Below are 144,179 nucleotides of genomic sequence, written 5' to 3'. Positions count from 1 at the left end.
ATTTGTGTAGTTTGAGTGTAACAAGCTTTACATGTTAACATGTACCTGTTTTCATTTGACAAGTTAACGAAAGTCTTTGCGCGTACAACTGGCATAAAGTTACTGCAGAAAGTATGCTGGTTTATACAAACGGCATTAATTCATAAGAATTTTTTTTTTTAGAATACGTGCTTTTTTTTAGGAGTTTAAGTCATTGTTGTTAAGTTTTTATAATGCACAATCCTTAAAAACGGGATTTGGAAAACTAATCATTGTTAACTTTTTCTTTTCTAGTAAACCACAAAATATGGAATTAAAAACATCTATATATGCATTACATTTTAGTTATAAACTCCATGCATTTAAAATCTACCTTGAATCAGAGCTGTGTGTGTGTACCATTACGTAAGCTCTCCCTCGCCAGCGGCCGAGAAAATCGGTCACCATGGTCGCGGCTGGACTACCTAGCGGTCAGCGGTTATCTAATACACGAGAGTTGCGTCTCTCATATATGTGTTTATTTATCCGCAAACTCAAGAATTGTTTTCGTTTTGATTACACATATTTATGGATTAAACGATTGGGTGTCAATTAAGAAATCGTTCAGTTTTAATAATATTTAATAAAAGCAATGGCATTCTCAATCTAAAGCAATAATAGACATAGATCAATTGTGGGTTTTAAGTTTAAAATAAATAACTGCTATTTGATAGAGTAAGGTCATTATACTGCAATCTTTTCAAAGCTTCCTGGGTTATGAGCTGTGCGGGTCTGTGCGTTGTACCTTTACGTAATCTATCGTTCGCCCACGGCCGAGGATCTCAGCCACGGCTGCACTACATAGCGGTTATTTAATACACAAGATTCGCACACCGAGACGCACACTTCCATGCATATGAACGTGTTTGAGTAAATATAGCCGTAAATACAAGAACTGTTTTAATTTTATTTTATAAAAGTTTGTCCATTTTGTATTTAATTAAATTTGAGTGTAAATGAATATTAATGAACGATATTACTCCAAATCGGAAACATCGTCAGACATAAATTAATGGTTGGTTTGTTTATGTAAAATATTTTATAAACTGTTCAAATAATGTTTTAAATCAACAACAACAACAACCCCCCCCCCCCCCCCCAAATATTAAACATTTAAATGAATGATCATCCATCGCACATGGCTGAGGAGATCCGGCGCGAGTGGACAAGTGATCCACGGTCGGTTCGTGATCTTCTACATGTACCTTATCACGCGTTCATGTTTCATATTTTGCACGGATTATTATGTTTTCAACTATTATATTGGTTTAAGATGGAAAGATAAATTTATTTTACTTGTACAGTTGATTAAGCATTGATGTATACGAGAGCGTAAAAGGTGGTTTAAAAATCAAATCAAATGATGTTTGCGGTATGTGCTAGCACGATAAAAGAATGTCCAGAGTTGAGGCATTCGATGAATATTTAAAAGAATATTCACATGAGGTTTAAACAACTTTGGATTAGATTCTATCGGTCACATATTAATCACTTCTGTAGTTTTTCTACATGTATACGTTTCATTGTGGAAGCGAACTCATTGCTGCCCCCCCCCCCCCTCCTCCCGGCCCGCTGACAGGAGCTCGCGCTGGTATATTTTTTTTTTTTTTTGATTGGCGAAACGATATCAAGATCTGTCGAAAATCATTTTTAGTGGCTTCTTCTTATGTGTAACATTTTGTTTCACTTTCCCACCCATTTGTTCATTCGGTCAGTCTGTGTTTAAAATTGAATCGCCACGTCCGACCGAGAATCTTGTGTCGCTACAGCTCAGAACATATATAGCCCCGGGTCATCAATTCTTATGTAATTGAGTAACAGTTGGAATGGTGCTTTTACTACATAAAATAATAAATAAAAAAAATCATCCACAAAAAAATGTTACCGTAACTCAATAGTCAATACCAAAAATAAAATCCGTATGATTACAAACTGAAATCGGTTTTCAGTATTCGGCGGGATTTGATTTTTCTTCTAACATTAGTATTTTTATTGGTTTTAGAGGTAACGATGTAAAAATACAAACAGTAAAAAAATCTGATATTATTAACATTCATAATGTTGAAAAATATTTAAAATTAAATTAGTCACATTCGTTAGGAAACAATGTTATACAAACATCCGATAATTTTTTTTCTATGTCGTATCATTCGCGTAAATAAATATGTCCTTTACATACTCATGTACCTCAGAAAAAATTCAAATGATTAAACAAAAAAGAAAGTTGTAGTTACTATTTCGGATTTTTTTTCAAAGTAATTTAACATTGTATTAAAAAGAACAAGAAATAAAAATGTATTGATTTAAATTTTTGACTCAATCTTCGTATATATTACCGGCGCTCCTTACATGTATAACGGCGTACAGTGTATAGATTATCATGATCTATTTGAATTAAGTACCATACGTAAAGATTCCCATAATAATTAATTGCATGACTGTGTACATTGTAGGCAAATCCCTGTGCGTTAATTACTTTTAAGACCTCTTGTTTTCCGTCAACAGTGGTTTAAATAATTAAAATGATTACTTGTAAAAATATCTATAATCGGGATTCCAAAGAACTTACTTCCCGCAATTCATAGAAATGATCAGTATGTTAATTCTATGTTTACATTTAATTTTGTTCAAATAATTAATAAATTTACTATCATTTAAATTGTGTGCTTCATCAAATGCTGATTCCGAATACCTTGAAGTCATAAATTTTCCATTGGCTATTGACAAAAAAAGAGACGCTTGACCATCCAATGAAAACAAATACACAGAGTTTGATTGACAAGTTCAGCCAGGTGCAGGTCTCACCCGATGTCCGAGGTTATGTGTGCCGCTTGCGCAAAGCCGAATGGTCTCAGTAAGAGTTATCGATGTCAATAAATAAAAAAAAAATACATGCTTATCAAACCATGCTCGTGTAAGTTAAAGTTGATTACGGCCTGTTCCAACAGAAATCATGTTTTGCTTACCGTATTTAATATTTTTTAATATAGCGAATTTTAATATTGTACAGTCATTTTACCGGTAACGAATCAGCATGCGGTTTCGTGGTGCATGCAACTATTATTATCGGAATTACAAATGTTTTTATTTTTTGTTTAAATCGCGTTTCTTTGTCCTTCTAAATTGTAGTATAAAACTTCCGAAAGTATAAAGGATGAATTACGGAGACAGTAATTTCAACACCCCCTCCATTTTCCTAGTTTCGAATTCGTTTCCCAGTATCGAATTAAGCGCCCTTTATCACTTCTGGCCGAATATTTTGAGGCGAATTAATTTCCAAAATATACTAGAGGTACATGTTAATGGACTTATAAATGAAGAAGGAAAACAATTGTGGGAATATGTCATTTAAACAAATGAAATGATCGTTATTTTCATCATACCGTTTTCCCGTCAAATTGAAACCGGACTTGAACAGTTTTCATTTGCGTTACTTTATAATATTGAATTTTCATAAAAACACTTTATAATAGTAATTGATGATAAGTAGTTGCCATTTTCCTTTGTTTTTCCCGTATATCTATCAATATATGCAGCCAAATAATACTTCTGTCGCAAAGAACCGAAACTATATAGGAAAACTACACGTGGTTCTATTTGAAGTCGTAATTTCATTCAAAGCTCCATTATAATTTGATATGATGCATTATCTTTTTAAATGAATTATATTTACTAATTATGTACTAAATAGGGATCAATAACAAACTTATTTTCATAGTAAGGCTTAATTGTTTTCACACTTTCGTTTTTTCTGCTTTGAACTTCCGGCAGCTCATATGTGGGTCACATTTTTAATTTGTAAACAATTCGGTAAATAATCGTACAAATGGCAAACAACTTCACGCACTGATAGAATATTTATTTCTGTTTTATAATTACCTAGCTAGGATTTTTTAAAACCTCAACTTCGTCTTCAACCAATAATTTTTCTAAAAATTATTCGATATTGGCAAATATTCGTTACCGGTAAAACGACTGTACATGTACCAGTACTGAAACATCGTATAAAAACGTTATATATACATGTACTCTGTAACTAGTCGTCTTTTAATACATATACCTTTCTTTTGTTTGTTAAAAATAAATTAAATTTTGTAAAATGATAAGTATATCATTTCTTCTAGATTTTTTTTCATGAAAATACCTACAAAAGAGTCTTGCCAATCACAAACAGTTTAAAGTACATGTAATGTAAAACACGGGCGCCATTTTGAAACAAATTGTCAGAGAGTTCCGAATAAAATCTGATGAACGTTTCACATGGTTCTCGCACGCTTTGCTCGAAACGATTTACACGCTTTGACCGAAACTCTGCACGCTTTGTCCGAAAAGCTAAACGGTTTACACGAAACGCTTCACGATTCACACGAAACGCTAAACGGTTAACACGAAACGTTTCTCGCACGTAAGTCGCACGCTTTTTTGGTGTAGTAGTACGTTTCAGGGTCTGTAAATTTTGTCAGCACGCAACAATTCTAAATTGCACATTGTCTTCATAAATTTAGAAATATTTAAATAAAGAAGTTATCTTAGGGTAAAGGTTACGTGTTTTGTAAACGGGCTCGGTTTAAAAAAAACCACAATTCCTGACATGACACATGAGTACATACTGTTTATAACAATGCTTGCTATTCTCTGAAAATGTAACTCGCCATTAAATATCTCATTTTTTAAATAATGTTTGTTACGATTACTTAAACTGTGTGCGACAAATGGTTTTCCTAAAACATTTTCTTTTTCAAAACACGTTTTATATGCAGGCTTTCAATCACAACACGTTTTTATAACAAAAGCAGAACTGAAAGTTAAGTAATTATAATCGTTTGACACCATATCACATATATTTTCAACTCACAGCAACAACGGAAGACCTACTCGTGGGTTTGCCACGAGCTCTGCTCTAGTTATGTGTATAAGCGCGCTTGTAAGAAAAATTTCCGTAACATATCAAGGAACTAATAGGTATATAATAGCGCGCCTTTTCCCATTATTTCTCCTACACCAGTAGTCGAACGTAAAGCACATTTTACTCAAATAGATACTGGTAACTGTCGCAGTAAATATGATTTTCGAAACCTAGGCACTGATTTCATTTGTCATAAATTCATAAAACTTGCAGCAATTGCAACAAATGTAAATGTAAATAGAGTAACATGTTATTGAAGAGATCTTTTTATATTGGATGTGTTCATGCTCAGAAAAAAAAATTAACAGATTAAACTGATGTAATTTAAACAATCTATTCTTTTCATGGTGTAGGTGTAAAAAATATTTACTAATTAATGGAATCGATTCAGCGACCGCAAAATCAAAAACACATATGGGTTACCACTCGGTTATGCATACAACACGTTAATAGAGTGTCTTTTCAATACACGTGGCTATATTAATACATGAATTTATTAGAAAAGTCACTAATTGAAATATTTTCTTTTTATCAGTCCGAAGACCACATTAAACTAGAATTTATTTAATTCAATGTAAACGTATACTACAATACGTGAACATCATGGTTTTAATCGGATTTCTTAGGTTTAAACTCAATATCCAACTTACTATTGCATACTATCTAATTTCCAATAAATCCATAACAAAGTACAAACATTTTAATAATGTCATGTAAGATGATAAGGACCCTTTTAACCTGGCTATTGTGTAATTTGCGTTTCTTTGATTATATTTTAACTTATTATTGTGTAATATTAAAATGTCTGATATTTGCAAAAACGCTATTAATATATTATTGGCGAAATCGTATATTATGGCGCTATACCTCTTAAATGATTCCCCTCTTATACTTATGAAAGGTTTCCCTAGAAAAGAAATACATCTATGCCAATTATTGCTGAAATTAATTACCTTTTATAATTTCTCAGTATCTATACAAAATTATGCATTAATTAATTAATTAATAGAAACCATTTGATTAACAGCTAATGATCCTCACTGCGCATTAAATCGTCCGAATCGGATCAGAGAAACTAAAACCACTAATAACAAGCGTAACGATTGGATACTTTGATTTTCTTCCTGCCATGTCCCGAAATAAAAGTAGACGCCTCTCCTTTAACTTTTTAGATGAATACATCACAATGGACTTGAGCACGGTTTGCTCTCTTTTTTGTCTCTTCTTTTTTAGTACTCTCTCTATCGTGAGGTAAGTACAGTGTGTTTATTTATAAATTGCACAGAACATCAAATATCTAAATTGTATAGTATTTTATACTTTTTGAATTTATTATTATAATCATTTTATTGTTCTTCCTTTTACTGTATTATGATGTTAATTTCAGGTTGTTGTTAATTTGAGCTTAAGCGTTATTATCAATTTAGTAAGGGTTTTTTTTTGGAGGGGGGGGGGCTATTAAATATAACTGAGGTTATATATTAGGCAACCGACAATAAATGATTTTGGAACACCCGCAGAGGGATAAAATGAGTTCAAACCATAAATGGACCAAATTGAATAGATATATTTGATTTGGTCAAACTCACAAATTACTTAAGAAGTTGACATGTATATGTAAAAAAAACCTAGATAAGTCAACATGAGAGTATATGGATGTTCCGATTGATTTTAAATTTATCGTCTGCTCATACAGAAGATTCTCAAAAAGTCAAACTAAAATATTTAAGAAGATGCCCATGGGCCACATCGCTCACTTAAGCAACCGCTTCTTGTATCCTTCTATCTCGATCTTTTAAAAATATGAAAAACTTTATGAATATTTCAATATTATATTCTAAGATTTGGCAGTACATTAAAGGGACATGGTAGCAGTTTTGGTCAATTGTTTATCATTTTAATGTTTACAATGCTACAATTCGTAGGATTACATTGACGGCATCCTATGAAGACGTAGATTATAAATTGTTAAAACCGTGCCCTTAGACCAATACTAAGGCCTTAAGAGAGGTTTAAAGTCCGACATAGAAACATGCCTCTTTTTTGGATTTCATATTCTAAGATCTAAGATGCATCAACTGATCAATCTTATTATCCAAGGCTTCAATGATTAAAGAAAAATTAACAAAATTGTACCAAACTTTATGAGTTAAAAGGTCACTGTGACCTTGATATAAGGATATAAAGATCCTTACATATTTGCATAAATAACTAAACGTTGCATTGTAGTCATGAGAAGATTAAGACCCCAGTATTTGTTCAGGGGTCACAGTTTAACAATTTAAAGTCTACAATATCTTATGCTGCTTGCATAGTAATAACATACATTATAGCATTGTAGTTTTACGTAGAAGATTTCTAAATAGTTTCCCTATGTACACTGTATTTAAATTTTTGATCTTTAAACCCCTCCAAAGGCACCATATTCGTCTTTGGGTCATGGTTTTAACAATTTAAAATCTACAATATTTGAGAATGCTTACAAAGTAATTTCACAAATTATAATATTGAATTGTGGGCTTCCAAAGGTATCTCACAAATTATAGCGTTGTAGTTCTTGAGAAGATTATTATTTGAATATTTTTCATATATATTTCTATGTTTAACTTTGAACCCCTTTTGGGGCCCGTGTATTAGTCAGGCGGTCATACATTTAATAATTTAGAATCTTCACTATATATAGAAGCTTTGGTATAAATATTAGCTTTTCTAGTGAAGTGGTTCTTGAGAAGAAGATTTTTAACAAACACACCCTATTTTTTCTGTTTTCCAATAATCTCACTTTCAAAAAGGGTTCTGCCTTTTATTTTAACAATTTAGAATATCCTTCCCATGAAGATGATCTGTACCAAGTTTCAACGGGTTAAAATCAGTGGTTTTCGAGAAGAAGTAAAAAATGTAAAAAAAAAAAAATAACAAAAAAAAAAACAACAGACGGACGATGGACAACGGGTAATCAAAAATGCTCACTTGAACTTTCGGTTCAGGTGAGCTAAAAATCAAAGTTCATATATAAATTATTGTTTGTTTTTTTTTTACCATTAAAAATCGAGTTATGATGTATGTTACGCTATGGTATGCTATAACCATTGACAATCTTATTATATGCTATCATATTGTATGCTATGTTACGAGATTTAAATGCTTTGCTATGCTATTGTGTATGTTGTAAAATGTATACTATTATGCTTGAACTGACTGTATCTGTAAAAATTTTAGAACAGCTCCCTGTTATACAACTCAACCCGGAGCAGCTTACCGAATTTACCCAGTTTGTTCATGTTGGAGAAGGTGGAGATATAGATATTACTGGTAATTGAATTTCTTGCCACATTAAAGCTCAGATTTTCAATAATTTATGCTTAATTTATAAGTTTAATATGAGCATTATATGAAAGAGTTAGTCTCATATCTGGACTTGATTAAAAAGGTCTTCACCACATACATGTACGTGACCTTTTGAAATAACATGTGCATTTAAATATGTTCATGGTGTGACCGTTGGGGCTAGCGCAGCATGAACTATACATATCTAGCACTACTATCAACTTCATATACTTCCTTTGACCTAAAATATTATCGCTTCATCCGCTGAAATACTTTTACCTGCGCCACGAACCCGAAGTTCTTAATTGTCCGACCTACGAATAAATTGATCAATAAAATCAATAAAAATATAAATTGCTTGTCAGAGTTAAGGATCCTCGACACCCCGTGACTTCTTTTTTTTTTTTATAATAGTACGTCCCAACATGGTGATTTAAACGCATTATGCAACAGCTAAAATCGCCAAGTTTTGATGTTTTTCTCTATGGTGCAATGGGTGTAGCTTCGACCTACCGACTCGCAGGTCTTGAGTTCGAACACCACAGGGATTTTTATTTATTATTATTATAAGTTCTTCCCAAAATTGAATTTTTTCCTGTCATTTTAAATTTGAACCCATGCTAGAAATCCATTTCTTTGAGTAAATTAGAATAATGGGCTTGTATGCAGAACTTTTCCCAGTAGTGTGGAGGATCCTTGATTTTCTTTTATTCCGTTTATGTTGATATCTGAATTTTTTCCATCCATCTGGAACTTAATTTTAAAAAGTTGTTTATTTCTTCGATTGCTTAATATATACGTTATAGGCATGTGCCCCCTCCTCAATTTTAAAGTGTGTAATACTAAAAACGAGTCTACAAACCTCACGAAACCGTTAATTTTGATTGAATGGTCAACCATTTTTTGGGATAACACTACGGAAGCTCGAATGCTAGGATGCTGCCAAAAGATTTCTTGACGAATTTGTAGGTTTAGCTCGTTTTTTTTCCTGAGCACTGGTTCTTAAAGCTCGATTTGCTATCATTAGATATTCATTATACAACAGCTTTACGAATCGATGAACATTTCCAACCTGCCCAAGATTTCTTCAAATGCAACGCTAATCACAATAGATGTTTCGATTATACCAGTAACATTTTGATAATTCACTGCTTTGCATGAAAGCAATTATGATTTTAAAGGAATTGAACAAGCGCGTTGTATTTTTTAACTATGATCTGTAAATAACAACTCTAAGTAAAAAATTCCCGCCACAAAATTAAGTTGATATATAAAGGTTTGTTTATTCGAGTTAAAGATACTAGTAGGACGGAGTGAATCGGACACTGTTCAAAAGAAAACTACCTCATTGATACTTTACAATTTTAGCTGTTTTTATGTCACTACCATGATTTAGTTACTCGGGAAGTTAAATATTTACGCCTTAATCAAAGATCATACTGATCTACAGAAAAACCAAAACAAAACCAACAATGATTGTTTTACCATATGATAAATAACAAATTGAAACAAAGATCAAATTGAGTGTTATCAAGCAAGTGAAACCTCATAACCTTTATCAAAGGGACTTGGACACGATTTGACTTAAAATTTTCAAATTTTATTTCTCCATTTACAATTTTTATAATGATAAATATAGATGTTTATAATGCTATGTCAAACTTATAAAGTCAAATATCATGTTATAAGCAAGATACAGAGTTCCTAATTCTTTGTTTTGTGAACAAAGCTCAAATATTGTCATTTTTTACAAATGTGTTGTATTGGTGTAAATTTCAATTAATTGTATCTTTCTTATCTTTCTTTTGTTGACAAAAGTATTTAAGAAGATATTGAATTAGTTTAAATTGTTTTTGCATGCCTACGAAATGGTAATTCTCAACATTACATTCTTCGTAAACAACTATAAGACTCGAGCTTTGTTTACATAACAATCGATTCTTAAATATGTATCTCGCTTGTAACTTGACTTTAACATTCAATATTTAGGTCAATCATTTAAAATGCACAAGTAAACCATTTTCTACATAAAAATATAAATAAAATTTTGATCTCAAATCGTGTCCAAGTCCCTTTAAGTTTCATGTTTTAGTCATAACCAAAACACAATGAGAAATGCAAGATATTACTGGACGACAGGAATGATGATAACCAATTGTACCATGGTAGAAAAAGTCTAATGTTTTATTATATGATTGACTAATTCCTATCTCTCAGATGGGATGAAATTCAACATTCTTTTAAAATTTAAAAAGGGATATTTACCTGCCCCTGACATTTGATATTTTTAACATTATCATGATCATTGAAGTCCAATTAAATTTTCTCCTTTCTCACTGCGATAACTTTATAGTGTGCCGTGTGCAAACTAAGTAGAGGTGACGTCAATTTGTATTGAGTAAAATATTAAAAAACAATTATTACTGTTGTTTTTTATTTAACTACCCTCGAAGTTCAATATTTATATTACCCTGGGCTCGGTAAATATTGTACTTTTCGTAGCTAGATTATCGTACATGTATTGCTTTCAAAAACAGTAATAATTGTATAATATTCTCCTCTATGGTCATTTGCAGGTGCAAATAACATACCGGTAATTTTTGTAGAATGCTGGATAACAACCAATCAGAGAGCTAGCTAGATTTATTCAAGTCATATTATAAAACATATCATTACATGACATTGCGCCACGATTAGGACCTTTCATGTTTACAGTCGTGTGGAAACAAGAGAAATGTTTTCTTTGTGTTATTTGACCCTAAAGGTCTATTTACAACACCCCATATTCTTCCTAAAGAAACGTCAAAATTTAAATTATGCGTAATATGCAAATTTGTGTTCTTTCTTGTAATAGTAAAGACAGCAGCTCTGATTTGCTGAATACCGGTATGTCTTAATGTTCTTTACCCTTATACAAAGGTGCACGCTGCTACATTTAATTTATTGGATCAACCCCCCCCCCCACCTAATTTTTATTTTCTAAAACTGATTTTGAACAGTTTTGAAATGATTACCCTATGTTAACTTTTACAGCATTTTATGCTCTCTTTACATATTTTGTATATTTTTTGATATATTATTTAACCTGTATATATTTTTATGTAATTCTTTTATAACAAACATTTTTTTAAAATATTCTAATGTTTTATTCATTCAAACTTATCATTCTGGTACATAAAATACTTTGTATATATGTTTTAGAAAAAAGAAAAAAAAAGAAAAAGACTAAAACAAATGTTGAAATAAGATTTCAAAAAATTAATTCATGATTATATTTTCAAATCTTTAGATAGTTATTTTTTTAATTCATAGAGGTTTCAAATTAATGTCAATTGTTACATAAGCCTCAAAGGACAGCTAAGTATTTTATTTACATAATTCAAAGTTTTTTGACGTCTATACCTGGGACCTGTATTTAATAACTTCATTTGAACAATGGTTAATAAGGCTAATTATGCTAACTATTGTTTGTTCATTTTATTTTATCCACCCCTTAAGTAATTAAATAACCAATTTTTTTCATTTCGAGACGTTCTTCATGGGCATGACTATGTAATGATCGGCGATAGACCAAACACAAAATCTCACCTTTGATATTTGCGAATTTGATTAATTAATTTTATTTGATGGCTTATTTTCACATTTGGTTTTATTTCTAAGTTCATAAAAAATCATTATTTACCTGGTACCACTGCAAAGTGAACGGAATGCAAAAAATTGCTATTTTATAATAATCTAAACAGAATTAAAAAATATGAAAATACAAATAACAGTATCTTGAAGGAGGCATACGAAAGCATGCTTGTCAGTAACGATAACTGGGTTGTTTACATACAAAACGAGCATGGGTGTAAATCATTAGTGTGACAAAACGTGTTCAAATACATGTAAAACCTACAAGAATATAAGATATATAAGATAAAAGAAACAAAGTTTTATATCATTTTTACAAACTCAGCGAAGAGTGTTTAATATCAACACCTTGTAGATAATTTTTGTCTGAAATCTTATCTCAGAAAACCAATTAATTGTAATTAAAAAAAACATTACAACTATTTTTCGAACTTCATCACACTCTTTAAATATTGAAAAAGGGCAAGAAACCAGAGATTTTGCAATCTTTGTAATACGAAAGATTAAAAAGATTGGTTCCACTTTATATACATGTGGCCTTTTACGCTGAATTACGAAAGAGATATATACAGAGTTTTAAATATAAAAAAAACAACCAAGCGTTTATAGTTTATAGCTTAACTTTTAGTTGTTAACAATACAAAGGAACTCAATTAACAATTAACCCAAGGAGCTAATTAAGGTATTAAATATTTGTCTGGCGCTCTAAAAATAAGAGCCCAACAATGTAATGACACTTCAGTGTAAGATACAAAGCATACATTTATGTCAATTGATTTTTTTATGTCGTGTGCATCATTTTTTCTCATGTCCACTTACCTACTGTATATTGCTTTATATATATATGTACTATACTTTGCATTCTTGTGAGTTGTACAGCTCTAGGACAATAAATTGAATTGAACCAATCAAAGTAGAAAAAAATCAAAATCCGTTTAGCATAACTTTCATGCATGAACTATGTATGAAGATTGGTTACTGATGTACTTGCATTGTACAAAGATATTTTGACTAAAATTAGCTTAATATCTAAATAAAAAAACGACAATGAGAGAAGAGATGAACAATTCGTAGGAATGGTGGGTAATGATATTTGCAAACATTTTATTAGCCATTAAGTTTTGGATTTTTTATGTATTTGCCCAATTCACATGCCTACAATTTTTGAAAACGTATTGCTGACAGTTTTGTAACATAAATAATTGACATTAATAATAATTATGTATTTCAGCACCCACTACCGCACTGTTTTCCATGTGTACTTTACGTACATTAGGAGATGTTGCCCTGGATACACTGGAAGTTATTGTTCAATACGTATGTTCATTTGCAATCTTATTCGTTTTTTAAGTTTGTATTAAATTGAATATTGATTTAAATGCAATTTTTATAAGAACTGTTCGAGTGAAAAGCAAGATATTCCTTTAATGGTACACTATTTAAGTTTTCGTGTAATAAAACGTAGGGTTTTTTTGTTGTTGAAAAAATAAGGTCATGGTTGTAGACTTTCAGATTTATGCAAAGGCAAATAGGAAGAGTTTTCTTGCAGGTTCATCTTTTTACTAAGTAATAAAGAATAAATATTGCTTTGCATGTACATGTGCCACTAAAATAGATTTGATCGAAAAAGCATGCATAAAATATACGATGTGATTGTCTACCATTCGAATTAATTAAAATGACACCATAAACTGTAAAGGACTATGTGCGGTATTATGCATTTTCTCAATTTTTCTGCCCCAAAAATTCAAGTTTCAAAAAGAGATTTAAAAATATGGTGGAGTATTGTTGAAATCAAATGGAAAATAAGTGTGTAAAAGATAATCATCACAGTGACGTCATAATGTAGAAATGACGTCATAAAGATTGTCTTATTTTGATAAATTGATGGTTTGTCGCAAAATAAGGATGTCTTCCGGTGGTTTCTCGACTGGGAAACATCGAGCGCAGGCTTGCTCAAGTATTATTTTCTGGTATGATGTGTATACTAATGTGAACAAAAACATATGTTAAAATCACACTTAAGCAGACCTGCGCTCTATTCGTCCGAATGCAAAATATAAAGACAAATGACAATATTTTCATTTGTTTGCAGGAATTGTGTCATTTAGGTGACGTCATAGATAAACAGTGAATGAACTATGATGGCTAAAATCAAGATTAATGATAGGCATCCTTTTGTGCAATTAACCCCTTCACGATAACTGCGGTACTGATCTTTTGCAGGGGAAAATGACATGGTATGATAAAATATTTCCTTTACGTCATTTAATTATCTACCAACTGAAATGTTGGCAAAGTATATCATTTGCCCTGCAAGAGAGCAGTACCGCAGTTATCGTAAAGAAGTCTATAATTAATGAAGATTAAATTTGTAATTTGTTTGGGGGGAAATACTTGACCATACCAAAATAAAGTCCTATACTTTAAAATTTGGGGTACCTTAAAATGCGAAACGAAATCTAAACGAAACCAAATGCAAACGAATCAAAAATCGAAACGAACCGAAATCGAGCCTGACAAATTCAAAGGTGTTACATTTTCATTCCATCATTAAAATGAATAAAAAAAGAAACGAAACCAAATGTATATCTAAATAAAATAAATTAAAATTCGAGCAATGAACGACTTGCATTAGTCTGATTACCACTGACGTTCAGCACTGTGCGTGTAGCCCTATTGTTGCTGTTTGGGGTTTTTAACATTCGACAGACAGAAAAAGTAAAACTTTCTTACAGACTCTCACATACAGCAAGTGATAAGTGAATTCATTAAAGCATGTTGCATGTAATAGGGAAAAAGGATCTTGCTTTAAAAAATGCACAAAATTCAACATAAAAAAGAGGTGCAAAATTCTCTTTTTCTTTTACAAAGGCCAAATTGTGTTAATGTATTAAATACAGTTTGCTGAGCAAAAAGGTGGTTGTTGTTTATCAGATCGTCCTGCTGCCGCCAGAACACAAACAATATGACTTTTGTAGAGAGAAACATTCCTTGCAAGTTTTACTACATTTTTACGAAAATTTAAGAATTAGTCGAAATGCCAATTTCTCCCCTGGTATAACGTCAACAAACAAAACTGCACAATTCAAGTCGAATTAGTAGAATTCACATATAAATTCTCAAAACGCATACAGTTTAAGTTTAATAGATCTATGGTGCAGTTTAATTACTGCCAAGAAAGTATTTTAACCAAGTTTTAGACAACACACCAGGTCATGAATGTTAGTTCGTGATATGTCTGAAAGTGCTTTTTGACATAATGTTTGGGTAAATAATGTGCCTTTCCTTTTGTTTGAAGCAATTTGCAGTTGTCAAAACGGTGGAACTTGTGTAGCTCCAAATTTGTGTAGATGTCAATCTGGATATGCAGGCAATTCCTGCCAAACACGTAAGATTATCTTTTCAAATACAATGCATATTACAGGTTCAATTGGAAACTAAAGGATTCATACATTGAGTAATTACATGCATATATGTAAAAAGGACGAGTAGAGATTTTCAGTCAATGAAATACATCAGATATGTTCAGATTCAATTATTTTTTATTTTTTTATTGTCGACTTGGCATATTTCAAAAATAATATAATGTTAAGCTGTATTTGAATATTATGTATTCATTAAAATGGATAATCCTAGGTATAATATATTGTATAATTTTACTACGCTTATGATTACAGCACTGTGCAATCCTCAATGTCGCCATGGGTATTGTGTAAGTCCCAATCGATGTACCTGCTATAGTGGATACACCGGCAATGATTGTTCTACACGTACGTGATCTACAGTTTGGATTCAGTGTGAATGTATCGAAAATATGATTGCTCGTCAGAAAATTCGAAACCTATTAATCTTAATTCCGGTTAAAATATTTTTTACACAGAAGCATAGCCACGACATGAGCTAAGTTTATTTTTAAGCCCTTGGTTTTTGTTTTTGTTTTGGTTATTATTCAAAATTATGCTTTTAAATGTTTATATTATGTGTCGATATATTACTTGTATATATATAGTATATTTGTAAGAAAGAATCTTGTAGTTATTGCAAATTACTCATCATCACCTGATTATTTTTAAACAGTTTTTGTTATTGCATCTTATTTTGTTGAAGATTGTATATTCTACCCAGCGTATTGTATGTAAACATAAACAAGACACGAGCTCTGTTTACATAACAAAGAGTTGAGAACCCTGTATATTGTTTAACTTAACTATTGACATTCAAAATTTGGTAGACCAGAATAAAATTTGAATAGTTTACCTGAGCATTTTTTAAAACAACTATTGAAAGGGGAAATGCTAAGATTTGAAAAAATAAGGCTTAAATTGTAATTATAGTCAACCAAAATTTGAGTGTCAGTCGTCGAGTTATAAGCGAGATACAGAGCTCACAATTCTTTGTTAAGTGAAAAAACCTCCGGTCATATATATTTTTTGTTTACATTTTAAATGTTGAAAGAAAATTTAAGGTTTATACGTAATATGAAAATGACAAACCCTAAAAACTATCTATATATCTTTATAACGAATTAGTTAGATAAAGCAGCCTGAAAAATAACTTTTACGAGTATTGAACCAATATAAACAAAAACATAATACGAGCTTTGTTTACAAAAAAAAAAGAATTTTGAGCTCCGTATCTTGCTAATAACTCTACGATTGACGCTCAAATTTTGATGGAACATTATATATGCGTTGCTTAATCATTCTAAACAATAAAAATAGAAAAATAAAAGTAAAAAAAACATTAGAAATATGTTAAAATCCAAAGAAGAAAATGATACTTATCTCACAATGAACTGTTATTTTACAGCTGTCTGCGACCCCCCTTGTCTAAATGGAGGATCCTGCAAGAGTCCGAATTATTGCCAGTGTTCAAATGATTACTCTGGTCTACGCTGCAATAAACGTAGGAAGACTTTTCAATTTCTTTGCACAAAGATTAACAAAGCTGCGTGATCTCATTTAATATCAATTTTTTGGACGCTTTGAAGGGATGGATTTGCTTTGTATGGGTAAAATGATGGTATTGCAGTGGTTTCCCGGTCACTTAAGTCATATTTCAATTTAAGAAAATGATGTACATGAACCGCCGATGCGGGTGAGATTTTATTAAGAAATTGACATTTACTATCAATCAAGAAATCAAAATTTCAAAATATTTTGGCAAATAAATAATAATTCTGTGTACATTTTTTCCACAAATATTTCTGAAGTTTGTTTTGTTTACTATCGATGAATGATATGCGGATTGAATAAATTAAGCAACTCGGGGACGAAACCAAACGGTTCCATTTTAAAAAGATGCCCATGATGCATTTGCTTTGTTTAGTGTTTGTGTTCCCAAACAGAAATTATATTTTTGTTTACTTATAATATTCCTTCAAAGACCAATTCTTATGGTGTAAATAGGTGAAAGTCTAAAAGTTTCTAAGATAATTTGGTTTGTATGAAAAAATATTTGACATTGTTATGCCAAACAAAATAATCGGACCAAGCAGCATTAATTGAATTACACCTTCATAAGACACTAAGTGTAATCTCACACTAAAGATATGATTTATACACAGCTCTCTGTAGTCCTCCTTGCTTGAATGGTGGAGCATGTGAATCAGCACCAAGTAACTGCTCATGTATAGAGAATCAATACAAAGGTTCCCAGTGCCAAACACGTAAGATGTTACTTGTTACGACAATTAGGTACATTTGTTATATTCAGTAGTATATTCTCACTATATAACTCTATAAAGACAAATAGTCAATAATTATAATATTAGCTCGTCCGAAAAATATTGACCGGTCAATATTTTTTTTGAAATTGACCGGCTAGGAATAATATCTAGAGGACATTCCCTCTATTTTAAATAATCGCCTCTGATTTGTTGATTCGTAAACGATGACGTAAATAACTCTTCGCGACTCCAAAACAAGGTGACGTCATAATAGACAGTCAGTCAAGGCAAGTAAACAACGGACGCACAATGCGACGGTTTGCTATCATTTGCTATCATCGTGATTTGTGAATTACTGTGAAGTAAAATCAGGTAGAACATCTGTATTTTAATTCTTACGGTCGGCGGAATATCACCAGTGACCGTTTGATGCTGATGATATTTTGGAAATGAACTTTGCACAAAATTGAATTCGTGAATTCTTTGTTCAGCTGAGAAAATTACGGCGAGCTGTTTTCAATAACTTTCTTAAATTTTAGTTTGTTTCTTCATATAACAAAACAAATGTTGACTGTGTTTTCGGGCAACATTGATTATATTAGCCCCCTTGTGACGAAAATGTTGCCCTCCGCTTCGCGTCGGGCAATATTTCGTCCCTCGGGGGCTAATATAATCAATGTTGCCCTCAACCCCAGTCAATATTTGTATGATATAAATAAATATTTACAAATATGTTTCTTAACATGAACCTACAGAAAAACGAAAATTATAATAACTTTTAACGGATCAAGAGGTCATATTTTTACGTAACAATTATCAGTGCAAATGCTTATAGTGTAAGATGTGCATCATTTAAGAACATTATTTAGACACACGATTATACATATACATGTAATTCTGATTTGCCTTTCTCAAAGTTTACCAAATATAAACTGTTCATTCGTTGAATTCACAAAAAATAACAACACGTTATGAAATAATGAGTGTTCAGGGCTGCCGTGCACAGAGAAAAAGACAGTTATTGTCAATGCTTTTTATGCTCCCTCCTTCAGGCATAACACTAGAGTAAATAATTCAAAGAAACGACAGGCATATGTTTTAAACAATTTTTATAACAGCTAAATAAGTTTCAAACTAGAAAAGTATACAATCAATACATGTAAAACATTGGTTGACACCAAACAAAATATTGGCACAATTTCCTATTGTAATTTTTAGCTCACCTGAGCTAAAAGCTCACGTGAGCTATTCTGATCACATTTTGTCCGTCGTCCGTCTGTCCGTCTGTAAACTATTTACATTTTGAACTTCTGTAAAACCGCTTGCCCAATTTCAACCAAATTTGGCACAAAGCATTCTTATAGGAAGGCAAATATAAATTGCAAAAAAAATGAAAGACCGATCTTTATTCAAAGCGGAGAAAACCTCGAAACTGTAGAAAAAGGGGGGTACGTGCATTTTTAAAAATCTTCTTCTCAAGAACTACTGAGACAAATTCAATGTAATTTAGCAAAAATAATCCTTATGGAAAGGAAAATATAAATTGCAAAAAGTATGTGCTAATTCTGTTTCAAATCTGAGTGATTACTAAAAAATTTCAAATCTGAGTGATTACTAAAAAAATTATAAAGGAAATGGGTGTTTGATCAGTTTATTGCTTCGGGTTCGGTATTCTATGAGTCTTGGAAAAATTGGTAGGCAAACCCGGGCCGGGGCAAAATAAAAGCCGGGGCAGATCGAGATTTTTAATTTTCTTCGTTATTAATCTGCCAATCTCATTACAATTTTCAGAATATGTATATTTGTATTCGCTGTAAATTTTGTGTATTTTGAATTTATAGACGATTGCCTACCTATTTTACCAAGACTCGTATTCCATACTTCTAAAACGAGGTTCTTTGTTTAAAGCAGCCTTGACGTATGATAAACGGGTCGATCCGACAAAGATGAATTTTTTTTGTTGTGCAAAAGTTCGAGGCGAAGGGACTCTTTGAAACATGCAAAATACATCGGTGCCGATTTTGTGAAGTAAAATGAGGTTAGATATTTCAATGGGTTGACAGTTTTCACATATGACGGTGGTGTTAGGTTGTTTTGATTTTTGTTTCGTTTTCATTATTTATGCTTTGTAACCTGGGAACTATCGCCTGTATTTTATAATTGTTGCGTATCAAATCAAACAGAGACTTCGGTAAATCAGACAGTTGACCGTTTACCTGCGCAAATTAAGCAAAATGTTATGTATTACAATGTACTACAATACAATTCATTCTATCGGTAATTTGGTATGATCTTTTGCGTAATGATAGATTAATGCAATGTGTTTTGTTGAGATGTTCTGCATTTTCTCGAGTTTATTCAGTTTAAATAGAGTTTAATATCGCTAACGGAAATATATATGTATATGATTCATTTCGATGTTTCTTATGTTTAATTGTTTACAATTTCTATTTACGAACCACATTTGAGTATAAAGCTTCGAATAATAAGCAAGATGCAGAGCTTTGCTCACAATTCTATGTTTGTTCACAGATCTGAAGCCATTCTTTTTTCCATTTTCCCCTCTTTATACGATAAGTTATATGAACTCTACATCAATTTTGATAGTTTTTCAGACACGAGTAAATAAAAACGACACCGTTAAAACAGTTTCTATAGTTCTGGCACGTTTCTGTTATTGGGTTAAAGACTTTATCGCTATTCCTTAGAAAATATTACAACGGAAAATTATCCTGGTTTGTAGCCATTTGTTATTTTTGAATAACGATGAAAATTATGGCGGGCCTCAGTAAAATAGAGTGATGTGCCTGTCAATACATTGATTTTAAAAGGTCTTTTAATGTCATAAGAAATTCCAGTGCATTTATAAATCAAGTGTGAGTAAAGTTAAAAAAGTCACACGCATTTAAGCCAGGTAAACAACGTTCATTTAATTTTAATGGGGAAGGCAAATTAAATTTTTGAATGTTTTTAATTTGAGGAATTAAGTGCATTGAGGTACAATTTTCTTCTTCACATCTATAGGATTTTAAAAAAAATAAAATAAAATACATGACCATTATAAAATATATATATTTTTTAAAATACAATAACTAGTAAGTAGTTGAGGAAGAAAATGTACCTATATGCTCTCATATATTTTGATCGCTTTATTAAGTGGGGGGGGGGGGGGGGGCAGAACGAAAATATTGGGAATTGGAAGTTAACAGTGTACCCCTACCAAATGTTTACTTCTATATTTTACGTAGGATTTTCTTATTCTCGGTAAAAATAGTATTCCATAAAGGTACAATGTCAAAGATTACGTGTATTCAGAAATAAGTGTAAAATTCGAATACCTTACAATATTTATTTTTTGTTTTTCTACCGGGGGGCCATATGGCACAATATCTTTTGAACGCCCATTGTTGCTCAGGTGAGCGATGTGGCCCCATGGGCCTGGCCTCTTGTTCAATTACATGGCCTCTAGTTCAATTACATGTATTCACAATACATGTAACTAGGAAATATATTGTTCACAAAAAATACATGATAACAAGGAAAACTTTTCAAGAGAAAACATGATTAGGAAAAAAATTGTGAGTGGCGAAAGGTGGGGTTCAAACTCCCCAGCTTAAAACAAAATAAGAGAAGGTATTTTTCTATCACTTTTAAATATAAATTTTGATGCAGTTTGATATTTCTTTTTACTCTTAAATTCTATTTCTCTTTATAAGATCATACTTTTCGAAATCATACGAAAATGTATTACAAAATAGATTAGAACTGAATGGGTTTTTTTCTGTTTCAGCAATATGTGACCCCGAATGCGAGAACGGCGGAACGTGTGTATCACCCGGAAAGTGTGCTTGTAAGCAGACCTACACGGGCGAATCTTGTCAAATTCGTGAGTATTTGAGTATGTGAAAAAAGGCGATAACAAACCGTCAACCATCTCAAAAATCCATAAAACGAAAATGCAAATTCAAAGCAGAGCAACACGGACCTCCAAAAAGATAGAGGTAGGATTAGGTGCCTAGGAGGAGTGGGTATCCTCTGCTGACCGGTCACACCCGCCGTGTGCTCTTTGCCGTAATCGTTAAATTGTTGTATCGTTATATGTCCTTTTTGTGGCGATATTTACGATTGACACGCTTTCATTCATTCTCATTTTTAAAAATTTCCAACCTCTTATATAAATACCGCCGGACGCTTTTTAAAAATTCGGTTCTTAAAATGGTGAAAATTGCAGGCGGGTGGGCGGCGGCTGCCAAAATGGTACCCTTATTGCAAGTTTTCAAGATAGGAAGTTGTTCTTTTGCAGATCAATTGTACATATACCAGAGGTGTGCATATTGCAAGGATTTTGATTTCTGATCATTAATTTTAAAAATACTAGCTGTTGATCTTAGTCACCTCTTGCCTAGGAGGAGTGGGTATCCTCTGCTGACCGGTCACACCCGCCGTGTGCTCTTTGCCGTAATCGTTAAATTGTTGTATCGTTATATGTCCTTTTTGTGGCGATATTTACGATTGACACGCTTTCATTCATTCTCATTTTTAAAAATTTCCAACCTCTTATATAAATACCGCCGGACGCTTTTTAAAAATTCGGTTCTTAAAATGGTGAAAATTGCAGGCGGGTGGGCGGCGGCTGCCAAAATGGTACCCTTATTGCAAGTTTTCAAGATAGGAAGTTGTTCTTTTGCAGATCAATTGTACATATACCAGAGGTGTGCATATTGCAAGGATTTTGATTTCTGATCATTAATTTTAAAAATACTAGCTGTTGATCTTAGTCACCTCTTGGCAAAATATTGCATATAGGGTACCCCTATTGTACGGATAACTCCTCCTACAGTTTTTAAAATACAAAGTTGTTGTTTTCCACCTCAATTGTACATATATCATGAATATGCATATTTTGAATTCTGATAATCAATGAAAAAATACCAGCTGTTAAACGTAGTCAATTTTTTGCAATATAATGCATATTGGGTACCCCTATTGTAGCTATAACTCCTCCTAGAGTTTTCAAGATAGGAAGTTGTTCGTTTTAGATTAATTGTTCATATATCAGAGGTGTGCATATTGCTAGGATTTTGATTTCTGATAATTTATGAAAAAATACCAGTTGTTAACGTCAGTCATTTTCTTACAGAATATTGCATATGGGTACTCCATTTCTCTGGATATGATAGGTCGTGATTATCAATTCAGCGTTGACATGGATTATGGATATAGTTCACATAAAAGAAAACCCGGTTTGCTGTCATATTGACAGCTTTTCACTTGTTTTTAATTTCAAATCTTTTCACCTGACTGTATAATAGTAGATACTGATATTAGAAAATTACCTTGCTTCTTTAGGTGATGCCAGTGGCGGTGGATTTGTCAATCTTCTTGATTCATTATGCTTTTCTTCTTTTCTTTTTATAAAGATGCGTTAAAATAAAACATTTATAGAAGTAATATCCTCTGATGAATTTCTCATTATACAATCTAAAAGTGCAGATTCATGTACTTATGTTTTTTTTTCAACGAAAAGTAGCATGTTTTCCAATGTTTATAAATTTACAGCGCTGTGCTCCCACCATTCTCCATGCTTTCCTGGGAATTGCTCTGACAAAATCAACTGTCAGTGTAGTGATGGATTTAAAGATAATACAAGAATTAATCGATGTAAAAGACGTACGTAAATGTTATTTGTATTTTATTTTATCTAGATATCGATGTAACTTTGATGTGAAAAAAATGGAAAGAAATTTTGCTAACAGTTTGCAATAATCAGAAGGGAATCTGTAAATGATACATTTAAAAAAAAAAACAGAAGTCACACTAATTGAGTTCAACTGCTGCAAATGCCAATATAAAGTAGAAAAGCAAAATATATTCAATGTAATATTTTCGTATGTATACAAAGCCTAGAAAAAAACCGCATTCTTAATAACAAAAGATTCTGCATTCAAGTATACATGTTAATATAAACGAAAGAACATTTCCTTTGTAAAATTATTAAATTATATAGAAAAATGTAATTTCTTTAACATATTTATGCTACAATTTACTATTCCTTATTATGGATGTTTCAGTGGATATCAATAACATCCCCATTATCACAAAAGCTACTGCATTTCTGGCTAATATAGAGAGAACTGGAGAAAAAAGGGAGCTGTATCGTTTCATGACGGACTCTTCAGAACCAAACTCAACAAAAGTTGACGTATTGTGGCTGAGCGACAAAGACTACAACTACATTAATGCAGATTTTACTGCAATATATGTTCCTGAAATAGAATATGAACTACCAGACTATGTTGAAAACTATACACTTGGGATAGTTGAAGGGAGAATGCAGTTAGACCTGCATAAGGCCGATAGAAGAGGTTCAAGTATTTTTTTCTGTTAGATTAAAAACTTTTATTAAATGAACACAAAGCAATAATAGAAACGACTTGTATTTGGACTTCAGATATTGTTAATAATCTACTTCATGCAAGTGTTTGTCTATGCTATTAGGATATTGTTTTTAACAATTAATTTTAAATTTAATTTACAGATCCAAACAGGCCATTTATAAGCTTGAATAGTTCATATTATGATTGCTCTAATCAACCCGGATCTTTAGCTCCAAACACGAGTGTTTACGCTTGTAATATAAGCAACGAAAACTTTGACAAACTGCTGGAGGACGGAGATAAGTAAATATATAGATACTGTTCAATTTAGAATCAATTATATGTAAGAATTAATATTTGAGACCACGCATAGTCACCGATTTTTCTCCATACTTTTAAGTTTGATAGACCTTGATAAGTATAAAATCGTAACACCATTATTACTATGTGGTCCCGTGGTCATAATACCCGAGAATAAAGATAGCAAAATTACATTTAAAGCTAATTAAGCCACCATCATGAGGAGTGGAAAAATTTTAGGTTTCCAGAGTAGAGTATTTCATGAATGAAAAGTCATTTTTCAAATTTAAGGAAATAGTGTTGAGAAATGCATATTTTCAAACTATTTTCATAATAACTAAAACAAAATTAATTTCAACAATTGGTCTGTTATTAAGTTAAAATTCAAATGCTATCCCTGGAAATCTATTCACCTACAATTATGACTGTGCGATATAGAATTAAAAAAAATGAAAAGGATTGCTATTGTGACAAGCTAAATAAGTTAAATGCTAATGTTGTGAGGGATTTTTAAATAGGTCGTCATATATATATATATATATATATATATATATATATATATATATATATATATATATATATAGCAAGTACTATTCCCTCTATTTCTTACGGAAACTTAAAGTTCATTCATAGCTCTATAAAAACAGCCAGATTGAAATCTACACGCCCCGTTTATTGATTGGTCGAAATCTACAGCAGCTGAAACTGACAAGAAAGTGACAGGACCAAACTTGACACGCCCAGTTTATCGATTGGTCGAGACCTACAACTACCTAGGAAAAATCACGGACTGCACAAAATAATCACGACGACGTCAGACTCAAAGTCTCACAGGAGACGATTTGGCTGATTCTTTTAGTTAAAGTACTTAAGAACATTTCCAGTAATTTAGTGAATTTTACTTTTCATAATCAATTTATCAATTGGCTAAAAGAAAAATGTTTATATAAACAATAAAATGCTTTCTTTGATGATTCATTCGGGTAATGAAAAAGCGATCATTGCAGTTAAAAATTCACATAACCTGCGTTAGCGGGTTACGTATTTTTCTGCAAATTCGCTACCTTCATATCCCGAATGAATCACCAAAGAAAGCATTTTATTTCTATATATATATATATATATATATATATATATATATATATATATATATATATATATATATATATATATGATATTTTGTTAATTAATTGTTGATGTAAATGTCCTTAACGTTTACGCAGCTTTTGATGTTTTGCTTAAAATTATTGCCTTTGCAATAGCGCTTTAAAAAAGTGTGAATTTTTGCATGATTTTCTTTGCTACTCAACTGTCTATCGCAACAACACCTTTTTATTATACTTTTATTTTAAGTACTGAAATCTGATTGGTTTAGATGCAGTTGGTAATCCGTTCTATTACCCTCAGCGTTAGCAACACACTTGGCAACAGGTAACACAACGAATTGTTACATGCGCGTAAATTATGCGCGTATGGTTCACTATAGAACTCACTTCATTTCTATATAAAAGCCGTAAAATTTTCTTTAAAATTAAGACATTCAGTATAATAAAATAAATAGTGTCTGTTTTGGAGGGTAACTGTTGAAATTAATACCCCTCGAAAACCATTGTCAACCTCCGCTTCGCGTCGATCGACAATGGTTGTCTCGGGATGTCATTTTCAAAAATTACCCTCCCAAACAGACACTATTTATATAGTGTTGTATAAAAATGCTTTTATGATACAATATCAATATTTTAACAAATTTCACAAGCATCAACAAAAATGAAATAAAAATTTAAAAAATCAAAAATGTCATTCAGTTTTATTTTTTCCTACTTCTTGGGTTTGTTACTATAGCATCGGGTTCCTTTTTTATCATAGTAATTTGTATATAGTAAGGACACTGTCACTTAGATAGGGATATGATGTTTTTATAGCAATCCATTTGGGCTGATTAAGTATGCAGAAAAACACATTTCGATAATTAACAGCGGTTTTTATGATAACAATTTAAAAGTAATGGATTCTCCATTGATTTTCTTTTACGATATGAAAGTTGGCAATAAAACAGAGATTTTATTTACATCTTTGATGAGCAAAACCATATTATACGGCTTCATTTTTCATATTTTGCCTCGTTTTGTATGGCAACAATTACTTCAAACAAACAAATTTTAGTCTCTTCTTGATTTTTCATCTAGGTTTATCCATGTAAGAAAATTGGTGACAATGCGTGGCCAGATCCATATATAAATATTTAATTTTTATAAAATTAATATGAAATGTTTTAATTTTACATAATGCATGCATTTCTCACATGTAATGTAGAAAAATCTATCGAAAAAATTCACGTGAATCAACTCATGCCAAGTTCGGTAGAGTTATTGTACCTGATTTTATTATAGTCTGACACTGACCGTCATTGCTGTGAATGGCGGGTTTAGAAAATTAGTGGCACCGACCTTTACTGTCATGGATCCGTTTATCGGACAGCAAGCGGAAAAGTCGATGATGTTTCGCTTCGACTTTAGGAAACCAGTACACTGTCGGTTAGATGATGTTCCTTGTACATCGGTTGCTTTCAATGTTACCAAAGATGTAACGAAGGTAGGTTCTCAGATAGAATATGTATAAACTTGACAATTAAAGTCTATAAAAGCTTACTCCTGTCAAAATGTGTCCATTTACAATTTTTCTATAATCACTTATTTCATAACACATAATATGACAATATGTTGCTATATACTGTCTTCTTAAATGGGTTTGAAATGATGTACAATTAAATGAAAGAGCGCATGTGACAATGAAAAAATATCTTCATCAAAGTCTTTTTAGGAAATCTTAGCATAAAAATGTCCTCGCGTCAGTTTTTTATAAGACAACAAATTTAATGCTTTTTTATATACATGCACATAAATTTATAAATCAAATATTGTTTGGCTAATTAAATAAGGCGTAAAAATTGATTTTTGTTCTTTTAACACAATTATACATGCTTTCAACTGATATTTAACTAAGAATTGTATTTACAATGTTTGTTACACAACTTGACTAGACTTGTTTTTGTTTTGATTCGCATATGATTTTCATAGAGTGCAATAGAATTTTACTGGGATGGATGGGATGATGTTCTAGCTGGAATAGGCCAATACAAAATTGAAGAGTACCTTCTACAGCCAAACCCAAACAATAATCAAAATTTAAGCGAAACAGATGTGTGGGGACCACTGAATGTATTCACATTTTCAAAATCTTCGCGGAATTATACGCGAACTCCTGCTCAACCTGGGATGTATTCATATATCTTAAATGTAATTGATAGAGCCAACAATACACAGTATTCTAGAACACTGGTTTTATACGATACCCAGTCTTCAATAACAACAGTGGACTTGTTACCAATGATTGCAACAAGTGCAGCAGAAGAAACAAATTACAAATGGCAGAATAACCTAACCAATCCGATCTCTGTATCATGGAAGAGTCATTTCCGGAACGATTTTCTTGAAAGCAACAAGCTCTTAAGACCGGTTACACCCTACAAATACCATGATTTTTATGTTAACTTTCAAAAGGCTGTACCGGATAATTTAGAAGACAAGGACGGCATGAGAACTCTCAAAGGAATAACAAATGCACATGGAGTAGTTAAGTTTAAATATACGTTTCGTCATTCAAATCAAGGCAGTATTCCACCTAATGATTGGAAAGATCCTTCAGATGACTTTATGTCTCAAACGGCATCATTTGATGCCATCAGAGAAAATGGCGACTCTCTTAATGTATGGGTGAAAGCTATTGACATTTTAGGGAATGAAAAGGTTGATATGATGCAAGTCTACTTTGACGAAACGCCCCCTGATAACTTGGGAGAAATCACATTTATAAAGAATATTGAAAACTCAACGTTACCTTTTTCAAGTCTGTAAGTTCTGTGTGTATTGTTTCAAATAATTGCAACTAGTACTTAACAAGACAAGTATTTTGTCACAATTTTTAATCACTTTTTAAAAATAAACCCATTTTTATTTTAGATTCATGATTGACACGAGAGATGCCAACAGTGGCATTTATAGAATTGAATGGAAATTAACATCGAACAACACAGGTTCTGTCTTTAAAAGTGGTTTCATTCGGGGAAATCTAACCAACGTATGATTTGTTTCGTTCCTCCCCTTTTTAAGATAAATATTGCATAAAATATCAAAACAAGCAATATTACGTATGTTGAATATAAGATAATAGAGACAAAACGACATGTGATTGAATTGTAGGAAACACTTACCTTGAAAGAAGGATACACAGACGGAATGGGGGACAGCTTTTACTTCAGCCATTATCAGGAGGTTGACAATTGCTGGATGGTGGTTACTAAAGACGCCTTCAAAAACGAATTTGTCAATTTGGAGCTGATTGTTTACAACAGAGCGTTAGTATCAACTAGAAGGACCTATATGGTTAGTATATGTTGTTCTACATGTACCATTCTTTCTGAAATAACACTATAAAGATTTAGTTCGCTAAAGTAGTAACTAAACGTATAAATAATAATAATAATAAATCAATATATACATGCATACAGTACTCCATTTCAGATTACTGACCTTGGGTCCCTCAACGGAATCGATGAATGTATGTAATTTAAAAAAAATACAAAGATAATTGATAACAAACAAGAAACAGCATAGCATTTAATACCATTTTCTTTTTTTTTCTTTTTTTTTAGACTCTGGACCAACCAACCTGTATGTTGAAACAACGTATTATAACGCCGTTCGCTTGAGGTGGACCGTTTCTCCAACTTGTTACGAAAGGTCACGAATTACGGTATCTGGTGTATCCAAAGACGGGAAAAAGTTTTTGCGACTTGTAGACAAGGACGCAGATCATTTTGACTTGAACGGACTGGAAGCGGAAACGACATATAACTTGTCATTCATCACAGAATATGGTGATCAGAAAAGTGACCCGATATTTTTAACTTTCCATACAATCGAAGAACCGGCTGCTTTGACAGCAGGTGGCATAGCTGGAATATCCACAGGTACGAAAGATCCTATGAATCGTAAATTTCTATCAGAACAAAGCTAGAGCTAGTAAGGATATGCGCTCAGTCCTGTCATGTACCGTCTGCATATTTTTAGTAAATTGAAACATCAAGCGTTTTCTGAAAGTTTGCATTAGGTTTTAAATTATTATAGTTGCAGATTGTTTTGTTTTGTTTTGTGGTTTTTTTTGGGGGGGGGGGGTTGATTTTTTCCCGTTTATTTGACATTAATTTGATTTTCGAGAAAAATTCAAATATTACAAGTTCATACATGTATGTACTAATCAATCACAAAATGGAACAGCAAAAAGGCAGCTCAGATACGAGCAGTTTTGCAGATGGTACACGTAGTCTTTTAAGACGTAATGACAAATAATGAATGCCAAAGTTATGATAATGTATTGTTTTTATCATCAAGATTACTAAAGAGCAAACTACACTAAATCTAAATCATTTAAGACCTTGTCTTGCAATCACTTTTGAGATGATCAATTTAGACATGCATAACTGATGATGATGATGATGATGATGATGATGATGATGATGACAACGATAAATTTTAAATTAAAATAAAAAAAGTTATTATTATTCAGTGATGATTTTCTTGCTGGCGATCATTATTGCTGGAGTAATAATGTGGAGGACAGGGCGGCTGTCAGTGGCCAAACAGGGAATACAGAGAAGAATGACTGTTGTCCGGGACAGGATCCAACAACAAATATCAGCTCGTTATGTGAGTATATAGCCCTTATTCTATAGATGTGTCACAATATCAACAACAATGTGTCACGATATCAACAACAAATATTAGCTGATTTTGTGAGTATAGAGCCCTTATTCTATAGATGTGTCACAATATCAACAACGTGTCACAATATCGACAAAAAATATCAGCTCGTTATGTAAGGAGAGCCCTTACTCTATTGGTGTGTCACAATGCTATTGTGGTTCCGATTAAACTATCAAGGCATAAGCAATTTCAGCCTAAAAATTGAAATATTGAAGCTCCTTGCACATTTTTGATTAATTTCTTTATAATGTTTTAGTTTTAAAAGTTGATCCCATATAACTAAATCTATAAAACAAACTAAAATCCAATCTGTCGGGATGTGTAAAATTTTACGCTATTTCAGGTACCATATGAGGATCAAGATGATATATACCTTTATGGTCAAATGGAGGTGAATAAGTCAGATGACTGGGTCATCCCACATGTATGTATTGTACTCGAGTCCCTTTTTACAAGTGGCAAGTTTGCAGATATATATAAAATAAGATATCAACCAAGGAAGAGTGATTCTGGAAGGAATGCTTTTGTGGCGAAAGTTTTGAAATGTAGGTATTTTCTAATTATTCATTTTTAAAAATTGTCGATAAATATTTATCTCATAAATCAGAAACAAACAATGTTAAACATATTTTAACAAAGCTGGAGCCTCAGAAGAAGATCGAATGAGTATGCGAGCAAAAATAAATTTCTATGCTTCAAAAGTTGGAGAACATCCTAACATATTACATTTCATGGGAGCAGTGCTTGATGACGAAACACGCAAGTTTTTTTTCTCAAATAATTCATCTTCTATATTATTGTAAAAATAAAAGTGCTTGGTATTATAAAATGAGTTATCTTACTTTTATTGTTAAAACTAATAACGTACAGATATAGAGAATGTTTGTAATTTCACTCTTTAAAGTCATTTTGATTTGAAATCCTTAGTAATGTGTTACTTTTTACAGTTGGGCCATACATGGTTCTTGAATTTTGTGAGGTTGGCCAGCTCAACTCTTGGTTACAACAACAAAAAAATACAGCAAATGAAGAAACATCGGAACAGCTTTGCAGAATATGCTACGGAATATGTAAAGGAATGCTGCATTTAGAAAGTAGAAAGGTAAATTGTACGATTCACAATGATTCTTGATTATTAAGTAAAAGTAAAAGTACATGGCAAAGATTTGAGACATGTACTTGTAGGGAAAAGTATATCGACAATGTTGTGGTAACAATGAACAGAATCCTTCGAGATGTCAATAAAATTCAATAATATTCTATATTTCAAGCTGGTTCACAGGAGACTGGCAGCTAGGAATGTTCTTCTAACCAGTGAACTAGAGCCTAAAATTTACGGATTTTGTCCCCAACAACAGGAGGCTGAAGGTGAAAACAAAGATGATGATGGTGATACCAAGGAAGATAAGGTATAGGTACAACAGCAATAAATAAGATCCCTAAACTTGATTTTGACTTTGGTCTTTGACTTTCAAAAGCAGCTATTTTTATCCCGTCATACCTTTCTTGCGACTGATGATTTCATTGTAATTATGATGATTATTATGTTGAGAAAGTTATTGAACAGTATTTGCATTTTGTGATATAAATCTTATACATACCTTACTTAATTGTTTAGAGCCGTATACCTGTGAAATGGACAGCTCCAGAGTGCTTGGTAACGATGAAACACGCCACACCAAAAAGTGATGTCTGGTCTTTTGGAGTAGTTCTATGGGAGATATTCAGTTTTGGTATGCTCTAATGTATATAATCATTTCTTTTTTATATGATACGAGTTTGTTTGATTTAAATTGATAACATTTTATTTCTTGTAGGAGAAGTTCCCTACCCGGGAACTCGGAGCAGAGATGTACAGGCTTATCTACGAAACGGATATAGAATGGATAAACCCGAATTTGCTAATGATTTGTAAGTTTTTTATTTCATTTCACATTAACAATGTCTCTCCAGTTTCTGCGTTTATAAAAACAAGTGTATTTTAGTATACATATTTCACCTTTTATCCTTTAAATTTCCTTCTTCATATGATTGTTAATTACCAAACATGAAAAATACAATTCTTACATAAAACCTATTTTATATAATCAGCTATTACAACATAATGAAGCAATGCTGGAAAATGAAGCCAAAACAACGCCCATCTTTCCGTGACATGACAGCTGACATTGGGAAAACCTTCAACTCTGCACCATCCGACGATTTCTATTACTACTCTGAGAAACATTGATTGTCACAGTCGTCATGTGTTACCAGTTGTTCGTGTTATTGGCTTTGTGTAGAAACTAAAGGCATCAACGCTGCTTTTTTAAAATTTATTAGAATACATTTAAATGAAGTTTAATTTTCTGCATATATATCTAAATTTTACAATGTTCGATGGTATAGATACATGTATTTCTTAATGCCAAAAAAGATATATAAGTATCATTGACACTTCAATAATCAAGGCAAAAGTTGGTCCTGAAATTAAAAAAAAATGCCTCCTTGTCTCACATAGTTATTACCTGTTATTATAAAATGGAAATACATCTGCCTTTGGAAAACATGTTTTAAGTATGTTTATATGAATAAAAATTTGACTTAATTTTAATAGGTCAGAAAAGTTTATACCTTTTAAACTGCTAAGCAAACAATGAGTAGCTAATAATACTTCACAATTTTATTTTCTGCTGTTAGTGTGGAAACTAAGACAATTTGACTTTTAAAATGTTTTAATGTTTGAAACTTTCATTGTTATCTAAACTTGAATTTTATATATGTATATTTCTCAAGTTAAATCAATTTCAACTGCACTAACACTTATCAGCTTATATAAAAAAAACTCTGTACTTTGTTACGAAGGAATATGCTTATCTTTTATTGTCCATGTTTTGTATTTAGATAATGCTAAATATATAATTATATCCTCCAGTGAACGATTAATAAAATGATCATAATGCCAAAGATTGCTTTGTTTGTGTACTAAAGAGGGACCACTGTCTACTTTTCCAAATACAGTGAATGCATAAATAGAACTGTTTTGTGTGTATATGCTGTGAAAACTGGGTATTATTGTTATCTTGTTCGATGAGAGAGTTGTCTTTCTTTAAATGGTTATATTGAATCAAGTTTGCATCCCATTTGAAACCCAATATCAATTAATATTCATTAAAAAGACTTTCTTTGTTTTAAACAAATTTGAAACCTTTGAAAACTGTGTCCGTCGTACATCTATCTGTCCCTCTGTCCTCTGAATTCGTTTGACAATTTCAGTCTACACGTATCTAGAACATATTGTGCAAAATTTAAAAAAACACAATTGACCAAAAAAAAATTCCAAGGCTGAAATGAAAAGCGAAAGAAAAACCAACACATATTACCTGGATGTTTTTCAAATATTATGTCATAAACTGGTGCATAGTAAATGTCATGTTAGCATATTTTGGTCTGCTGTTTTAAAGCCTATAATATTTTTTCTTTACTTCCTTTTTAATTTCATCCAGTTTTAAAAGAAAATGACTCCTTGAATGCAAAATAGAAAAAAAAAACCTTTGCCAATTCTTGCTAAAATCAAATGTACGTTTACTAATTTCTCAACATCTCAAAGTACATGTATGCATATTCAAGCAATTTGAGTATTATTTTTTTTTAAATTTATTTTGAAGCAAAAACCTGCTAGTATTATAAATATACATGTAACTTTAACTTTTATGATAGATAAGATTTGAAAAAAAAATGATTTCTGTAAGTGGAAAGATTTCTCTTCCAATGAATATACATGTAGCAGATTAATCTTTGTACAGGACGACAAAACTTCGATTTTGCTCCAACCAATTAAAGCTTCTGGACGGCTTTTTCCTTAAAAATATGGCTAATAGAAATTTTAAAACCATGATATTTTATGTCATTCTAGTAGAAAATAATATCTTCCAAAAAAAAAAAAAATTCAACATGAAAATTGCAGCTCATAATGCTTTGAATAAGGTCTTAAAAATTATGCAAGTTAACAGCTTTTGAAAAAGGGCATAAAATTATAATACTTAGGTATCAGAATATGTTTTTGAAATATGATTTGCCTATCAAATTACATTTTTATAAGCTTTTAAAAACGCCCATTCTACACTTTGATTTTTGTGAAAAAATCACTAAAATCAATTTTCTCTCGTATGATGGTCAATATATTAGCTTTTCTGTCAATTTATATATCTTTATATAAAGTCTTCATAATACATAAAAATCAAAAATATTCTTTTATTTGAAGCATAAAAAAATAATCGAAATTTCTTCAAAATTTAAGAAAATTAGAGGAAATGCGGGCTAAGCAATATAAATTTTAGTATAAATATTTATTCCAATTAAGTAGTATAAGCTGATAGATATTCGAATATTCTATGATTTCATTAAAGAATAGAATCTTCAAATCTTAAACAAATGTCTACAGAACTACAAAGATATACACTTATTTTTATCATCCTTTACGTTTAGGAAGAAGGTAGTGACCTTGACCTGACCTTATGTGAAAACAAAAAAGTCAAATTTGATTAAACTGATAGAATCATTTGGTAATATGATCTGTTAAACTGTGTCAAAATTTCATGAATTTCTTATTATAGTCTTTAAATAAAGTATTTTAAGGAAAGAGTTTTGTCTGGTGTTTGACTTATCAAAATATTAAAAACTGATTCAAGATGCCTAAAAAATAGATGACACGATGATTTAATATATTCATTAATTGTATTCATATGGCGGTACTAGCCGCAGTAATTTCAATTCGAGGCAAACATTATTACGTTTCAGATGCTATTTTAAACGAAGAGAGAGCTAAAGCATACAAGCATATATGCATGGTATGAGTAAATGTGTTAAACCCGAACAAATCCCGAATAACATAAACATTATAAACAGGTGCTTGGATGAAATAGCATATACTAGACAAGCTAGCATATGCGGCAATAATCGACTAGATGTCCATTAAATCAAGTTCGGAGAAATTTTAGGATCATATTTTTTTTATCTATCACAACTGTACAACTTGACATAGAAATAGTAAGCAAAGTTTATAATTTGATAGAACTATATTTTTAACGGAACATGACTGCCCCCACCCCATCCCCTACTTTTTCCTCCAGTATACTTTTTTTTAAAATACACATTATCATGGAGTTGCCCTTTTTTATCACACTTTTTTGCAGGATGTACAAAAAATGATAGAAAGAAATAGACCTTCAAATTAAAACTAAAGGTATATGAAGTAGGTAATATATGTAACGAATTTGGATTCCCTGCTTGACAAGATTTTTTGAATGAGTCTGTCCCCCTCCTCATCAAAAATGATGCTACATGCCTGTTACATGACAAAAATCCTGGGTTTTTCAACCTAATTGAACTAGTCATAAGAGAATCAATGGGTTTTAGAATGTATTTTAAAATATGATTATTCAAATAAATTACAACGTTATTAGCTACTTAAACGTCCAATCTATATATATGCGTATTTATACTCATACATATACAGGAAATTAAGTGATCTAAATACCTACATGTTTTTGTATCATGTATTAACTGATATGTGTCGTGTAATTACTAATTTCTCATATAATGATGATATGAGAGCTTAAAGGATTTTTTGGGTTATTTACACTCATTTTACTATGAGCCTTTTTATGCTATTTGCCTATTCATAAATAGCAGGATCAGCCAAATATCTAATTTAGCTCCAAACCGGTGTGCTCCGCAAGTTTTGGCGAGTGTTGTTCTTTTTGTGAGTATCAAAGGTTATTGGTGCCATGCATACACAAGAACCCCCCCCCCCCCCACGACACGAGGTAGAGTGTCGATTAACTTTAAGTATTTCAATACTAAAGTTAATTTAGTTAACAGTCTTTTTGGTGAAAAGTTATGCAGAGATTTTTGTCCGGGATCAGATGCTGGTGTCCAGCTGGTTATTGGTTATTAATAATGGTTGTTAATAAAGCTTAGGTGTATTAGGATGACGATGGATGTGCATTTACATTTAAGTGTGACACAGGGATTATCATAGAAAGAATAATCTTACCGTGACCAGGCTACGCTCAGGTCACAATAAGAATTCGTCCCATATACTTGCAATGTAGCAGCCGCGAAGCTGATCAGCTTCGCGTCGATTTTAGGTCTGTTAAAAATGATCTGCAGGGGGAAAACACATTTTCATACATTACAAACCTTTTTGTACATGCATATGCAGTTTAGTCCACAAAATATATATGTACTGAGTCGTACCGATGCATTTTGTTAAAATACACGTTTGATTTTGTCGGAAATCGCATTTGGAATGTCTCGGATTTTATCATTAACATGGCGACCATAAACAGCGAATTTTCCAACTTGATGATAAAAGTGGCAGTGATTTTGTTGCAAAAACAGTTAATGAGGTAATATGGGATTATAAAAGAGCAGCATTGTATTTGAGACCAATCATATGAAAATTTAGGCGAGATACAGCGCGATAGAATTTTGTTATTTGCTACGAAGCGAGTATATGGGACGAATTCTATCGTTAAACCGGGTCCGTAAGGACATCTGTCATTATAACGATAGAACATTCTATCTAGGATTATCATATCTAGCATAACTTGTCTATGATGTTTATGATAAATAGCCCCTAAATGGTCTGGTGGTATATGGTTACTTATATATGGTGTAAGTGATACAAATTGTGCATGCATGATGAATTAGCAGTCCAAATTTGTTTAGATGCTGTGTTAACATATACAGTCTATGGATGTATGGAGAGGGTAAAATGTTGAGTTCCTCTCCTAGAAGCTGTCGGGTTTACATATCCGGCATATGGTTTTTTGTGTTTTTTTGTGTTTTCTAAGATTTTATCCAATAACAGATATATTGTATATTGAAGGATCGTGTATGTTTAAATGCCATACTAAGCTAATTTAAAACATATTAGTTCTCGGTATTGTAGGTCAGAAACTTGTGGTTAAATAAGCCAATTTACATCCACTTGTCATTCCTTATGTATAACACCTTTTGAAGAATGTTAGTAATCCATGAATGATATGTAAAGTCGGCTCTGTTGCAGTTATTAAAAGGCATGCATAAGCCCAAATGTATTCTTCTTTTTTTACTCTGTAGTCACAGTGGAATGTTTCACCGATGTTTATGACAAATTTTTAAGTGTTGTATCTACTAAATATGAACAGTTTCAAGTGCTGAGTATTAAATCTTGAAGTTTACTATTATTATATAGACAATGAATCAAGAAATGGGGGTTAATTATGCATGTAGTAAGAAAGAAAGAACTCTCTGCTATATGGTATAGTGTTTTGCAGCATAATGCCTAGACCAAAAGTTGGCGTGCAAAATGAACAAAAGCTGGATCAACGGAGAGTAAAGGATCAAAGTCCAAAAAAAGAAAACCAGAAGTCAAAAACAGCAGGAGGAAACATTAGTAGAGAAGGTGAAGCAGGCAGATATAGAGAACGGAGCTGTTCCAACCATTTCAGACAGGAGCGAGACCTCCTTAGTTTGGATGGTGAATCTGAATCAGGGATTAGCTTTAAAGAGATAAAAAGGTCAGATGATGAGTATGCTACCAAGCAATGAGAAAATTGACACTTATACTTGGTCAACCCCTATTTCAAAAATGGTTCTACAACATTTGAAACAGAGCAAATGGGAGGATAATTTAATTTACCTAGCAGTACTACTCTCTTATAACGTATTGTCTGATTCCGAAAATAGTGATTTTACATTTAAACTTGAGTAGAAAGACAACATAATGGTGGTACCGAGAAAAGCCAAACTGTGTATTAACTCTTTTTTTTAATAAAGACAACATATAGGCATGTGAGTTTTTGCGTTTTGTTGCTATATATGCTGAGAAAGAAGATGGGGGAATAAGATAGTGCAAATGCCCATTTGGTTTAGTCATAAAATACAATTTCAAATTTAAATTCTTCCAACTAAATATACTTGATAATGTACAGTTTTACAAAAGAGCAATTTCTTTCTATATTCAGTTTTTAATATTTTAACAAACTATAAGAATTTTTTTTTCTAAATTTTGTGTGGTATCGAACGCTTAAATGCTATTTGGGATTTTCATAACCTGGAATTATCGTTCGTAATACGAGTTACCTCTCCATTAGAGCAGGTAAAGCGCTTTGTACCAACGTAAATAAATGGTTGAAATAAACGTTTTTTGTCTTGTTTAATCGGCTATGATACAAATTGTCAATGTAGAAAGATGATTGTGCAATTAAAGGATGCTGTTATACTAAAACTAAATAAACAAACAGTAGGGATATTTGACAAGCGCATTTAATTGTATGACAGTATATCCAGGTACATGCCGTGGTTTTTGAAAGTGGATTGGGGGGGGGGGGGCTCATCAAAAATACTTGAGAAACCAAAAAATTAAAAAAAAATATTACAACTTCTCAAATCGTGAAAATCCTAATGTAAATTTATGGTTATATCTGCTGCAAGAAGTTGGGAGGGTAGCCCCCCCCTCATTGATGCCATGCGCCTGCCATCTACCAATAAATGATTTAGTTGCTGGCGGTGAAGTGTGTGGTTTCAGCAGAGCTTTGCTGATACATGTACATTGCATTATACAGAGAAGTGGACATGCAAAGCAATCCTTAAGACATGGATGGTTTTGTCTGTCCACCTCTCAAAAGAGAATATTTCAATCTATCAGTAGGTCGAAGTACAAAGATAAGCATTATACCTATGTACGCATGTATCCGCACTGATCATTGGCGGACCTTACTATACTTCCTCTTGATGGATTTCATTTAGATTAATGAATGACTAATTTCAATTTTGTCATCATGGGCATTTAAGAGATAATGGATAAAACCATCTGCAACCTAGCTTTTGCGCAATTTTTTTCGCATACACCGTTTGCAATCATGTTTTCATTTAAAGTTGCGTTCCGATTTTGATCAACAACATTCACGTTTATATTTATTTATATAGTTCATTCCATTCCTAATTTTTCATGAAAAGTTTATTCCCTAAAATGGCGTTTGCTATAGATAGTACATGAATAAAGTACAATTCAATTACATAAAGGACACTGATATAAATGATAAAAGTAATAAAGCTACTGAAAGTAAATCAAACAAACTACAAACTACGCGTCTAAGCTGTCTCCTCAAAGACTTAAAAGAAAATGGATCTCTTATTTTAAACCAAAGACAAATTCTTATTTCGATGAAATCAATATTTTAAAGCGCTGAGCTCTATTTTCAACGCTGTCCTTCCAACCCCATAATACCAGTATCTATTTTTTTTTTTTTACAACGAATCTGTTTTGTTGAGAAATTCAAATGATTGTCATTGATAAAACATACAGCTGCCTGAATTGATGACCGTCGGTGCCTGGTAAGATACCAATACCCACTGCTTGTATACGTATTTTTTTTTCATGAAATCATGGCGTTTCGAACAAATGCATCTCAACAGGCTAGAGCAAACATATTTGGAAAGAGTGTTCGGGGGAGGGGAATTGTTGTTGGAAGAGCAGACCGACTGAAAATCAAGTCGAAATACAATTAATAAATTAAATCAATCACTTCACAATTTCCAAAATCCCAGTCCGTGAAGTTGACGGGCGGGGAAGGGGGGGATTCGTATATTTGTATCTTTGAATTTAATCAGAATTATATATATATGCATACTTTCCCTTAGGCCTATATTTTTTTGGCATTGTCCTCAGAAGAAAAAAAAAATAGGGACAGTTCGTTAAGAATTTATATTTCTATATTTGATTTCCATAGAAAAAAGTCGATTTTCAACTCCAGCCATCTCTAATATTTATAACACCTTTCATTTCTGCGTTACAGGTGGGTTTATTTTATCAGAGAAACCACTATACCACCATCCATCCGTAAGCTGACAAAGCTGTAAGAAAAATCGTTATTAATTAACGACGTTAATAATTAACGACTTTTCTTACAGCAAAATACAGCAAAAACATTTGATAATGTTTAAACTACCAAACAGCAAACATCAAAAGATATTTTTTTTAATTAAAATGAACGCAAAGAATGCGTTTGATTACAATGTATAAAAGCCAATATAATTCTACATTGCTGTAGAATAGAATTTCTACTATGTGGGAGGAAAAATCCCATTGATGGTCAAAATAATTCTAGTGAGGCAGTTGCCTCATTGCCACAATGGAATCTACGCCCCTGGCCTTATTGTCACAATAGAAGCTACGCCCCTGTATAACGTGATGAACATGTTTTGCTTAATCGGCAACCATTGCGAAGAAAAGACATTTTGATTCTTATTTTTGGGAGATACTCTTTTTGTCAGCTTACGGATGGATGGTGGTATAGTGGTTTCTCTGATAAAATAAACCCACCTGTTTTGCAGAAATGAAAGGTGTTATAAATATTAGAGATGGCTGGACTTGAAAATTGACTTTTTTCTATAGAAATCAAAATCAGTAACAAACAATGTTAAGCCTGTTTTTTAAGCTGGTGCCTCTGAAGAAGATCGAATGAGTATGCGAGCAAAGATCAATTTCTATGCTTCAAAAGTTGGAGAACATCCTAACATTTAACATTTCATGGGAGCAGTGCTTGATGACGAAACTCGGAAGTTATTTTTTTCAATATTTTATCATGTTTATTACTGAGAAACTTAAACCCTGAGATATTAAATGTACTTTTATTATGAAACCAATAACGACTAAATACAGATTGATAATTTCACTCTTTACAAATGTAGTAGTTCTGATTGAAGTCATAAATTTTGATGTTCCTTTTTACAGTTGGGCCATACATGGTTCTTGAATTTTGTGAACTTGGCCAGCTCAACTCTTGGTTACAACAACAAAAGAATACAGCGAATGAAGAAACATCGGAACAGCTTTGCAGAATATGCTACGGAATATGTTAAGGAATGCTGCATTTAGAAAGTAGAAAAGTAAATTGTACGATTCACAATGATTCTTGATTTTTAGTTAAAATATAAGTACAAGACAAAGTTTTAAGACATGCACTTGTAGGGGAAAGTGTACCGACAATGTTGTGATAATTATAAGTGTCCGACAGAATCCTTCGAGATGTCAATAAAATTAAATAATATTCTATATTTCAAGCTGGTACACAGGAGACTAGCAGCTAGGAATGTTCTTTTAACCAGTGAACTAGAGCCTAAAATTTACGGATTTTGTCCCCAACAACAGGAGGCTGAAGGTGAAAACAAAGACGATGATGGTGATGCAAAGGAAGATAAGGTCTGAGTACTACAAAAATAAATAATATCCTTAGATATCTATAAGACTTTGATCTTTTTGAAATTTAAAATCCAGCTATTTTTATTCCGTCATATCTTTCTTGCGACCGGCGATTTCATTGTTATGATAGACAAGAAAGTTATCGAACAGTATTTGCATTTTGTGATATAAATCATATACATACCTTAATTTATTGTTTAGAGTCGTATACCTGTGAAATGGACAGCTACGGAGTGCTTGGTAACGATGAAACATGCCACACCAAAAAGCGATGTCTGGTCTTTTGGAGTAGTTCTATGGGAGATATTCAGTTTCGGTATGCTCTAGATGTTTAAAATCATTTCATTTTTATATGATACGAGTTTGTTTGATTTGAATTAATAACGTCTTATTTTTTGGAGGAGAAGTTCCTTACCCAGGTACTCGGAGCAGAGATGTACAGGCTTATCTACGAAACGGATATAGAATGGATAAATCCGAATTTGCTGATGATGTGCAAGTTTTTAATTTCATTTCACATTAACAATGTCTTTCCAGTTTCTGCGTTTATAAAAACATATTCTAGTATACATATTTTACCTTTTATCCTCCAAGTTTCCTTTTCCATATGATTGTTAATTACCAAACATAAAAATATAATTCTTACATAAAACTATTTTATTTAATTAGCTATTACAACATAATGAAGCAATGCTGGAAAATGAAACCAAAACAACGCCCATCTTTCCGTGACATGACAGCTGACATTGGGAAAACCTTCAGCTCCGCACCCTCCGACAATTTCTATTACTACTCCGAGAAACATTGATTGTCACATTCGTCATGTGTTACCAGTTGTTCTTGTTATTGGCCTTGTGTAGAAACTGAATGCATCAACGCTGTTTTTCTTTTTTTGTGACAGCATTTAAATGAAATTCAGTTTAATATATATCTTTATTTTACAATGTTCGATGGTTTACATATCTCTTATGCCAAATATAGAGATATAAGTTGCCAAATATAGAGATATCAGTATCATTGACACTTCAATAATCGGGGCAAAAGTTGGGCCGGAATTTCAAAAATTGTTTTCTTGTCTCTAATAGTTATTACCTGTTATTATGAAATGGAAATATATCTGCCTTTGGAAGACATGTTTTAAGCATGTTTATATAAATTAAGATTTGAACGGCTACCTAATTTACTCTGAATTTAAATGGGTTAGAAAAGTTTATACCTCATAAACTGCTAAACAAACAACGAGTAGCTAATAATTCTTTACAATATCTGCTATTAGTGTGGAAAATGGTTTTTATATTTAAATATTATTATTATTAAACTTCAAATATATATATATATATATATATATATATATATATATATATATATATATATATATATATATATATATATATATATATATATATATATATATAGTTAAATTAAGTTCAATGCATTAACGCTTATCAGCTTGTATAAAACACTTTGTAATTTATTACAAATGGATATATTTAACTTTAATTGTCCTTGTTTTGTATATAGACAGTGCGTTTAACTTGAAACACTTGCTAAATATATTTTTGTATTGTGGACGATTAATAAAATTGTTATAATTCCAAAGAATGCTTTCTTTTTGTGTACTGAAGAGGGACTATGTCTAAGTTCCCACATACAGAGTATGCATAAATCAAGCTGTGTTGTATATAAATGCTGTGAAAACTTGGCATTTTTGTTATTTCTTGATGAGAGAGTTATCCTCAGGTAGTTTATAATTAGATTCAAGTTTGTTCAAATCATAGATCCCGGGAGTATGGTGGGGCCACAATAGGGTGATCAAGTTTTACATAGGAATATATAGAGACAATCTTTAAAAATCTGCTTTTCAAAAACTATCAGGCCAGAAAAGCTCAAATTTGAGTGAAAGCATTCTCAGGTTGTGTACATTCAAGTTTGTGAAATTCATGGTCCTCGGGGGTAGAGTGGGGCCACAAGAGGGGGATCAAATTATACATAGGAATATATAGAGAACATTTTTAAAAATCTTCTTCTCAAAAACTATCAGGCCAGAAAAGCTGAAATTAAATTGGAAGCATCCTCAGGTAGTGTAGATTCAAGTTTGTTCAAATCATGGTCCCCGGGGGTAGGGTAGGACCACAAGAGGGGGATGAAGTTTTACATAGGAATATATAGAAAAAATCTTTAAAAATCTTCTTCTCAAAAACTATTAGGTCAGGAAAGCTCAAATTGAGTGGAAGCATCCTCAGATAGTGTAGATTCAAGTTTGTTCAAATCATGGTCCCCGGGGGTAGGGTAAGGCCACAATGGGGGATGAATTTTTACATAGCAATATATAGAGAAAATCTTTAAAAATCTTCTTTTTTAAGACTATTTGGCCAGAAAAGCTTAAACTTGTGTAGAGGCATCCTCGGGTAGTGTAAATTCAAGTTTGCAAAATCACAGTCCCTAGTGGTAGGGCCGGGCCGTGATGGCCGTTTGAATTTTTACATAGGAATATATAGAGAAACTCTTTAAAAATATTCTGGGAAAGTTTTCGGTCTAAAACGCAGTATATAGTGTGAAAGCACAGGCTATGCAGATTTAAGTTTGATGAAACCATGATTCCAGCTAGAGAAAAGTGGGGCCACGAAATCGGGTGGGGGGGCGTTATATAGGAATAGAGAAAAAATTTCTTACAGGTACAACAACAAAAGGGGCTTGGTATTTACCAAAAAAATGAGGTGGATAAAAATTGGCAGATTTTCAATTTTTTTTTAGCAAGATCTACTGTACTTAGTTGTCCAGATATTTTGATACTGGAATGCTAATTTGATCAGTATTAAGGCAATTGTTGCTCAGGTGAGCGATGTGGCCCCTGGGCCTCTTGTTTGTTCGTTTGTTTGGTTTTTTTTTTGGGGGGGGGGGTTGTTGTTTTTTTATGACAGTTTATTTACTAACATTATTGTTATCAGTTTTCGTACTTTAATACTTAAAGTAAACAAGATTTCATAATACGCATTATTTCCCTTTAATCTCCGACTACCGCTAAATTCGTTTTCGATGTCTATTATAGCGTTCATCGCTTCACATCCCTTGTATGAGGCTGATAACCCTATCATGCTTCCCCACATTCAGATATTTCATTCATCCGACCATGTTACAACAATTAAATGGAAAGATTTGTTGAAACACGTTTTGAAAAGTAGTATGACATTCACTGCACTGGTAAGGAATGTATAATGAAAGACGAAACAAAACTCTAAAATAAAGGCAAACATATTTCAAAAACCTCGATCATTGTTGAAAGTTTCCTTCTGAGGCACAGCTTAATCACCGTACATGCGCAAACCACACACTGTATTTGATAGTACAGTGAAAGCATAGCCGTTTAGAAAAACGGGATGTTGTTGATGCTACGTTGTGACTTTCAAAGATTTACTGTATATATTGACAATGTTTTATGTAGTGTGGCCGGGATCTACAATATAAAACAATATTGTATATAGTTTCCTTTGTTTTTTTACAAACATGTTATTGCAATGTGTATTTATGCATTTAAATATCCGTGGAACATGCTGAATCGGTAAGCAATCGACCCTAACTTTCTCGACCGGTATATATACACCTGTGGCAGTTGTGGAGCGATCAAAACTAAAACGGTGACCCATTGCAAATGCTTTTATGAATTCATGTCAGCTTCAAAAGAAATGATTATATTTTGATCGTGTTAAGATAATTATTCTTTTCATTAATAAAGTTTAGTGTTAACATTATCAATTCATTTTTCAAGCAGTACATTAAAACATTGTTTCTAATGAAAACTTTAAATAAATATTTTTTTGTTTTTTATAATTTATTCACAGACTATGCATGTACAATCGTAACATAAAAAGATGAATGAAATTTGAAACTCAAGTAACTAATATTTTTGAGATGATCCGCCAACTATCCTTGACCTCATTTTCTTTTCGTATGTTCAATGAATGGGAAGAGTAGATGTCAACATATCTAAAACATTTAATGTATTCGAACAGTGATTTTGTAGAGGGTAAAATATATTTACATCTGTTAATATAAATAAACCTTTTTGCTAACAATATCAATAGATTAAGTGCTCTATACAATACAGGGATGGCATGTTTACATCCAAAAATTACTGTTTGTTCATTAAAACACACATCAATATTGCACAAGTTCTTTAGTTTTTCCTGTATTGTAATCTAAATGTTTCGTGCATGCAGACAACCATAAAAAAGATGACTTATTGACTCCTTAGTTTCATGGCAAAATGAACACATTTCAGTATCTAATATTTTGATATATATTATATAAATAAACGAGAGTTAGTGCACAGAATTCTATGTAAAATTTGGAATTGGAAACTTATCAATTTTGTGTTCATTGTGACATTATGAGGAATCATAAAATATTGCTCCCATTCGTTTTCTACAATATATATAGACATTCTTTCTTCCCATTTGTGTTTTATATTTACAGGGGTTTCGGCGACAGATGATAAAAATATAGGGTAAAAAAGTTTTGATACCTTTTGCGCCTTTCTTAATTTTTCAATATTGCAATCAAATATTTCTTCTCTCGGGACATTCGTTATCAATTCTTTCCAATGTTTTTGGATGGCTGATATTAGCCCATTATAAGTTTAAAAATTAGTATGAACATTAAATTTGTCTTGAAAGTTGCCGTTGTCATTGATAAGATCATTGATAAAGAATATCCACTTTTTGATCCAGTGAGATTTACAAACACGTTGTCTATTAATTAATATTTCATTATTGTGCCATAGTGGCTGGCGTAGAATTTCTGATGGGGCTGTGGTAGGATGCTGCATAATTTCGCTCCAGGCTTGCATTACGCTTTGCCAAAAATTATTAAAAACTTGCATGGCAGTCGACAAGCCTTCTCTAAACTTTAAATAAATAAAGAAAGAAATCTCCAATTGTTTTTATTTTAGGCTACTTATGATTTGTATGTATCAAGATGAATCGAAAATGATTACGTTTGTCTCTGTTAATCAATTATGGTTATAGAATTGCCTTTTGTTTTCCAGCCTTGAAACGATTTTTTTACTGATTGTTTGTGGAGAAAGGATTAGAACCAGCATCATGTTTTTAAAAAATGGATGTACTTGGGTTTTATTTTTAATTACTAGAGACTTTCCTCTCTTGAGGCAGTGCCTTCACCTTATATTATTGAACGCCATAGGGCACACAAGCTTGAATTTAAAGCTGACTGGCATTTCGTTTAAATCAATAATTTATTAATTTGATATGCAAAATAAAGAATAAGTATAAGTTTTGAAATAATTATAAATCATAAATCATATTTGTAAAACATTATCAAGATATTCAAATATACCCTTAATCAGGTGGTTGCACTTGTTGAAAAAAAAACCTTGTTCATGGAACTTTCATTTTAGGGTGTATGTAACTAAAATGAACAAGTTTACTATATTTACATGCTGAGTTGACTTATTCAAATTTTTGTTTTATCAATAATACAAACACCAGAATAGACAATGCTATGTGAAGGTAACGTCATTTTATTTCACTTATAAACAACTTAAAAATTTGTTAATCATCGAATGAATGTATTGCCAAAGAGTAATTTTATATTACTTTTGCCTAACTGTTTAACCTAAACGACACTATCGAGTAGATTTTATGTTTCCGAAAACTGTGCACGTCATGATTTGTCATGTGGAAAAAATGGGGAATATTACCAAGTGCATTCTTCTACACAAGGAAATTAAAAGATTGTAGATAAGCAAGTATCCATAGATTTAAACTTAATTTTGTCGAGAAGATGTTGATTCATTGTGTAATGAATCCTTTTACAGGTGGTACACAATTGTACTATTTCCCTTTTCCGTAAATGAAACAGGATCTTGTATGTAATTTTGTTTCGTTAGTCATTGTTAATAAGTATTAAAAATTTTCTGAAAATCAAGTGTGAATCGAAAGTAAGCTATTTGTTTAAATTTTTCTTTTAATATCACGATTCTCGAATTTTAGTAAATCATGTTTTAAATCGTAAACCTGTTGAATTTGTTGTCACAATGCAAATTTACAGCCTTGTTGGTTTGTTTTCATTGTTTTTTTCTTTCGATAATGAAAAATAAATTTTATTACATGCAGTGAATTTTTCCTTCATATTCTTTTAGATTTATGACAAATGCACCACGTTTTATTCCTAAACACTGAATAGATTAACTAATGTCATTTAACAATTTTTACTGCATATTTTTGGAAGAAGCGGGAATCTAAAGTCAATATGAATTGTAAAAATTCTGATCATGTCTAGAAATATCTTACACTCACTAACAGTGTCGCTATGTCACTATTGTTTACACATGAGACTTTTTATGGAGTAAAAGTGACGTCACAATTACGCCATACCTGTTTTAACGTCACAATAGGAATCGACGTAAAGAGTTGACCGTCATAGTAAACTCATATATTTTTTGTAAAATGACAAATGAGATATTAAGAAACATAAAAAAAAATATTTTAAAAGCTTAAATTCAGTTTTTTACTATTTATACAAACATTAATGATTATCAAGTGCTGAAAATTTAAAGATGTCACATACATTGTCACATTTTGTCCTATAAAGTATAAGTGTGCGTTGAAACTATTCTATTTAATATCATGTTTTAAATTAGACAAGTAAATTTATTGAACCGTATTCATTAACTTCGCTTTTTTTTACAATTATAACTTCCGTAATTTTAAATACCGATCAAATTTTTGCAATTCTTTAGGCTTGAGCTAATTATTTTATACGTTTACAAACTTATTATGTCAGTAGTTGCCTCACATTTTTTTGCATTGATTGACTCAGAGTTTCATAAAAACAAAAATAGCAATTTCTGTATCTTTACAGCCTTACATTAATTGCATTTGTGCATTTGATAACATTCACAATAATGTATAATTAGTATTTACATGTTCTAAAATCACTACCACTAATCAGCTCGTCTTGTCAATAAATCATTTTAATTTTTGGGTTCTTAGACGTAAGGAAATGATGACTTCGTGCTAACGTCGTAATGAAAATATAAGGTTTTGAGAAATCTTTCAAATATTTAAAGTTGTTTTGCCAAAAATTAGCAGAGAACACATACTGATTATTTTTATGAATTCATTCATAATTATCTTCTCTGTTATTGTGTTGAGTATAATTAATTTCGTCTTAATCGTTGAAAAGTTTGGAGCATAGTTTTGTAATGCGTTTTTCGACTAAATGTGCATTTTACTATATATTTCATTGAAATGGCGGTGCTTGATTTTATCAATGACACTGTATTTGAAACAAGATGTCACATACATTGTCACATTTTGTCCTATAAAGTATAAGTGTGCGTTGGAACTATTCTATTTAATATCATGTTTTAAATTAGACAAGTAAATTAATTGAACCGTATTCATTAACTTCGCTTTTTTTTTTTTTTTTTTTTTTTTACAAAATTACTTCCGTAATTTTAACTACCGATCAAATTTTTGCAATTCTTTTGGCTTGAGCTAATTATTTTATACGTTTACAAACTTATTATGTCAGTAGTTGCCTCACATTTTTTTGCATTGATTGACTCAGAGTTTCATAAAAACAAAAATAGCAATTATTGTATCTTTACAGCCTTAAATTAATTGCATTTGTGCATTTGGTAACATTCACAATAATGTATAATTAGTATTTACATGTTCTAAAATCACTATCACTAATCAGCTCGTCTTGTCAATAAATCATTTTAATTTTTGGGTTCTTAGACGTAAGGAAATGATGACTTCGTGCTAACGTCGTTATGAAAATGTAAGGTTTTGAGAAATCTTTTAAATATTTAAAGTTGTTTTGCCAAAAATTAGCAGAGAACACATACTGATTATTTTTTATGAATTGATTCATAATTATCTTCTTCTCTGTTATTGTGTTGAGTATAATTAATTTCGTCTTAATCGTTGAAAAGTTTGGAGCATAGTTTTGTAATGCGTTTTTCGACTAAAATGTGCATTTTACTATATATTTCATTAAAATGGCGGTGCTTGATTTTATCAATGACACTGTATTTGAAACACGATTACCGCGCAGACGAATCTAAAAAAGATATAGAAATAAAACTCTGAAACCCATGGATTACGTGGACAAATTTTCAAGGTAGGTTTTCCCACAAGCAGGTAAACCCGCGAGCTACCTTAAGTGAAAACAAAGCGCAATTACGGCGACAACTACAGGTAAAATATTGAAACTTCAATTTGGACTTTTTCAATTTATGGCCATTTGTCTATTATTGTCATTAAAATGATCTAAAACATTATATATATATATATATATATATATATATATATATATATATATATATATATATATATATATATATATATATATATATATATATATATATATATGAGTATAGCCTTAAATATTGCGAAGATTTTTAAATCCAAAATTAGAATTGGTTGATATTGATATAAAGGTGTATACGTCTATATTTTATATAATATAAAAGGAAGATATATGTTACCTAAAATGGGCATCTTACATTTAAATAGAATATTTAAGAATATCGAATCTAATAAGCCGTTAAATTTTCTTCCATAATCCAGGAAACAAAATTTAAATTCTGAGATGGAATGGCGGTGTTAAAACTAAAGTGCAGTAGACTAAAACGTGAAATAAGGAACTTTACAAGTCCTTCTATATACTGTTTATCAGAAAGACGCGACTAAACAACATTTCCCTTTTGTCTCCGACAGTGTTTACATAAATGTTTTACAGGAGCTCAGATAGCTTGCAATTTTCATGTAACAGAAAACAGAATATAAATTTTCCTTGATTTTTTACTTTTGTTTGAGTGCTTTTATACCATCCTGAGTTTTCCAGCCAATACTTTTGATGTAAGCAAATGATAATGTACGGAATAAAGTTTTTATGCCCCAAAGTTATGAATAGAGCCTTTAAAATGAATAGAGAAAGATTAAAACATATTAATTTAAAGTTAACAAGATAAATGTCTGATACAAGTGCAGGTTATCGGAATCATTTACAGCCTCTTTTCCCATTGAACCCCATTCAATTCCAATTATACCAAAAGAACCTCCCCAACCCCATTAACTTTTATGAGCCTAAATCAATAATTGAATTTTAAATTTACCTTGATTTAATTTAAATTTTTTTTACCCAATGATTGCCAAGTAAACTACAATAATAAACTGAACATCTGCTTTGACTCCGCCATGAACCCATCTGTACATTAATGATAATATAATGAGCACCCCTATTGAAAATAAATGTACTTCAATAAAGCTTAAAGAACCCCCTTTGTTACCCAGTGAGCTATGCTGTTCCCAATTGATATATAAATAAATCTAATATATTCTATAATGTACATTAGATACTCTTCTTTTCTAAATACTAAACTTAACGATAACCATATCACCATATCACATGGTAAATCTATGCAAGGTAATGCACCTAAATGATACAGCTAAATTGTAACCCCAGTCAAACATGAAATAAACACTACTGAAATTGGCCACCGCGACTTTTAATTATTTAAAATAGTCTTTGCAGATAACTCTATGTGGAGTACCTAATAAGTGAATTAATAAATATTAAAGCATAGTTATCCTCCAACTATCTTGATTTGATATAAACTGAACCTTTAAAAAGGCGTATGTATTTCACAACCAGTGTCATAACGATAAAATATTTTTTTTTGAATTTGTTTCAGCATATGCATTGGTTATACCCTTAGAAATATTCTGCGGGGTATTGTGTACAAACAAAACAAATGTTAAACAAAATTAAAGATGACTGGTCTACCGATCAAACATAAAAATTGTTCGACAGCTACGTCATAGCTAATGACATGTAATATTCGTCCAATATTGGCAGAATTAAATATAAAGCCGAAGAGCTGTGTGAAGTAAATGATACTAAAAATTTTGCTTGCATCCACAGTGAAGAGGATAATAAAACAATTGTTGACTGGGATTTTGGCAGCATTTGGTTAAACTTACATTAGCCAAAATTTCAACTCTTTAAGCATTATCACCATATTTCTACGCTAAGAAGAGCATAAACTCATAGCCCAGTTGTTTTAATCACATTACGTTCGTGAATAATACATCTATTAGGACTTGTCATATTTTGATACATGTATATAATCATTTATCCGGTAAAGTGTTCTCTTTAGTAGTTTCGGTTCTTGTTCTTTAAAATACATTTTTTAACATCTGATTGAATTCCTAATGCTCAAAGTAAATTTCCCACTGTTACAAGTGTCAAACGCACTCGTAATGCTAACTGCTTCAGATCGACTTAGTTGCAGATCAGAAATAAATGTCCATGAATCCCGCAATGAATTAATTTGTTAAAGTTCGCATTTTAAAATTCAAAGCAGTTGCATTTATGTGACATCTCTGTGAATTTGCAAGATCAGATAATTGTTAATCCTGTTTTGTGTCAAAACGTAAATTTTCGTGATTCGTTTTGATTATAAAATAGTTCAGAGACAGAAATTTAAGATTTTGTTATATTAACCTCATCAAAGTGAACCGTTATTAACCATAGGTTGAATTATAGCCACGAAGGATTGACAGATTTTTCTTGCCGAAAGTACGCTTTGGAAACTTGATATACAGTCAGTTCAAGCATATCTTTTACAACTTACATAATGGCAAAGCATAGCATTGAAATCTAATACCATAGCATTGAAATCTCATACCATAGCATTGGAATCTCTGACCATGGCATACAATCTCATAGAATCTCATTCGTCATTGCATACCATAGCATACCATAGCTTATCATACAACATGGTTTTAATCCTGTTTTAAATGTTTTCATTTGAAAGAATAAATGTTCACATGTTCATAGATTAGTAATAAACTTTGGCTTCTTGCCATTTTACTTCGAAATATGTAGAACTAAATCGAGACGTTTTTGTTCAAATCTCATAGCATATAATTATGCCCTTCATTTTAATGTCTCATAGCATAGCATACAAATCTCATAGCATTGTATTCAAATTTCGTATCATATCATTAAAATCGCATACCATAGCATAGCATGGAATTGTAAAAGATATGAATGAAATGACTGTATACACAATGATAGATGTTAATCCCTCCAGTTTTGAAATTGGAATGCATAAATATACGTTAGTATTCAGTAGGTTGTTTTAGATATTTTAAATAGTATCAATTTCAGTTCTTATTACTATGATTTATATGTGCTCATATATCATAATATTCTCCAATAGTTGATTATAACTTGCAACTTGTTATTTATCCTCAAAGCTAGCATCCTTACAGCAATTTGTTATAAATTTCTGTCGCATTACTTTTAGTAACTATTCATCGCAGATGCTTGAAACTTAACACTCTCTTTATTTAGGTATGCGCATAGTGGGATTTGTTTTACCAACAGAAGTCAACTTCCTGCTAAATTGCGACTATGCTTATTTTGTATATTTTTCACAGCGGGAATACCGTTAGTGAGCATTGGGTCACATTTATCTTGTTGTAAATTTTCAGGAAAATCTGTGAGAAAATAAATAATATTTTCTCTTTCTAGAACTTACATTTACATAATCATAAAGAAGACAACAATTATATAAAGATATAATAGAGCTTCACCTCCGCCGCGGCCAGGGCATGACATCTAGGTAAACCAAAATACTTACTTTCGATGAAAAAAAGGTACATAGACACACTGTCACACGCTACACGATCTCTGATAAAGATGTGAAATTCACTTAAATAGCATAATCATACACACATTATCAAACACAAACATTAAAATTACCGTTAAACATGATGTAAAATATCATGAAATTATTACAAAAAAGTCATTTAAAGTCATTTATATGTATGTAGTTAACTTTTGACTTCAAATATGGTTTCAATTGTGCGTTTCATATCTTATGATAAATTAGACGGAAATAATACGACAGAGCTAGATGCAGAAAGAAACACATCGTCACACGCCATTGGTCATGGGCCATATAAGGAATAGGTGGTATTTTTGGTTGTGAACTTGAATATTACTTATGCGGTTTGAACTTGTATATATATATTATTAATACATGCAAATATCACCAAGTAGAGGTAAAAGAAAAATAAGAACGATCTATTTTAAGGTATGATCAACGTTAGAAGCCTGACATTCCTCGAATGATATACGAATAAATGTTGAAAGATGTAATTTTTAATAATGTTAAGCTCACCTGTATCATTTACCCAATAGAGCGTTTGTTTTAGTGTAGACACAAACACCACCCAAACAACAGCACTATAAAACTGAAACATACATAGTACTGTGCCTAACGACGAAAACAATATGGAATAATTTGAGTATCTTTTTAGAGTGATAAGACTTTGAATTAATAAATGAGATTAAAATGTAACAATATTAAACAATTTTTTGTTTTAGAAATAAATAACAGAAAAATTACTCTTTGGGTACATGGTGATAGTTCATTTTAATGAAGTCAATTTGTTTGTTCACACCATAGGGTCTGAATGATTTATGTATGTGGATTTAGCACTTTTCCTTGCTTTAAATTTTCCTCTCTGTGTCCGCCGAATTGGAATTATGGTCATTAAGTATAACAGTCATATGATTCCTTTTGTGTCCACTGAGTTTCAATACTCCTCGACGGGCTCGTTTTTTCGGTGACGGCGATTAATGGCGAAACGGTGATTGTTTATTCCTCTGGGGAGGTGTCCCAAGTTTCAACCACCTTTTTTTTTGTTTATTGTGGTTTCACTAATATTCGTGGGCATTAAGTTCGGGAATTTGATGAAAATCACAGCGTCAAGGAAGAAACATACTCCTGGCCAATGATAAAACAGTTAATATCTATCATTGACATTAGCACACTCAAGCTTCGAGTTAAATGTAAAATCATTGTTATTATGGACGCTTGAATGAAGCAATTTTGACGAAATACGTTGAAAATATATTCCATTTGTCAGTAACAGTAATTACAGTAGAAGCAAGGAATATAAGCGCCGATTGGGAATACAGTAATTCAATATACTTCTCGTAAAATAACACCTGTAAAAGCGTGCTTGTTTGATGAATTTTTGTTACATAACAAAAAACTAATTTTGGTCTTTAAAATTAGGTATACAACAAAGACAATTAAGTACACAGCTTTTATAATTTTGCTCATAAATTGTGATACAATATATATTAACTGTCCGATGAGGAAATAATACACAGTTTTATTATTCATATGCCTGCTTTTAAGTTACTGAAGGGTTAAAGATTTTTGTTTAAGGGTCCTTTTATCTGTATTGTTAACTTTTGTTCTTATGACAAACTTTTTCTCGATGTTTAAGTATATATGTACAAGCGATTGTTGAAAAACCTTTTGCTCATTGTGTCCTACTTTATATATTATCCAACTGATATTTTCCAATGAGTTATCTGTTTTTCGAAATGATCGAATGAACATGTAATGTCATATCATGAGACTAGTGAAGCTTACCCGAGGACGTGGTATGATGTATAATAGCGATATGAAAAAAGAAAATTATAATAAGTGTGCAATTTGTTTGTATATTAAAAAAGATCAAGATAGAAAAAAGTAAGTTTAATGCGTAGAATATTGCTCCTGGTTGAAAAGTGTAACGTGCATTGTATTTGTCGCAATGTCTTTTGTAAAATGCTGCGCGGCTGGGAGATCAAAAAAGAGATATAAAGTATTATTGTGGTGTCAGTAATTTTAGCATAGCAAAGGTTCTTTCTCATCGGTCAATCAAACTTCATTATTTTAAGTACAGGCGTGTTAAATATCGACAGGACACAAATCTTATTTATACTTGCCATTTAAATTTAAATTTAAAAAGAAAACACTATCTCAATCGAAGGACAATTTTGATATTGGAAAATTTCTTCTTCACCAACCCTGAATCTCTTTTGCTGATTTCGTTTAACAATGCGCCTACAATCTTCTTTTTTGTTGTTATTTTTACGCCTTTCTGTCAGAAATTCTATTGAAATTTCTATCCACTGTTGTTTAAATCTTGATCGTAGTAAAACAATGAGTCTTATCGGTTGTTATTAGACGGGACCCCGTCTACTGGTTTACTGTCAGCCGAAGGCTCAAACCGGAAGGCACGTGTAGAGCACATGAATTGAGTCTACGCGTAAGAAAATAGTGCAGAAAGTTTTCATTCAGTTCAATAAATATGTATTATAAAAACACGCATTAAATCTTTTTAATTCCTCTGTGTTTAAACAAAATTCTATTTAGAAAATAAATAAATAGTTTTATTGATCAAAATATTCTTGCTCGGGTTCAGATGTGGAATGAGTTACGTAACTAAATGCACAGCGCCGTTGACGATTCAGTTGGTGTACGAGCTCATTAATCAATAGAAGATGTTGATGGTGGAATCGAAATTAAAGTTCCCAAACGCAATGTGCCATTTTTGAAAAGTTGTGAATTTTATTTTGACAATATTTCACCTTAATACTACCAAACTTCATGGGCAAGCCGAAGTTAAAATCGGGACGGGTTATACACAGATGTTTTACCAATTAAATTGGTGTTTCATTGGCTTCCAGTCTACTTGCGGTATGATTGCTGTTCGTTTTTTAAAGGAATTTTGTACAAAGAAAATAAAAACAAGTCTGAATTTGCCTTCTCGTTCGTTGGCTTTTTAGTTGATTAAACTGAATTTAAATTTTAAACAATGCATTGTAAGCATAATCTATAATAGACAATACATTTTGGAAGACTTATACATCATATAATATATACAATCTTATCGATTGAAAAACCAAGTTAAATGTTTATGTTCATGTTTTCCGGCTTAGTTGGAATCAGGTTTGGGGTGAATTACATTATAAAATAATGCATTACATTACCATTACTTCATGAATTAGATTACCATTACCATTACTTAATTTTCTTGAAGTAATGCATTACATTACCATTACATGAGTAAAGTAATGCATTACCATTACTTTGTGAAAAGTCAATACGTTTTAAAAAAGTAATTTACAAACTAAATAAAGAGTTTTAGTAAATATTTCATAAATAAAACATGCTTAAAATATTTACAGGTTCATGTTCATGTTCACTATCAGGTTCAAATTTAATGACTTATACAAGATTGGTGATGCACTTGTAGTTCTCAAAGTAAGGTTGGTCCCGTAACATTTACACGCTAATGGCGGAGTTGACAATCTCTGTTATTTATGTCTCTGATTTTTGGAGTATGATTTTTAATGAAAGGAACGATTGTATCGTAATTCGTGTAGGTGATGCACGAGTTTACACAAAAAAACTGTAAGTGGCGAACGGATTTATTTTTACCTATTAGTTTTGTATGAATCGCAAATGAAGAAAATCGTGTCAAATAAGTCGGTCTTAAAAATCAAAATGGCGACTGTGACAAATCTTTTTATTGTCAAAGTTCTTGGAATCTTTTTGTAAAAAATATTTCTAACGTCAGGTGCCTGTGTTTGTTATCGGTATACAAATGTTCACTTTGTTTGTTAATTCAGCTGTTTTAGAGTTTTCGGGGTTTTCATAAAACTTTTATTACGGATACCGTCCGACCTGTGGATTAAAATTATCTACTTTGATATAGTTGTTTGAATTTCCCTGTTAATAGTAATTTTGAAAATTTTTCCTTGGGGTCTTATTTTGCGTAATATATAACATGTGTCAATTTTCTACAATTATGAAGGCCGGGAATGAGTAAAATTTAGACAAAGTATCAGACAATTGCAAAAAAAGCCAAATTAATATTATATAGAATATAACAACTGATTCAAACTCATAAATTTTGGTAGCTTATTCGAAGAAATCCAGGACAATTACAAATTCAAACTTTCAAGACCACGTCTTTCAGTACTCTCAGTACTTTGATCTTCTCTGTTCCTTCTTTTTGTTTCTGTTGTCTTTTTCTGTAGTGAGATTAGGAAATATTTTCAATGAAATAACATTCTTTTTTTTTTTTAAAGATTTTTAGATTCTTTTAGGGGGGATTAAGGCGGTCATTTCCAGATATTTGTAAAAAAAATCCTATTAACTTCATTTCACAGAAAGTGATAATGTTCAATACATTCTTTTGATAATAATTTTAACATTTTACTCTTTAAAATTCCAAAAATCTTCTTTTCCAGACTTTCTTCATAACACTTCTAGCTAAAATCATTTTGTAATAATAAGCCTCACCGCAGCTACATTTTTTTAAAAAAATTTCAGTAATAAAACATAATTTCGATATTTATATAAATAAAGAAATGTATGTATATGTACGTATATCTTATGCAATTTAACACCATCAGACAACGAGCTTTTTAATAGTTACATATTGATGATGTGTTCAATTTGCAAATAAAAATCAATGTCTTCAATGTACTTATACTACTAAAGCATAGAAAAAGATGGTAGCTGCAAAAAAAAAACTTTCGCAAAGTTATTCACAATCTGGAACACATATACACAACACAGAGAATACAGCAGAATACAGTGTTACATAAGTTTCTTTACGCATGTTATAGATACCATGCGAATTAAAGTGTAGTCCTCACGGCGCACTTAAGGATTTGCTAGAATCTGATTGGAAAACTATAACTTAAATCAAGCTAAGCGATTGGATCCTTTTTCTTCCTGTCATGTCCTCCAATATTTATAAAAGTTGACGTCCGTACCTTTTCTCTTTTAGAATCTATCAGAATGAACTTCAGCACGGCTTGTTCTCTTTTTGGTCTATTCATACTGAATATTATCTCCATTGTGAGGTAAGTGCAACGAGTAATTTATGCATGAATTGAATAAAACATAAATTTGTATATAACTTTATGTCTTTCGGATTTTATAATTACAATCATTGTTTTTCCTTCCGAAAATTATGATGTTAAACTTAAGTCTTTTTTATTCATATTAGGTTGCACGTTATTATTGACTTTCAGCAGTGAGGATTTTTATTTTAGTTTTTGATTTAAAATAAATAAGGTTAAGTATATGACAACTGACAATATATGATATCTTGCAATTGGAACACCTGCAGCCGAATCACAAAAGTTCAAATCAAATAAATGAACCAAATGCAATAAATGCATTTGAAAGAGTATCTTAACACATGGCCAAAGACACAAGATAATAAGAGGTAGAATAATGTAAAAAGTTTAATTCCAAAAAAAGGATTTGATTGAAAAAGAAACCGGTAGATCATACTTTTTCAGTATATATATATATATAAATATATATATATATATATATATATATATATATATATATATATATATATATATATATATATATATATATATATATATATATATATATATATTATATAAAAGAAGCACTAACAAATCAACAACACTCGTTATCTATAGTGTCGGATCAAAAGATACACGGTTATAAGTTGAGATATAAAAAAGCACTAAAAATAACCAACGACACGAACAATAAAGTAAAATATTGTCAAATTGTCGGGACGACCCGTTCCTTCTTCAGGACAAGAAAATGAAAACTTTAAAATTTCTTGTCGTACTTACTTAATTGTTTTTTATCCATTTTTTTTCTTTATTTAACTCCCATTAGTTTTTACACTCATGTATATTTATGTGGTCTTTTAAGAGCCTATCTTCCCTACAAACCTTCACTACGAATTATCTGACTAGTACAACTTAATTAACAGCAACCCCCAATTAGTAAATTAATTCCTTCGCGTTATCTTCTAGCACTTCTTCACAGACCGTCCGCTGCGTCGGACGGGATTTTTCTTTCTCGGGCTTAAAATCTTTAATACAAAGATGTAGCTGCCACGTTTCGATCCGGAGTTTATACATTTTGTAGTTTTTATGTATTATTTAGTTTTTAGTTTAGTGCTAGTTTTGTAGATGTTTTTCTTCTTTCATATGTAGTTTTTATTTTGTTGTCCTGAAGAAGGGATGGGTCGTCCCGAATATTTGACAATATTTTACTTTATTGTGATTGGTTATTTTAAGTGCTTTATATATATATATATATATATATATATATATATATATATATATATATATATATATATATATATATATATATATATATATATATATATCTAAAGCTTTAAAATTAGGTCAATATGAGAAAAATGAATGTTTTTAGTGAAAGCAATTGACTTATACATATTTTGAAAACGCAAGATGCTTCAAATCTTACATTGTGTTAGATGAACATAATTATGCTCAACATATTTCCCTTGTTGTTGAATAACGGTCATCCGCTATATCCGATGTATTATTGAGCAAGATTTTGATATGATCCATATTCAAAATAAGTTGTAAATGATTTGTTTATATCAGTGTTTCTGCATTTTGTTTCTGGAGAGTTATCAAATGAGTTTTTGTTACATGTATCTGTTCTGTTTTATTTTCTGTTTTTGTTTTATTTCGGATTTGTAATTTTTGTATTTTCAATTATACCAATTTTAGAACAGCTCCCTGTTTTACAATTCAACCTGGGCCAGTTTACTATACCGTAACTGTCTGTTCGTGTTGGAGAAGAAGTTGGTGGGGGAGACGAAAATGGTAATATTGGATTTCTTTCCATAAAATGGTTTTGATTTTGAATAAGATATTTTGAATTTTTTTAGTTAAAGACGTATATCGTATAAAAAAAAGTCCTTTTTAGATCCGGACTTGATAAAGAAGTCATGGATGATTGCGTCACCACTTGTATATGTATGTCGTTCTTCTAGATAAAGAAAGATCATAGCAAAAGCAAATTTAAACCATAATTGAAACAAAAATTATCTTACTGATACTTTGTAATTGTTGCTTCATTTTAAAAAAATTATTTAGCTAGCCAGGAAGTAAAATATTTACCGCCGAGTCATCACATTATTTGAAAATCCAGCCATAATTGATTTATTAAATGATTCAGTGACAAATTGACTTTTCAAATTCAGTGTTATCAAACAAGGAAAACTCGTAACCTTAATTTAGTTAGTTAATGTCATATTTTAGTTATGACTAAAAACAGTGAAACATGCAATATTTCATTGGACGACAGGAATGATAATATATAAAGTGTGTCTGTTTGAGAGGACAACAGTGGAAATTGACAACCCCCGCTCAACTATTGTTAACGAAGACGATGTGGATGTTGACAATGGTTTTGGAGGGGCGTCAATTTAACGGTTGCCTAAACAACCACAATTTATTTTATTATACCAAATGTCTTTATTTTAAGGAAAACTTTACTGCTGACGTGAATTCTACAGCAAACCGTTCGCGCATAATTTACGCGCATGAAACAATTTGTTGTGGTACCCGTTGCAAATGCTGAATATATTAGTACGGATTATCAACTGCGTCAAAATCAATCGTATTTAAGTACTTAACATGAAAGGATAATAAAAGGCAATTGTACAAGTATTGTAGAAAAAAAATCTTATGCCATATTAACCTTGAGAGTCAAGTTGAATATAACTTATATTGTCCAGAACATTTGATATCAGCCAAATCAAAGAGCTAGACATTACTCAATCGTACAATAAAAGACGTTTAGCCTCTCTCATGTTTACAATTGAGTTGACACTCGACATTTTGCATTGAAGTATTGAAAGTCTGTACCCTGAGTCAGTCAGTGTTAGCCTGATGAAAGAATGTTCTCTTTGTTATTTGACCCAAAAAGTGTATTCAAAGCAACCCATTTTCTTCCTGAAGAAAGGTCAAAATTAAAAAACGCTTACGCAAACATATGTTTTCTACCTTTTAATGTTAGATGCAGCAGCTCTGCTTTCCTGAATACCAGTTACTGTGTGTGTATATAGTGTTTACTTAAAGAAGACGCGTGAAACCCTAAAAGGGCGTATTTTGCCAATTTATTGTAATATATATACCCTATACTACATTTATTTAACTTAATTTTTTTTTCTTAAACTGGATTTCAACAAATTTGAAACAATTATCCTGGGTTAAGAATTTAAGCGGAAGTATAACATTCAAACAAGAAAATTCAAAATCTGTTTAATATAACCGTCATACAACTGATGAATAATGTGTAAAGTTGGTTAAGTGATACTTGCACTGTACAAAGAAAGATATTCACAAAAATATATAAGGTCCATAGTATTGAAAACAACGACAGTGGGAGAAAAAATAATAACAGGTCGAAACTGATGAATGTAATATTTTGAAATGCACCTGAGTGACTACTGACTTCCGGTGATTATTATTTATTTCAGCACGCATTATCGCGGTGTTACCCGTGTGAAGTACAGGTATGTTAAGAGATGCTGCTCTGGATACACTGGCAGTGATTGTTCAATACGTAAGTTCATTTGCAAACTAATTCATGTTTACGTTTGCATTGAATTAAATGATATTTAAAAGATGTCTTATTGAAAAACAAGATATTCCTATGAGAGTACATTTTTCAGTTTTCTTGTAACAAATTTACTGAAATGGTTATTTTTGCCGAGGAAATAAAGTGCTAATAGGTAGGTTTTCAGATTTAGGCAATATGCTTATGGAAAGAGTGTTCGTGTATTTTTTATTGTAAGTAAATAAATGAAGAATCAATATATTAAAGGCTTTGAATAAACATGTTACACAAAAATTGTACATTAACATACGATGTGATTTTCTACCATTCGAAATGATGCAAATGACGCAATGGACTGTAAAAGTACTTTTAAACTCAGGGCACGTGTACACTGTGAGACAAAATTGCAGGAAAACAAAACCGAATTTCAAAATCGAAACAAACCGAAATCAAGCCCGATAAAGTCAAATAAATAATTGTTTTTGTAATTAAGTTATTGAAAAAAATGTTTATCATTTAAAGTGGAATAAAAATGAAACAAAACCAAAATTTTATTAAACTTTGAGCAATAAACGGCTTTCATCATACTATGCTGAGTGTGGTTTGTTGTTGTTTTTTTTCATGACTTACCTACTTGACTTATTCCTGTTCGCTCCTTGAGGAGCAAAGGGGGGCATTTTGTTTTCATACTGGACAGATAAAACAAAGACAACTTTCTTACAGACTCTTACCTACAGCAAGTGATGTCCATTGCATGTTATAGTGGAAAGAGATTTCATTTCGAACGAATGATGACAATAAAGTTGCGATGTTCACTGCCTTTTTTCACTAATCAAGGTTTTAAATAAAGTATGCGTTGCAAAAATTGTCTGTTGTTGAATGAATCGACCAGCTATCAAATCACAATCTACATGATAATCTTTTTTCCTCAAATTTTGATGGCTGTTTTATGTTCAATTTAACACTAAAATTAAAATCAGACAAATTTTATTTTTAACAATTTCACATCCTTACAAATCTATTTCTTGCATATTTCATTTCCAAAAATACTAATCGTTTCAAATTGCTATTTACCAGGTATTTCGTTATAAGAAATACTACAAAATTTTAGTCTTCTTAGCATTTACAAAAAAAAAAACAAACGAAATCATTTGAGTTGAACAAATCTGTGGTGGCGTTGAATTACTACCAAAAATAACCAGGGCAAAGATGTTTGTTCATGATTTTCTGAAAATGACTTTTTGCCATACCTGTTAAACAAAGTGTCATTCTTTTTGTTTAAAGCCATTTGCAGCTGTCAGAACGGTGGAGTTTGTGTAGCTCCAAATCTTTGTAGATGTCCATCTGGATATGAAGGCAATTCATGCCAAACTCGTAAGACAATCTTTTCCAGATATATTGAAACCAAAGAAAACAGAATTAAGTAATTATTAATGTTAAAAAGACGAGTAGATATTTTCAGTCAATTAAATACAGGCACATTCAATATGTTTCTAAATTCAATATTTTCTTACATAAGTCTAAGCAGATTTTTATATGTGTGCATGAGAAGCGAAATTTAATATTTTGTTTTCATCAACATAGATTAATGTTATCTTTTAATCGCTTATATTACCTTCATTAGAGTTTTTATACCTTTTTTCCTTGCAGCACGGTGCAATCCACAATGTCGCCATGGGTATTGTACAAGTCCCAATCGATGTACCTGCTATGGTGGATACAGCGGCATTGATTGTTCAACACGTATGAAATACAGTAAAACACGCTTATAACGAAATGCCTGGGACTTGTGATTTTACTTCGTTATAAGCGTATTCGTTATATCCGCCAAGTGTACAACATGTAATTAAGTCACGGGAAGTAATAATTATATCGCAATAAGCGTCAATTTATAATAAGCGAGTTTGCTATAACCGTGTTTTACTGTAAAGCATTTGGATGCAATGTGAATGTATCGAAAATGTGTTTGCCCGTCAGAAAAACTGAAACAGTTACTTACTAAGGTAACTCCATTCGTAAAAGTTTTAAAAAAGAACTGATTTCAACTAAATAACCTTAAATTTCATCAATTATTGGAAAAATATACATGTCACCACACTATTTGAGATGTCAGATAAACATAAACTACAAAATATCTTAACATCAGCAAACTGTAATTTTTTTATAAAGTAAATTCTTTGTACGCAGAAACTTGTTTATCATGTTTAATTTTATTGTAAACTGTGTCAGAAAACTAAAACTACAAACATTAAAAAAAAATATTAATGCATTTATTCATCTTCACCTGAACTCAATTTAAAAAATTTTGAATATAACATCTTATTTTGTTGAAGGTGTTATTTTTTATCCAGCTTATTGTATGTAAACAAAAACATAACACGGACATTTTTACATTTCAAAGAGTTGAGACCTATGTATAGTGCTGCAATTTGACATTTGATATTCAAAGGTAGACCATTTAATAGAATAATGAAGCATTTTTTATAACTATTGAAAAGAAAAAGCTATATTGAAAATATATTGCTCAAATTGTGGTTATGCTTTAAAGGAAGAAAAAAAGATAAAACCCTACCTGAAGTAAGTTGCCAAACTCGTGTTCAACCCCACTTGATATCATACATACAATCAAATAAGTTCAAATAAAAAAAAAGAAAAACGTGATCGTGATGAGCTTAAAAACCAAAATATTGAAAATATTATTAATGGTACTAATCAAGAATGAATTGTTATTTTACAGCGGTCTGTAATCCTCAATGTCAAAATGGAGGATACTGCAGTAGTCCGAATTATTGCCAGTGTTCAAATGCTTACACGGGTCCCTACTGCAACCAAGGTAAGGAGTCTTTGCAATTTTCATTCAAAATATCTAATAAAGTATAATTAAATGAAATTGGTGATAAATAACATGAAATGTCACACTATGATATGGTTTTTTTCTACAGCTGTCTGTGATCCCCCATGCCTGAACGGTGGAACATGTGCATCACCAAAAGTATGCTCATGTCCATCAGGTCAATACAAAGGTTCCCAGTGCCAAACACGTAAGATGTTACTTTTCACTACAAATATTTTAAAATTTGCATCTTCGCGCTTCGCCGTCGCATCTTCGCACTTTCGGTCCTTCGCCGTCGCACCTTCGCACTTTCGCCTTCGCAACTTCGTACTCTCACACCTTGACCTAAAGGCGAAAGTGCGAAGGTCGAAGTGGCCCCATCGGAACAGCATTATAATAATTTGATTCACCGACGAATTGATACGGACATCAAATTGAGTGTTGCATGTATCAAGGAAAGATTTTACTTTGTAGCCCCTGCCGAGGAATTGGGAGACGCGATATTTTAATGAACGATTTATTTTTAGTCCATTATGGAGAACATCAAACGTTAAATTGATCTAATGGGTCACGTGCAGATGAATATAACGTTTTATTTTTTGTAGATTGTTGATATCAGCCAGAGAGCGAGGAATAAATATATTCATCAATTATATAATAAAAATAAATATCTGCATTTAAATTACATTTAAAGCAACAAGCCAATATTTTGTTTTGGGTATTTTTGACACTACGTCATTCCCATGTGTAGACATTGTTGTCAACAACCAATCTTACGTGAAAACATTGTAATAGTTGCATCAGCACATGCAGGGTATTTATTTGCCTGTTTATAACTAATGATGATTTGTTATTCTTTACCCCTTAACTCTCTCTCTCTCTATTTCTCTCTCTCTCTCTCTCTCTCTCTCTCTCTCTCTCTCTCTCTCTCTCTCTCTCTCTTTTAACTCCGCCTTCTACGATATAATTAGAAAAGGGTTGGTCAAAAGTTATCTTGAGTTAAAGCTGTCTTGTTCACAACAAAAAATCATTATCATATTTGTTGTCAACGTTTTTTTGCTTCCTCCTTCAGTTATAACACAAATTTAAATACATATAATTTCAAGGTATTAGCAGAAGTGTATTTGAAAAAAAAAATTATAACAGCTTGATAAATTTCAAGGTAAAAAAATATGCAATCAACACACGTGAATCACTGGTTGAGACAAACAATTTGCAAGATTTTCTATCGTAAACTTTTAACTAGTTTTTCTATTTACACAATAAATACAGTATAACTAGGAAAAACAATAGTATATCAAAAATACAAAATAACAACAAATAAAGTATTAAGAGACGTCTGTGTAATTAATTATTTGAAATAGTTTCCTAAATACCCAATATAATGATTAATATTATGTAAAAGTTGGTTTTAGTCCACCATCTTAAGAAAATAATACATATCATATCAATGAACTATCCAAGAAAAAATGAGATACGTCGTATTTTGATAATTTCGAAACCTGTTCATGATAAAGACCTTGAGTGATGGAAATTTTCGTCTGAAAAAAATATAATTATTGTGATATCTTTACTTTACATCAGATATACCATCAGTTACAATTTTGAATTTTTAGTGTCGGTAAGTAAATCACTGTAAAAAAGGTCCCCTGCATAAATAACATAACAAACATTTGTAATATCTTTAAAAAAAAAACAAATTCTAACAATGACTACAGTAATTCAATTTTATAATCTCTTAAAAGGAGATTCAAATGACAGGTTTGAGGCGATGTGGGCAAAATTGTCGGGTCGGATTTTTATTATTTTTACATATTTTTAGACCGCCTTCTTTGCAAATAACAAAATATCCAAATTTCAGAGAAATTTAATCATAGGATAATTGTAGCTTATTTGTTTTGTACTACCTAAATAAAGATAAAAATATGATTTGATGAATAAAAATGTTTGTAAGTGGGGAAAGGTTCGGTCCGAATCCCCAGCTGAAACAAAACAAGAGGAGGCAGGAAGGTTACATCTACAAGTCATTTATTATACTTTCACTTTGAATTCTAAATTTTGATGTCGTTTTGTTGTTTTTTTTCTTTAAGTGTTTTTTACTCTTAACTTCTATTTTTCGTTATTAAACCATACTTTTCGGAATCATATAGAAATGTATAAGAAAATAGTTTACAACTGAATGTTCTGTTTCAGCAATTTGTACCCCCGACTGCGAGAACGGCGGAACATGTGTATCACCCGGAAAATGTGCCTGTAAGCAGACATTCATAGGTGATCGTTGTCAAGATCGTAAGTATTTGAGTGACTATGTTCTTTTTGTTTCAATATTCACAAATGATATGCTTTTTAAATAATGCAATTGAAAATCGGGTCATTCTGTATAGATCAATGAACAGGTTCGTAAAAAAAAAAAACAGCACAGTACTAATACAATGGATACCTTTACACTGTGAAACAAAGTTTTATATATTATATTAATCCCCAACTTAAAAAAAAAACCAGGAATATGTTAAAAAAGTATTCGGTGTATTCATTCTCATTAATTTAAAATTTTTAATCTCTAATAAGAATATCAAACATTGCTCGCCGGCTGAAAAAGTCTCGGGCTGAATATGTGCACGTCATTTGTTTACGTATCACTTTGGGGGTTGGGGAAAGCTAAAAATCTTTAGATTAGGTGTACGTAGTTTTCTAATTTTTTCCGGTTGATTATCACCATGTTTAATGGTTGCAATATTTTAAAACATAGTATATTTTTTAAAAAACAATTTGATATCGATTTCTGCATTCTTCCCGAGACCAGTACATATATGTTCGTGGTGTGAAGTATTTCCTGTCGGCGAGCAATGTTTGGACGATGCTTAATGATATGGAAGTAAATAAGGACAAGCATGCCAGATATTGTCGGTAATTGTCAAAGAAGCGAATGATGTTAAACACTTGTCCGCTTCTTTTACGTCGAAAGCAAAATTTATTGCAAATCACGGAAGGGGGGGGGGGGGTACTCCGTGGAATTCGGGGTTATTTACCTTGTGTTTTTATTTTACTATCTGGTGAACTTTTATTATAGAAACAAGCGCCTGTGACATGCTCTCATGTTTTTTTCAATGAATTGTAATATGTATTCATGTTTTTTGAAATCAACAGCGCTCTGCGCCCACCATTCGCCATGTTTTCCTGGAAATTGCTCTGACACAATCAACTGTCAGTGTAGTGATGGATTCACAGGAGATACAGGACTTAATCGATGTAAAACGTGTAAGTTAAGATTTTTTAATTTCCCTCTAGATATCCATGTAACTTTGTCTGAAAAGATTTAAAATGAAAGTTTATGACATTTTGCGAAAGGGCAAAGGAATTTTGCAATGATACTTCAAAAAGTTGTCACACTTATTCAGTTTGCTTGTTGTAAATACTAATATAAATGTAAAGTAAAAACAATCGAAATATATTTGAAGTAATGGGTTTTTTAACGTATATTAAAAAACATTTCCGATTTTGCATTCAGGTATGATATCCATGTAAATTTAAAGAAAGAACATTTTCTATGTACATGTAAACATTATAAAATATATAGAAAATATGAAAACACATGTATTTACTTACCATTTTATACTACATTTTACTCTATCCTTATTATGGATGTTTCAGTGGATAGCTATAACATCCCAATTATTACAAAAGCCACTGCATTTCTGGCTAATATAGAGAGAACTGGAGATAAAGAGGAACTTTATAGGTTTATGACGGACTCTTCAGAACCAAACTCAACAGAAGTTGACGAATTGTGGCTGAGCGACAAAGACTACAACTACATTAATGCAGATTTTACTGCAATGTATGTTCCTGAAATGGAATATGAACTACCAGACTATGTTGAAAACTATACACTTGGGATAGTTGAAGGGAGAATGCGGTTAGATCTGCATAAGGTTGATAGAAGAGGTTCGAGTATATCTTTTTTTTTAGTTTTATGTTAGATTAAAAACGTTTAGAAATAAACACACTCTTAAGGCAAAAAGAGAAGAGAGGACTTGTAAATGGACTTCAGATGTTGCAAAAACATTAATTTTATAATTAACTCCATGCAAAAAAAATGTTTGGTAATGTTATTAGGAGATTGTTTTTAATTAATACTTTATAATTTGATTTACAGATCCAAACAACCCATTTATAAGTTTAAATAGTTCGTTTTACGATTGTTCAAATCGACCCGGATCTTTAACCCCAAACACGAGTGTATACGCTTGTAATATAAGCAACGAAAACTTTGACAGACTGTTGGAGGACGGAGATAAGTAAGTATTAGAAACATGTACAGTACAATTTAAAATCAATTCTATGTAAGAATCATTGTTTTCTCTCGGACTAAAATGTTACAATTTGTTTAAACATGGCACGGGACTCCGTATATATTTCTGTGTCCGGGTGGTGAGAATTTACATTCGGCAATATGGCCGACGTTTCGCATTACTTATCTCGACATTTCATATTATTTTCTACAGAAACCGCGTTCCGTTTTAAAAGGTGAAAGGTGAGAGTTTTGAAGGGTTTGATTGTGTTAAAATGGACGAAATGCAAGGCCTTACCACTTTTACAGGGATTTGCAAAGATCATTGCTTCTTGTGAATAAATCTCTCACTTGCTAGTCCTTGGGAAAACAAAATCAATATATAATATTTAATTAAATATTGATCATTATTACATAGAATTGATAATTGATGTTTTTCTTAAGCGATTATAAGCATCTATTGAAATAGTTCACGTGTATCAGTAGAGTTATTGTGCCTGATTTTATTCTAGTTTGACGCTGACCGTCATTGCCGTGAATGGCGGGTTTAGAAAATTAAAGACAGAGTCATATACAGTCGTTGATCCTTTCATCGGACAGACTGCGGAAAAGTCGATGATGTTTCGCTTCGACTTTAGGAAACCAGTACACTGTCGGTTAGATGATGTTCCATGTACATCAATAGCTTTCAATGTCACCAAAGATGTCACAAAGGTATTTTATCAAATATAATGTGCATATACGTATTTATCATGAATATAATCTACAATAATCCTGTCAAAATGTATTCATCAACAACTTTATAATCACTTATTTCATAATAACACACAACAGTAATTTTATGATATTGCTCGATTTGATTAAAAACAAGTTACATGTAATAATGAAAACATATTTCCAGTAAAGTCTATTTTGGAAATCTTTGCATAAAAATGTCCTCGCGTAAATTTTTTACGTCGAGGCTTTATCATATACATGTACATACATGTGTATATTAACAATATTGTTTGGGCAATTTGATAAGGCGTTAAACCTAGAATTCATTTTTTTAACACAATTATACAATTTTAATTTTTAAAAATATTTACTCAGAAATGCGTGATTGTACAATGATGGTTATATATCTAAAATATACTTTTTTGTTTCTATTTGCATGTGATTGTTATAGAGTGCAATAGAGTTTACCTGGGATGGTTGGGATGATGTTCTGTCGGGAATTGGCAAATACCAAATTGAAGAGTTCTTTCTACGGGTAAACCCAAACAATAATCGAAATTTAAGTGAAATAGAGTTGTGGAAACCACTGAACATATTCACATTTGATAAATCTTCGCGGAATTATACCCGTACTCCTGCTGAACCCGGAATGTATTCGTATATTTTAAATGTAGTTGATAGAGCCAACAATTCACAATATGCTAGAACACTTGTTTTGTACGATACACAGTCTTCAATAACAACAAACGACTCGTCACCAATGGTTGCAACTAGTGCTGCGGAAGAAACGAGTTACAAATGGCAAAATAACCTAACAAATCCAATCTCTGTGTCATGGAAGAGTCATTTCTGGAACAATTTTCTTGAACGCAACAAACTATTAAGCCCGGTTTCACCGTACAAGTACTTTAATTCTGATGCTAATTTTTACAAAGCTGTACCAGATAATTTAGAAGACAAAGACGGCATGAGAACGCTTAAAGGAATAACGAATGCACATGGAGTAGTTAAATTTCAATATACGTTTCGTCATTCAAATCAAGGCAATAATCCACCTAATGATTGGAAAGATCCTACAGATAACTTTATGTCTCAAACGGCATCATTTGATGCCATCAGAAGTAATGGCGACTCTCTAAATGTGTGGGTGAAAGCTATCGACATTTTAGGCAATGAAAAAATTGATATGATTAAAGTCTATTTTGACGAAACGCCCCCCGATAACCTTGGAGAAATCACATTTATAAAGAATATCGAAAACTCAACACTTCCTTTTTCAAGTCGGTAAGTACTGTGTGTACTATTTGAAATAAATTCGACTAGTTCCGTTACAATTATAATTGCAAACGTTTTAATGAATAATTTTCAACACTTTTCTTTTTAGATTAATTGTCGACACCCGTGATACTGATAGTGGCATTTATGGAGTTAGATATAGTTTTCTGTCTAACAACACAGGCGCTGTTTTCAAAAGTGATTTCATTCCGGGAAATAAATCTAACGTATGGTTTTGTTTGTTCTTTCACTTTCAACGTGAAAAATGTATAATATATTTGACACAAGCAGTAATTTAATTTAGAAGCACTAACAGAATACATTGGTAACTGGATAGAATTCTATAGATATAATAATATGGCACTTATATTACAGGTAGCACTTTCCTTGAAAGAAGGGTACACAGACAAAATGGGGGACCATTTTTACTACAGTCAGTATTTGAAGGTCGACAATTGCTGGATGGTAGTTTCTAAAGACGCATTCAAAGATGAATTTGTCAATTTAGAGCTGATTGTTTACAACAGAGCGATGGTATCAACTCAAATGAGTTATATGGTCAGTAGATTTTGTTTAACATAATTATACCAATCTGTCTAAAATAAAGACTTAGTTTGCCAAAGAAATCAATAATAAGAAATCAAATTATTCTCTATTTCAGATTACCGACCTTGGATCCCTAAACGGAATCGATGAATGTATGTAATTTTTAATAAAAAAAACTTACGTAGATAATTGGTAACAAACAAGAAACAGCATAAAATTTAAAACTATTTTATTCTAATAGACTCTGGACCAACGAACCTGCATGTTGAAACAACGTACTCTAACGCCGTTCGACTGAGGTGGACCGTTTCACCAACCTGCTACGAACGGTCACGAATTACGGTATCCGGTGTATCCAAAGACGGGAAAAGGTTTTTGCGGCTTGTAGACAAGGACTCAGATCATTTTGACTTGAACGGACTGGAAGCGGAAACGACCTATAATTTGTCATTTGTTACAGAATATGGCGATCAGAAAAGTGACCCGATATTTTTAACTTTCCATACAATAGAAGCACCGGCTGCTTTGACAGCAGGTGGAATAGCCGGAATATCCACCGGTACGATATATTCTTTTAATCGTAAATTTCTATCAGAACAAAGCTAGAGCTAGTAAGGATATGTGCTCAGTTCTGTTATGTACCGTCTGCATATTTTTCGTCAATTGAAACATCAAGCGTTTTATGAAAGTTTGCATTAGGTTTTAAATTATTATAGTAACAGTGGTTTTGTTTTGTGTTTTTGGGGGGGATTTTAGTTTTATCCCGTTTATTTGACATTAATTTGATTTTCAAGAAAAATTCAAATATTGCAAGTTCATATGTACTAATCAATCACAAAATGAAACAACAAAAAGGCAGCTCAGATACGCGCAGTTTTGCAGATGGTACACATCGTCTTTTAAGACGTAATGACAAATTATGAATGCCAGTGTAATGATAGTGTATTGTTTTTATCATCGAGATTACTAAAGAGCAAACTACACTAAATCTAAATCATTCAAGACCTTGTCTTGCAATAACTTTTGAGATGATCAATTAAGACAAGCATAACTGATGATGATGATGATGATGATGATGATGATGACGATAAATTTTAAATTAAAATGAAAAAGTTATTATTATTCAGTGATGATTTTCTTACTGGCAATCATTATTGCTGGAGTAATAATGTGGAGGACAGGGCGGCTGTCAGTGGCCAAACAGGGAATACAGAGAAGAATGACTGTTGTCCGGGACAGAATCCAACAACAAATATCAGCTCGTTATGTGAGTATAGAGCCCTTATTCTATAGATGTGTCACAATATCAACAAAGTGTCACGATATCGACAACAAATATCAGCTGATTATGTAAGGAGAGTCCTTACTCTATAGGTGTGTCACAATGCTATTGTGATTCCGATTAAACTATCAAGGCATAGATTAAACTATCAAGGCATAAGCAATTTAGCCTAAAATTGAAATATTGAAGCTCCTTGCACATTGTTGAGTAATTTCTGTATAATTTTTAGTTTTAAAAGTTGATCTCATATAACTAAATCTATAAAACAAACTTAAATCCAATCTGTTCGGATGTGTAAAATTTTACGCTATTTCAGGTACCATATGAGGATCAAGATGATATATACCTTTATGGTCAAATGGAGGTGAATAAGTCAGATGACTGGGTCATCCCACATGTATGTATTGTGCTCGAGTCCCTTTTTACAAGTGGCAAGTTTGCAGATATATATAAAATAAGATATCAACCAAAGAAGAGTGATTCTGGAAGGAATGCTTTTGTGGCGAAAGTTTTGAAAAGTAGGTATTTTCTAATTATTCATTTCTAAAAATTGTCGATAAATATTTATGTCATAAATCAGAAACAAACAATGCTAAACATATTTTAAAAAAGCTGGAGCCTCAGAAGAAGATCGAATGAGTATGCGAGCAAAAATAAATTTCTATGCTTCAAAAGTTGGAGAACATCCTAACATTTTACATTTTATGGGAGCAGTGCTTGATGACGAAACACGCAAGTTTTTTTTTCAAATAATTCTTCTTCTATATTACTGTAAAAATTGAAGTGCTTGGTATTATAAAATGAGTTATCTTACTTTTATTGTTAAAACCAATAACGTATAGATATAGAGAATGTTTTTAATTTCACTCTTTAAAGTCATTTTGATTTGAAATCCTAAGTAATGTGTTCCTTTTTATAGTTGGGCCATACATGGTTCTTGAATTTTGTGAGGTTGGCCAGCTCAACTCTTGGTTACAACAACAAAAGAATACAGCAAATGTAGAAACATCGGAACAGCTTTGCAGAATATGCTACGGAATATGTAAAGGAATGCTGCATTTAGAAAGTAGAAAGGTAAATTGTACGATTCACAATGATTCTTGATTTTTATGTTAAAGTAAAAGTACAAGACAAAGTTTTAAGACATGCACTTGTAGGGAAAAGAGTATCGACAATGTTGTGATAATAATGAATATTCGACAGAATCCTTCGAGATGTCAATAAAATTCAATAATATTCTATATTTCAAGCTGGTTCACAGGAGACTGGCAGCTAGGAATGTTCTTCTAACCAGTGAACTAGAGCCTAAAATTTACGGATTTTGTCCCCAACAACAGGAGGCTGAAGGTGAAAACAAAGATGATGATGGTGATACCAAGGAAGATAAGGTACATTTTGTATAAGTACAACAGCAATAAATAAGATCCCTAAACTTGATTTTGACTTTGGTCTTTGACTTTCAAAAGCAGCTATTTTTATCCCGTCATACCTTTCTTGCGACCGATGATTTCATTATAATTTTGATAGTTAAGAAAGTTATTGAACAGTATTTGCATTTTGTGATATAAATACACACCTTACTTAATTGTTTAGAGTCGTATACCTGTGAAATGGACAGCTCCAGAGTGCTTGGTAACGATGAAACACGCCACACCAAAAAGCGATGTCTGGTCTTTTGGAGTAGTTCTATGGGAGATATTCAGTTTTGGTATGCTCTAGATGTTTATAATCATTTCTTTTTTATATGATATGAGTTTGTTTGATTTGAATTAATAACGTCTTATTTTTTGTAGGAGAAGTTCCTTACCCAGGTACTCGGAGCAGAGATGTACAGGCTTATCTACGAAACGGATATAGAATGGATAAACCCGAATTTGCTAATGATTTGTAAGTTTATTATTTCATTTCACATTAACAATGTCTCTCCAGTTTCTGCGTTTATAAAAACAAGTGTATTTTAGTATACATATTTCACATTTTATCCTTTAAATTTCTTTCTTCATATGATTGTTAATTACCGAACATGAAAAATACAATTCTTACATAAAACCTATTTCATATAATCAGCTATTACAACATAATGAAGCAATGCTGGAAAATGAAGCCAAAACAACGCCCATCTTTCCGTGACATGACAGCTGACATTGGGAAAACCTTCAACTCTGCACCATCTGACGATTTCTATTACTAACCTGAGAAACATTGATTGTCACAGTCGTCATGTGTTACCAGTTGTTCGTGTTATTGGCTTTGTGTAGAAACTAAAGGCATCAACGTTGCTTTTTAAAAATTCATTAGAATACATTTAAATGAAGTTTAATTTTCTATATATATATCTAAATTTTACAATGTTCGATGGTATGCATACATGTATTTCTTAATGCCAAAAAAGAGATATTAGTATCATTGACACTTCAATAATCAAGGCAAAAGTTGGTCCTGAAATTAAAAGAAATTGCCTCCTTGTCTCAAATAGTTATTACCTGTTATTATAAAATGGAAATATATCTGCCTTTGGAAAACATGTTTTAAGTATGTTTATATGAATAACAATTTGACTCAATTTTAATAGGTTAGAAAAGTTTATAATTTTTAAACTGCTAAACAAACAATGAGTAGCTAATAATACTTCACAATTTTATTTTCTGCTGTTAGTGTGGAAAGTAAGACAATTTGACCTTTAAAATGTTTTAATGTTTGAAACTTTCATTGTTGTATAAACTTGAATTGTATATATGTATATTTCTCAAGTTAAATCAATTTCAACTGCACTAACACTTATCAGCTTATATAAAAAAAAACTCTGTACTTTATTACGAAAGAATATGCTTATCTTTTATTGTCCATGTTTTGTATTTAGATAATGCGTTAAACTGGAGACACTTGCTAAAATCTAATTATATCCTCCAGTAAACGATTAATAAAATGATCATAATGCCAAAGATTGCTTTGTTTGTGTACTAAAGAGGGACCTCTGTACAATTTTCAACAAACAGTGAATGCATAAATAGAACTGTTTTGTGTGTATATGCTGTGAAAACTGGGTATTATTGTTATTTTGTTCGATGAGAGAGTTGTCTTTCTTTAAATGGTTATATTGAATCAAATTAGCATCCCATTTGAAATCCAATAGCAATTAATATTCATTAAAAAGACTTTCTTTGTTTTAAACAAATTTGAAACTTTTGAAAACAGTGTCCGTCGTACATCTATCTGTCCCTCTGTCCTCTGAATTCGTTTGACAATTTCAGTCTACACGTATCTAGAACATATTGTGCAAAATTTAAAAAAACACAATTGACCAAAAAAAAATTCCAAGGCTGAAATGAAAAGCGAAAGAAAAACCAGCACATATTACCTGGATGTTTTTCAAATATTATGTCATAAACTGGTGCATAGTAAATGTCATGTTAGTATATTTTGGTCTGCTGTTTTAAAACCTATAATATTTTCTCTTTACTTCCTTTTTAATTTCATCCAGTTTCAAAAGAAAATGACTCCTTGAATGCAAAATAGAAAAAAAAAACCTTTGCCAATTCTTGCTAAAATCAAATGTACGTTTACTAATTTCTCAACATCTCAAAATACATGTATGCATATTCAAGCAATTTGACTATTATTTTTTTTGAAATTTATTTTGAAGCAAAAACCTGCTAGTATGATAAATCTACATGTAACTTTAACGTTTATGATAGATAAGATTTGAAAAAAAAATGATTTCTGTAAGTGGAAAGATTTCTCTTCCAAGGAATATACATGTAGCAGATTAATCTTCGATTTTGCTCCAACCAATTAAAGCTTCTGGACGGCTTTTTCCATAAAAATATGGCTAATAGAAATTTTAAAACCATGATATTTTATGTCATTCTAGTAGAAAATAATATCTTCAAAAAAAAAAAAAATCAACATGAAAATTGCAGCTCATAATGCTTTGAATAAGGTCTTAAAAATTATGCAAGTTAACAGCTTTTGAAAAAGGGCATAAAATTATGATACCTAGGTATCAGAATATGTTTTTAAAATATGATTTGCCTATCAAATTACTTTTTATAAGCTTTTAAAAACGCCCATTCTATACATTGATTTTTGTGAAAAAATCACTAAAATCAATTTTCTCTCGTATGATGGTCAATATATTAGCTTTTCTGTCAATTTATATATATCTTTATATAAAGTCTTCATAATACATAAAAATCAAAAATATTCTTTTATTTGAAGCATAAAAAAATAATCGAAATTTCTTCAAAATTTAAGAAAATTAGAGGAAATGCGGGCTAAGCAATATAAATTTTAGTATAAATATTTATTCCAATTTATTAGTATAAGCTGATAGATATTCGAATATTCTATGATTTCATTAAAGAATAGAATCTTCAAATCTTAAACAAATGTCTACAGAACTACAAAGATATACACTTATTTTTATCATCCTTTACGTTTAGGAAAAAGGTAGTGACCTTGACCTGACCTTATGTGAAAACAAAAAAGTCAAATTTGATTAAACTGATAGAATCATTTGGTAATATGATCTGTTAAACTGTGTCAAAATTTCATGAATTTCTTATTATAGTCTTTAAATAAAGTATTTTAAGGAAAGAGTTTTGTCTGGTGTTTGACTTATCAAAATATTAAAAGTTGATTCAAAATGCCTAAAAAATAGATGACACGATGATTTAATATATTCATTAATTGTATTCATATGGCGGTACTAGCCGCAGTAATTTAAATTCGAGGCAAACATTATTACGTTTCAGATGTTATTTGTAACGAAGAGAGAGCTAAAGCATACAAGCATATATGCATGGTATGAGTAAATGTGTTTAACCCGAACAAATCCCGAATAACATAAACATTATAAACAGGTGCTTGGATGAAATAGCATATACTAGACAAGCTAGCATATGCGGCAATAATCAACTAGATGTCCATTAAATCAAGTTCGGAGAAATTTTTGGATCATATTTTTTTATCTATCACAACTGTACAACTTGACATAGAAATAGTAAGCAAAGTTTATAATTTGATAGAACTATCTTTTGAACGGAACATGACTGCCCCCACCCCATCCCCTACTTTTTCCTCCAGTATACTTTTTTTAAAATACACATTATCATGGAGTTGCCCTTTTTTATCACACTTTTTTGCAGGATGTACAAAAAATGATAGAAAGAAATAGACCTTCAAATTAAAACTAAAGGTATATGAAGTAGGTAATATATGTAACGAATTTGGATTCCCTGCTTGACAAGATTTTTTGAATGAGTCTGTCCCCCTCCTCATCAAAAATGATGCTACATGCCTGTTACATGACAAAAATCCTGGGTTTTTCAACCTAATTGAACTAGTCATAAGAGAATCAATGGGTTTTAGAATGTATTTTAAAATATGATTATTCAAATAAATTACAACGTTATTAGCTACTTAAACGTCCAATCTATATATATGCGTATTTATACTCATACATATACAGGAAATTAAGTGATCTAAATACCTACATGTTTTTGTATCATGTATTAACTGATATGTGTCGTATAATTACTAATTACTCATATAATGATGATATGAGAGCTTAAAGGATTTTTTGGGTTATTTACACTCATTTTACTATTAGCCTTTTTATGCTATTTGCCTATTCATAAATAGCAGGATCAGCCAAATATCTAATTTAGCTCCAAACCGGTGTGCTCCGCAAGTTTTGGCGAGTGTTGTTCTTGTTGTGAGTATCAAAGGTTATTGGTGCCATGCATACACAGGAAGTCCCCCCCCCCCACGACACGAGGTAGAGTGTCGATTAACTTTAAGTGGTTCAATACTAAAGTTAATTTCGTTAACAGACTTTTTGGTGAAAAGCTATGCAGAGATTTTTGTCCGGGATCAGATGCTGGTGTCCAGCTGGTTATTGGTTATTAATAATGGTTGTTAATAAAGCTTAGGTGTATTGGGATGACGATGGATGTGCATTTACATTTAAGTGTGACACACGGATTATCATAGAAAGAATAATCTTACCGTGACCAGACTACGCTCAGGTCACAATAAGAATTCGTCCCATATACTTGCAATGTAGCAGCCGCGAAGCTGATCAGCTTCGCGTCGATTTTAGGTCTGTTAAAAATGATCTGCAGGGGGGAAACACATTTTTTTCATACATTACAAACCTTTTTGTACATGCATGTGCAGTTTAGTCCACAAAATATACATGTAATGAGTCGTACCGATGCATTTTGTTAAAATACACGTTTGATTTTGTCGGAAATCGCACTCGGAATGTCTCGGATTTTATCATTAACATGGCGACCATAAACAGCGAATTTTCCAACTTGATGATAAAAGTGGCAGTGATTTTGTTGCAAAAACAGTTAATGAGGTAATATGGGATTATAAAAGAGCAACATTGTATTTGAGACCAATCATATGAAAATTTAGGCGAGATACAGCGCGATAGAATTTTGTGATTTGCTACGAAGCGAGTATATGGGTCGAATTCTATCGTTAAACCGGGTCCGTAAGGACATCTGTCATTATAACGATAGAACATTCTATCTAGGATTATCATATCTAGCATAACTTGTCTATGATGTTTATGATAAATAGCCCCTAAATGGTTTGGTGTTATATGGTTACTTATATATGGTGTAAGTGATACAAATTGTGCATGCATGATGAATTAGCAGTCCAAATTTGTTTAGATGCTGTGTTAACATATACAGTCTATGGATGTATGGAGAGGGTAAAATGTTGAGTTCCTTTCCTAGGAGCTGTCGGGTTTACATATCCGGCATATGGTTTTTTGTGTTTTCTAAGATTTTATCCAATAACAGATATATTGTATATTGAAGGATTGTGTATGTTTAAATGCCATACTAAGCTAATTTAAAATATATTAGTTCTCGGTATTGTAGGTCAGAAACTTGTGGTTAAATAAGCCAATTTACATCCACTTGTCATTCCTTATGTATAACACCTTTTGAAGAATGTTAGTAATCCATGATTGATATGTAAAGTCGGCTCTGTTGCAGTTATTAAAAGGCATGCATAAGCCCAAATGTATTCTTCTTTTTTTACTCTGTAGTCACAGTGGAATGTTTCACCGATGTTTATGATTAATTTTTAAGTGTTGTATCTACTAAATATGAACAGTTTCAAGTGCTGAGTATTAAATCTTGAAGTTTACTATTATTATATAGACAATGAATCAAGAAATGGGGGTTAATTATGCTTGTAGTAAGAAAGAAAGAATTCTCTGCTATATGGTATAGTGTTTTGCAGCATAATGCCTAGACCAAAAGTTGGCGTGCAAAATGAACAAAAGCTGGATCAACGGAGAGTAAAGGATCAAAGTCCAAAAAAAGAAAACCAGAAGTCAAAAACAGCAGGAGGAAACATTAGTAGAGAAGGTGAAGCAGGCAGATATAGAGAACGGAGCTGTTCCAACCATTTCAGACAGGAGCGAGACCTCCTTAGTTTGGATGGTTAATCTGAATCAGGGATTAGCTTTAAAGAAATAAAAAGGTCAGATGATGAGTATGCTACCAAGCAATGAGAAAATTGACACTTATACTTGGTCAACCCCTATTTCAAAAATGGTTCTACAACATTTGAAACAGAGCAAATGGGAGGATAATTTAATTTACCTAGCAGTACTACTCTCTTATAACGTATTGTCTGATTCCGAAAATAGTGGTTTTACATTTAAACTGGAGTAGAAAGACAACATAATGGTGGTACCGAAAAAAGCCAAACTGTGTATTAACTCTATTTTTTAATAAAAACAACATATAGGCCTGTGAGTTTTTGCGTTTTGTTGTTATATATGCTGAGAAAGAAGATGGGGGAATAAGATAGTGCAAATGCCCATGTGGTTTAGTCATAAAATACAATTTCAAATTTAAATTCTTCCAACTAAATATACTTGATAATGTACAGGTTTACAAAAGGGCAATTTCTTTCTATATTCAGTTTTTAATATTTTAACAAACTATAAGAAAAATGTTTCTAAATTTTGTGTGGTATCGAACGCTTAAATGCTATTTGGGATTTTCATAACCTGGAATTATCGTTCGTAATACGAGTTACCTCTCCATTAGAGCAGGTAAAGCGCTTTGTACCAACGTAAATAAATGGTTGAAATAAACGTTTTTTGTCTTGTTTAATCGGTTATGATACAAATTGTCAATGTAGAAAGATGATTGTGCAATTAAAGGATGCTGTTATACTAAAACTAAAAAAACAAACAGTAGGGATATTTGACAAGCGCATTTAATTGTATGACAGTATATCCAGGTACATGCCGTGGTTTTTGAAAGTGGATTGGGGGGGGGGGCTCATCAAAAATACTTGAGAAACCAAAAAATTAAAAAAAAATATTACAACTTCTCAAATCGTGAAAATCCTAATGTAAATTTATGGTTATATCTGCTGCAAGAAGTTGGGAGGGTAGCCCCCCCCCCCTCATTGATGCCATGCGCCTGCCATCTACCAATAAATGATTTATTTGCTGGCGGTGAAGTGTGTGGTTTCAGGAGAGCTTTGCCGATCCATGTACATTGCATTATACAGAGAAGTGGACATGCAAAGCAATCCTTAAGACATGGATGGTTTTGTCTGTCCACCTCTCAAAAGAGAATATTTCAATCTTTCAGTAGGTCGAAGTACAAAGATAAGCATTATACCTACGTACGCATGTATGCGCACTGATCATTGGCGGACCTTACTATACTTCCTCTTGATGGATCTCATTTAGATTAATGAATGACTAATTTCAATTTTATCATCATGGGCATTTAAGAGATAATGGATAAAACCATCTGCAACCTAGCTTTTGCGCAATTTTTTTCGCATACACCGTTTGCAATCATGTTTTCATTTAAAGTTGCTTTCCGATTTTGATCAACAACATTCGTTTATATTTATTTATATAGTTCATTCCATTCCTAATTTTTCATGAAAAGTTTATTCCCTAAAATGGCGTTTGCTATAGATAGTACATGAATAAAGTACAATTCAATTACATAAAGGACACTGATATAAATGATAAAAGTAATAAAGCTACTTAAAGTAAATCAAACAAACTACAAACTACGCGCCTAAGCTGTCTCCTCAAAGACTTAAAAGAAAATGGATCTCTTATTTTAAACCAAAGACAAATTCTTATTTCGATGAAATCAATATTTTAAAGCACTGAGCTCTATTTTCAACGCTGTCCTTCCAACCCCATAATACCAGTATCTATTTTTTTTTTACAACGAATCTGTTTTGTTGAGAAATTCAAATGATTGTCATTGATAAAACATACAGCTGCCTGAATTGATGACCGTCGGTGCCTGGTAAGATACCAATACCCACTGCTTGTATACGTATTTTTTTTTTCATGAAATCATGGCGTTTCGAACAAATGCATCTCAACAGGCTAGAGCAAACATATTTTGAAAGAGTGTTCGGGGGAGGGGAATTGTTGTTGGAAGAGCAGACCGACTGAAAATCAAGTCGAAATACAATTAATAAATTAAATCAATCACTTCACAATTTCCAAAATCCCAGTCCGTGAAGTTGACGGGCGGGGAAGGGGGGGGGGATTCGTATATTTGTATCTTTGAATTTAATCAAAATTATATATATATGCATACTTTCCCTTAGGCCTATATTTTTTTGGCATTGTCCTCAGAAGAAAAAAAAAATAGGGACAGTTCGTTAAGAATTTATATTTCTATATTTGATTTCCATAGAAAAAAGTCGATTTTCAACTCCAGCCATCTCTAATATTTATAACACCTTTCATTTCTGCGTTACAGGTGGGTTTATTTTATCAGAGAAACCACTATACCACCATCCATCCGTAAGCTGACAAAGCTGTAAGAAAAATCGTTATTAATTAACGACGTTAATAATTAACGACTTTTCTTACAGCAAAATACAGCAAAAACATTTGATAATGTTTAAATTACCAAACAGCAAACATCAAAAGATATTTTTTTTTGATTAAAATGAACGCAAAGAATGCGTTTGATTACAATGTATAAAAGCCAACATAATTCTACATTGTTGTAGAATAGAATTTCTACTATGTGGGAGGAAAAATCCCATTGATGGTCAAAATAATTCTAGTGAGGCAGTTGCCTCATTGCCAGAATGGAATCTACGCCCCTGGCCTTATTGTCACAATAGAAGCTACGCCCCTGTATAACGTGATGAACATGTTTTGCTTAATCGGCAACCATTGCGAAGAAAAGACATTTGGATTCTTATTTTTGGGACATACTCTTTTTGTCAGCTTACGGATAGATGGTGGTATAGTGGTTTCTCTGATAAAATAAACCCACCTGTTTTGCAGAAATGAAAGGTGTTATAAATATTAGAGATGGCTGGACTTGAAAATTGACTTTTTTCTATAGAAATCAAAATCAGTAACAAACAATGTTAAACCTGTTTTTTAAGCTGGTGCCTCTGAAGAAGATCGAATGAGTATGCGAGCAAAGATAAATTTCTATGCTTCAAAAGTTGGAGAACATCCTAACATTTAACATTTCATGGGAGCAGTGCTTGATGACGAAACTCGTAAGTTATTTTTTTCAATATTTTATCATGTTAGTCCAGCTGATTGGTGCAAAATTTTAGCAAAATTGCTCACTTGATGAAGAAAGCATGAAACTGTCTACACAAGTTTTGTTATGTATAAGCTTCAATTTCAGCTATGGACCCACTTTTCAAAATCCAATATGGCCGCCATTTTCAAGATGGCGGAAAACTGATAAAATTTTTCAATTTTCCTTTATTAAAAAGTTTGTTTTGACAAAGGAGCAACATTTTAAAAATAACTAATGATGTTTAATCATTAAGGAAGGTTTACCATTTCATGTAATTGCAGATTAAATAAAGTTAAGTAAAACGTGATGCTTTTTATGATATTTTTCCCAAATTTTGCCCAAAATAGTAACCCTTTTTTTTGATTAAATAAATATTTTATTAAAAATGAAAATTACCCGGTCTTTTTTTTTCTTTTAGATAAAAGAGACACAAATGCTTAAGATATTTTAAGAAAGTTTTAATGTTGAGAATGTTCAAAAATTAGTCTCTGTCACATTCTCCGCCACATTTACAAAGAGCAGTGCAGGTCAAATTAGCTTTAACACATCGGCATCTCCCTCTACATCCAATCTGAGGCTTGCATCCACATTTAATTAGCTCATTGCATGATGCTGATGCTTCAGGTAGTACTGTCCAAAATGGAATCCACATATTTGTTTCATTCCTTTTCCAGCCCCATGTTCCTGGATCTACTGTTGTAGAGGTAGGTTCAAGACATCTGTCCCAGACCTGGCTAGCCATATAACAGGCTCGCTTTGTGTGTTGAAGCAGTGCTGCTTCTGTAGGAGGAATATTATCAATTGCCCTTCCTTTTCTAGCAAATAGGTCCATTCTTGCGCCATTGACTGTTACACACTCACTTGCTTTATCGTACATGAGCACAACAAAACGTTGTATTTCTTCCATGTGATCCACAACGGCTGTTGGCGACAGACTCTTATCGCTTAAACTGTCAAAGGTTTCCATTACTGGTCTATAGCTTGTCCATGTATCCCATGCCCTTTTTTTACCCTTGTTTCCAAATGATGATACCTGATCACAGCCCGTGAATGCATGGAAAAATAAAAGGCCATGTGACTTCTGGGGTCCAAGAGCATTCATTGGCAATATTGTGGACTGACAGGTACCTAAAAAAATTTCCAACTCCGAAGGCAATCCACAATTCTTTTATCTGTTCAATTTTCTTAAAACAAGATATGGCTATAACCACAACATCGGTATCAACCGTCCGAATCATGACACACTCGTGCCCTTCTGCAACTGAACAGAAAGCGTTTACATGCTTTGCGAATGTGTTTTGCTGACTCCTGACCTGTTCGTAGTGTCGTATGTCTGGTCCTTTGCTTTGATCTTTCTTTATTTGTTCTTGAGCAGATTCGAATTCATTTATTACTCTGGCTACTTCTGGACCCGATACCATCCACCTTTGAAGCTGAGCCATATTTTCTGTAAGGCCAATTGCTCCACCATCTCCTTTCACTAACTAATTGTTCTGCTCATGTGCCTGATCTAATGCTATTGATGAAAATCTATTATGAGATTTCTTAGCAACAAATTTACCATTTTGAAACTCTTTTTCCACTTCTGGTGCATTATCATGTAGCATAACCATGTCACGTAAGTTTATTACTGAGAAACTTAAACCCTGAGATATTAAATGTACTTTTATTATGAAACCAATAACGACTAAATACAGATTGATAATTTCACTCTTTACAAATGTAGTAGTTCTGATTGAAGTCATAAATTTTGATGTTCCTTTTTACAGTTGGGCCATACATGGTTCTTGAATTTTGTGAACTTGGCCAGCTCAACTCTTGGTTGCAACAACAAAAGAATAAAGCGAATGAAGAAACATCGGAACAGCTTTGCAGAATATGCTACAGAATTGCTGCATTTAGAAAGTAGAAAAGTAACTTGTACGATTCACAATGATTCTTGATTTTTAGTTAAAATATAAGTACAAGACAAAGTTTTAAGACATGCACTTGTAGGGGAAAGTGTATCGACAATGTTGTGATAATAATAAGTATCCGACAGAATCCTTCGAGATGTCAATAAAATTCAATAATATTCTATATTTCAAGCTGGTACACAGGAGACTAGCAGCTAGGAATGTTCTTCTAACCAGTGAACTAGAGCCTAAAATTTACGGATTTTGTCCCAAACAAAAGGAGGCTGAAGGTGAAAACAAAGACGATGATGGTGATCTAAGTTTCCACATACAGAGTATGCATAAAATAAGCTGTTTTGTGTATAAATGCTGTGAAAACTAGGTGTTATTGTTTTTTCTTGATGAGAGAGTTATCTTTTGTTAAAGGGTTATATTGCATCAAATTTGCATTTCATTTGAAACCCAATGACAATATTCATTGGAAAGACTTTCTGTGTTTTAAACAAATTTAAATCTTTTGAAAACAGTGTCTGTCGTACATCTCTCTGTCCTCTGAATCCGTTTGACAATTTCAATTTATCTAGGACACATTGGGCAAAGTTAAAAGAACACAATTGACACAGAAGGTTCCCAGGCTTTGATGAAAAGCGAAAGAAAAACCAGTAAATGTTGCCTGGGTGGTTTTAAAATATTATGTCATAAACTAGTGCATAAGAAAATGTCATACTAGTTAATACAAAGAGGTTAAATGCGATCAACTTGAATAAACGCGTCTATCGCTATGATCCTCTCTGATTGTTATTTAACTGCATTCCACGTCAATCTCAAAACATTGTCATGCGAAATCAGATCTAGATAAGGGAATCGGGGAGGACCTTCCCCTTCCCCTCCCCCTTTAAATTTATTAAATTCACGTAAAATATTCGAAAATGTGTTTCAATTATCCCTTGGACCACCCCACCCCCTGAAAATTTTTCATGATCCGTGCATCACTGTGTAGGGCGCGGTTTCGTTCGTCATCGTTTGTCTTGCATAGATGGCCGAGGGCTAAGTGCGCTGGCAGGTCACTTTTTATTGAAAAAAAATATATATTTGTTGAATCTTAACTTGATGTTTACCTGATGATTGATAATTTAAGTATGTTCATTTGAAGAAATCTGTTTTTAAGTTGAAGTTGGCAGTCGATTTATTACTCTAGAACAATCGGCCGCATTGCCAACACCTTCTCTTACAGTGTGATTCAAAACTGTTTCTTTAGTAGTGTAAGTTGCAGTGCTAGATTTTGTCTTCTTTGTTTAAAGTAAAATCTCAAATGTTACAAAGATTGTAAAATCCCAAACTTGGATTAATTGATATTGGTATAAAAGAGTGTTTTTATATATTATACATGTAAATAGTAGTAATATGTTGCCTGATAATGATTGTATTAGTTTTTAATGGAATATATTAGAATATCGGATCTCATAAACCTGAATTTATTTCTATGATCCAGGAAACAAAATTCAAATTCTAAGAAAGAATTATTATATAATGGCATGTTCAAACTTAAGTGTGTAGGACAAAAACGTGGAATAAGGAAATTTAAAAGTCCTTCAAAATATATCATAAGACGCGACCAAACTATATTTCCTTATTGTATACCACGGTGGCTAGCTACACAAGTGTGTTAATAGAGCTCAGATGAATTGCTATTTCTAATGTGACAGAAAGCTGATTATAAATTTTCCTTGATTATATACTTTAGTTCAACAAAGTTATCTGTGTGCTTATTTACAATCCTGAGTTTTCAAGCCGATACCTTTGAAGTTAGCAAGTTTTACATTAATAATTACATACTTGCTATGCGGAAAATAACAATAACATTCGTTTTTTGTACTTCAGTCTGAACAGCAATTGTTTCCCGAAACTTAGCCATGAGAAATAGTTGCAATTAAACTGCTATTTTCTGAAAAGTCAGTAAACAAAGGCTTCAATGCGTAATTAAATGCTGTTGGTGTATCTACAGCTGTTCGCACTTGACAATTAGCACAGCAATAATATTACAGTAAAATTTCACTACATATATACATATAATCATTAATGCTCATGTCACGTCAAAGTTTAAGAGGAATAAACCTGACTACCAAAATACATGTAACTAGATGTCTTAGATGGTATAGCAGTCGAACAGCATAATATAAACTCGATCAATAGGTATTAATTTTACGAGTACGATTGACAGCTGTAACAGAAAGACATCGTTAACCGAAAGAGCACTATTACATTGTAATTCAATCAAATGTTAAAAAGTATTTTAAGGAACAGTAAGCTAAACTACTAAAAAGAACACTGTGGCGGGGTAATGATCATTATACCATATTTGATCAGTCCTAATGTAATATATTCCACAAAATATCTATGAAATATCATATAAACGAAGTAATGTGATTTAAACCACTTAGCTATGAGTTTATGTTCTTATGATCTAAAAAATATTGTAACTATATGGCGACTAACTACATATAAATCCCATTTTGGGGAGAGGGGGCAAAAAAGTAATTTCTGTTCCAGTGTGATATTATTTTCGTGATTTAAACATGTATATAAACAAAACAAAATTAAAAAGCTCCTATTTTTACTATTAACAATACAATTTAGAATAATATTTTTAAAACAGAAACGTATTCGAAACTATCAATGCAAGCCTGCAAGCCCTCGATGATTTTAAGGGTTTTTCTCAAGTGCCTGTTTGTAACAAACTTCTGTCGCATTTTTTCAGCTACTTTTCATCATAGATGTTTAATATTTTAACACAACCTTTAAAGAGGTATGAAATAAATATGGTGATATTCTTTTTGTACCAATCAGACGTCAATTTCCTGTTGAATGGCAACTTTGTTTCTTATAAGACTAAATTTTTTACCAGACATTTTCGTCAAATATTTCTCAACAACTCTTCATCATATATTCTCTAAAATTTTACACACTGTTCTTTTGGGTATGCCATATGGTGTTATTTATTTTGTACCACTCAGACATTAACTCCCTGTTTAATTACGACTTTTTTGATAAGTTGTTCAGTCTAAATTTTCAGGCGTCAACTTCCTGATTAATATCGACTTAGCTTATTTTGTAATTTACATTAGAGCGGAGTTATTACAGGCCTCTTATTGTTGAATTTTCAGGGCAACTTGTGAACAAATAACTTACAACAAATACAACTTGTGAACAAATAAATGACAACTTACATGTACCTGCTCATAGGGAAGACAATAGTGATATAAAAATTTCATTATAGAGTTCATCTCCGCCGCGACTGGGGCATTGCAGTCTAGACCTGCGAAACCCACTCTCCTAGCAGTGTGCCATCAGCACACTAACAAACACTAGATCGTCTACGCAAGCCAAAAACACTTCCGATGACAAACAGTACATAGAAACGCTGCCATAAACTACAATATGTCTTATTTAGATGTGGCATACACTTTATTTTGATAATACACCTATTATGAAATACAAACATCAAAGTAACCTTTAAACAAACTGGTAATATAACACCAGAGTTCATCTGAAAAACCAACAGAACAAAAAAGCATACAATATTAGAGAAACACATCTCTCGTCAAAAACACAACAGCAGTGATGCATCTTGTGAAGAACAAGAAAATGCTGTAAATATCAGTCAACAGAATGGCACTGCGACACAACCACAAAGTCTTACCGGTAATAACCTTACGTCGTATAGTGCAAAAAAAAAGACGAGCGGATGTAGAATAGTCCTTCAGTAACGTACATGTATGCAATGGCGGTCCACATCCCTCAGAAAAAAAACAAACCTTGTTCGGAATCCAAACAATCACATTCGTATAATGCGTTTCAAAACAGAAATCGTCGAAGTACAGTTCACTCGACGTGTATACGAACCGGAATCGTGCTTTAAAGGTTGATACCGATGTTGCTGCAGATGAGAATTCTTCAACCTCCTTCAAAGGATAAAGTTATTTCGCAAAAAGCATACATCCTAAAAACGTGTATTTCAAGGCACGTGATACCACCTTCGAAAATGTTAAAGGGGATATCGTTAGCTGGTGCCACAACAAAAATGTCAATGTTTTTAGCATCTTCTTTTTGGCAAATCACTCTGCACCACGATACCCAACATTTGTTATCGGTGTAAATAATGACGAAAAAGATTATGACAGAACTTTAGAACCTGATTTCTGGCCATATATAATATCAGTCAGAGACTGGATTGTAAGAAATGAAACCACGAATAGATGAAATGGCTTCGTCATCCTCATATCTTTCAATTTAATGATTCTGTGTACATGGAATATACATGGGGCATTTCGTGGCATAACTGAACTTTAACAAGTAGTCACGTTTAGCGATAATGTATTTATATTAGAGCACTGGCTGTCTGAAAGGGGTATGTCAATTCTAGAGACCTCGTTTGATAATCAAGTTTCAACATTCGCAAAACATGGTGTTACCACAAATAATACTACCAGAAGAGGCGTAAAACAATCTGGGCATTACATCCTAAATCAGATTGAATTTCCCAGTGAACGTATTATTGCAATCAAACTGACACTCTGACAAAGTCATGTATACATCGTTGGTTGCCTACTTCCTTCGACCAACCTGTCTTTTGAAGTTCTAGAACTTTTTTATCTCTATGATTAGCTATGCGAAACTGGGCCTGTTGTTTTATGTGGGTATTTTGAAACAGACATAATTAACAAACACAGTAGCTTGAAATCTAAACTACTAGTCGATTGCCTCACTGAACGAAACTTGTGTAATACGTTTGAATCCGATGAAGTGTTTTTGTATCAATTAAAAGATAGAACATCCCAAACTTTATCGGACTACATTTTTGTACCAGAATTGCTGAACTCAAAAATTATGCACAAAGAGATTTACTCAGAATTTAATTATGACATTTCAGGTCATTTTCCAGTTTTTGCAGAAATTGGCTTTAAACAAGCTTTTATACAAACTTCCTTTAATCGATCGAGAGTTATATCCAAATGGAATGTTGTAAATTCCGATAATCTGAATTCCAATAAAAACAAGTATGACAACTATCTTCGCTTATTACAGGAAGATACATACTGCAATAATGACATCGATCAACATCTGATGAAAATTACAGTTTCTCTACTAACAGCATCCGACCAACATATTCCATACGGAAAGTTTAGACATCTCTTAAAACCAGATTGGAAAGAAAACAGTCTACACCAAGCTCACTATGATATGAGAGATGCCCGCTGATCATGGAAAGCTGACGGGTCACCGAGATCAAGAGATGCAAGCTCGTTTTTAAACTATAAAATGGCAAAGCGAAACTTTCGAAGATTACACCGAGAGTCGGCAAAACAATTGCAGCAGTCCGTATTTTTTGAGATCGACAAGGCAACAGAAATGTCTAGAAAAGTTCTACAAGACGGCATAGAAAAAACCTGAAACGATTTTCAGCCAAACTTCCTAGTTCATTATCATAACAAGACAAGTCTGCAAACAACATACTTGCCATGTGTAAATTGTGGAAAGACTATTACTCAAATATAACAGAGGAAAGTCAGGACCTGACTTAATTCGACAAGACATTATTTAAACAGCATATTGACCAGCTTGTGCACGATATTGACAATAATTTCAACTCAACATTGGATTCTAAAATTTCAATATCACGTGAGGAAATCAAATTTAATCATTATCCAAGGGAAAAGCATCTGGTCAGATTTTCTCACGAAGAACATATCATTTTCTGTGGCGATAAAACTGTTGATGAATTATGCATTTTGTTTAATTCGATACTAAGACATGCACATATCATGTTCCCGAAATGTTTAAAGTTGGTAAGGTTATATCAATCTTCAAAGGTAAAAACAAAGATAAAAGTAATCTTACAAATTATAGAGGATTAATTCTAACATCAGCACAGTAAACTATTTGAGAAGGTTATTCTGTCTCAGATTGAAAATGATTTATTAGATAAACAAATCTATCTTCCACATCGATTACAATTTGGTTTTAGAACTGGTCATGATGCTGTCCCTGTTTGTTATGTTATAAAAGAAATCATTGGTTATTATAATAGTAAATCGCCAGTTTTCTGTACATTTCTTGATAACGAAAAGGCTTTTGATAGAATATGGCACAATGGTCTCTTGTATAAGTTATATGAACTTGGAATTGATAAAACCTTGTGGACAATTTTGAAAAATTGTTAATATGATAGCAAATGTTTTGTATCTTTTGCTGGAGTCAATTCTGGACTCTTTAAAGGCCGAGGTTTTTAACCGGGTAGTTTACCTCAGGTAATTTCAGGTAGGGGTGGAGCCTAGCTATATCGATAAAGGCGTGAAGCCCCGAGGGAAACGCACTCGCTTGTGTATACATGTCAATATACACGGGGTTTAAAATGCTCTCAACAGAGTTTTTTCGGTGATTTAGAAAAATATTGTATATATATGTACTTGGAAAAGCAAATTGTCGATCGTTGAGATGAATACTAAAAGCATGAAATAACCACGTGCAACATGGCCAAAATCTTTCGTTTGTTTTAACAAGTTTCTGACGGGATCTAGTGAGAGTTTATCGCAATGTTTTTTGCAATATGTTATCATCGTACCGACCTCAAATATTAATACAACATTTATACAATGTACGTTTGTATTACTTCTCCGATCAGCTGCTAAAGTGCACATGATTCTACCTGCTGCGCATGTTCCAGAGTTGTCTGTACTTGTTTCTTTTCCAGTTTCGGCTCGTGAAAATTCTCAAAGAAATATGATAACTAAAGTTATAAATCGTGGACGCAATATTTGATTTAAATTAATTCTGTATTCTCAGTTATTCACAAACACTTTTATTAGTAAAAGAAAGTTCTCATAGATGGTCGGTGCCACGTGATTTTGGTGTCTGCAGGTGATCAGAGCGTTTGGTGTAGTACATAAACCAAATACGACTAAATTTTTAAATTATATCTTTCACAATTTTCAAGAGCAGAAAATTCAATTTAATCGCTGTCAACAGTAGTTTCATTTGATTATAAAGATATTGCGTTTTATCGTCACGGTATCCATCAAAAGACAAAAGGTAATTGCACGATCGCCGAGAGCACTAGACATGGTATACACAGGACGAGAAAACAAATATCAATTATTTTCTAACATCCTATCTGGGGCCTCAATTTGAAGGCGGTGCTTATTTTCTCGGACTTTAAAATATTTCAAAGTGTTGGTCAAGGTACAGTGCTCAGCTCTTTTATATTCATTGTTTATATATATATATATATATATATATATATATATATATATATATATATATATATTTATTTATTTATTTATTTATTTAGATGATCACAAATGGGAGGACATGATGGTTTTGGTCATTCATCACAACCCTAACTGGCCAGATGCGGAGAGAAAAAATAAAGAAACATTTTGGATGCATAGACTGATGGCATTAACAAATTAAGTGACTTCACCAAAATGAACATCAACTAAGTACTGATTTGTTTTGGTAGCAATATCACCATTTTCATCTTTTTCGGTCCAAGTACAAACTATTAATCATGTTATTTTCAAATTATTAGCTATTTCCTTAATCGGTTTTGTTCTTTTGCTTTATTTCACTTCCATTAGTTTTTACATTCATGATTATTTATGTGGTCTTTTACAGGGCCAATCTTCCCTACACACTTTCACTACGAATTATCTTACTAGTACAACTAAATTAACAGCAACCCCCAATTAGCAAATTAATTCGTTCGCGTTATCTTTCAGCACTTCTTCACAGACCGTCCGCTGCGTCGGACGGGATTTTTCTTTCTCGGGATATAAAGATGTAGCTGCCACGTTTTGATCCGGTGTTTAAACATTATCTAGTTTTTATATATTATTTAGTTTAGTTTAGTGCTAGTTTTGTAGATGTTTTTCTTCTTTCTTATGTAGTTTTTATTTTGTTGTCCTGAAGAAGGGACGGGTTGTCCCGAAAATTTGACAATATTTTACTTTATTGTTCGTGTCGTTGGTTATTTTTAGTGCTTTTTTATATCTCATCTTATAACCTTGTATCTTTTGATCCGACACTTTAGATAACGAGTGTTGCTGGTTTGCTAGTGCTTGTTATATATATATATATATATATATATATATATATATATATATATATATATATATATATATATATATATATATATATATACACATACATGTATATATATGTGTGTGTGTGTGTGTAGATAAATAAAGCCTTGGTACAGCAAAAAATACTTCAATAAATTAAACAGAATGCGACAGTTCAAATTAAATAAATTGTTTACTGTTAGCGCTTTCAGCCATGTTGGCTCTTCAGACAGTTATACAAAATTAAAAACGTTGTTTGTAACGTTGTCAATGACGTCGTGTTTTTTAACAACTAATTCTCCACCAAGAACACCGAAAAGGGGAAAATATACGAAATACATCGATTCCGATCGTGCCGCTATTGAATTTTGAAATGGAGTTGCCTTCTTTTTTTCCCCCGGTAAATCGAACTGAGATCAATAGGAATAAGTAAAGTGTACATGTATATCACATATGAAATAAAGGTAAATGAATAAACACAATCATTATAATTAAGGACTCGTTAACAGAAAAACGATTTTTCTGATTTGTATGTGTGTTAACTGTAACAAAGTCACGGTGAAATTTCCCCCTTTTACCACAGATGATATTAATTTTTACGGACATGTCCAATTCGTGAAAAAATTACGCGTAAAAATTCAAATCGCCATATTTTAAGACGAATTCGTAAAAAAAATCGCAAAAAAAAACGTGGAGGAAATAAAGAATATCTTATCATAAAGTAATTACAAAAATGTTATTTTGTGTAAATAACTTTCGCTTCAAATATGATGGAGCTTTTTTCTATCAAAACAAATTAGACGGAAATAATACGAAAGAACTAAGTGCAGCAGGAAATACATAGCCGTATGTCATTGGTCAAGGATGTACCATCTTTCTTATCATGCATAAGGTTTAGGCTTAATTTTATAAGCTGCACAAGTAAAATGACTAAATAGCTATGAAGGAGAAAGAGACAGCATTTTTAATGTTTGATCAATTCTAGAAGCCTATTAACAATTTTTGAATAATATATAAATTAATGTTGGAAGAAGCTGTTATTTTTCAATAAAAGGGCTCGAAAACGGATTTGGATTTAAGGGTTTTAGTCTAGAAATATAGGTTCAGATGATATATTTTTTCTGTATCATTCACCAAATAGAGAGTTTGTGTTAGTGTAAAAAATAACCCCACCCAAACAACAAAGACTGTAAAACTTAATTATATAAGTATACATGTACAAATATATACAACAAATGCCAACCGATGTCAACAATATACACGTAGTTACTGTAATAAGTCGAGTGTCACATAGTTTCGGAAGACTTAAAACTTTTAAAAATTTAACAGAACAAGATATATGTGAACCAATGCTTATTAGTGATACCCGTATTGATGTAAATACACATAATAAAAAAGTCGACATTTAACAGAAAGTAATCATCGAATTTGTTAAAAAATTTATTCCCCATATGGCATGCCCAAAAAAAGAGTGCATTAAAATTTCAAACATCTGTGAGAATTAGTTGCTGAGAAAACTTCGACGAAAATTTGTTCAAATATTTAGGCTAAAAATACGTACTTTTCAGCGCGTTGGTTAATATTCTTTTTTTTTTAAACTTGGAATGGCGCTTGTAGATGTCTGTATAGGCGTCGTTTGCACGATAGGCATCTGACAACGGAGCAAATTTTAACCAATAATGTTGTCAAATCTTTCAGTTAAAATGAGTTTTAAAATATTAACATAAAAATGTATGTAGATTGTAAATTATGTATTATGTGGTTAGCTTTTCTTCAATTCTTACATGCTTTTATTTGGTGATAATTTTTAGGCGATTTTAAAACAATATCTGCTGCAATTTTCATTCAATTTTTTGGTCAGAAATTGTGATGAACTGCTACAATAAATTAAACTTCTTAAGTCACATTTTTATGGGAAAAGCCATTTAAAGGCCATGATTGCAACAAAATTGATATATTGTTTTCTTTATGAAAATTAATTTGTTATACATGTATGTTCTTAAACAGAGAAATCTTTCTCCTGAATTAATTTATTTCTTATAATTTTATTTATCACAAGGTTTTAAAGTTCATGCAGAAATATCATAAATACAGGGGGATGGGGTACAAAAAATAAAATTCTGGAAATTACAGCTCATAGTAAAAATGCTTGCAAATATGTGAAATTTTATTCTCACATGTGACATGAATTCAATACGTACGTTAAAATTAATCTTTACTACCTTAAATTCATATAGATCTGCCTATTTGAATTCTTCTAGTGAAACTCTAACGTTTAGATTTCAATAAATCAGGGAAAACTGATGCTGTGTAGTTTTCGCTTCGCAGTTTTAAGTATCTGCAATGTATTAAGGACAGAAATAATTTTACTACGTAAGTAGATAAGAAGCAAATATATTGGATAGCGGGGATTTCTTCCTGTATTGTCATCAAATAAAATGACAACACCTGGAGTTAAATGCTTTAAGTTGTGAGCATCACAATGAAGCCCTGTATTATATTTCTTACTCTTCTTCTTTCTTTATTTGTGTACATTTTCTCTGCTGTAAGGTAAGTTAAATATTTTTATAATGATTTTAGCTAAAAAAAAAAAAAAAAAAAAAAAAAAAAAAAAAAAAAAACCTTTTTACATTAATATCCTAAGTTAACCAAAAATTGCCCATCAAAGTTTTATCCACAGAAAAAAGCATATATCTGCTTTAATTTTGTTACGTTACTATGTAAGTTGGTAATCTTCGTATAAATATAAGTATGCAGTTACAAAACTTTTTTTTATGTACTTAAAGTAGTTAAAAATATATTTTAAAAAAGAATCTCTAAGTTTTTACTTCTGAATCAAAATTCTCAATAAAATATGTCTTACGAAGCCTAGTAGTTGGTGTAAAATCAAAGTTTTCTCTGAAGGCTTAAAAAAACAACTAGTTTGGAATGAACGTAATTTTTCTTCCTTTGCTGCCTCTAAACAATCAGTACACGCCCCTGCTTTAAATGCTCAAGCTGAATAAATGGTAAAACAAATTTGTATCATTTCTCTCGTATATTTCATTTTCTGTATTTTATTTGATAAGGTTAAACTTTAAATTGCATCATATATTTTCGATATTTCATACTTTTTCAAACTTAATTTTTGTCGTACTGTTTTGAATTAGCCTTATTTCTTGACAAAAAAAAATTAATTTATCAAATAATATGTTAAATAGGGCGTTTTCGTGGAATTTAAACAAGGAAGATATTGCATACATGCATGTATACACAGTTTTTCGTATTACATAACGATAAAAAGAATTAATAATGTATGAATGCAGAATTTTAATATTGATGCCAAAATGTATGGACCTAGTAACAATTTTAGGGCGGCTTCACCCTGTTACACAGATCGACCTGTGCCCATTTACTACAGTGCGAGCGTCTGTTCTTGTCATAGATGGTGGCCATGGTCTCGACACTGGTAATTAAAGCACTTTCATAAATTACATTTTTCTTTTATAAAAGATGTGAATTGATTTTATATTTGTATTTCTATTATGATAAATATAACTATGAAAGTACATACGAGGGTTGTCCCAAAATAATGTAGACAGGACACATAATTTATAATCTGTTCACTGCAATTTCATTAGACTTCTGTGTTTTCTTCAATGACCCTTTGGCAAATAATGCTGAAAAGTTCAAATCTGTACTTTATTCATTTCTCGAGAAAATGAATAATTAGTAACAACAAGTTTTGTCAGGCGGCGCAATGTGCGACGTCGAAAATTTCTAGTTTTACGTTGTTGTCGTATGTACAATTATTTTGTCTATTTATTCAATTAGAAAGATATGGATGGTTTATATAATGTTATGATAGTTTTGATTGATTTTTTTTTTATATTTTGTTAAGATTATGTGTATGTATTACAGCACCCATTATCGCTATGTTACCCGTGTTTACTATAAGTACAGCAAGAGGTGTTGTCCCGGATACACAGGAAGTGATTGTTCACAGCGTATGTATGCTGTATTGTCTAAACATGATTAAGTTTCTTCTGTTATCATACAAACTTCCTACTGCCAACCTAACTTTGGTATACTTTGACAACTGCATAAAGAATAAATCAGTTTGTTTCCGCATTGCGCGAAACCTGTCCTTAATTAACTTAGTTGTCAATGACAACTATTTGTGCCTTAAAATGTCTTCTTGCATGGAAAGGGAAAAAATGAAATAGCAATTGGAATTAAAAATAATAAATATTTTGTGGAGTTTTGTTTTAACACCGTGTGTTTTTATTTAAAGCTATTTGCAACTGTCAGCACGGTGGAACTTGTGTAGCTCCAAATGTTTGTAGGTGTCCTCCCGGATATGGAGGAAATTCGTGCCAAACCCGTAAGACTTTTATCTTTTTCCAAACTGCCATACATATGACAGGGTGGTTTTGTTGGGGTTTTTTTGGCCGCGTGGCATGTTTTATTTCTCATTGCACAAAAAAGGAAAGTATGTAATTGCATTACGTAACAAAATGGTATTAAGATAGAAAAATGCATCGTGTTGCGTTAATCAAACCTACATGTAAGTAATAAGTTTTATTACACACAGATTACAATGCATACTCTTGACATTATTTTTTTTTAAATTTTATATTGTGAATATTTTCAAATTAAAATATACTTTAGGATTAACTTCAGCCATTATAAACGAAAGAATTATTTACAATAACTATGAACTTTTTTCAGCTTTGTGTAATCCACAATGTCGACATGGTCATTGTTCAAGACCGAATCAATGTACCTGTTATGGAGGATATAAGGGCACTGATTGTTCTACACGTAATATAATACACTCTGATTGTGTAATCTTGTCACTGTATATAATAATGTCATTTTAGAATTCAAACTCTTTTAATCTCAAATCTTATTATCTTGATAAAGTTTTAAGGAATAAAATGTTTAACCTGTATTTATTTTAAATAACAATCATTAAAATTGATCTTAAAAAACCATGCAAACTTCTACTAGTATTATTTTTCAGCTGACTGTAACCCTCCGTGTCAAAATGGGGGATACTGCAGAAATCCAAACTTTTGTCAATGTTCTACTCAATACTCGGGTCCTCACTGCAGACAACGTAGGAAGACTTTCCAATTTTATTTTGCAGGAGTTCATCGTCGATAAATTGTAATGCATTTCGTTATTTATGATACTATAAATATTCTTTGTTATGTCATGCTTAAGATGTGTATTTTCTACAGCTGTCTGTAATCCTCCATGCCTAAACGGTGGAACATGTGCATCACCACCAAGTACATGTCATTGTATACTGAGTAAATACGAAGGTCCCCAGTGTCAAAAGCGTAAGATTTTTAAAATATAAGTTGACAAATCAACAAAAAACAAGAGTATGTAGTAAACATTACAAAATATGGCATACGTTTAGTACACTTCTTAGCTCACCTGAAAAGAGGACTCGTTGAAACTCCTGTGATGAGCTACCTTTATTCGGCGCCTGTAGATGTTTTATCAGTATAGTTCGGTGTGTAAATTTCTAATTTAATTTCTTACTCAAAACCAATGGGACAGTTTTCAACAAAAATAAGCTCGATAATTAATTGGACTAGCTATAGGGCCATAAACCTTCTTTTATCAGCAGAATAATAGCTTGTATATGTATCTTACTTCCTACTCGCTTTCTGCTATATGGTTATCATTAGAAAAAAAACCTAAGATCTCGATCAAGCATTTTTATATGTATCGGTGGTCGTTCGATTAAACTGTGTATACGTTTTATTTTATTATTTTGAGGTAACGTAAAAGACTGTGGGCCTTTATGAGTACATAATAAAGGTTGTTATTATAAAAGAATGAATGCAGAAGTAACCACAATGTACACGTTGATACTTTGACATTATTTTAAGTTCTCTATTCTTTAAAAAACTTTTGTTCCCAATAGTTATAAAATAAATTCAAGAGGGGTAACAATTCTTTTAAATTACCTTAGAATATTAGGTACACAATGTACATAAAGACGATAGTGGTAATTATCTTATACTAGATACCACTATTGAAAATATGAACCTTTTACTGGTAAATGCATATGGTCCAAATTTAGATACACCCAATTTCTATTCGAAAATAATAGGTAAAATTGACTCTTGTCTTAATATAATACCAGCATAATATATGATTAAAAATTCAGATTCTATGAACTATAAGCACATAAACAACCCAAAAGCAAGAATGGAAGTTTTGAAATTTATAGAGACATTTAATCTGGTAGACATACATGTATTTAGGGAAACTTACCCAAAACTAAAGAGATACACGTAGAGGAGAAAAAACCCTACAAAACAAGCTAGACTAGATTTTTTTCTAATATCTGAAACACTTACAAACCGAGTACCACAATTTAAATACGAAAATAGTTATCGATCAGACCATTTTCCTGTAATTTTAGAATATAAAGTAAACGAAATTATGAACGGGAAAGGTTTCTGGACATTTAATAATTCCCTTTTAGTTGATATGACATATATTCACTCCGTAAAGAAATAATTGGGGAAGAAAAAAGACAATATGTTTGTCCCATATACAACTTAGAAAACCTAGATAATATTAGAATGGTGAAATACAATTCATTATTGATGATCAACTTTTTTTTGGACATTCTGCTTACTGAAAAAAGAGGCAAATCCATCACATTTTCTGCTTATAAGAAAAAAAATAAATGAAAGAGAAAAAGAATGAGAAAAGGATATTGTGTCTTTAGAGCAAAATCTAACAGAAAGCTCTTTAAATTCACTTTCAGAAAAAATAGATTAAAAGGGCATTGTATAAGGTCTAAGTTTAAATGGATTGATGAGGGGGAAAAGCCTACTAGATATTATATAAATCTTGAGACTCGGAACTTTATTAACAAACAAATACCAAATATAGAAAAAGAAGATGGGTCATTCATTCTTGATTAAACAGAGATATTAAAAAAACAAAGTCTTTTTATGAAAAGCTGCATAAGAAAAGAGAAATCATAGATGAATATAGTGTTTATGAAAAGTTGAAAAAAAAATAGCCCTAAACTTAATAATGAAGAATTAAATACCATTGAAGGTCCTTTAACTAATACAGAGGTACTGAATTTCCTGGGGAAAAAAAAAAAAATTACAAATGTCCCGGCCCTGATGGTTTCACAAGTGAGTTTTTAATTATTTTTTTTTTAAAAGACTTAGGCTCATTCATTACAAGAGCAATAAATCAGTCTTTTAAAATAGGAAGTTTTTTCAGAAATTAATAAACTTGGTGCAATAATGTGCATTCCTAAAGCAGGAAATCTTAAACAATTTTTTTAAAAATTGGCGCCCTATAACCTTATTAAATGGAATTTACAAGCTAGCATCAGGAAGTATAGCTGAACGTATGAAAACGGTTCTAGATAAATTAATAAATAAAGACCAGACTGGATTTCTAAAAGGAAGATTCATTGGGGAAAACATAAGACTTATTTATGACCTCATGTACTATACAGAACAAATTGATATACCAGGCCAATTAATGTTAATTTACTTAATTTTGGACCCTCTTTCAAAAATAAGATTAAAACCTTTTATAATGGAATAAAAGCTTGTGTAATTCAAAATGGTGTAATTTCAGAATATTTTTACCCAGAAAGAGGCTGTAGACAACGCGACCCAATATCGCAATACCTATTTCTACTTTGTGCTGAAATTTATATATCTCAATACACAGACGACACTTCAATAATAATGGATGGTCCACCCCAATCATATAATGGCATCCTCAGGGTTTTATACTTCTTTCTCACAGGTTTCAGGCTTAAAAATAAATTTCACAAAAACAAAAATGGTTTGGATCGGTAGTGAAACATTTTCAAGAGATTGTATTTCATCACTCACGATGGAAACTGAGTTGGGACAATTTAACTTTTAAGCTCCTAGGTATTAAATTCTCAGTAACACTAGATGAAATGAAAGACTTAAACTATTTACCAAAACGCTCAGAAATAAGAAAATTAATAAATCAATGGAAATCAAGAAAATTAACCCCTATTGGGCGAATTACAGTCATTAAAACATTAATAATACCAAAATTAAATCATTTAATACTAACATTACCCAACCCAAGCATTGATTACTTAAAACACTTTGAAATCTGTGAAATCTATTTTCCAATTTTTATGGGGTGGTAAAGTGCAAAGAGTAAAGAAGAGTACAATTGTACAAAATTACTGTCATTGGGGGTCTCAAAATGATTGATTACGGGGATTTTATTACTGCACTCAAATCTACTTGGATAAAAAGACTTATTTGGGCTGATACAAAATGGGTAAAGCCTATAGAATCCATTTTGAAAATTGAAATCCCAGAAATATGGATGAATGGCACAGATTATTCATATAGTTTATGTAAAACTTTGGAAAATTCCTTCTGGTAAGAGGTGCTTCTTAGCTAGTTAAAATATAGGAGCAAAATCCCAGGCTATAGATAATAATATATGGTACAATCCCAAAATCAAAGTAGACAATAAATCAATATTTTTTAAAAGCTTTGCTAATACAAGATTTATATTTGTTGGTGATTTACTTAATATTAATGGAACATTTATGAGCTTTGAAAAATTGAAACAAATCAATCCAATGACAAACTTTATTGAATATGCAAGTATAAGAACTGCTGTAAGGACCAGATTGCATACACAAGATTTATACATACCAAACTTACAAATAATAAAAGAATATTGACCAGTTATTCCTAATCATATCCTATTGTTTAATAATAATTGTAAAGGCTGCAAACTTATGTACAACTTATTATTAGATAAAAAGCGGGAAACATGTACATCTATATCAAAATGGAGAGAAAAGGGTCATAACTATGCACAAGAAACCTGAAACAAATTTTTTGAACTCCCCTTTAAATCTACACAAGAATCAAAACTACATTAATTACAGTTCCAAATTCTTCATAGGACGACTGTTCTGACAAATAAATATTTTTTCAAAATAAAAAAAGTAAAAGATTTAAGGTCTGCTGTTGAAGACTGGATCTTGCGACAGTTTGATTTGTTAATAACATTTGATAAACAATCAGTTCTCTTTGGAAAATACAAAAATAGAGATATTTATAGATTTTTTAACTTGATAGTTCTTATTGTGAAGCAATATATCTTTTTCTTGTAAATATAAAAGTAATGGAAATCCAAATATACATGGATTAAAAAATGTTATAATAGAAATGCTCTTGACCGAAAAATTAATGTTAATGAAAAATTGTAGATATAAGGAGTATAAAAGGCATTGGCCAAAAATTTGTGATAAGCTGTAGCACTGCAGTATATATAGTTAAATTTTTCTCTATTGTGTCTCATTTCAATTTTATTTTGAACTATGATGTCTCTTTTTGATTTTGTTGTGTTTTATTCTTTTTTCCTCTTTCAAGTATCCCTGTAGAACAGGAACCTATCACATGATTATGGTTTATATTTTATATACCCATGTGAACAATGCCCCAAATCTTTCCCTCGCTCTATCCCTTTTATTTACTCTCTCTCTTTCCCAAAATTTACTTTCACTAGATAAGAACTGTATAATATATATTCAAATAGTTAAAAGCTTTCAAAGATTGTCATATAAACATATGTACAAGATATGTCATATATGTACATATATGTGCTGTGAAAGTGAGAAATTCAATGAAAAAAAAAATTTAAAAAATCGGTTCCCACGAAGACCACTTTTTGGAAAGGACTTATATTTAGAATCATATAAATATATATAGCGGAAAAGTGTATGCTGAGTATAAATGCTATAAATTATATGATATTTTAAATTTATGTGGAAGCAATTGATATAGCAAATATTTAATTAAATGTCTCTAGCAATCTTTAAAGTTTCAAAGAGGTGTTTAAATTATCGAAGAACATTAACATTTCAGTATTATGAAAGAAATACCGGTAAGCTTAGGATTTTTTTGGGGGGTTGGCGGGATAGAGATAGTATATTGTTTATTTTATGTCATGACCCATTGGATAACGTTTTAGTTCTTCTACACGTACAATTAATGAAATTTGTTCTGGGATTTTTGATTTTTTATTTAATGTAATTTATTCTTTTCCCTATCGACATTTTCGGCAATTTTAAGTTTCATTATATGATATCAGACATTTGAAACACATGCTGTTATAGTTATAATTTTAGTAAGAAACTATTTTAGACAGAGTTAATGCTTATGTGTTTCGTTTGCAGCAATATGCAATCCACCATGCGCGAACAATGGAACCTGTGTATCACCCTCAACATGCTCTTGTTTACAGACTTACACGGGTGGACGCTGTGAAAAACGTGAGTATTGGGGAGTGTTTTTGGTGAAACAAAGACGAATCAACAAAACTTTACTTGTTAACATAAGAATAAAATATGCTTAGTCGAGTTGTAACAGGTTTTTAAAACAAACAAAACTACTTTTAAATTGTAAAAACAAACTTAAAAACATTCTTTTAATGTTTTCCCAATTATTTTTACAGTTACGAAGCATATCTTTTACAAAAACAAAATGATGAAATATTGCATAGAGTTTTGTTATTTTATATTTTATATCATTTTATATTTTTTAGCTTCACTTTATAAAAATTGTCGTGATGAAATCATCATTTGCAATATCCAGTGATAATTGCATATGCTCACATCTTTTTGAATTTACAGCGCTTTGTTCCCACCATTCGCCATGCTTTCCTGGGAATTGCTCTGACACAATCAACTGTCAGTGTAATAATGGATTTACGGGAGATATAAGAAATAATCGATGCAAAACATGTATGTTAAGCAAATTTATTAAAATCAAACAGAGAATAAATGTTGTTAGATAACGTTGCTTCTTTGATGTGAAAAAATACTAGTAATTGAAATGCTGATAAGGTTATGAGAAATATAGATGTTCCATAAATGTATAGGAGAGGAAGTTTAAACAAGCATAAACTTAATATCTTCACATCGTATAACAACCTCTCTTAAATTTCGGGGTAGCAAAATCTAGAAAATCTCATTATTGTCATTGATCGCAAAATTCCGTGTTCGTGTACATGTAATTACACGCGTACAAATAATTAAAAGAGCATTTTCTTGGACGAAACTTTTAAATTCTGGTTATAAAGATTATAAACCTATAATTACTTAATCATCTTTAAATGGATTTTTCAGTGGATATCAATAATATTCCCACCATCACAAAGGCCTCTGCATTTTTGGCTAATATAGAGAGGACTGGAGAAAAAAGGGAACTGTATCGGTTCATGACAGACTCGTCAGAACCAAACTCAACGGAAATAGACAAATTGTGGTTAAGTGAGAAAGACTACAATTACGTGAATGCTGACTTTACTGCAATATATGTTCCTGAGGGGAAATATGAATTACCAGACTATGTCGAAAACTATACGTTTGGGATAGTTGAAGGGAAAATGCGGTTAGATCTGCACAAGGTTGATAGAAGAGGTTAAAGTATCCTTTAATATAGTTTTATTTATTTGTTTTAAAAATAAACACAAAAACTGCATTTAATAGTAATATTACATATTTTATTGCCTACTTAATGCAAGGTTTTTTTTTACAATGGATCGAAAAATGTATCACTTGGAAAATAAATTAAGTAACTATCAATAATTTACAGATCCTGACAACCCATTTATAAGCTTAAACAGTTCTATATACCATTGCTCTAATCAACCTGGATCTTTAACTCCAAACACGAGTGTATACGCTTGTAATATTACTCATGAAAACTTTGACAGACTGTTGGAGGATGGAGATAAGTAAATTATGATACTTTTTTTACCTTTTTTTCTTCAAAAGTATGTACTATAGTCTGTCCCAAGATATTTATGCAGCACATTTTGACGATTTTTAATAAAAATACACATACCTGTGAAAGAAGAGCAATTGAAATAGTTGAAAGGAATATTTTCCTAGATAATTTCATTGACACATAATCATCTTTCATTCGTAAAAATTCACAGGAACGAAAACAGATTCCTTACGGAGTTTAATAATGGGGAATGTTTACATCTTTTCTTCATTCGGAATACATCGCGTAATTTTTCATACTTTTGAATGAACATCGTTTGAACCATGAGGTATTTATAAATATCAAGCAATTACATGTAAGCCAAATGTGAATCCAGAATATCTTGGGACAGAGTATAGTTGTAATATTTTAATATCACCACAATTGTACCTGCTTTGTACTTGCGTATTGGTCAAATAATTACGTCGGATTGGATTTTAGTCTGACGTTGACCGTCATTGCTGTGAATGGCGGCTTTAGAAAATTAGTGGCACCGACCTTTACTGTCATGGACCCGTTTATTGGACAACCCGCGGAAAAGTCGATGATGTTTCGCTTTGACTTCAGGAAACCGGTACACTGCCTCTTTGATGATAATCCCTGTTCGAAGATACCGTTCAATGTCACAAACGATGTAACAAAAGTAAGTTTTTCATGCATCATGTCTATAATTTCCCTGTTTGATTAGTACAATAATAAATTAATATAATTTTAAAAACAATTTTTTTTTAAATTTAAAAGACATTGTTATGAATTTATCGATTGGTTCTGTGAAATTCATTCATATACTCTTGGTTTAAGGATATTAATTAAATCACTCAGCTAAAACTTTTTCTAATTCAAATTCATTTTCATAGAGTGCAATAAAGTTTTACTGGGATGGATGGGATGATGTTCTTTCTGGAATAGGCCACTACAAAATTGAAGAGTTTTTTCTACAGCCAAATCCAAACAATAATTTAAATCTAAACGAACCCGATCCGTGGAGTCCAATGAATGTATTCACCTTTCTCGAATCTTCGCGAAACTTTACGCGCGTTCCTGCTCAGCCTGGTATGTATTCGTATATCTTAAATGTAATCGATAGAGCAAACAATACACAATATGCTAGATCGTTGGTTTTATACGACCCCAAGTCTTCAATAACAACATATGATACGTCACCGATGATTGCAACAAGTGCAGCAGAAGAAACAAATTACAAATGGCAAAATAATCTGACCAATCCGATCTCTGTTTCTTGGAAGAGTCATTTCCGGAACGATTTTCTTGAAAGCAACAAGCTATTACGGCCGGTTACACCCTATAAATACCATAATTTCTATGTTAACTTTCAAAAGGCTGTGCCGGATGATCTAGAGGACAAAGACGGCAAGAGAACACTAAAAGGAATAACAAATGCACATGGGGTAGTAAAGTTCCAGTATACATATCGTCATTCAAATCAAGGCAATGATCCACCTGATGATTGGAAAGACCCAACAGATAATTTTATGTCTCAAACGGCTTCGTTTAATGTCATCAAACAAAATGGCGACTCTCTTAACGTGTGGGTAAAAGCTATTGACATTTTAGGCAATGAAAAGATTGATATGATGCAAATATACTTTGACGAAACGCCCCCTGATAACTTAGAAGAAATCATTTTTATAAAGAATATAGAAAACTCAACGTTTCCTTTTTCAAGTCGGTAAGTGCTGGGTGTGTGTTTATCATTTTAAATAAATGCAACTAGTTCCTTTACAAGACTTAAAAAGCTTAGTATGATTGCATATGTTTTAATAATTTTTAACACTTCTTTATTTTTAGATTAATTGTCGACACCCGTGATACTGACAGTGGCATTTATGGAATTAAGTATAGGTTTACGTCTAACAACACAGGCGCTGTGTTCAAAAGTGATTTCATTCCGGGAAATAAATCTAACGTATGGTTTTGTTTGTTTTTTCACTTTTCAACGTGAACAATGTATAATATATTTGATACTAGCAGTAATTTAATTTACAAGTATCAAAAGAACACATTTATAACTGGATAAAATTACATATATATAATGATATGGTACTTAATTACAGGTAGCACTCTCCTTGAAAGAAGGGTACATGGACCAAATGGGGGACTACTTTTACTACAGTCATTATCTGGAGGTTGACAATTGCTGGATGGTGGTTACTAAAGACGCCTTTAAAAACGAATTTGTCAATTTGGAGCTGATCGTTTACAACAGAGCCTTAGTATCAACCAGAAGGACCTATATGGTTAGTAGATTTTGTTATACATCTACCAGTTTTTCTGAAATAACACCTTAAAGATTCAATTTGCTAAGGTAATAACTATGAATACTACTAGTAAAGGAAGTATATATTCCATTTAAGATTACCGACCTTGGATCCCTTAACGGAATCGATGAATGTACGTAATTTAAAAAATGAAATTTTGAAATAATATAGACAGCATCAAAAAAGTAACAAACGAGGAACAGCATTCAATTTTTAACCATTATTAATTGTTTTTTGTTAGACTCTGGGCCAACGAACCTGCATGTTGAAACAACGTATTCTAACGCTGTTCGCTTGAGGTGGACTGTATCACCAACCTGCTACGAAAAGACAAAAATTACGGTATCCGGTGTATCTAAAGACGGGAAAAGATTTTTGCGATCTATACACAGGGACAGAGATTATTTGGACGTAAACGGACTGGAAGCGGAAACGACCTATAATTTGTCATTTGTTACAGAATATGGTGATCAAAAAAGTGACCCGATATTTTTAACTTTCCATACAATAGAATCACCGGCTGCTTTGACAGCAGGTGGAATAGCTGGAATATCCACAGGTACGATATATTCTTTGAATCGTAAATTTCATTTAGAAAATAGCTTGTAAGTATATGCGTGCAGTCTTATCATATATCATCTACATATTTCTTGCCGACATTGAAACATCAAACTTTTTCTGGAAGTTTGCATTTAGTTTTATTGTTATAGCGAGCGCAACTTACCGGCGCACAGGTATGGCGAGCGAAACGGACTCTTAAGAATCGGTGCGAGCGCAAAAGAACTAGCTAAACCCGGGGATTCATCAAGAAAAATGTTGGCACCATCCCATATACTTTTTAATGTTTTCTCCCGTAGTGCTATGCCAAAAATGGCTAACATTTAAAGGGGCATGGTTACAATTTTCGTCAAGAATTATTTTTCTGATTTTAAGGTTTACAATGCTTCAATAAGGCATTTTCAATGGACAATTTAGAGCTTAGAATTATGTGCTATGTTAACAAAGCTTTTGTTTAAATTTTGAATGTTGATATGAAAATTCCATTTTTAGATCTAGACCTAAAATAAATGTGTTAAAACGTAATATTAGGAACTGTTTATTTATGCTAATGAATAAGAAATGAATAAATCAACTTGAAAAATTATTATACAGGTTTATTAAACCTATGTTAACAACAACAGGGCACGAGCCTTGTTTAAATGACAAAGAATTCTAAGCCCTGTATCTTGCTTATAACTCTACGACTGACTCTCACTACTTGATCATTAGAAATACATTTCTAAAGCATTGTAAATAATACAAATAGTAAAATTGAATTTGACAAAAATCGTGACCATGCCCTTTTAACTCTCAATTTACGATATCACCTATCTGACAATGTTGCAAAGTAATTCTTGCTTCTTGCTGCGCTCGCCACAACGGTAGCACCGCAAAATAGATTACTTGTAGGTTGTTTTGATTTGCTCTGTTTTGGTAGGGTTTTTTCAGAGGGGGTATTTAATTTTTCCGTTTATTACACTTTTACTTGATTTTAAGAATAATTCAAATATAACTAGAGACGAGCTCGTTGCAAGCAACGATTAGGTCTTCCGTCGTAGCTGCGTCATACTTGTGACGTAATACAAAAATTGATACCTGACCATGGTGCAATATTAGATGTATAAACACTGTGTAAAAGAAACAAAGTACATGTATATAAGCAAATACAGATCTTTAAAAGTTGTCTGAAGTTTGATTCGCCGCATGTTGTTTTTTTGCATGTGCATTTTATTTTGAGAAACTTATCTAATCATCATTATTGACTCAATGTAGACAGAATATGGACGACGATTATAATCACATAGTGGGTATGCCCGGTATGAACGTAAAAAGACCAAACATTTTACTCGCATTTTTTATCAAAAGCAAGGGCCAATGAATCTTTTAGAATGTATGCGGAGATCCTGGAAATTTTACAGGGGGTTCTGAAGAATAATTTTGTTTTTTGAGGGGGGGGGGGGAGGGGGCATGCGCGGATAAGAAAAATTTTCCTGGGGTGGGGGTTGAGTGTCTGACGGTTATTTGAGTTTGCCTGGGGATGTCCGAGGCATATTTTTGTAATTTCATATTGTACATGTAATGGAAAGAAATTTTGCGGGGGTTGGGGTGGGGTCTGGAACCCTCACCCTACTCTTCTAGATTCGCGCATGGGGAAGACCGATGCCGGTAATTTAACGGTAATTTTAACCATTTTTATTTAATTAATCATTTTCAAAATTATCGGAATTCCAATATTACCTTTAAACGCAGTTAAAACTTAAAATACGAACCATTTAGTCTCGGTGAGTATTCGGCCAACATGCGTCCGCGTACGAAAGAAATGGCAATATTCAAGAAATTTGGATGGACGATCTGGGTCCTAGATCGTCCATCCGATTCTCTTTCAGACTAAGAGCTACAGACCTGCACTTAGAGAATGTCAAACTGATTATGTCAATTTATTTTGTCTCAAAGAATCAGTTTTTTTTAATCAATAAAGTTTTACCTAAAAAAAAACAGAAATCGGGCACAATTTTCAATGTTAGCATTTTACAATTTAAAGGTCTAATAAAATTTTGAATGAAGTTTCAAGATACTACTCTTCGTTGTTTTATACGAAATATTGCATGGAAAAAAGATTTACATCACATATTTTTAAATTACAAAAGGATATACAAAATGAACTTAGATTAACCGCTAACAAACAAGCATAAAGTGAGACTGAGAACTAATTTCTTCTCTTTTTTATTTACATCAAAATAAATCCAAGAAAAAATCTAAATATTTTTTTCCTTTATATGCGTTAATGAAAACGTTGATCAGCAAGGGCCGGTTCTATGTCGTGCAAGCACCTACTTAATAGATTGTTACACGGATCTACCACGATGACAAATATCGAAAAGGCAATATTGTGGGTGAAGGATGAAAGTGTAGTTTGTTTTTTAGGTTTATTTTTGATAATTATATTTATCTGGATCAATTTGGTCCGTTGGTTTGTTTTGTTTATTGAAAAGGGGAATAAAGAAAATGAGTAATTTCCGATATGAAGTCAAGCATATATTTTCATATTATCATTGACTTAAAACATGTTGGAAAAAAGAAATATTGTATCAAGCAGTTAGTTATTATGCGCAGATCATGCATTCCTCTATGGTTTTCACAATTGCATGTACATTGTATCAGTTACTACACGTATTTGCTTACGGAGAAATAAATTTCCAAAGAGATGATATAGTTATCAGTTAAGTTCCAGATTGTCTTCTGCACATGCAAGCACGTGTGTAATCCTGATTTAAAAATAGGTATAATGGCCGGGGGGGGGGGGGGGGTCATCGCAACAAAATTGTGTATTAGCGTACTAGAGTGTACATTGTTATTTAATAATTGATGTTGAATTGTTATTAACAAACAAAATCATAAATTCATAATAACATACACTAAAATGCCAGGGAGTTCTGCTGGACGCGATTTCATTTGTCTTCAATTAATAGGGTGTAAGGATGCCCGCCTACTTAATACATATGCTCACGCGTCAACCGATTAAAAATGACTGTATTTTGGATTTATAAATCGTTCTAAAACATTCGATCTTCTATATCGTTGTTAACAATTCAAAACTTTGAACGATTAAATTTGTTTTTATACCTACCCCGACCCTCACGGAAAAATCCATTCAGATCAATGGAAATTTCATTTACAAGACTCCGCGCCAGAATCAGAATGTCTCATTCATTAACTTTTTCGTAGTTATAGTGGACGAGTCCAAAATAGGAATTTTGAGACACATCATACAATGTGAACATATGCCGTGAATGCAGTTTACTTTGCGTCTATTTTCTTATTTTGAGAGTCCTTTTTATCATGTATATCATGGCTTGAAAATGACGGAAGGCCCTTGAATATTGTTATCTTTATGCAGGCACGTAGCATCCTTTTTGAAAGTGGGGGGGGGGGGGGGGGGGGGGGCAGACTCATCCAAAAAATCTTGACAAACCAAAAAAAAAAAAAAAAAAGACTTTCCCAAAAATCTTCAAAATCCTAATCCGGGGGGGGGGGGGGGGGGGGGGGGGGGGCTGGCGTAGTATGTATATAACTTCAATTTCAATCCTAATTTCCTTATTTTTATATAAATTTTTTACATCCTTGATAATTCAATTTTTTATAAGTAAATTTTAAAAAAATTAGTTGCTGTGAGAAAAAGTGTGTGTGGGGTGGGGTGGGGTGGGGGGGGGGGGTGGGGCACCCACAAGCTTGAATTAATAATTGCCTGACGATGCATCTTTAATGTGTCAACATTTATATTCATAATTGATGAAAACGTTATATGGGATGTAATAAGCAACAATGAGCAAGAGTGTTCAATTAAAAGGGCTTTTCACATTGCACGTGTGTAATCCTGATTTAAAAATAGATTGCCATATTTGAAAGGTCAAAAAAAAAAGGGGAGAGGTGTCATCGCAACAAGATGATACACATTGTCTAAGTAGTACAATGTAAGTAATAGTTTGTGTTGGATTATCATCATTAACAAAGAATCATCAGTTTGGATTAAATAAAACAAATATAAATTCATATAATTGGAATATTTACTTTTATTTAAAATGCCCACCTTTCCAAAAGTTTTCTAAATATGATTGCATTTGTACTAGTGCCAGATGATGTAGCGCACCCATTACAGAGGTCACATCAAGTTCCCTGGGACGACAATAGCTTTTACCATTGTATTACACACGCATCATTTATTCAGCAGATAAATTATTCCCATTCTTTTGTCATATCCTATCATTTAGACCTTTATTTAAAACATCAAAATCGATAAACAGTTCAGAATTTATAAATATCAAACACATAAAAAAATTACCAAAATATCAATTTTTATAATAGTTTGTCGTAAATATTCTGAGTTATTTTTTGTTTCTTAGTGTTTCTTTTCTATCAAACATAGACGCACTTTCTCATTGCTGGAGACTTTTTTTAGGTTAGATATTATGCAAATCTTCCTTACCTAAACCTAAACGGCAAAACGCTTAATAATGCAGTGCACTCTGCTGTTGAAATAGATGTGAATTAAATAGTGATGAGATAAATGTTTATTAAATACAGTTGTATACGCACGGAAAACGTTCAAAAAGTCCTTGTTTATTGACAAATGATGAATTTTGCACATATTGGTTTTTATCAAATGGAACCCCCCCCCCCCCTTTTTTAAATTGCTGGATCCGCCTCTGGATACATGTACATTCCTAAAATGATTTAAAATAATGAAATGATTTAATTTCCAGTGATGTACAGGTACATGCACTCGATCGAAGAAAAAGATTGAAATTGCTTCTAAACTCTGCACGTTCAGTTTAATAATTTATGATCCGCAGCGAAAATTAAATTTCATTTCTTATAAGATAGCCTAATTGATACATGCATGCTTCCATTGAATAAATTTGGGTAGTCAGGCAAGCTTTTTGGAAAGCTATTGATTGTATAATATTAAGGTCAGACGCGACCTTCATGCATCTTCCATTTTTTCTTATCTCCACAATGTGAAGATTTCCACTTTGTTATTTCATAATTAAATCTTTATGTAATATGATTTTTTGGTTTGAATATAAAGTGTTCAAATTAAAATATATAGTATGACTTTACTTATTAGCATTCAAATGCATTTTGCGTGCTATTTTAAGGAAAGTTCGAAATATTCTAGCTCCAAAACGAGCCTGGTAATGTACTCTAAATTTTTTTTAATTAACAGGTTTAAATGTTAATAAATAAGGAATGAAATATCAAGGAAAATTATATAAAATTGAGGAACGTCTCGTCTGTCCTTAATTAAAATAATATAAATAGACATCATAAATCCCATATCAAACGACATATAACCACTTGAATCTGCGCGTCTTTTAATGAATTTATGAACAGCGGCAAATTCTAAGTTAATGTCTGTATAGCCCTTGTATGAAAAATTTCGGATGGTACTCAATTTTTCCAGACGGAGAGCTACATATATGCAGCTAAGGTAACTAATAATGCTTCCGCTGAAATACTTTGTTTAGTAATGCAAAGTTTTAAGAGAGCAATACTTCTTTGTTTAAAAAATGACACCCTAATACTTCGCATTTCATTCGCTGTTTGTAGAGCAAGCAGAACCAGTATCAGTTCGATCCCTACCGTATGTACATTGTTCGAATTTAATTAAAAATTCAACACTGAAAGTGTTTATCTATATGGCTATTAATCTATATGTACATGTACACATAGCGTACACATGTGATTCAAAATACCCCAAACGGAAAAATTCACATATTGAGTCTACATTTTATAGAATTTGCAAAAAATACATTGCGGGTCTGAATGTTTGTTAATGTGTCAATCTATCAATATACAGTTTGTTAATTATTTTCGATTGCTAAGGCTACACATCGTTTTTGATGAACATTGAACAACATTTTTTCCATGCCATTATTTCCACGGAAGATAGCGAGTACAATTATAAAGCAAAATTTAGTTAATTATCTCTTTAATATTGTGTACTAGTATGTAATAAATAATTTATAAATTGCTGCCGAAGGTTGTTTGGTATTTTCGTTTGTAGATGCATTGCAAGTAAAAAACGTGAAACGCGGGGCAAGTCATAATTAATATTCCTAATAACCGTTACTTAAAAATAGCGGGTTTGGATTCAAATATTATCGTATACGAATATAAAGTTCACTTTTTAAAATCATCTCCACGATGATAATATTATATCCATCGGAAATCAGTATTTTGTTTTGCTTTAAAAGAAATGTTCTATCGGGAGCAATCCCGCGTTCGTTTAAATTGCCAGCGTACATTTGTCATGTCAGTAATACACATTGTGCTTTATATGACGGCCGTGTATACGTACTGTAGAAAAGTTGAGTTTAATTACCATGCATTCGAACCATTTTATTAACACATCTCCCAGTACTGAAACAATTCAAAATGTCTCTGTTACAGTAACACAGTGGGGCGTTAAACGTGTGTACGTCCAGCTCTACAAGCACATGCACTGTCGTCAAGGCGACGGCCTGAATACAGCTAGCGACTCTTCTATCGATCGGTTACCTGAGTCTCGTAATGCATCTAAATATAGAAAGGGGCACAGTTATGAAACAAACAACAAAAATAAGGTCAAAGAGGTTCATCATTATGAAATGAATATGTACATATGAATAAAAACATTTGGGAACTTTATGTAGAATTATTTTTGCGCGCTGCATGTATCAGTTAGTGCATTACAAAAAGCCCTTTCATAACCTCCTAAACGTGCACACCCCCACAAAAATGGACCGAACTGACAACAATTGTTTCTGCAAATACTGGCTATAAATTACGAAAACATTAAATTGAATACCACGGAAGGATTCAAAATTAATTTCTTTACAACTTTGCTTCAATAATGCTTTAGAAATTTTTATTCCTTTACAAGTTATTGACAAGAAACTTTTGACGCATCTAACTCCCTAATTATAGGGGCCAGCCCCTTTTTCTGTATACCGAATGAAAGGTCTTGGTAAGACCAAGATCTTTTAAAATTCATGTTATAACAAATTTTTATCAGGTAAAAAACTAACACGGAAAATACGCGAATTTTTTTGAATTTTTTTCTTACCTTTGTTTCAACATCTATACCACCCCTTTTATTTGCATTTAAATAATAAATAAAATATATCTCGCACAAATTCAATGTATTAGCTTCCAAACCAGCCCATCTTTGAGACTCTGCCAGTCATCGTTATAGCTAAACCCCCCTGGACAAAAGAAGTTGTTAAATTTTACTAAAAGGGGAATAACTCAAAACTGGATGGGGATTTTCCTCAACTAAAATATGCAACGACAACATCACGCGGCATGTTGTCAGTCCTGAAAATTTCAAAACAATCGGTGAACAAACGAGCGAGATATTAAGGATCAAAGTTGGCGTCTAGAAGAAAAAAAAAAATAATAAGAAATTTGAAAAATTTTCAGAATAATAGTAAGGTCTTCCGTTGGAAACGGAAGACCTTAACAAGTACTAATCAATTACAAAATAGAATTTTGAAAAATTTTGATACTGGCAGTTTTGCAAACTGTAATTAACATGATTAAAGATGTTATATTAAAGGCCAAATGTATGATTATGCTATAAGAAAAGTATATAATCAAGATTTTTTAAAACGCAAAATACAATAAATAAAGTAATTATTTTCGCAAATTCTTGTTATGCAATAACATTTCAGATATTCAATTAAAATAAGCATAAATGATGATGATGATGATGATGATGCATTTTATATTTATGTATCTTTACATCTTTACCTTTCACATCTTTTCAGTAATAGTTTTCTTACTGGCGATCATTATTGCTGGAGTAATAATGTGGAGGACAGGGCGGCTGTCAGTTGCAAAACAGGGAATGCAAAGAAGAATGACTGTCGTCCGGAACAGGATCCAACAACAAATATCGTCTCGTTTAGTGAGTATAGAGCCCTTACTCTATAGATGTGTCACAATATCAACAATAATGTGTCACAATATCCACAACAAATATAAGCTTGTTATGTGAGTATACAGCCCTTACTCTATAGATGTGTCACAATATCAACAATAATGTGTCACAATATCCACAACAAATATCAGCTTGTTATGTGAGTATACAGCCCTTACTCTATAGATGTGTCACAATATCCACAATAAAATATCAGCTCGTTATATGAGTATGGAGACCTTACTCAACAGATGTGTCACATTATCCACAACAAATATCAGCTCGTTAGGTGAGTATACAGCCCTTATTCTATAGATGTGTCACAAAATCAACAACAAATATCAGCTCATTATATGAGTATAGAGCCCTTATTCAACAGATGTGTCATAATATCAACAACAAATATCGGCTCGTTATATGAGTATAGTGCCCGTACTCTATATATAGATGTGTCACTTAATCAACAACAAATATCCGCTGATCATGTGAGTAAAGAGCCTTTACTCTATAGATGTGTCACAATATCAACAAAAAAATCAGCTTGTTATGTAAGTATAGAGCCCTTACTCTACATTTGTGTCACAATATCAACAATAATGTGTCACAATATCAACAACAAATATACGCTGATTATGGGAGTATAAAACCCTTACTCTATAGATGTGTCACAATATCCACATTAAATATCAGCTCGTTATGTGAGTATAGAGGCCTTATTCTATAGATGTGTTTCAATATCATTAACAAATATTAGCTTGTTGTGTGAGTATTGAGTCCTTACTCTATATATGTGTAACAATATCAACAAACATCAGCTCGTTATGTCAGAAAAGCCTTTATTCTATAGTTGTGCCACAATGCTACTTTGATTCTGATTAATCTGCCAAGACAAAAACAACTTCAGCCTAAAAATTGAAATATTAAAGCTCCTTGCACATTTTTAGATATTTCTGTAATGCTTTAGTTTGATCAGTTGATCCCATACAACTAAATCTATAATACAAACTTAAATGCAATCCGTCGGGATGTGTAAAATTTTACGCTATTTCAGGTACCATATGAGGATCAAGATGATATATACCTTTATGGTCAGATGGAGGTGAATAAGTCAGATGACTGGGTCATCCCACATGTATGTATTGTGCTCGAGTCCCTTTTTACAAGTGGAAAGTTTGCAGATATATATAAAATAAGATATCAACCAAAGAAGAGTGATTCTGGAAGGAATGCCTTTGTGGCGAAAGTTTTGAAATGTAAGTATTTTATAATTATTCATTTTATCATCATGTCAAATATCAGTAACAGACAATGTTTATCATGTTTTATCACAGCTGGTGCCTCCGAAGAAGATCGAATAAGTATGCGAGCAAAGATAAATTTCTATGCTTCAAAAGTTGGAGAACATCCTAACATTTTACATTTTATGGGAGCAGTGTTTGATGACGAAACACGCAAGTTATTTTTTTTAATGATTTATCTTCTATATTACTGAGAAAATTAAAGGGTATGATATTATAAAATGAGTCATCTTACTTTTATTATAAACCCAGTAACGACTAGATACCTATTGTTGTAATTCCCCTCTAAAATGTCATTTGGGTTTGAAGTCCTAAGTAATGTGTTCCTTTTTACAGTTGGGCCATACATGGTCCTTGAATTTTGTGAAGTTGGCCAGCTCAACTCTTGGTTACAACAACAAAAGAATACAGCGAACGAAGAAACATCGGAACAGCTTTGCAGAATATGCTACGGAATATGTAAAGGAATGCTGCATTTAGAGAGTAGAAAGGTAACTTGTACGACTCACAATGAACTTCATTATTTAGTGAAAGTAAAATTACAGGTCAAAGTTTTAGGACATGTACTTGTAGGGAAAAGTGTATGTTGTTGATATCTAAGTTGTCACAAAATCCATCGAGATATAAAATCAATATTCTTTATTTTAAGCTGGTACACAGGAGACTAGCAGCTAGGAATGTTCTTTTAACCAGTGAACTGGAGCCTAAAATTTACGGATTTTGTCCTCAGCAACAGGAAGCTGAAGGTGAAAACAAAGATGATGATGGTGATGTTAAGGAAGATAAGGTATGATATTTTATATTACAGAAATTAATAAGATCCGTCAACTTGCACTAGACTTTAATATTTTTGATTTTAAAATCCTGCTATTTTTATCCCGTCCTATCATTTATGCAACCGACGACTTCATTAATGTAATTATGATAGTCAAGAACGCACGAACAGTATTTTGCATTTTTTGATATTAATCTATGAATTTATGCACCTATTGTTTAGAGTCGTATACCTGTGAAATGGACAGCTCCAGAGTGCTTGGTAACGATGAAACACGCCACACCAAAAAGTGATGTCTGGTCTTTTGGAGTAGTTCTATGGGAGATATTTAGTTTTGGTATGTTTTAGTTAAGAAATAAGGTATCATTTTTGGATGTCTATCGGGATATAGATACGGGTTGGTCACGTGATCAAATCCCATAAAGCCCGAAGGGCTTTATGGAAGATTTGATCACGTACCAACCCGTATCTATTTCCCGATAGACATCCAAAAATGATACCTTATTTCTTATATTTACATTTGTTGCAAATTATAACACTAACAATGCTCCATACTTCCTCTTTTGTGATGACCTAGAAAGCCGCTTCGATTAAAATGACGTAACAAAAAATAGTGCAACAATGTTGCAAGCAATTGATTATTGTGTTAAATGAATATGACACTACTTTTGAGGAGACAACACTTTTTTATCATCAAAAAGGGAAGCAGAAAAGAAAATTCACTTGTACAATTGAAAAAACTTATTGAAGCTTGGCGGAATAGTACCACATGTGTTGAAGTCGCAGAGCGGTTAGAAATTTAAAAACAAGCGATTGAAAGTTGAGTTAGGCCTAGAGTATACTTACGCAATTTCAGGGGGAAATCTATCGCAGAATCAGATTCAGTAGCATAATGATTTCCTCCGACATTATAGAGGAAAGCGATTTTAACTTCGATGATCTTTTTACGGAACAAATTGGACAGAAAACACAAGGAGTTTTAAAATTTGACCGTGATCCGTGAATGTACTACACACGAAAGGTCTGTAATATTGCTTTTGCAATTTTGACCGAGGCTTGTAATAAAATCAGAAATAAATTTTAACTGAATTAACTCCTTTGACAAATTACGATTGTAATTTACAAGAACGCCTCGTTACGATGTCGAACCATAAACATTCTGTTTACATGCCTAACGTGTTATCTAACATGAATCATTTATCCCCGCAATTTTTATGAGAATGAATGAATAACACTTCGTATAACAAAATACAAATACATGTACGTTTATTTTTTATGCCTAAATTATGTTTTCATTACGATATCTAATAGGTGTGTTTCAGCACAAGTCGATTAGTTTGTGTACATAGAAAATTAAAGTAGTGACCTATATTATTCATGCGCTACTTTGACCTCTTGACCCATAATGATGTTATGCAGAAATAACAGCGGATTGCTCAAACAGTGTTATATAAGGGAAAACATTTGCAAGTGTAAATATATGTACATAATCATTACTTTTTTTATACAATATTAGTTTGAAATTAATAACATCTTATTTCTTGTAGGAGAAATTCCTTATCCAAGTATTCGGAGCAGAGATGTACAGGCTTATCTACGAAACGGAAATCGAATGGATAAACCCGAATTTGCTAATGATTTGTAAGTTTGTTATTTCCTTTCACATTAACAATGTCTCTCAAGTTATTTCGTTTATAAAATCTTATTATAGCATCTACATTTTACTTTTTATCCTCTAAGTTACATTCTCCATATCAATACAATTTTTATCCGTTTTATAAAAATAAAACCTATTTTTTTTGTAAACAGCTTTTACGACATAATGAAGCAATGCTGGAAAATGAAGCCAAAACAACGCCCATCTTTCCGCGACATGACAGCTGACATTGGGAAAACCTTCAACTCTGCACCATCCGACGATTTCTATTACTACTCGGAGAAACACTGATTGTTTACAGTAGTCACGTGATTTCAGTACTTCTTGTTATTGGCCTTGTGTAGAAACTGCAGGCATCAAACTCTTTAGTTTTGCTTCTTTTTTTTAATTTACGCGAATACGTTTTAATGAATTGTTTTATATGTATTTAGATTTTATGTACAATATCTGATCGTATACAGTCAAATGGACGATACAAAAGTACATGCCTAATAGAGATATTATTGACCTTCCATTTACAATTATTACGGAAAGATCGAAGCACTTGAAAAAATTCAGAAATTGCCTCCATGATTTACTTAGTTTTTACCAGTTTTTATAGAATTAAAATATATTTGCCTTTAGAAATACATGTTATAAAATTTCCAGCTATTCAATTTACTCTCAACTAAACTAGATTAGAACAGTTTACACAAACCGCTACACAATGGATAGCTATTATTTGTTCGTGATAATTTGATTTCTTTTCTGCTATTAGTTTGAAAAGTAAGACAATTTAATTGACCTTTAAAATGTTGTTCAATTTTTAAAACTACAAATGTTTTATTATTTTATTATTACAGCTTCATTATATAACATTTATCAGCATGTATCTACTTAATTGCAAATTAAAATGATATAATTTTATTTTATTTTTTTTTGTTTTGTATTTAGATAGTGCGCATGTAAGTTCTGAGCATTTGCTAAATATGTTTCGGGTTTCGTGTTGATGAATGAAAACCTCTGTAAAAGATGTGTGCTATGAATGTATTCTGTCGATGAGGGAGTTGTCTTTCTTTAAATAGTTATTTCACATCAAAGCATCAAAGCATCAAAATAAATATAAAACCTTTTGAAAACAGTATCTCTCATACATTTATCTGTCTCTGTCTGCTGAAGGTAAGATGGCATGCAAAGAGGTATCAAAAGAAAACGTATACTGGAGAAAAAGTAACCCGGAAAAAACGTACCCATAAATTATAGTGCATGTTTCCGAGAGAAAACGTACCTTAGAGAAATCGATATCGTAACAAGAATTAAAATACTTATAATAACTAATGCAATAAATACGAGTAACATGTAACTTATTCAATAAACAATTATATCGTTTTTGCTTGTATCATGGTTTACATAATCACATTGAATAATTAAAGAATACAGGCACGTAGTATCGTTTTCGATAGTGGGGTAGGGCGTCCTAAAAACCTTGGCAAGCAAAAAGAAAGATATGCAAATTATGGAAAATCCTCATCTGTTCCCGGGGGGGGGGGGGGGGTGTAAACAGGAGTATTTGTTTATCTATAACTTCATTTTCACTGTTAACATCACTATTTTTGGTTTCATTTTTTGCATGCTCCTTGATAATTCGGGGGTTTTTATATGTAAATTTAAGAAAAATGTTTGCTGCGGAAAAAGTGGAAGGAACACACCCCCCCTCTTCCGGGCTACGTGCCTGGAATAAATGTGTTAAGGCACAAACAAGCCTCGCCTGAGTAGTAAAAGCATTTCGTATTTTAGTATGTTTTAAAAATTAGTTATTCGTTTTGCATAAACGTCTTTTTTACCCCTTCCGCCGCCCATAATTGGTATTATAAGGAGTGAATGAAAGGTTTTTGTACTGAATGAGAACAGAGGAATTTTTAGTTACAGAGTTCCGAAGACACACGTCCCCTGGCTAAAGTGAATTGTATAAAACAGAATGTCCCGTGCTACCTTAACACCTTAACTGCATTCCATCTCCATCTCAAACCACTGTAAAGTGTGCGACTGACGTGCTAGGTTCGTTTTGCCTTGCCTAGATGGGCTTTGCGCGCTGGCAGCTCACTGCTTAGGACAGTAGCGTGAGTAGGTTCTGAAGTCGTGAGTTCAAATCCCGGGGCTTGGTAGGAGATCCAAATAATGTGAATTTCTTGGTGCTTTATCTATTTTCTTCACTACAAGACAGGTTTATGTCAATTTGAGAGCTACTGCAATTTCTGTGCTAATCATATATTTAAGCAAGGATTTTCTAATTAGTAACATTTTTTTCTACACATATTAGGCCCAATAAGGAATGTTGTTGAAGACTATAAGGACACCCAAAGGCCTTGTCTTTTGATTTCAACATCGATTATAGTATAATCCATCAAATAATCCCTCCTTTTTATGCTTTCTTTATCATCATTTCCCTGTGGAATTTTTAATACTATATAAATTCAGGTATATTAATTCACGATCAAAGAATGGCGGCTTTACATTAATTCCTAATCAGTGGTTTCTCGCTGAATCTTTTCACAGTACAACAGGGAAAAATTAATCGGGCTTTTTATCTTGTGATGCTATTCTGAAGATAACGCAGGATTGTCTTCATGCCTCAGGCGAAGCACGCTTGTACATGTCTTCAAAGAACCTATTCTGACTATTTTAACATCAGACAAAATCGTAGCTTTGCAGAAATATATTTTAGAAGTTTATACTCTTAGTTCAACGTGATTATGAAATGAAAGTTCTGTACACTCCCATTTTTACTACATGTATATCAAAAGGCTCAATATTTGGATTTGCTTTTCATTATACCTTTTAATTAGTTTTCTTCAAGGAAAAGACAGACTCATTATCGAAGTATTCAAATTCTTTGTAAGCCAAATTAAGACTGTGTGCACTTCTGACTCTTTTAAGCGTTATAACAGTAAGTTTTACATATACAAAAATGTTTTGCCTGAAGTAAAGTTTTCAATAAACTGTTTAATGAGCTATGCAAGCGATAAAAAGATTCAAGTTTTGCCAAAGAAAATCTTTGGTAAGTAAAAAGGAGCAGAATACTCTTTAGTAGCGACCGAAACAGTGAGATTGTAATAAAAATACTGGCACTGAAACTTGATACTAAAGGCAATCAAAATTAAGATCAAGCTAAGCATATTGATATCCGATACTTTATCTACAAAATAACACCACAAATAAACTTTAAGATGTTTATTTGAAAAATCAAGCATGATAAAAGCGGTCAAACCCTGATATCGGCAAACTTCATCTGTATTTTGTAGTTCAGAAGGTAAATTAGATCGCCTTACAAAACCTGTTTCGTTGCAACTTATAAAATTGTATATTCATATTCATCTGATATGGATTTCAAAGAAGAGTAACGGGTATTAAATTTGCAGCTAAAAATTGCATTCATTATTCTTAATCTGTATGTATTTTACAAATATAAAATTTCTCTTGAATTATATGATTGTCTTTAGAATATCAATGGAAATTCAAAAACTGACTTTCTAATGCTGTGGTTTTAATCTGGCACTGGTCAAACAAGTAGCACTTTTAAAAATTTATTTATGGAGAAGCTAATTAGTTAACATTTCAAACATAATACATTGATTAATTATTTATCAACTTCTCTTATTAACTTAAGCTTCTGCTTATCAATCTCTTATTGACTTCTTTTTATATCTGCACTTAATTTATTAATTGAATGATTGATTGAGCGATCGATTGATTGTTTAATTAATTCATTCATTCATTGATTCATCCATTCTTATTCATTTTAGCATTCGCACCAATTGCTTACCTGCCTAGAAGTTTGCATTATAATTGTACGACTTTTTAAAAATCGACTTCTTTAGGGAACCCATTGTGCCATTGCTTCCTTAATGAAAAAAATATCCTGATTAATTACAAAATAAAATGGATTGCAATCGGACAAAGCGTCCTTGGTTTTTGGATCGATTGTATGGCTTCCATTACGGCCTATCACGTTTCCCCCGTAATGAGAGCTAATGCATAGAGCGGACTTTGGTGATAAAGTACGGTATTCATTAATAATCGGATGAAACATTTTCCTTCGGCTAAATAGTTTACAGATATGTTGTGTTGTGTACAAAGAAGCCCTTTAAATCTTTTTTCTCTATTTATTTTTGTTAGCGCTGTGTGTGTGGGGGGGGGGGGGGGGGCTTTCTTGTTGGTCAAACCAAAAAAAATACATGTGATAAACAAATCATTTCTAGGAAAAACCAATTTGGAGTCTATGGGGAATAGGTACAGACGGAGAATATAGTTGAAATAAGATTATAGGACTGATCGTGACCGACTTGATTGATAAAGAAATTGTCTGTGACATCTGTTCGACCTCTGAATAAGAATCAAGCGCAAGCACGCATTCATGTCGTCTTTTCCGTAAATCGTTTCTGGTAGTGCAGAATACGAATAACTCACTTGATGGTATCGATGCTGTGAAGTAATTTTCATTCAAAAATAAAAGAATGGGTAAAGCGTTGGTTCAAATTTATGACGTCATAATTCTGTTGACATTTTTCTCGGCTTTTACGTATAAACGATGTTTTGGAACAAGTGAACGTTTGGACAAGTTGTGTCTCTTATACCATTTAGAATTAAGTGTAATCAAAGTACTGAACCACTGAAAGCCCAGCTCAGCTCCTTTGGTGCGTAATTGTGCACATTGCGTAGATAAACTGGCAAACATTCTCTTTGTCAGTATTCGTGCGACATGCTTTTGATGTCGGGAAGGCGTCAGAAAGTGAATGAATTATGTGAGCGGCTCACAAAATTATGCCTGTCTACGGTGCTTAGAATTTTAAAACATACTTTATATATCGGTTTGCGTGTTAAAGCGTGAAGAGGGAGGAAGGTACATATATTGTGACTTGTAGAAAAGATGTTATATTGATGTACTTTGTTTAATTTGAAAATGGTGTTATCAACTCGATATTTCTCTCAAAGACCTTTAAAGTTAGTTCATGTACATGTACCTCTGTGAACGCAGAGCAAGCAAAGCTGAAAATTTGGCAAGAATGACTTCATATGTTTTAGAATATACATGTTAATGCTTTTTATCAAGTATTAACAAATAAACATATAAGTATAAGAAAAGATTAATTATATTTCAGTGGCAAGTTTTAAACCTATCAGGAGAAGAACAATAATTAGTTTGATGAATGGATGCAAGATTAACATTTTTCGGCAAAACAAGACATTCTGATATTGTAATTTTTTAATTGCATAAAATTTTTGTTAATACCATTAGACGTTTTCCACACAATATTAAATCTCAATTCGATTTGATTTACAATGTGGCATATTTTAGTAGTATGCATGTATTTTCGTTTTTTATGATAAGACGTTCTGAAACAATGATAGCTACCTTCGATTTTGTACATAAGCATATCATGAGCAAGCCTGGATATCGAAATCAGAAAGCACAATAATACTTTTAACCTTTAATGGTAAAAAAACGTATTGTTAATTGAGACTTTAAAATTTATTGGTAAAAAAAAATATTCCTCACAATTTATGTGTGGTTTTTTAGTCCCTTCATCCCAAAATAGCATGCTAAAACACATTAAAATTATATTTGTACGGAACAGTCCCCGGCCAATCTTCTTGGCTGCGAATGTTTAACAAATTAAAGCATAAAACTTTTTACAACAGGTTTTGTATGTTTGAAGTGGACCATCGATACTGATAAATAATAACCTTGATAAAGCAGTAAAACTCACAAACACATCTATTAACAAAAATCAATCAGGTATAACAAGATAATAAACACATAAAACCATCTCATTCACAAGGTGAAGGTACAAATGATTTCCTCTGTCATAATAACTAGATTAAAAAAAAACAGACTGAAATATGGGTTTTTGCAATCTAAGTTTTGTGGAATAAATTCTGTCATCCAATGCTGATCTTGATAAAAATGGTATTTATTCATTTCTGATAAACTGGCATCTACAATGTTAGTTAACGTATACATATAACCAGTCAAAACAAATCAGTATTCTCAATTAACTCTAATAATCATCGAAAGTAACAGTCTGCTTTTTCTATCTGACGATATTTGGGATAGAATCTGAACTAGGAGACATTCCTTTGTGATTATTTTTTTACGTAACTCAGTTTATCTCAAGAAGCATAAAAGTGTGGCAATTAATGATTCAAAACATCGTACCTTGACCCAGTAAATTAGGAATGGAAAAAGCATAAACTGTATGAGACCTTTTATTACCCGGTTTTTATGACAAAATTAAATTGAAAGATATTACATGGAATCGAAAATGTTAAACGTATTGACTGGTTCAACCTCGACGATATTGATATTTAACTGCGAGAATAAAAGACAATATTAATTTACTATACACAATTTCAAAGAGCACATTATGGTAGACCATGTCACACCTCATTAGCTCAGTTGTAAGCGATATCCGTGTTACATATAGATTTTATGACAAGGTTAAAATATAGTTGATGAGAAAAATTTTGAGTGAAACACAATAAAACGATGCAAAATTGTTAGAAGAGACTGCATATGGTAATCTAATATAGAAGATTGGGTCAGCCTGATTTATGACAACATTTTCATGCCTCATATCAACCAGTATCCATATCCATTAACGATATATAAGTATAGATGGCGATCAGTAAATAAAATAAGACTTTGCTTAAAGACTGACTATGAAGCTATTCTTGTCTCTTGTGATAAATCTAAGCATGCAATTTCATATAAATTAATTTGTTTTAAAGAACGTCTTTGGCAATACATTGTACTTTTTATCAAAAACCTGAATGAAATTTATAATCAAATAAAATTCCAATGGCAAGGATGATAGAAATTCAAAGTCGACAAGATGGCTACGAAGCATCCGGAGTCCCAAAGCTGTTTGAATTACATTGTTAGCTGTGCCTTTATTGTCTATATTCGTAAATCATTTAATAATTAATCAATCGAACTTTTATCTCAGCAAAACCCTACCAGGCGAGCAGATAAAAATATGATCAAATTATGAAAGACAAAATCTCAAAGACAAAATGTGATATGTTGTTTTGGACTCTGTCCTTCAAAGTCTGTTGTAAAATGGAGGATGTATGTTCAACAATTACAAACGAAGGTTGGACTTGTGTAAAATACTACGAAATTTGTGTTAAATGTGACTGTATTTGCCTTAAGGATAACCGCTTCTTATTCTATAAACATGTCTCTTTTATTTTGAGTTGTTATTTCTGGCATATCGAACAAAAAAAATTATATATTTTTAGCTATATAGATTTTTAATGACTGATAGATCACGTTTTTCAATACTTGATGTTCCTTCTTATTAAGGAGTTGGACTATTAAGCTAAATTAGTGTATATCTAAATGTATTTTTGGAACAATATTTAGTTTATCTTAATCCTAATTTCCTCTGTATTTATCGGTAATCGTTGCTGTTAATATACTACTTTACGTTCATTGAAGTCCAGCTGACACTATTTAATAAAATATATTCTTTAATTTGTAATTTTGCATGACAAAAACATAGATAACAATGTTCACACAAGATTGAATTCGAAAAAGAAATTAAATGGTGGCATTTCAGATACAAATCAAGAATTAATAGCTGTAATCGTGTAGCAAGAATTATCAAGCAGCCGCTACAAAACACTTCCTTCGTTATCTATTTAAAGAGATAGTTTCAACAATTACTGTAGACGTGTGAATGATGTAAATGTACCTAATTACATGTAACCATATCTTTCAGCATATATTCGCAGGTCGTTGTCCTTGTACCAGATAAAATAGCCGTTAGCCTGTCAATTATAGCATTTTTTTAACTCTTTAACATGGTTCTAATTGAGCAAAGAAGCTTCGGGGTTTTTTTTTTCAAATATATTTTCTTTATTTCAGTGTCTATGAAGCTATTTACTGACACCTTAAGTCTTCAAGTATTTTCGCATAATTCTAATGAATCTAATGAAAAGGAGTTTGCAATTTACCAGTATTCCAGAATTATATAGTTGGTTCTAATAGATTTTAATTGTGACACTGGATGATAAAAACATGGATATATTTTTTAAAGCAAACGAAAATTTATTAAAATTTGAATCATAATTTTTAAAAGTCTCTTTCAGTGCAATTTATTTAAATGAGGTTTACACCCAATCCTTTTTATAAAGTACAATTTGCTTTAAATTCAAGTCTTTGTCAAAATTGGGCTAATCATTTCATTTTAGAGACATTTAACTGATCAAATGTTACAGAAATTTAATTGATGACAAATTGCATACAATTGACTGATGGTACGTGTATGTTGCATACCTTTAACTGATGACAAACTGCAGTCGTTTTACTGATGACATGTTGCAGACATTTGAATGATAAAATGTTGGAGACATTTATATGATGGCCTTCTGAGACTTTTTAATTGATGACATTTTGCAAATATATAATTGATGACTTTGCAGACATCATTTATAGAGCATCCAGTAAAAGGCTACCTATGTTTAAGTTCTGTTGCAAGTACATTTAATAGGAATGAAGAATTTTTGTAACTTTATTCTCTGAGAGAGAAACATATTGGGGTAACGGTGGAAACAACGACTTGCAGGTACTTAAAAATGAATGTAGACGGATCCCAATCAGTTCGAGTACATGAGGTAGGTATATAGTCCATGTTTATGGAAGACGAGCAGGTTGCAGCAATTAATGCCACTGTAACTTCCAGACAAGCGTTATTAGATAACAATCCGCATTTTATATTCCTACACAAGCATACAGAACCAGTCTTCTTAATTATGATATGATTTATTGGGCAACACAAACCGGTCGAAAGAGACATTTGTTATCAATGTTTTATAGCTAACCTTTCCTTGCTATAATTACATGAGTTTCCTCTTATTTGGTTTCCTAGAATAATTATTGAATTGATTTGGTCAAACTAAATGTCAATCAAACCAATTGCATATTGTCATAGTAAATATTCTATAATCAGCCTGCAGCTTGCTATCGTTTTTCTCTGTTTCGTCATGTGACGAGTGGTTCAGCATTCCAAAAGTCAAAGATAGGTCAACCATTTTCGAGCTTCCCATGCTCATTTCATGTACAATGACTTTGATATCTTTTAGATTTTAATGATATATTTTATTTCAATTTTAAAAGTTTAAATCCCACATTGTCTATTTTTTAAGCTCAAAGCTAAGATGTGAATTTTCCAACGATTTTGTTTTGTTTTCAAAAGAAACACTGACCAAATTGTCAGATTACAATAACATTGTCGATAGTTGATCATCATTCAAAGACATTTAATTCATTCCAACATGTATCTATTGACGATGAACAATTTTAACAATTATGTAAATTTTGACAAGCAATTATTCTGCACTTCTACTTAATTTATGGGAAAAAAAACAAGCAAGTTGCATGCAGAAATAAATTTGGCATCCATTTAAAAATGCATGGTACTATATATGCATGTATACGATGAGTGTGTAAATCTGCTTCAAATATATGAAAACATATATATACATGCAACTAATCAATTTCAGCATTCAATTTCTTCATATAGACATACAAGTACAAGCTATTTACAGATTGTTTTTAATCATACAACAAATTAAATGTACATACAGACATGTAATTTGGGCATTCAATTTACTGTACATGATCATACCGACATGCATGTTATTCTCTGAGATACATGTATCCAGTTAGTATTTAGAAAGTTACCCATGCAAACATAAAGCTTATACATATACCAGACAGGCACACAAAGCTGTGTAAACGGTTAAGTTATTATGAAAATGGAATCAACAAGCATGCATTAGTTAACATGTATATGAGAAGTTGAACAAAATTGGAAGTATTTTGCACGTTGTCATAACAACATAAACTTGCAATATTTACAGCTTGGAAGTTAACTGTCTATTAAGGGTGATAATCAGTTTATGGCCGTAATCTAAGTTTTTGTTAATTTTGTTTAACTGAAATCATTTAAAATCCATTTGAATCACAAAACAATGCTGATCGCTTGAACGCCTTTCGAATAAGTCAATTTGAATATGAATGGAAGTAAACACATTCGATCAGACAGACAATTAATAAATATGTACAATGACTAAGAGTTCGTTCTTTCTATTCAAATAACTTTGATTGGCGAGAGGCATTAAAGCGGACCAATTACCCTAGAAGACATTTCACACTGTCGAAGAATATATTGAAAATCAGTATCCTGTCAGTTTTAGCGAGATGTACGACTCCTGGCCGTATTTCTAAAATGTTAATAACCCAACTGGGAGTACAGTTAGTTGAACACTCGCCAAAACGTAAAAAGTCGTCCAAGTCTAACGATTTTCCCGCCATCAGAGGAACTTTAAAGCCACAAAAGCACCGTATTGCAAAGCGACTTGACTGATCGCGGACAATCAATGTAGCCGAGGAAATTATTTTCTAAAAGCAACCGTAAATCTATTTTAAAGATTAAGTAAGATTTCATTTTCCCATTGCTGTCATATTAATGCATATCAAATATAATAACGTACAGAAATGCACTGTTTGCAATCGCTGGTATGCGTTGTAATAGAGTTTTAACACAGTGCAGTTCGTCAATATCGAAGTGCTTCATCAAAAAAAGATATGTATGATTAATACAAACACCGAATTGCTTATTTTGAGAAAACTTAAAAATATACTCAATTTGTTTGCGTAAGCATAGTCAACTACTTATTAATTGTAGGTCATATAGAGAGCATTTGTATGTGTCAGGAAAAAAATGTAATGCATTTTCATAGTCTTAACTAAAACGGTTTTTTTTACCAATTGTGTTCATCTTTGAAACGAATATAGATAAAAGGAAAATAATGAATCTCGTACACTGTGGAAATAGTTAAATTGTTTGTTTTTACTGCTCAGTTTGTGTTAATATTTTGAATTTAAATACACAATTTTTATTGCACAAAGATAATACATCAATACTTGCCAGGTGACCATGTTTGGAAATGCTTTATTTCTCATGGAAGAAAGAGGATATATATATAACTCAAAACAGCATTGTTCAATTATAACTGACTTATTTTCATGCAATCAGGATCAAGCATCACGCATTGGTGAATGCATTGCCAAGATTATGGAAACATTAAGAAAATAGTAGCAATCGAAAGCAATAAGGGATTAAATATATTGACTATTCTTAGAAATTTTCATTTGATATCTGTAAAAATCATCTAGTTTAGGTCGGAAAACTAATTCCTATAACACGACAAATTCGTTATATCGTTATCTAAAAAAAAATATGACCCTGCGTTAAGAATGTCATATTCAACTAGACCTATGCTTTCAAAACTGGTCTTTGTTCGTAGTTCGTCCTTTTATGGGTAATTGTTCAGGGTAATCACCGTTCACAAAACGATAATGACAATAATCTTCAAATATTTTTTGTTCGTCCTAAACTGTAGTATAAAAAAGTTCCTCTGCGCAGGCCCACTACCTTCTGTTTTGTTACATATATATGATTGAATAAATGTTTGAAAAAAAAAAGATATATCTTAGTCAGCTAAGAATAAACAATCTTACACAAGTTAAATGATTCATGGGGTCAAAATTTACTCTAGACTCATCATGAATATACATGTAGATGAATAGAGATTCTTTGCAGAAAATTCATCTTTAGTATTATTTACCACAATTATCCTTTGCAAACTATTCATTGCATTCAGTACTAATGTGAATAAATGTTAATAATTATTATGCAATTTATAGAATATCATTGACTATGCGTGAATGGATCCTAATTAAAACAAAGAAAGAGGAAAACGCGAAGTATCAAACAGACAAATATTGTTCGGTATATTTTATATGTAATTAATTAGTTACCACAGGGCCGTGGATATGAATACCTAGAAAGTTTATTATGAGACTCGGTCTTTCGTGCACTAATATAATATATATGTATAATTTGTTTACTCTATACATTCTTTTGATTTTGTAAATTTCAAAATACGAATTGTATATGATGTCTTGTAATCCGCTTCTCACGATTAAGTAAACTGCAAAAGCCTTTTTCCAACTCAATTCATTCAAAACAAACAATTTTGCATTAAGGACAACTGTGTCTGCATCGCGGAGCGTTTTATATGATGTATTCAATCTATTTATAATCATTCAATCGAATGAAGTAGCCAAATGTAATCTAGCTAACATAACATGCGAGTACTCGTTAACACTTGATAGAGTTCTTTATTGAAAAGCTAAATGGAAAGGCAAATGGAAAACGTAGATTCAAATAACAAAACTGTTTGACAAAGAAAACATTCTACTAAATTAGATTTCATATTAAATTATATACAGATCCTCCTAGATTTAAAAACATCTTCTGATGAAATACAGAACAAAAATGTTATGTGTAACTATTTCGTTTTAAAAACCAAGTTTCTATGGGTTTTATAATTGTAAACCGTTTTTATACGTTTAAGCATCATTGGAGATACGAGAGAATATAATTCTTCATTGTCTATCAACTGCTTTTACATTTAAAAGCGGATGAGAAATGTTATTTCAATTCTCAGGTGAATTGACCATTGCGATCGTAGCTGTATTTAAAGTTAGCTCACAAAGTACATAAAGAACAAATGGATATAAATACAATTAATCGATCAATCTTCTGGTAGATTTCGGTTTATTCTTACGATCACTTAATGACCAAACAGCAGTTTCTTCCCTTTCTTTCGATCATTGACAATCCATGTCTAAATCCCTGTGTGATAATTTAACACAACATTGTGAATTTATTTTTTCTTTTACCCCAGAGGTACTTGTAGGCTTTTTTTATAATTGAAAAAGACATAAAATTCTCATTAAGTGTCCATGCAACAAGAAATTTGATTGATTGCCCCTAGAGCTCATAAAGTTAAGTACTTAAAATTTTTCCTGTTTTTCAAGGGTATAGGAGATAATCAGCCGCAGTTTTCAATAGACTATTGGGAAATTAATGTCCACCTTGGTAGTCAAAGATATCGCTACAGTGACGTTCATATAATGAAGAATGTTCGTGGAATAAGCTACCTTTTGATATTGGAATCGTTTGCAATAGCTCTTAATTCATTAGCCAAGCCAGTTAGATACTACACGAAGTCAAGTGAGAAGTAAACATGATGTTTACTACAAAGAGATAAAAAGAGTAGTTTGTTGAAGATAAAATTTATTATCTCTCGTGGAAGATCTTGCACCAAAAATTTTACTTCCAGTCACTAAAACAGACAGCTCAACCTTGATGATACTGTTTTAAAATGTTTAACAAATTAATTGGTAACATTATTCCTGGCTCCGGGTTTTACTATTTGGCAATTTTTCAATCATATGCAGAGATGTACTACTTCATTTTAGCTGACTACAGCTTCAAAATATGGATTTGATACCAGATGTCGATAACACCATCCATATCCTAGGACAGTAAATCTTAGACGAGCTTACTCTTGATATCGCTCTTACTTTCTGCTATATTTCTTTTGTAAAAGTGAGACTGAGCTCAAAAGTGTATTCATTTTAGTTTTATAGTCCCCAGAGCCACGCGCCTAAACCATATATTGAAATTCGAAATTTTAAACCAGGATTGAAAATAAATTCGAAAAAGAGTTTTTTTTCAACATGTATTTGTTATCAAATAATACAAACTTTACTCAGTACTTGACGTAAGCCTGTAACACTCCCTATGAAGCATATGCCACGGATATCTCTTTTCGATTTTTCTGTTTCCTTTGACTGTTCCAGTCCTTTCTCTGACAATTTTTCGAAGACTCTTCTCTATGTCAGTATTGGTGGTCTCTGTGGTATCTGTCGTAATATGGTGACAAATGTTCAGATTTTAATATTTTCTGATATATTTTCAATGTCAATGGAGATCGATAAACAAAATGCATTGTTATTATTTTCATAATGTCTTCTTTTTAAAAAGTGAAATTCCCATAGGCAGGGGTTAAGGCTTTTGATGTGGGTGTGCGTGTGTGGGGGGGGGGGGGGGACGGGTGGGGGGAGGGTTTGACATACACATGCTTAGGTATATATAGTAATCATGATTTTTTTTACCACCAGAGCCACTGAGATATCATATGCTGTTTGTCCTGCGTTATTTTGGATAACAGCCGGAGGAGTTTTGAATTAGGGTTCAAGACTCCAAAATAAATTCTAAAATGCAAAAAATGACACCCTCTGATATGTCAATCAAAGGGCTATGGTAACTCAGGTGACCATCAAGGCCTTTAGGCGTCTTGTTTAGATTTATATCTGAGTTCCCCAACCACAAAGAAATGGTTTGATGCAACTTTCTCTCTTCTCATTATTCTGACATCTATCAGAAATGTTCTATTTTTATCATTGATTCGTATATTATCTATTTGGTCAAGAGATACCCAGATGGTTTTATAAATATACGTCACTTTTGACATTGAATAAGAATAAAAAACATCATATTTTTGTTTTTTTTAATTATGCAAACTTGCAACTATTTTTAAAAAGTCGTAAACTTGATAGTCTGTTCTCATTGTCTTGTCTTGAGACGGGATGCCGACAAAATGACAGGGAGAAGCGTTACCTGATTATATTCTGAATTTACTTTAGAGATAACAGTCACCAGGTGGTCTTATTTGATGGTTATCAAAAATATGAACACTTTAGTGTAAAACAATGAAATTTATAAACCCACGCCTAACTTGTAAGTCGAATATGAAAAGGCGTTGAACGGATTTCGGATCTGTCCGGCTTTGAATCTGGTTTCCTATTACTAAGGCGTGATCTGAAACCTTTATCTGAAGATCTACTTTTCCGCAAATCTTAATATTATGCATACCAATTAATCGGTTTTAAGTGCGATATCGCTGGCAATTAATAGCGAACTGCGGATTATTTAGAGACTGTATCACCATATCATGGTCCTATTGACAACTCTCAATGGCCAAGTTCACAAAGACCTCATTTTCAAATCACATGGTAGGATTAGCCTCGTTTGGGATTAGGGTAAATCCCGGACAGTATGGGCACTAGGTCAATGTTTAACAAAGGAATCTGATTGATTCGTTTAGACCACGATGTAATTCATGCATTCATCCAATTAAAGATATCTTTCATCTTGGTCATTCCCCCTACCATTAGTTGATTCCGAGTAAAATGATCATGCTATATTTTGCCATTTTCAAGGGTTTTGCACTATTCACCACTCTATGTGCTTGTATGTAGCCTCTTCAATGCCTGATTGGTATTTAGAAACAAAAGCAGCATTTAACTTCATTGCTTGAAGACCTAAACCAAAAAGATTGACTTAACGGGTACACATTTATTATTTAAAAGTGCATAAAATGTTTTATAAGTTTCATGAGCGTGTACTGGGAATGACGAATGATTCTTTTTATTTATTTTTTTAAATATCTCATATTGTTTAAAAATTCTCACCAACTTCGAACATTTTGATGTTAAGTACCGTAATTTAACAATTTTGATTTAGTTTTCATATCAAGTACCTCACAAATACAGTACTTGTTATCATTCTTCAATGATTATAAAAATAAAAAATATAATACATGAAAGCTTAAAGGGACATGGTCACGATTTTGGTCAAATTTAATTTTTCTGCTTTTATTATTTACAATGCTTTAGGAATCCATTTCTAATGATCAAATCAAATTTGGGTGCCAGTCGATGAGTTTTAAGCAAGATACATGGCTCACAATTCTTCGTCATGTAAACAAGGCTCGTGCCCTGTTTTTGTTTACATAGGTTCAATATACCAGTAAAAATTCTTTTTCAAGCTGATTTGTCTATTTTCTTATTCATATTAATCATAAATAAACAGTTCCTAATGATTAACACATTTATTTGAGGTCTAAAACTGGAATTTTCACTTCAACATTCAGAATGTAAACAAACGCTTTGTTTACATAGCGAAGAATTGTAAGCACTGTAACTCGCTTATAACTCAACAAATGACACTCAAATTTTGGTTGCCTGGTAAAAATGCCTTACTGAAGCATTGTAAACATTAAAATCGAAAAAAAAAATTTGTCCAAAATCGTGACCATGCCCCTTTAAACCTGTATAGCTTGATTTTTCTTAGAGGTGCCAAGATTTGGTTGATTCTTTTAAATTGCAAAAGTGGATCAATGGCAATTATAACTGTTTTAATTATTTATATATCTATAAATTCAAAAAATGGAGAAAAAAAACATAAAATCGCTAAAAATTAGAAAAATGTTTTGAGTCTAAAATTTGCGTTTCGTTCGGTCAAAATGGAACTGTGTTGTGCCGTTATTTACGCTTTCCCTCAGTGTCATAACTGCTTTCTCACCAACTTCCATTTGACATAAATCTGTCTGAAGTCCTTTTATCATTTTGGACACTCGCCCGATTTGTCAAGGATTAGTGAAAGTATATCTTTGACACAAATTTATGGTTTTCACGAGTGACGCTTCATAACACGAACCTTGTTAAATTGATTTCAAAAATCACTAAAATTACAGTTTGACAGTCTTAACAAGCAAGCAATCTAAACAGCATTTAATTGTTGCTATATGCCCCGTTGCATTTGAATACGTAATAAATATGGGGAAAGAGCCTTTTAAAGCATTGGCTTTTCATGGTTTAATATATTATGAAAAAATTGTCATAAATGATAATAATTATTTTATTTGGTATATTATCAATCCGTTGAAAAATTTTTCATCAGAAGCTTGAGGAACGTGTCGTCTGACCTCACATGTAAGAGATATTTCAAGTACATTAGGATCAAAACATCAGGGGACTAGACTGTCTATCTGAGTAAACACATAAGTAATGAGATACATGTATAATAAGAAGAAGAAACGATTAGTCCGATTGGTCTGGTGACTTATTACTTTTGACGAGTAGCGGAAATTAAAACTGTGAAAACAGTAAATCGAGATTTTCAGGGTGTTATATTACCATTATTGATAATTCATGTCAGTGGCTTTGCTATCACCTTTTATTTTTTTGTGCAATATGAAATTGCTACTAATAAGCTAAGGGTGTGTTTATAAAAGGTTATTTTGATATAAACATGACTTATATATGAACTTTTTATGATTTTGAGTTGTAAAATATATCATTTCTAGATGTGTTTGTTGCTAAAGTTTCTTCAATTGTTAAAAACAAAATTCAACCACTTTGGTTTAACATCGGAGGAGAAAAAGAAAGAGCACTATGCTGGACAAGGTTCGATAGATAAAATATTTCACGATAAAATGATTCCGCTGATGAAAGTTTGGAAGGTGCTTTATCGACAAGATCGCTTCTGCAATATACATGTATCATCTAACGCTACTAAAAAGTTTTATTACGCTTCAAGAAACATGTTCTATGAGCTGCCGTAAAGACGCCTTAGAGAAACGTCATCTGTTCTTCTTATTCTCCAATAATCCGTTTTTGGTCTTAACGTTCATTTAAGGGGAAAACCACCGAAGGCACAATCGTAAAGTATTTCTGACTATAATGAAAAAGGAAATTAATTTGATAAGGATCTGGATCGTGATATCAAAGAAGGAGGGAGTCTGTCTTCCATTCAACGCCCGAATGTCTTCATGTTGAAATACATTTAAAGCATTATTCGTCTTAGTTTATAAAGCTATTGTCACGTGAGCCTATAGACTTTTCTCACCTGCAAAACAAAATTTATTCGTTGTAAAAGAAAGAATTTCGGACTCTCTGACTTAAACATTAACGAATAAACTATTGTTCCCTGCAACGCTTAGATATATTTGACTAAAGTTCAAGACTTTTAATGGGATGGCTGTTTTATATCAGTTAATTCTAATGAATGTAGTGGCTGGTGATATTTTAGCCTTCTGACATACATTGGTTGCCCAAGCTGGGTGCATATTGAAACCGCTTTTGTTCATCTCAACGTAGGGTTCCCACATTGCTTCAAGTTCACTAATCGCTTAACATGTACCAATAATTACTGTTTAGTGAATATTAGTCTTGATTTACATAAGCTAAATATTTCTCCGATCCATGAAGGCGGATAAAGCAGGTGCTTATCTTATGCTTTGCGGATGAAAGTTATGGACTCCTCCAGAATGGGACACCTTTGGGCTATTGGCCTAACATCCATGACCACTGAGCCATGTGCTTAATTTACATAACTGTAATTTAATGCATAAAACATCATGAAAGAAAGACTAAGATAAGGAGAATTGTTTGTATCAAAACAGAAATAACAGAAATAAAGCTATTTTTTCTATGTACTTTCCTTTGTTTAATAAATTGTGAAATGTTGTAATGATCAATTCATATTTACATTTTCCAGTGTCTGTGCCTGTGATAACACTACGTATCGATTTTGTACTATATAACCCATAACTTCAAATGACGCCAAATTGAGGCGCCAGCGGGATTTGCTTATTTATATGTTTAAATATTTAATCGTACGATGGTTTAAAATTATATATATATATAAGTAGTAAGGAATCATTCTTTGAATATTATGAGGTGATAATTTTGGTCGGGGCGTGATCAAATCTATCATAAGGCCCTTCGGGCTTTATTGGATTTGATCACGCCCCGACCAAAATTATCACCTCATAGTACTCAAAGGATGATTCCTTATTCCTTAATTCTAACATGTACCAGGCCTGAATATGACATGCATATATAGCATTTTTCGTGGCACGATATTTGTTTCAACGGCTAACTTGATATCATTTTCATATATGTACTTGTTTAATACATGGTAGAAAAGAATACAGCAGAATTTAATTCTGATATGCGTAGTTAAGCCAAGCCCATCTTTCGATAAAGTAACTCCAAAGGCATGTAAATCTCAAACTTGGTCGTTCTGTCACGAAAAGTACCTTGTGATTATCAATGTTGAGAAACCTTACACTAAGATTTACATAGCCTAGTTTCCTGTCTAGATTCTTAACACGAGTTTCATCCAATATTATGATGGAAAGAGACAGACCTTGGCATGGTTTCTCTATTTAGTGTGCAAGGACTGGAGTCTCTCGAGTCTCCTCTCCAATGCACAAAAGTATCTATTTAGACATACACGCTTTTTCCTCAATACAAAAACTATCCTGTCGTGTGTCAGAGCACAAATATGTCAACTCACGCAGGATGATGTAACAAAACTAGCTGAAGAAGAATTCTGTCTGAAAATGAACATTGATGCATGTATTCTTACAGTTTTCATAAAAAGCATTGGAAAAAAACACATGAAAGATATTTGAAGTTTATAAGCGTTCATAATAGCATGCTGTCTCAATAAGACGTTACTTGACATTTTAGCCAATAAAGACAGTTTATGATATTTGGTTAAAGTAATGTAAACGTTTTTTAAATTGGGTCTTAATCATTTGTAAAGTAAAATCATGAACTTAAGGATAATTAATACTGGTCATCTGTGAAATAGGCTATTATGTATGAAAATATACTATGGTCTATTTATACTTTATCCTCCCTATTAAGGGTAAAATGCATTTATGTTAATATGAACTCTACATGGCATTTCAAAATTCATTTAAAAGATTTCCATTTGAGCTAGAAGTGACATAGTAGAAGAAAAAACGACATCACAACAATTCTTCTGAACATATTGCTTCTTCTTCTCTTTATTTTTTTTATTTCATTCTTAACTGCATGTTAAACTTTTTTTTTGATAAATGTTTAATTATATACCATTAAATAGTGTTACTTCTGATTCTTGTTATGATTTTACAGATTTTAAAAGATTCAAAACGAATTCTTGTTTACACATCACATCTGCACATACAAATCTATTTTAACTTTTGATACAGGAGATCAGATATTGTAGGTTTTTCATAAAATAAATTCATGTTGTCATAAATTTTATCTTATCAGATGGCCATGATATGTTTTGAAGGCAAATGAACACTAAACATTCTTCAAAAAAATTAAATAAGATTGCTAACTTGTGTGAAAACCTAACGAATTTTAAGTTCAATCACTTATCAAAATTGTTCATATGAATTCCATATTTTTTCATCACCTCCCATTCTAAGCTTTTCTTGATTACCCCTAAATACCCATTAAATATATGAGATAATTTTTCAGTTCTTTAATAGGTATTTTGTGTGTCTGTTCAAGGATTTTTTACTAAGATACATGCATAAAGGTTCATAAAAGGCTATGAAAATCTTGATTTGGACATTTGTAGCAGATATACGTTTCTAACAATAATAATCATGACATGGATTTCTTGTAGGTGGATTCAAAATCATTTTTTATACTAGGTGATTCTCTTGGATACCTCAGTATATAAATAGCTTTCCTAACCAATAGAGAAACTGTATTCTTTACTTTGTTGTTTATTTAAGATCAACGTTTATATTCACTCTGCTATTTTTGCCTTTATATCGATAAGAAAATTGATTGTAATTCATACAGAAACAAACAAGACTGAAATATAATTTGCTATGAATTTGCTATGTCAAATGAAAAAAAATCAAAACCTCATATCCTATGACAAGAAATGGACAAAACTTTTGGAAAGCGTGAATTCCATTATAAAGCTATTTACATTCCTTACAAAATAATTCAAAACTTTACATTCGTTCATGACCTCAATTTTTTATGCAGGTTAAACTATCACGTGCATTTCCGTTGTAGATAAAATTTTCAATGCATTCTACATGTAAATGAGAGCGTCTGTAATTGTTTCTGACATGTCAAATTATAGTTATTAAGGATGTTTACGTCAATGCAAATAAAAAAAAATGTCTCAAGGGTAATTAAAATTAGTTATCTGCGGTTTTTTATATAAACTCCTGTAGTTTTCAAGGTAGAAATATTATTACCATGGCTAATAACTTTTATTCTGAAAAAAATCGATGCCATGTAGTGTGAACTTACGATTCGCTGTAGCAGAGTTTCGCCCCTTGTTTCAGGCCGCCTACATCATTCACGTAGTTTAAAGAATTGGGTTAGAAGCGCCTGCAGTCCAGTGTTCTTGTGCAAGATCAGGTAAATAGCAACATTTGTCGTATTACCGCAATGAATGTTGACTTATAAATGTCCTTAATCACTTACGTATTTATGTAAAGTGGTTGGGTTTAATTAAGATATAGTTTTTGCGAAACTCATTTTTAAATCTAATTGGTTTTTTAACTTTTGACTCTATGTGGGTTTAGTTGAGCTATAGCTGCTATACACAAAAACATAAATTTCAATTGTATTTTGATTAGCAGGTTTTACAAGGGGAAAAGTGCACTGCAGCCACGAGTGAAAAAGATCCATTAGATGGGAGTTCGATTGATTCCTTCGCGTAATCTGAAAAGGGAAATGAATTACCGTGCTGAAAGATCTTGAAATTATTTTATAAGCGTGGAGAATAAAGTTGCATTTATACTAACAAAAAACCAGAGGAGAGGAATGGAGTAATTGGGCAGATCGTAACAGGTAAATATCGTTCTTTTTCTCCTCCATTAGTGACACTTTTCTTTGCATGTACTTTTAAATCATATAATTCAGTCGGGGGTTTTTTTAATGTAAGATCGTAACATTATTTAACTTTTGCATTTTATCAATATTCTTTTCACTTCCTTATCATATTGCAATTTTTATTGTTACACAATACATTATCCATGTGAAATTAAATTGAGCATAACCATACTTGTTTTTAAAAAAAGCTTTAAGCATATATATGATATCATTTTTTTTTTTCATTTTATTATCACATTTCAATTTCTTATTGTTTATAGTTAAACAATAACCTATCCATTCTGTCCATTTGAAATTAAAAAGTCAAAACATTTTTTTTCAAAGGCTTCAGCATTTTTATTGATACTTTTCTCACTTTATTACTTTATCAAATATCAGTTTCTTGCTTTTACAGTCACACAGTACCTCGTCATTTGAAAACAGAAAGAAACCACTGAGCAAGAGGTACTTAAAGAAAATGAACGACTCTTTTGCTGCGAGTCTACTGAACCTGAACTACAGTTCTTTCATCAACTATGATAGGTCTGATGTGGATTTGTCAATGCCCAATCTTCTTCGGGAACAGCCTTGGAAAATTACGTTCATTCTTCTTTTTGCCGTCGTGATTTTTTTCGGATTCTTTGAGAACCTCGCTATTGTCATTGTGATCATAATCAACAAGCAGATCCACACTGTTACTAACATCTTCATTTGTACCCTTGCTCTCTCCGATATCATGCTTTGTGCGTTTAATTTACCATTCCAACTTCATTACGGGATCACCGACTTTTGGAAATTTGGACCAGTGTTGTGTCGGATCATCATCCCGATGTTCACAATGCCAGTGTTCGTCTCCACGTATGCTATGTTAATGATTGCCATTGAGCGATACATCGTCATCGTATTTCCTTTTCGGAAGAAGATTAACCAGAGACAAGCTGTGTGCATTGTTATCATTATTATCTTATTTGCGATGACGTTTACCGTTCCCGCCATTGTGCATACCGAACTGAAAATTGCCGAGTATGACATGCGACCTTTCATTGATGAGCAAATATACCGGCCCTTCTGTTTGGAAGTGTGGGAAGAGAAAGCGAGCAGATTATATACAATCTTTGGCTTTGCTTTTCAATTCGTAATACCGAAAACTTTGATATCTGTTCTGTATTTCCAAATATACAAGGTCCTTAAAAGAAGACCAGTGAAGCGCAAGGAAACCAAACGGAATTATCATATAACAAGGATTCTCGTCTCTATCACTATTCTGTTCACATTAACCTGGTTACCATTCCAAATCTTCAGCATCACTTTGTACTTCAGTCCAGATTTATTCCAAACCCTTGGCGCGTCTTACAAACTTGTAGACTTGTTATTGAAAATCATTGCCATGAGCTCGTCTTGTATTAACCCATTCTTCTACGGCTGGCTGAATAACAATTTCAGACGGGAAATGGCCACCATACTGGGGCGGAATTTGAAAAAGATTCAGAAAAGTTCAAATGGATTTACCACGTACAATAACTCGAACCTGAATTCAAAAGAAAACGATGATGACTCTGGAACCAAGTTAAAACAAAGCGGGTTGCTGTGAATTACCCGTCTGTCTGTGATTAAGAGATTACTTGCCCTTGATGAATCCAAAACGGGTTAAGGAGGTTTCAATTACTTGAGAATTAGTGAATTACACGAATATTTTCAGAGCAACATTTGATAAGAATTTCGTTTTTATAGGATTAATAAGGGCTTTTTTATCATGAAATATGTTCTTAATTTACTCTCTCTCTCTCTCTCTCTCTCTCTCTCTCTCTCTCTCTCTCTCTCTCTCTCTCTCTGACTCTGAAATGGTGTTGTAACCATTTTGACGATTCGTAAACTAACTCAGCTCAAACAATGTTTGTTAATGGTTGGTGCTTTTATATTTATTGTATGTATTGTATTGTATTGTTATCGAACAATGTTTCAACTACTTGCGTGTGTTTCCAAAAATATTGTAATTCGAACACTGCCGAATATTGTCCTTGATGTGTTATATTTCAATGTCTGCTAGGAATACTCTTTGTTTAAAGCATGTGCGACAGACTGTCATTATTTTTCCTCAAACAAATGCATGTACTCTATGCATTTGACTGAAGTTCAAAGAGTTTTAGAGACGAAAATATCAATTTAACGCTGACAGTGGGTAGTAATTTGTTTATTAGCTGATTACGGTAATCCCATGTGGGTGTTTTATGGTTTTTTTCTCGACCTGATTGAGAGACGAATTCTAAAGGACTTTATTTCGGGGTTTTTTTGAGAAACTGTTAGATTCAATCGACAAGATACACGTAGATAACATAACATCGAACGTATTTTCCTAATGAATTGTCATCTATGGCAAAAATTACTGTTTAGTGTATGTTTATTGCATGTCTGTTGTTCATCGTTATGTTAAACATAAAACATTGAAATTTGTCACATGCTATAGATTTTTTTTTATTTTGCATTTTCTCTCTCTCTCTCTCTCTCTCTCTCTCTCTCTCTCTCTCTCTCTCTCTCTCTCTCTCTCTCTCTCTCTCTCTCTCTCTCTCGCTGTAGCTTATAAAACTAATTGATCAATTCAGGAGAGAATTCGGGTGTGATTTATTTATTGGCTTCTCATTACTATGTCTGGCAAATTCAACATGTCAGATGGTCTGATCACACTAACACATAGATTTGGTTCACGTCTTGCTTCTGTATTCTTTACCCCATAGATTTGTAGGTCTTGTAAATCATTTAATGGTAGCAAAATCACCATGAGCATAAACATTGAACTATTTGAAGAGTGTACTTCATTTTAAAAAGGCGAAAGTTGTTAAAGAGATTAAAGTCGAACGGAAATGTAGTTAATGTACCATTAAAATATCCAGATTTCTCTCTCTCTCTTTCTCTCTCTCTCTTTCTCTCTCTCTCTCTCTCATATCTGGGAACGTTTAAGCGCGCTGGATTCAGTATCAGTCATATGATTTTGTTATTATGAATGAAAATAATTAATCTAAAATCAACCAATTGTGAAATATCGTTTTGTACTTTATAGTATGTAAAGTGCGCACGTTCCTACACTATGTATGTTCATGCAGTAAGTTTGCCTCAAAATCATGATAAAATAAACCAGTTAAGCCGCTGCGGATTAATTAGATAATTTACATAATGAGTAAAACAGAGTTGCAAGAAGCGATATACCCCACAGTCTAAACCTTCGCTAACATGACAAATGTTTGAAGTTGGACTAATTGCCATAGCCAATAGGTATAGGATGGGAATTCGTTTTCCTAATATTTAAAGAC

At 32.1% G+C, this 144,179-nt stretch overlaps 4 protein-coding genes and 2 pseudogenes across 5 annotated transcripts; all 6 read left to right on the top strand.

The window, feature by feature from the left end:
* Positions 1-6,110: 6,110 nt before the first annotated feature.
* Positions 6,111-33,331, top strand: LOC128175189 (uncharacterized). Its single transcript, XM_052840632.1, has 25 exons — positions 6,111-6,175; positions 8,144-8,236; positions 13,116-13,201; positions 15,186-15,275; positions 15,565-15,657; positions 16,697-16,792; positions 17,454-17,555; positions 21,346-21,441; positions 23,115-23,225; positions 23,627-23,920; positions 24,094-24,235; positions 26,623-26,824; positions 27,310-28,142; positions 28,252-28,369; positions 28,492-28,674; positions 28,813-28,849; positions 28,944-29,261; positions 29,858-29,997; positions 30,398-30,599; positions 30,694-30,813; positions 31,002-31,156; positions 31,326-31,463; positions 31,673-31,787; positions 31,872-31,965; positions 32,146-33,331. The coding sequence occupies exons 1-25, from the start codon at positions 6,111-6,113 to the stop codon at positions 32,282-32,284; spliced, it is 4,062 nt and encodes a 1,353-aa protein (XP_052696592.1). The 3' UTR covers positions 32,285-33,331.
* A 4,031-nt stretch (positions 33,332-37,362) lies between these two features.
* Positions 37,363-37,871, top strand: LOC128175768 (uncharacterized; annotated as a pseudogene).
* A 20,115-nt stretch (positions 37,872-57,986) lies between these two features.
* Positions 57,987-76,270, top strand: LOC128176632 (uncharacterized). The gene is made up of 25 exons (XM_052843088.1): positions 57,987-58,051; positions 59,729-59,824; positions 61,486-61,571; positions 62,850-62,939; positions 63,216-63,308; positions 64,303-64,398; positions 64,508-64,606; positions 66,592-66,687; positions 67,546-67,656; positions 68,050-68,343; positions 68,555-68,696; positions 69,202-69,403; positions 69,858-70,690; positions 70,791-70,908; positions 71,057-71,239; positions 71,343-71,379; positions 71,469-71,786; positions 72,355-72,494; positions 72,826-73,027; positions 73,122-73,241; positions 73,429-73,583; positions 73,760-73,897; positions 74,103-74,217; positions 74,303-74,396; positions 74,577-76,270. Exons 1-25 carry the CDS (start codon positions 57,987-57,989, stop codon positions 74,698-74,700), a joined length of 4,047 nt encoding a protein of 1,348 aa, XP_052699048.1. The 3' UTR covers positions 74,701-76,270.
* Positions 76,271-79,782: 3,512 nt separating this feature from the next.
* Positions 79,783-80,291, top strand: LOC128175765 (uncharacterized; annotated as a pseudogene).
* A 15,249-nt stretch (positions 80,292-95,540) lies between these two features.
* On the top strand, positions 95,541-120,368 carry LOC128176633 (uncharacterized). The gene is made up of 25 exons (XM_052843089.1): positions 95,541-95,657; positions 96,460-96,555; positions 97,008-97,093; positions 97,381-97,470; positions 97,818-97,910; positions 98,113-98,208; positions 98,333-98,434; positions 103,336-103,431; positions 103,792-103,902; positions 104,287-104,580; positions 104,756-104,897; positions 105,371-105,572; positions 105,787-106,619; positions 106,739-106,856; positions 107,005-107,187; positions 107,305-107,341; positions 107,450-107,767; positions 115,557-115,696; positions 116,760-116,961; positions 117,040-117,159; positions 117,343-117,497; positions 117,656-117,793; positions 118,004-118,118; positions 119,329-119,422; positions 119,591-120,368. The coding sequence occupies exons 1-25, from the start codon at positions 95,590-95,592 to the stop codon at positions 119,727-119,729; spliced, it is 4,068 nt and encodes a 1,355-aa protein (XP_052699049.1). The 5' UTR covers positions 95,541-95,589; the 3' UTR covers positions 119,730-120,368.
* Positions 120,369-140,331: 19,963 nt separating this feature from the next.
* Positions 140,332-143,325, top strand: LOC128177301 (neuropeptide F receptor-like). Of its 2 annotated transcripts, none has more exons than XM_052843963.1 (3): positions 140,332-140,418; positions 140,640-140,853; positions 141,290-143,325. In XM_052843963.1, exon 3 carries the CDS (start codon positions 141,353-141,355, stop codon positions 142,463-142,465), a length of 1,113 nt encoding a protein of 370 aa, XP_052699923.1. In that variant the 5' UTR covers positions 140,332-140,418; positions 140,640-140,853; positions 141,290-141,352; the 3' UTR covers positions 142,466-143,325. The 2 variants fall into 2 exon arrangements, with proteins under 2 accessions (XP_052699923.1, XP_052699922.1); XM_052843962.1 differs by having other exon boundaries at positions 140,354-140,418; positions 140,643-140,853.
* Positions 143,326-144,179: the final 854 nt, after the last annotated feature.

The sequence above is a fragment of the Crassostrea angulata genome, chromosome 3 (assembly GCF_025612915.1).
Source record: "Crassostrea angulata isolate pt1a10 chromosome 3, ASM2561291v2, whole genome shotgun sequence".
NCBI lineage: Eukaryota > Metazoa > Mollusca > Bivalvia > Ostreida > Ostreidae > Magallana > Magallana angulata.
This window is presented reverse-complemented; position numbering and strand designations above follow the sequence as displayed.

Coding starts and splice junctions, on each gene's coding strand:
- LOC128176633 (XM_052843089.1), top strand. CDS start 95,590: ATGAAGCCCTGTATTATATTTCTTACTCTTCTTCTTTCTTTATTTGTG. Junction 104,581..104,755: donor GCACAAGGTTGATAGAAGAG/GTTAAAGTATCC, acceptor AATAATTTACAG/ATCCTGACAACCCATTTATA. Junction 107,768..115,556: donor AATAGCTGGAATATCCACAG/GTACGATATATT, acceptor ACATCTTTTCAG/TAATAGTTTTCTTACTGGCG.
- LOC128177301 (XM_052843963.1), top strand. CDS start 141,353: ATGAACGACTCTTTTGCTGCGAGTCTACTGAACCTGAACTACAGTTCT.
- LOC128175189 (XM_052840632.1), top strand. CDS start 6,111: ATGGACTTGAGCACGGTTTGCTCTCTTTTTTGTCTCTTCTTTTTTAGT. Junction 15,276..15,564: donor AGGCAATTCCTGCCAAACAC/GTAAGATTATCT, acceptor TTATGATTACAG/CACTGTGCAATCCTCAATGT. Junction 28,143..28,251: donor ACGTTACCTTTTTCAAGTCT/GTAAGTTCTGTG, acceptor TTTTTATTTTAG/ATTCATGATTGACACGAGAG.
- LOC128176632 (XM_052843088.1), top strand. CDS start 57,987: ATGAACTTCAGCACGGCTTGTTCTCTTTTTGGTCTATTCATACTGAAT. Junction 63,309..64,302: donor CGGCATTGATTGTTCAACAC/GTATGAAATACA, acceptor GTTATTTTACAG/CGGTCTGTAATCCTCAATGT. Junction 71,787..72,354: donor AATAGCCGGAATATCCACCG/GTACGATATATT, acceptor ATTATTATTCAG/TGATGATTTTCTTACTGGCA.